General features: G+C 38.0%; 2 protein-coding genes across 8 annotated transcripts; both read right to left on the bottom strand.

The window, feature by feature from the left end:
• Positions 1 to 16,424: 16,424 nt before the first annotated feature.
• Positions 16,425 to 24,833, bottom strand: LMOD2 (leiomodin 2). Its single transcript, XM_003896527.3, has 3 exons — positions 24,409 to 24,833; positions 17,533 to 18,876; positions 16,425 to 16,993 (listed from the first exon to the last, which is right to left on the bottom strand). Exons 1-3 carry the CDS (start codon positions 24,679 to 24,681, stop codon positions 16,967 to 16,969), a joined length of 1,644 nt encoding a protein of 547 aa, XP_003896576.2. The 5' UTR covers positions 24,682 to 24,833; the 3' UTR covers positions 16,425 to 16,966.
• A 16,345-nt stretch (positions 24,834 to 41,178) lies between these two features.
• ASB15 (ankyrin repeat and SOCS box containing 15) lies at positions 41,179 to 118,617 on the bottom strand. Of its 7 annotated transcripts, none has more exons than XM_017957135.3 (12): positions 118,264 to 118,617; positions 71,146 to 71,218; positions 65,714 to 65,822; positions 64,060 to 64,112; positions 63,838 to 63,969; positions 62,674 to 62,759; positions 59,250 to 59,334; positions 55,545 to 55,790; positions 53,064 to 53,235; positions 50,910 to 51,480; positions 50,222 to 50,375; positions 41,179 to 43,816 (listed from the first exon to the last, which is right to left on the bottom strand). In XM_017957135.3, exons 3-12 carry the CDS (start codon positions 65,818 to 65,820, stop codon positions 43,644 to 43,646), a joined length of 1,779 nt encoding a protein of 592 aa, XP_017812624.1. In that variant the 5' UTR covers positions 65,821 to 65,822; positions 71,146 to 71,218; positions 118,264 to 118,617; the 3' UTR covers positions 41,179 to 43,643. The 7 variants fall into 7 exon arrangements, with proteins under 7 accessions (XP_017812624.1, XP_009202062.1, XP_009202063.1 ...); XM_009203798.4 differs by having other exon boundaries at positions 118,104 to 118,617; XM_009203799.4 differs by having other exon boundaries at positions 117,428 to 118,617.
• Between the last annotated feature and the right edge of the window lie 5,756 nt (positions 118,618 to 124,373).

A 124,373-nucleotide genomic window follows, 5' to 3' on the forward strand; every position in this document is an offset into this window, starting at 1 on the left:
GAACATGCTTTGCAGCTACCGCCTTTACTTCTGTATGTAATACGTGGCATCCTCCAGTGCCGTGAGGAGCCTTTTGAAAAATTTGTCTCCAGGTGCATCTGCCATAGGTTTTTCCAAAAAAAGAAAAGCATCACAGATTGTGTTAACTGTTGATACAGTGTTTACTATTACCCAAGTCCAGTGTAACTCTAAATTGGCCATGCGCACCATCAAGATGGACAAGTCAAGATAAGAATAGCACACAATTATTTTGAGTAAAACATAATGGATTGTAGTTTATAGGTGGTTTCAGTCTAATCAGATATTTGTGTACTGGGGCATTTCTAAAAACTTGAAGTAGTCCCTGAATTATTTAACAACCACAAAAAATCTACCTTAAGATTAAAAAAAAAAAAGTCTCTATTTAGCAAAGTTCAATTTCAGCAGTATCAGATTGCATTATGGAACTTGAACAAAACACTGTTTTCTGTCTTGAATTGGTTAGCATTTCTTGACCCAAATTTTGTCTTGTCTAGCTATCGCTAGATGTGTGAAGATTTTCATCAAGGCCTAATTTTAAGGATTTTTAAAGCATCAAAATCATCACATTTAATTATGAACTAAATGTGTAGTGGACATTAAGATGCAACAGTGGATAGGATAGGTCCCTACCCACATTTACATCATTTAAATCTAAAATACTTTCTTCATAAATGAAAGACGTTTGGAGACCATTGAGTTATATGAGAACAGAGGCATGTGGACACCACCACACCTATTCTCTAACTTTGCAGGTGAGGGTGTTCATACAGTGCTTGTGGGGCTTGCCCGAGGTTAATTAGAAGTATCTTTACTAGAAGCCAGATCTGACTAGTTCAGCTGCTCTTTCTCATGCACCATAATCCTATTGTATGGCTTTCTCTTTTTCTTAAGGATAAACTGCAGATTTCATTTGTTTCTGAAAGATATATGGCTACAAATGTCACCCTTTCTCATATCATCTGGGTGTTGGTAGATGCCGCCAACATCTTGTGTCCATCTCTAACCAGAAAAGCTGGCTTGCTTTGAGGAGCCAGCCTCTGACTCTGATGCATGTGATTGTATTTTGGCTCATTGGTGGCAGTCACCCTACATTGCCCAAGCATTTGGTCATCACAGGGCATTTCTGTCATCTAGTACAGAGTTGAAATGAGGTTGAGCTTTTCATTCTACATCCAAATTATTTTTGTCAGTTTCTTACAGATGTAAATAGGCATTGTTTTTACTTAGACATAAGTATAAGTCTTTACAATCAACTTGTCTGACAGAAAATTAGTTTAAGAATATATTAATTTTCTGAATAATACTTGATCAACAGCTGCACTGTCAATTTAAAGACCGGGAGTTCTTCCAAGGACCACAAGGACAATGTTTCAAATCCAACTTTCTGGCTTTATTATTGATGAGAGAGAGGGAGATCCTAACTTGGTTGCATGTATTTCAACCTTACTGGAAAAGAGGCAGGAAAATAAAATTTGTTTCACAAATACAAGAAACAAAAGAAAAGGCATTATGTCCGGGTAACTATGGAAAAGCAAAGCTATTCATGTTTCAGTTCTATAGTTGTCTTAAAGGCAAGTATAATTGAGCTCACTAAGTCAGTGTCTGGCATAAGTTTTTTTTTTAAGCCAGGGTGGGAATCTAAGGAGGCAGAGAACAGAAAGGAGAGTTTGTGTTTGTAAGCGTATTTTGGTGATCTGGGGAATGCTCAGCAAGTAGAATTAAGAAATGCAGTTGAATCTCCATTTTTAGGGACGAAAACTAGTTCTAGAGAAGGAAACTCATATTTGTGTTTTGTTTGTTTATTGAGCAAGGATGTGAATGCATAAGGGCCAAACCTTTTCTTAATTTTGGTAGCTAAAGCTCAGAACTACACCTGACCATTCAAGTGTAAGGGTTTTTTCTTTTTCTTTTTTTTTTAAGTTTTCTGAACTTCGTTGTGGATACAAGCATAGCCTTAGTATTTCAACCACATTCTTTCCAAACCACCATTAAATGGACCTTAGGATTCTATTTAAGAGGCCTTGCTTTGGCCATGGTTGAATATCTGAATGCTCTAGAACATGCTTATAATGGACTTGCTGCCCAGAGATGTTTAGGAAGTTCAAGTAGATTCTGAGCCAGATTTAGATCTGCACCAGTGCCCTTAAGTTCTATAGCCAACATACTGCATTAACTTGACATGGTTTAGACCAGTTAGACTGTGCAGAGAGAAGTAGTCTACACACACCACATGAGCCCTTTAGCACCCTGTTTGCTTTAGCACTTTCATCACTTTGTTTTCCAAAAACTCAAAACAGCAGAAAAACTGATTTGTTATGGGAATCACTATATTTTTCATGGTTCTTTTGGTTGGTTTGTTTGATTCCAAATTGTCTAAATCATACTAACCAAGATCATTCGACCAGCTTAGGAAAAACAAATAGATTGTGCATTGAGTTCAGTTTTGATTCTGTAAAGACTTTGCAAAGACTACTTCACTATTTATGTACTACTGTTAAATGGTATTTGATAGGTTGTTGGAAAAGATAGGGTAACTTGTATGTACAGAAAAAAAGAAATGTAGTTGCCATTACCACTGCATGGCAGGTTAACACTTCAGTGTAGCCTTATCTTTGTATCTTGGTCTTACCTTGTGATATTAGGGTTGTGGTAATGAGTCTACATGTGAACTGCTTGCCATAATAAACTTCGGGGTATCTTTCAACTTGTGAAAAACTATCGCTCTGTCTTCACATTGGTAAGATTTTCCACAAAATTGAGGGTAGACATAGGCGTTGTAAAACTGTAAAGGAATTTTTTCTGAAGGTTTTCCCCAGAAAGCTTTTAAATATACACGTTTCTTAAATATTAATGGGAAATGGTGACTAAAACAAGAAAGAACAGAAATGTAAGGAAATGTTCTCTTAATTAACATTCCTGAGTCTTCAGAAATTTCCAGAAGTATGATTTATTTTCAAAGCCAATGGATAAATGCACTTGAATGCAAGTATTACTCTAATGTCCTATACTGAAACAAACTATTTTAAATGATTATTACTGTAAGTTGGAAATAGACCCCAGAATAAAACAAATCTCTCTATGTACTAATCTCTAAGATCATGGTAATACAGGAAATTCATGTGAGCATATAATGCTAAGTCCCATTGAGAAATCAGGCTTTTTTTCTTCTTCTTCTGTCACTTCCTTAGCAAGTATTTATAGTTAAGTTCCCTTGACACAGTGGGATTTGGGATAGAAATTGTGCACATGACCAATTGGGAAAGAATGGCAAAAAGGCATGCATTGGTGGAGAAGTAAAGGACAGCTGGAAAAGCTTGACATTCTCTTGAAGAGATACATTGTTTTTGTGTGTGTGTGTGTGTGTGTGTGTGTGCCAACAGCTGAGGCCACTTCCAAACGTGCAAAAGCACAAAGCCTGCGTTAGCAGGTCACTGGAGAGGCCAGTCTTGGAACTACTTCATGTTATTTAGAGATTGTCTTAGTATGCATGGGCAAGAACATTTATGTATATTGATGTATATAAAATATTTATAGAACCATCGTGACCTGTGGAAATTTAAAACAACTTGCTAAGTACAAGGAGAAGGAACTAATGCATAAATTATTCTGTGGCTGACTCCATTTAGATCGAGAAACAGCTTTTTATCCATAGGTCATGATTCTTGGGAGGTTTACATGACTGCACTCAGCATCTAATCTAATGGAAAAATGTTGGTAAAATAAAAGGGTAAGGAGGAGATTTATATTTGTAATTGTTACCCACAAGACTGATAATGGTTCAGTGGTGAAAACAGGCTAGTTGGAAGATTTGGTGGCTACAGGCTGTTTTCTGCAAGATGGTTCATATCAAATTGCTGCATAATTTATTTCTAAATATGAAAGTTTAAGTCACTGATGTAGGAAACACATCCTTGAATCATTTTGTCAAAGCTAAATCATCTGTTTGTTCTCTTATAATTGGAAAAAGGGACCATTAACCATGGAATTTTGGACATGCAGAAGGCTCTGTGTCCAACATGCTATTGAGAGAAATGTAGGTGGAGGTGGCATTTTTAGATGAATATCTATTCTGGAAGAACTAGCCTGACTAAATATGCACCTTGGCAATGGGATTAGGCAGCTTGCTAGAGCTGTTCCGGTTCTTGTATGGAGGAACGTAAATCATGCTATGTAAAATTCAAAATGTAGAAAACTGTTTTTCTCAACTGTTTGGTTTCAAGACCTAAATTTCCAATGGCTTTTTTGTTCCCTGCATCATCTCAAAAGATAGAAACTGCATGATGTTGAACAGGCAACTAGAAGAAACAACAGGTTTCAGAGAATTATGGTATTGCTTCTCAGTCTTCAGTTATTGCTTCTCTTCAAAGCATTGCTTTACTTTTTCTCTGAATATTATGGTAATAACCTTCATTCTGCTGACAACTTGGAGAAATTATCCAATGCAATTTTGTTTTATAGTTTCTGCCATTCCCTCCTGTCCCCCATTACAGCAGTGAGTACGAATTTTCAGGTGCAGGTATTAAGAGGGCAGTGGAGGGGGGTGGATGTAAAATGCACAGAGGAGGATTTGTTTTTTCATATGTGGGTTCTATAACTTGTAAGCAAATAGATACTGGAGGATGGGTGCACAGTGAAACTTTCATGGACTTCTTGTTAGTAGTAACAAGAATACCTTAAAATAGTCGTCCTGCTTTGCAGTGACAATATGTGTATCAGTCCATAGTGGTATTTTTCTAATACACAGTTTCCAGAGGGCACAATTGAGCCACTTAGTTTGCGTTTCCCAGTGTAGACTGCTCTCTGACTTCCTGAGGGTGGCATCCTCTGGCCCTGTCTCCTTTCTACAGAGGTGGTGGTATGTAGGCTCTCATCTAGTTTCAAACTGGACTACATTTTCATGATGGTGAAGAAGCCATTTAGAGGGACTTCCAAAAGTCCCATGGCTGTGCTCACCCCACTCCCAGACCTTCATCACCAAAATGTTTTTCCTTTGAGGAAAATCATGTTGAAAAGAATTCTTGTAATACTAACTAGTATTTATGGGAACACTTATGAAGTGTTGCACGCTACATGAAATGGTTTCTATAAGCAAGATATCCCAATATTTTAGCCAAAGCAAATGAAACTTAGATTAAATAATTTGCACAAATTTAAGTAGCTAATAATAAATGGCAGAGCTGAGCTTCAAAATAAAGTCTGTCTTAATACAAACCGTTCACCACTATAGTACCCTGCCTACCAGGTAGCATTAAGACACCAGAGATGGTCTGGATGCAATGATAAAATGATTATTCCAATTACCTACTTCAAATGTGGAGGGCTTGGGATTTTTCTGCTTATGCACATGCAAAGACCCAAAGAAAAATGCTGTCACACTGATTTAAAAAAAAAAAAAAAAAGCAACAGAAAGAAAAATACATTATAATCATGCAACTAAACCAGCAGCCACTAAGGCAAGTTTTAAGATTAGAACAGCCCCAGATTTTTGGAGTACATTAATAGAATTTTTAAAATATTTTATCTGGTTTGCTTATCCCTGATCCCCATTCCCTACTTCACCAATGAAATATTTTTTCCACTTGAAATATTAGATTAGGTAACTGGTATGTTTGAGTAATCCCACATGCTTAATAAATGATTACATAACAATTTATTTGTCATTACCTCAGAGTTTTCTTTGTGAATTTAGAGTAATCTCTGCCAATGTGTCTTCTTAAGTATTTCATATTTATTTTATACTTTTGAATGAACCCAATGGTGATTTTTAATTTAAGGAGGTCAGGAACAACTTGGATTTGTTGCTTAAAAAAAAAAAAAGTTTGTATTTCTTTAAAAACAGCTTTTATTAGTGACAGCTTCTGAGGCAAAAGGATTGTAATCCATCCCAGCAAGTTCTAACAGGTCAAGATTCCTGTTAAATTTTCTATAAGTGTCTCTGCAGACAGTCACCAGAAATTCTTGGCAGCATTTAGAGAAAAAGTTGGTGTTATTTTGCTCCTCTTGAATGTGATATTTTCAGTTACTGCTGGTTTCCTGCATAGTCACCACAACTCCCAATTGCTAACATGTTGAAAAAGCAAGAACTGCAGAAGATTGAGGTATAACTTCTAGAAAGAAATTCACAAATAGGTATCAATATATTTTCCCTCTGACTCTTCCCCTTAAATGTAATTTAAGAAGAAAAAAAAGAGCTGTATTTTTCCAGTTTTGCCTCAATGTAAAGCATCCCTTTGAGCTGCTATTTGTTGGATAATTTGTTCACAGGAATGTATTGGCTTTTAATCTGGGTGCTGCCACCAACCCACCCCCAGCTTGACAGGGAATTATTTCACAATAGATTCAGGAAGGACAACTTGCAAACTGTAACCTGAAAGTGACTTTAGATCATTTGTTTTGTGTTTATGTAACAGTGATTAATGGATCTTCTGAGATTCTATTTAGGGAGAAAGACATTTAGCAGTTAGTGCTAGTGACTACAGTTTTTAATGTGAGAAGATTGGTATACATTTCAATAACATGCCTAATTTTTAAAATATTCTCAATATATGGCTCAAAAAACTGTGTTGCTAAAAAACTGTTTAACTTGTTCTAAAGGCTATAAAGCTAATCACACAATGCTTCAATCTGGAACAAGTGATTAGTCATCTGAAAATTCATGCAGCATTGTCAGTGTACAAACAGATATGTCAAAATGAAACTCTCAGCTTTAGATTGCAAATTTGTCTAATGAACTCCAAGAGTTAAGGTTTTAAAGACTATAATTTCACCTCAGGAGAGTTTATTTAGAGAACCAAACTTCCATTTTCCAGTTGTCAACCCTTGGCTTTCCCAAACACCCTCCCAACTGAAGCCTGCACAGCAATTCCTGACTACACAGCCTGACCTCTGCCGCCAGCTCTCACATAGAAAAGGGGTGGAGTCTTTGAGGGAGGAGTGTCAGCACAAGTGAATGTAGATATCCTTAGAACTCTGGCCCTAAAATGTGCTAGTGTTAGAGTGAGATGGTAGAGTGAAATGCCTCCGTTGGCGGCTCCTTGGTGACATGCTCCTTGGAGCCCTTTAGCCTCCATACGTAGGTCCTGCCCTGTCCTAGACTTTTGGGGCCAATCTTGCCTCTAGAACCTCATTTCTCAACCGCAATCCTTTTTGATCAATGTAAAAATTTTGCATTCAAAATAAATATTTGTAAGTAAAAGCAAAATTGAAGACAAGTGATTTGTTACACACAAGATAAGACTTCAATACATTCCTTTTCTATTGCATCATTTTCCAATTCCTCTACCTCCACTGGGGAGAGCCTTGTTTCTATAAGGAGCTTTAGGCCATTTTCTTTTGAACTGTCCAAACAGGACCAGTGATGTACTCTTGTTCCTAGACTCCACCCATCCCCTCTGAGCCACTCCTTTAGCTCCCTGCCTGTACTTTAGTTCAGATCTACAGTATAGCTTCCCTTGCCCTAGTCCTGCCCTGTCAAGGGTGGTAGTCAAGTGCCTTATGCCCCATTGCCAGAGTCTGGGTCACTTCTTGCTCTGGTTGGACCCCATTTGTACATGTCCCACACATCCCCCCACCTCCATCACCACCACTACGACAAGGGCCAGGTGGTAACGACTCTCTTGCCCAGAGAATTATTCTTTGCTGACTGGATGTCCGCCCACATCTGACCATCCACATGGGCTGTTGGTTTTCTGACTCAGGGGCATTTCTATCTGGCTTGCCCACCACTGATCCATAGATTGATCTACAGATCTCAGTATCGTTCTTCAAAAGGTAGAAGCCATGGAATACAGCAATTCTAGTAGTTCACTTTGGGCACTTAACCATGTTACTGCAGAGTGCAGTAATATACTAAAAGTGTCTGAGGGTAAAATACTTAACACCTATCCTCCCTTTTTGGCTTGGAAACGTTTTAGTATGTCAACATGTCATCTAATTGTGTGGTTTTCGAAAGTAAAATATTTTCAGTCATGAAGTTCCAAAAGGGATGACTCATTGGGACTTTCTTCATAGCTGAGCAGCACCGTTCATGTAATATCTAGTAATTGCACAACGGAAAAGCATCCCATACCACTGTTGACCACCCTCGAGGAGTGGTGAGAGGGTACTGTCATGATGTCTCTTCAATGTTGTCGAGTAGCTAATTATCTCCATCTAATCGAATATATGTATTGAGACCTTGCAGTTTTTAAGGCACAAACATAAGATATCGTGCCTGATCCCCAGGATATCAATCCAGTAGTATAGTAGGAAGATAAAACGTGGCCGGGTGCGGTGGCTTATGCCTGTAATCCCAGCACTTTGGGAGGCCGAGGCAGGCAGATCACCTGAAGTCGGGAGTTCGAGACCAGCCTGACCAACATGGAGAAACCCTGTCTTTTCTAAAAAAAATACAAAATTAGCTGGGCGTGGTGGTGCATGCCTGTAATCCCAACTACTCAGGAGGCTGAGGCAGAAGAATCATTTGAACCCGGGAGGTGGAGGTTGTGGTGAGCCGAGATTGCACCATTGCACTCCAGCCTGGGCAACAAGAGCAAAACTCCATCTAAAAAAAAAAAAAAAAAAAAAAAAAAAGACATGTATACAAATAATATAATGCAATGCAAAATATAGTAGGTACCAAAAGAAAAGTTTGAGGGAAGGACAAAGAAGACTTAGAGGGAAGAATGGAACAAGTAAATTTTATATGAGTGAACCTTGAAAGATGAATAGCTTATTGACCCAAGGAGATGTTAAAAAGAAAATTCTGAACTGAAGAGACACTGTGAACAAAAGCAAGGAAGTGGGGAAGCGGGGATGGTGTTTAAGGAGCAAGAGCAGAGTTTCATGCTGACTAAAGGTGTTGAATGAACCAGAGGCATTTTCTATCAGGCAAATTGTAGCCATTGTATGATATCAGAAACACAAAATCCTATTATAAAAACTACCATGTGAGCAGTTTGCATTTTCTAGGAGTCATTCATATATTCAACAAACATTTATTAAATGTCTTTAGCCCTGGAGCACTAACAAGATCAGACATGGCTACTGTCCCTAAACAACTCATGTGGCAAGCACTCTGTTAAAACTCCTCATCAATGCTGAGGTGTGTGGAAATCAAAGACAGGTAACTGTCCAGTGGGAAGACAGGAGGGATAGGGATAGAGAAGACTGTCCAGTCAGTTACATGCAGGACTGTGGGATATAGCGAAGATTTTGGAAGAGGAAGAGGAGTTCAATTTTAAGTATATTGTGTCTGAGGTGCTTTTCCATTTGGATGTGTGGGTTTAGAATTGTAGGGGTAGATTCTGTACTGGAGTAAAGACTTGGGGGTCATGTGGTATGATGGTATTTCAAGATCGAGGCCTGGATAAGGTCACCTAAGGGAGAGTGTGGAGAAGAGAAAAGGCTCTTTTGAATCATGCCTTTTTCCCCATCTCCTTAGGTCAATAAGATACTCATCTTTCAAAGTGTCTTTTGGAAGATGAGAAGGTATTAACCAGATATAGAGAGTGAGGAAGGAATTCCAAACAGGTAGATGATATAAGCAAAGATGTGTGTCCAGAGCTCAATATGGCTTAAGCACAGGGTACCTGAGGGCAAGTGATGGAAGATGAGGCAGAAAAATGATCAGAATCATATATGCCATGCTAAAGGATATGAACTTTATTCTGTAGAATATGGGTTACTACTAAAGAAGTTTAAGCAGGTGACTGATGTGATCAGAGTTGAATTTTGGAAAAAATATCACCCTGGCTTGTTGAAGACAAATTGGGGGTGAAAAAAATGGAGACAGAGGCCGAGTGCAGTGACTCACGCCTGTAATCTTAGGAGTTTGGGAGTCCAAGGTGGGGGGATTCTTGAGTCTAGGAGTTTGAGACCAGCGCGGGCAATACAGTGAGATCCCATTCTTTACAAAAAATTTAAAAATTATCTGGACGTGGTGTTGCATGCCTGTAGTCTTAGCTACTCGAGAGACTGAGCGAAGAGAATCACTTGAGCCCAGGATTTTGAAGTTGTAATGAGCCGTGATCGTGCCACTGCACCCCAGCCTGGGTAATAGAGCAAGACCCTGTCTCAGAAAAAAAAAAAAAGATGAAGACAGAGAAACCAGTTAGGTAGTATCAGCGATGCAATAGTCCAATTATGAGTGACTTAGCAAGGGTTTTTGTGGTGACCAAGGAGATATACCATTTTCCAAAGGGAAGAAAATTTTATTCACAACTACAACTTTGGAGTGGCTCCTATTAAATAAAAGGTGTATCTGCTGGTCATATTGACCCATTTGGGTGTTCAGCGGTAGAGCTAGAGCTGCCTTTGGGAGGAGGGTGGAGAGAGCTGAACTTGCAGTACATAAAAGAGTGAAAGAATTTGGGATTCTCAAGAGTAATCTAGGACAGTGGTAATGAAGCAGGATCATGAGAAGAGGAAAGAAGGGATAAACCAACAAGAAAACAAAATAGCCATGGGAATAACTTTCTGGTGGTGAGTTAGCCAAAGGATTTTTCATCATAGAGCATCTAATACTCAATCTGAAGTTGTTTGTGTTGCTATAATCTCAACCTCATCTTCATTTCCCAAAATTTCATGCCATATTGAGTCTGTGGACGTTAAGCATGAGGACTGATGTGGTCAATGTAGTTTGGAATAGTGGCATTAATCGTAAGTTTGCAAGATGCATACTTAGAGTATGAAACCAAAGAGGACCATGAGCATACAAGCCTTCAGCCCCCACCCCTCCATCCAGGAATTCTCAGAAATCTTGCATAAGACTTTGAGCTGTCATGGAGGGAATTAAGTTTTCAGTTGACTTTATTTGGATCTTAGATATAAGTTTATATACCTTTATATGAGAAATGTTTTTTCTCATGTCAAGTAAAATGACATACTAGAAGATGTGCCTTTTTTATCCTGAGACTTTGGGGAACCTCTGAGTCTCCACCAGAGAAGTGTGCTCACTTTTTGAAGGACTACACTACACTCTTCGTCTTGGTGAGTTGTGCCACACCACTCCTACAATCTGATTTCCACCTCCACTGTCCCATGAACTTGCTGTCACCAAGGTCAATGTTCTGGTAAACACTTTCTAACTCTAGGACTCACTGAGGCATTTTATGCTGTTGAACGTGCTTTCCGTAGTGCAGCTCTCTGCTTTACAACATATCTGACTTCTCTCTGCCCTCTCTGATCATACTCAGCCTCTGTCATTCTCCACACTCTTCCTGAGTGACCTTATCCAAACCCCTACCCTTAAATACTATTCATAACACATGACCCACACATCCTTACTTCCAGCACAAATCCCACCCCCAAGATTCTAGACCCACACATTCAAATGGACAGGCACCTCAGACACCATGTGTTTTAAATTAAACTCATCTTTCCCCTTCCCAAACCTGCTTCTGCTATATTTCCTACCCCGTTTTATGGCATTCTGGACCACCCAGATGGCCCAGCTAGGAATACAAATGTCATGCTAGTCTCCTCTCTTTTGTTGCCCAGTGCCCCCAACCCGCCCCCTACAGCTAACTAGTAACCAATTCTGGGGAGTTTATGCTTTCCTAGTCTCTGTTCTATCTGTTCCAGCCTCTTTACACCTACACAGAGTTCATCGTTCAATCTGCATCACTTCATTCTTAGATCATTACAGCGGTCTCCTAACTGGTCTTTCCACCACCAGCCTAGGCCTCACTGAATCCATTCTTCTGTTGGTTACAGAGATCATATTTTTAAAACCTATATAAATATCATGTCACTTCTCCTCTTGAGCTCCTTTGATGCTCCTCTTGGCTTTTCATAATTAAGTCCACATTCCCTAGCTTACACTAAGTTGCTCAGGACAGACTCCTGTGACACTCAGCCCATATCAGCCTTCTTATTCAGATAAAATTGTACTGGCTTTTAAAAATGAATCTTACAAATACATGCTCTGTGGTTCAGATTGTCATATAATTTGTCTGACAAACTTGGTAAACATGACAATTTCTTTGGAACCTAATTTCCAGTTTTGGTGTACCACAATGATGCCACACAACTCTAGTCTATCTGGGAGATGGCTTTTTAGCTGTGGTTTGTCAGCCAATCATTTCTTCTAAGGGCTTTTGGAAAAGTTAAAAGTTACAATAGCTAAATAGTAAGGGAAGAGCTGGGACAAACAAAGTGTGTAACACCAGAGACAGGACTAATCAAAATAATCTAAATATCCAACAGTTCTTGAAATTGCTTAAATAAAATAGGATTTTAACGGTATGTAAACTATCTTCTTTTTGAAGAAAAAAAATGTTATGTATGTGTTCAAATATGTATTGAGAAGAATTTTTAAAGATGCACTAGACCAGGTACAAGTGACTCATGCCTGTAACCCCAGCACTTTGGGAGGCCAAGGCAGGCAGATCACTCAAGGCCAGGACTTCCAGATCAGCCTGGCCAACACGAAGAAACCCCGTCTCTACTAAAAATATTTTTAAAATTAGTCATGGTGGTGCATGCCTGTAATCCCAGCTACTTGAGAGCCTGAGGCATGAGAATCACTTGAACCTAGAAGGCCTAGGTTGCAGTGAGCCGAGATCGTGCCACTGCACTCCAGCCTGGGTAACAGAGCGAGTCTCAGAAAAATTAAAAAACTAAATAAAAGATATGCATTAAAGAGTTGTCAGTAATTCTTCTGTGTGGAGAGGATAATGGGGTTCTTTATGTTCTTTTGTTTATATGTATGTTCTGATTCTTCTTAATGATCACACATTATTTTAGTTCTAAAAAGAAAAGGACATACAGAATCTACACAATCTAAAATGTTAACTTTTTACCAAATTGTTTTTTACAGAATGACATAAAATCCTATGGTTTCCAACCATTTTTTATACTAGCCTTTTTCCTCAAATTGAAATGTCTTTCCCAATCCCCACACCCACGAAACTTTTTTTTCCTAGCCTGGTCACTTTATTGTTTAAACATTCTGATAGAGTCGGCTGGGAGTGGTGGCTCATGCCTGTACTCCCAGCACTTTGGGAGGCCAAGGTGGGCAGATCACAAGGTCAGGAGATCGAGACCATCCTGGCTAACACGGTGAAACCCCGTCTCTACCGGAAAAAAAAAAAAATTGACCAGGCGTGGTGGTGGGCGCCTGTAGTCCCAGCTACTCGGGAGGCTGAGGCAGGAAAATGGCGTGAATCCAGGAGGTGGAGCTTGCAGTGAGCCCAGATCACGCCACTGCACTCCAGCCCGGGCAACAGAGCAAGACTCTGTCTCAAAAAAAAAAAAAAAAAATTTGGATAGTGTCACATTCTCTGTGAAGCTTTCCTTGATCCAGAGTCTGCTGTAGATCAGGGATCTATGATAAAACGTGGTTCACAGGCTGAAGTCATCCAACAGTTATTTTTGTACAGCCTGTGAACTAAAAAAATTTTTACTCTTCTGGAAAGGTTGGTTTCCTTAAAATTCCCACTACTCTGAGGTAGAAGACACTTTCTAATTCAGCTTGGTCTCCCCAATCTGGAGGAGAGTGCCCTGTCCATAGGAGCCACTTGATAAATAAATGCAGAATGCATGAAGGAGCAGTGTAAGCTTCCTCCTCACACTAGAATGTAAGTTACATGAGGACAGGGGTTCTATTGCCTTTGCTCACTGTTTACCTCCAGTGTTTGGAAGAGTATCTGGAACACAGCAGGCACTCAGAAAATATTTGTGATTGTTAAGTGCACCGATATTGTTGCCATATTTCTGAGTTTTGTAAGTTTTAGATCAATTTGTAGTCTTTTATATCATACATTTGGCAATTTATGGAAATGAAAGTCCACCTTAAGAGCTTCAGAAAACAAGGAAGAGGCAGCTTTAACTGTGTCGAGAAAGGAAGTAGTTATGAGATCTTTTCAAGAGCGTATTGATTTCCCCGTCTTTAGGGCGTCTGCATAGGGACACTGCAGCCTGTAATTACCTCTTCCTTTCACCCAGTGGTAGCAATAGTCTCAGGGCAGGTGTTAAATCAAGATCCTGCTGACACCGAGTTATTAAATACCTGTGGCAGCAGGGCTCATGAAGTAGAGGGACTCAGCATCCTGGCCCTGTTTCAAATCAGGATGAGCTGTACTGAGCTGTACTTTCAGAGATTAACATGCGCACATTAATCACAGCCTAAACACTTCATCTGCTCTTGGACAGTCTTTCTCCCAGTGAGTTGAAAGCTCTTTATAGAGGATGAACTAATTAGTTTTCATATCAGCTCTATGAGTTTCCAGGGAGGATGGACCAGGATCCCCGTTCTGTGCTGAATAATGATCATCATAATACTTTGCATGTTTACAGTACTGGATTCTGAACACATTGTAGAAATGCTTTTTTCATCATGAAAAATGTGCCCGCTTAGAATCTGACCATATTATACTTGTCTTATTATGTGCTTTATAACATTGTTTCTTAGATTGATGTGAGAGCCTGTATCTTCATTTAAACTTTGTGAAGTCCCTAGTAAGTACATGTTGGTCTCTCTTAAGGCACAGGAAGCCACAGTAAGGCAGCTTGTTAAAATGCAAAGGAGAAAATGTATCTCCTCATCACTTGCTTCTGGTGAGAAGGCTTGACCAGTCTCCCCAGCCCAACCAGCTCCTGGTAATACTCGTACTAGCCTTTTCCTCTTTATTCAGGAGGGCTGCCACACCCCGCTTCTGGGATCTCCGCATGGCTTAATCAATGACCCAGTTTATCAGCAAACTTTTGCTCCTCTGCCTCATCAGACTGGAGGTGGAAGCTGTTCACCTCTCACAACCCTTTGACTTAGAAGAGCCCTGTCTTCACGCACACACAAGGGTCAGAGGAAGGGAACACCTGCCTTGGCTTTCTGTTCTAAATTCACACACCTGCACACATACATGCCTTTTAAAAACCTATATTTTACCTTTTATTTCCTTGAACAACAAGAATGAATGTAATTTTGAACACAAGGTGAAAATAGTGACGTCTCTACCAAGGGAAATGAAGATCTCCACTGTTCTAAGAACGGTAAACCTTGGGAGGTTGAGTCTGGATGGAAGAAGAGAGGTACAGTGACACAAAAGGAGCATGAGCTTCACAGTCAGAGACACCAGGCTTACCCTCTCTGTACCTCAGTTTACTCATCTATAAAATTGCAATAGAACCTTTTAATGTTGTTGTGAAAACATGAGACAACTTAGTTCAGAAAATATAAGTCACCTTCCCTCCCTCACATGGAATCAGGGCACCAACTAGCTCATGGGCCACTGGGATCCTTTTTAAGTCATGATGTCAGTTGTTATTCTGTAAGAGAATGGCTGAACAGCAGAAACAGACTCAAAGAGCCAGGCTGAAGGACTATGGGAGAGATTTTCTAGTGAAACACAATCCTCTTGACTGGAGATAATCCAAAGCTCTGTATCTGAAGCAAACAATTATTTACTGGGTGACCCAGAGAGTTTGCCAAGACCACTGTTATAATCTGTAGGACACAAAGGATACATCACTAATCATAGTTAATACAAAGGACTTTAGAGGGACTTATAACTTTCATAAATTAGAGTGGAGCACTAGAGTGAAGTGAAGGTAATTCAGTATGTCTTTCTCTTATTTGAATTCAGACACTTCTTGAGTGACAGGGGTAGAAGGATAGCTGGAAAAATTGCATGTGCCCCATGTCCCCATGTCTATTTTGTGAATGTTGGCATCGTTGTGATTTGTGTAGAGACCCACTAGACTAAGGCTTATCCAAGGAGAGTTCAAAGAGCTACTTGAATCATCCTTAGCATCAGCCAAAATGTAGCTTTGAATTTAGGGGTCTTATCTTCCAGTATTCCTCTAGCACTTATTTCCTTCCTACCATGAAACTTCTTTTCAATTTTATTCCTTCAACAGATCATTCATTTTTATAACAAATGATTGAATCGACATCTGGGTATCTATGGGACTTGTGGAAATATGGAAGCATCAGCTCCATCCTGGGTCTAGCATCCATGAATCTAAGATGGTAATGACCACAGTGGGGATCTTTTCACAACTTTTTATCTCACTTTGAAGAAAGTTCTTACTGGGCATGCTGGCTCACACCTATAATCCCCGTGCTTTGAGAGCCCCGGGTACGAGGATCTCTTGAGCCCAGGAGTTGGAAACTAGTCTAGGCAACACAGTGAGACCCCGTCTCTACAAAAAAATCAAATTGTTAGCCAGGTGTGGTGGTGCATGCCTGTAGTCCTAGGGACTCCAGAGGCTGAGGCAGAAGGATCAGTGGAGCCTAGGAGTTTGAGGCTGCAATGAGGTATGATTGCGCCACTGCACTCCAGCCTGGGTAACAGAGCCAGACTCTGTCTCAAAAAAATAAAAAATAAAAAAAATTCTTGCTTGCAGTCCTTTAGAAAGAGATCTGATCAGATTTTCTTGAACAAGAGGAAACAAAGAAAGGCAAATGCTTAGGACCCAGACCCTTTTTGGGCGAGAATGTAATATTTTTTAATATCCAGTAATGTTACATACACACCTGACAGATGTATCAACTCACAGAAAAATATTAGTTTGGCTTTTTTAAAAAAGGGAAAAAACTTCAATACACATGTATCGAGATTACAAAAATCTGACAGATGTATCAAGTCACAGAAAAATATTAGTTTGGCTTAAAAAAAAAGGGAAAAAACTTCAATCCACATTTATTGAGATTACAAAAATAACAGCACATTTCATGAACTCATTAAAGTCGGAGTTACCAACACATCCAGAGATAGGAAGAGCATCTTTAAATTAATTGCTTCTTGCCAATACAAATCTCACAACATAAAAAATAAATTTATTTTCATATTTACAGAAGAAACATGCTGATTGTTTCTTAAGATTCTCTTCGGAATTAATGGGCGAGATTATTGTTAAAGTCAGGCATCATTTTGAATTGAAGAAGTTATTTTAGAAACATCTCACAATGCATTTTGTGTAATACCACTGAACAGTTCTGCATCCTCTTCTAGAGATCGTGTTTTTATCGCAGGGCTTCTGGAACTTCCACCTACAAAAATAGCGGATTTTCTCTCAATGAAACAACACACGTGATAAGGGAAAAATATCCGTAGGATATGTCTCTAGCAGTACCCTCTGAGAAGAACTCAAGCATAGGTTGATTATTGCTGCATGGTAATAATTGTTATTACCATGTTATACATTTTATGTTATAAATTAGGTATCAAATCAATCACAACTCTGTGGTAAAATTTTTGACAAGTGGTGAATCCTTTTGGAATTTAGATTATATTCCCTGGTTTTCTTCTTAAGGGAATTGGGACATGTATGTCCAGGAGTGTCTTAAAATGGTCCTGGCCCTTATATGACTGAGAGGCTGGGAAAGTGGCCCAGACGTTCCTCTCAAATGGAAATGTGCTCACTTTTGTGCCCACTCCTAACGTGTCAGACTTGGCGTGTTTGCTCTCGCATACTAAAATATTGAAAGTACTGATAAGTATTGTGAGAGGTGACTTTGGTACCACCGTGCAACGGAGGACAACTCATTTACTGTATCTGTGCCCCTGTGTCTGTTCTCTGGTTACTTACCCGCTTTAGCTGTTTTATGCTGCTTCCCCGAATTGCTTCCATGAGATTCTCATGAGCTGATCTCTGCGGGGTAGAAGGTCGGGAACTGTCTTCCATTTTCTTCTCTTGCACTGACCTCAGAGAATTTTTTATTTCCTTTAGGACATTGTTTGGCTGTTTCTTGACCTTTTTCCCTTTTTTCTTTTTCTGTCCATTTTGTAATGCCCGTTGGGCACTCTCCTGTTGTTTGATGACTTCTGCAATGTTTCTGGTAATGAGCTTTTTCTCTGGGAGTGGAGGAGGGGGAGGAGGAGGAGGTGGTGGCAGCCTTTGGGAAGAAGGAGGGGGAGGGGGAGGAGGAGGAGGGGGAGGAGGAGGAGGTGTGGCCACAGGAGACAGAGGACGGCTCCTCACAGTCCGGACTTTTTTGGAGAGTTTTGGGGATGACCAGGGTGAGTGCCTGGGAGACACATAAGGTGAAGAGCTAGGTGTTCCTCTTTGCCAGACTTTGGTCCTAAGATTGGGTCCTCCATCATATCCCTCCTGCTGTTTTTGCTCCTGCAAACGTTTTTGCCTCTGTTTATCCATATTTCTTGTCAAAATGCTCGTCATGCTCATTCTTGGTCCTGGGAGCTCAAAATGGTATCCCAGCCTCAGCAGCGTCGTGTTCTCCTTCAGCAGCTTGACAATCTCCATTTCCACCTGGCTGCCCATGATGTGCCTCTGGTTGTGGAAACGCAGCTCCGTGAGCACCGTGTTGTGCTGCAGAGCTCTCATGATGGCCAGGATCCCCTTTCCCGTTATGAAGTTGGAATCAACGTTTATATTGGTGATGTGCTCATTGACTTTGAGCATCTCCGCAATGGCCATGGCCGCACTGTCGTCGGCATGCGTGTTGGCCAGACTGAACGTCTTCACCACAGTGTTGTCCTTGAGGGCTTCAGCAAAGCGGGTAAGGGTCTGTGTTGTGATGTTCTCAATGTTGTTCAGATTGACTTCTGTGGTGTCAGGGTCATTGCTTTTAATCTTGTCCAAAGCGTCCTCAATCACTGTAGGATTTCCACAAGGGTGAATGGCAGCTGGGGACTCTGTGTTTCTTCCATTGCTGTCGTTGGTCAAATTTATGTTCTCTATTTGACTTTTAAATATCTTTGGCTTAGAGTTATCAGAATTGACACTATCATAATTTACAGTTCCATTAATCCCTTTTGCAGTTTCAATTGTTCTTTCCTCTTCATCGCTGTCTTCTTCCTCCTCTTCCTCCTGGGACTCCTCCTCCTCCTCTGTGTACACTTCCTCAGAAACCTCACTGTTACTTTCAGTAAAGATAAGCTCTTCCTCACTTTCCTCTTTGTCTTCTGCAACCTAAAGAGTATGATATCATCGTTAAGCTTCTTAAAAATGATATCATTTTTAAGTATATTTTTTAACTTGCAAAAGTAGCACATGGCAAGTGACATAAGTTTATAAGGAAAAAAGTTAACAGTCCTCTGCTTCTGATCTGTCTAGTTCTCATGACCAAGGCTGACATTTTATTGCAATAAAGAGCAATAGCTTTTTCTACAAACATTTCTCTTGTTTTCTGCAGAATATCCAGAATTCAACTTATTGAATAAAATTATATAATCATTTTGCCAATCTCAACAAATAAATCAGAACTTCAGCTTTGGAAAACCTTGATAAATTTGTCCACCTCCTGAGGACCGACTCTTACTGGTTAACTCTCCATTTACTTACAATGTAGCAAATTCAGCCCTCCCATCTGGAATCACTCTGTCTTATTTCTCCATCTCAAGCAATCAAATGACAACAAAAATATACAATATGTTAATGAGTTCCCCTTTTTAATGCTCAAAAATTCCCAAATTTGCCATCCATAGCAGATGTGAGAGAAGCCAACCACTCTCTGTCAGGCCTTGCCTCAGTGTAGACAGAAGCAGAGCTGTCATTTGCTCCTCCAGCATTTATCTGCCTCTGCGGTAGAGCCGGCACAGGGATTCAGAGACTCTCTGAATCACCTGAGAGCTGCCTCTGTAGCTGTCCCTTATCTGGGCAAGGGAAGTCTAAAGGCAGGGCTGCTGCTCAGGACAGCAGGAGGTCAAAATCCAGTTCGATGTACCTTGAAACCTCCATCTAGTCCAGGGTTAAATGAGACAGACTACAGAAGAACAGGTGGGAAAGATAATCACCCTTGGCACCCACTAGATTCTAACCAGTAAAGTGGATGGAACAGCAGAGAACAGTAGAAAATCTTGAAGTAAGCCATTGCCCCAGCCTGATGGTCTTAAATTATTTAGCATGTATCAATTATGAAAGGCTTTCAGGCAAACACGATTTCATTCTATCTTTGTCTTTCCTGTTTACAAGACTTGCTGTACAAAGAAGCCCAAGTGACCCCTTGTTTCTCTTTTTCTTGCTATCTTTTCTGATTTTTACAAAAATAAAGGTCTAGAAATTGCTGACAGAGTCTGATTTTTTTCTCCTGCTGTCTCTTTAGTCCTTTCTCTTTATCGTTTCTGCAGCCCTGGGACCCTGCCCTGTGCTCCAAGCCCTGATTCTTCTCTCTATATTGGCAACTTTTTTCTGACCCCAAGGGTGCCCGCTGTCTGAGGCATGTGGATCTAGCTTTGGAAAACACCGCACTTATCTCCAGGCTTGTTTGCCCAGTTGCTGTCACAAAATAGCCTCCAGTTATCCACTCTTTGGAGTGGCAGGCACCAAGCGATAGCCTGGGGAAGGGGTCAGCCACTCCTGGGATGACTTGTCCAGTCTTAATTTACTCCCTTTTACTCCCTTCTTCAGGAGCAGGGAGGGAGAGAGACGGATACTCTGTGTGTCTGCGTGTGTGTGTGTGTGTGTGTGTGTGTGTGTGTGAGAGAGAGAGAGAGAGAGAAAGGTTTGGTGGCAGCTGGCTGCAAGTCACAATGCAACAACATAAGAAAAAGAGTGTGGCTCTGGCCAAGTCTGCGGGCATATGCGAGGGGAGAGAGGAAGCCTTCCCTGTCCAGCAGTGAAACAAATTGATTAACCCGAGAAGGAAAGAATTGTGGGCTAACTTCTCCTCATCCCCATTCCACTCCAAATTCCTTATAATTCTAGTCCCTGTAAAGCTGTGTGTGTTCATGTGTTTGTATGTATTTTTAGCTGTTTTAGTATTTGGAGGAAAGGCGCCTGTCTCAAAATCCAAGGTATACAGCCTTGTATGACACCATTACATTTTATTCCCTTTGGTTTTTTAAAGACCCTCTGGCTCTATCTGCAAGATCTGTTTTCCCCTCGTAATGTACCTGGACAGGTAATACCTGAAACTGTGAGTTGTCATATAGCATCTACATGATAGCTCTCCCAGAAAGCCTTCTTTGACATCCCCTCCAATTATCCCTCCAATGCATTCCCGTAGCACTGTACTCGGCCCCAATAAAGTACCTGTCACTCTTTATTTTGGTCACTTGTTTTCCCCAGCAGACGGTTAGCTGTTGAGAGCAGCGGACCATGTCTGCTTTGCTCACCTAGCACAGTGCTTAGCATGTAGTAGGAGCTCAATAATTATTTGTTTACCGAATGGCTCTAAGTTGACATTGGTTAACCACAGCTGAGAGTTAGGACTAGACACAGGAGAAAGGTGACAAGCCCTCCCAGTTTGCCTGAGTGCGAAGGCTTCCCCAGGATTTTAGTCATGAAATCTAGACAGTCCCGGACAATCTGAGATGATTAGTCACCCTAGGTGGGGGACGTCTGCAGAAAGAAGAACAGAAGGGGAAAAGGTGTCTACAGAGGCGAGGTGAAAGGATGCAAAAAACAGACTTTGCTCACTTTATAAAATATTCTGTCCCTAGGGGCCTGTTTTATGACAGATTTCCTATATGCCACTGCTTTGGCATTAACCCTGATTATTTGAAGAATGGAGGTGGGAAGGAGGGTGTAGAATGAGGAGGTGGGAGATGAGATGTCAAGGGACTGGACAAGGAGAAGGGGAATGTTAGCAAACTTAGAAAACAAATCAGGTAATAAGAAGAGTGGCCATTTCTCCTGATTGCCTCCCTATTATGTATGTACATATCACATTCAAAGTATGTGTTAATTGACTGTTTATGTTATTGGTAAGGCTTCTGGTATACAGTAGGCTATTAGTAGTTAAGGTTTGGGGGAGTCAAAAGTTATACATGAATTTTGGATGCTGCAGGGGCAGGAGTTGGTGGGCCTGACCCCCATGTTGTTCAGGAGGTAACTGTAGTTGAGCGGTTCTTAAGTTTTACTGTGTGTCATAATCACCTGTGAGAGCACCAATTGTTGGGCCCCATCCCCAGAGTGTCTCATTCATCAGATTGAGGGGAGCTCTATAATTTGCAGTTCTAAGAAGATCCCGGGTAATGCTGATGCTGCTGACTGGGCACCCACAATTTTGAAATGTTCTTTAATTTTCAGGTCTATGTAATTAACAGTTCTGTTAACTTCTAATGAATTTCTTAACCTCGCCTTGTCTCAGTTCTCCAGTGCAGAAAGTTAAGAATGAAGTGAGATAATGGGAGAAACTCATTGGCACCTGTGCTGAGATTGAACCACTGTCAATAGGGGAGCTAGACCATTGGGATTCTAGGGTCCCTGGGAGCTCCAGTGTGGCGTAAGTTTGTGTAAGCCCAGGTGGGCAGAAAGTCTGCAATTCAACAGGTGTTGCGTCTGCTTTTTGTAAGCCTTTACAGAGCCAGCCGCCTGATAATCAGTCAAGACCCTCTGCTCCTTCTCAGGGTCCCTACTTTACGGCTTTTCACTTACGCATCTACCTTGTTCCCCCAGCCACCCCACAGTTGCATGGAGAGTCTTCCTGTTGTGGGAATGGGATTTGCACCCTCCATCAGCAAGCTCCTGCTCATCACGCTTTGCAACTACAGAGAGCTGGCCAGCAGGGAAAGTACTGGGAGAAAAGTTAACTAGCCTAGAAAGGAACTGAAGTCCATCAACACAGCAGCCTCTCTAATTGAGCTAACAAGCCATTAGCAGGGATCAGCAAAACCTTTGGCAGGATCAGGTGGGTTCATCCAGCTGACGACAAGTTTTGCCCTTTGCTTCCACCACTGTCACACATTGTGACATTAAAAAGTCTTTGTTGGATTATTGATACACTGGTTGTATAGCCTGGATATTCTGAGACAGTTTTATTCTTTTTTTTTTTTTTTAAATGAGACAAGGTTTCGGTTTGTGGCTCAGACTGAGTGCAGTGGCACAGCCGTAGCTCACTGCAGCCTCAACTTCCCATGCTGAAGCCATCCTCCCACCTCAGCCTCCTGAGCAGCTGGGACTACCACTTGCTAATGTTCCACCACACCCAGCTAATTTTTTTGTTTGTTTGTTTGTTTTAGAGATGAGATCTCACTATTTGCCAGAGCTGGTCTTGAACTCCTGGGCTCAAGTGATTCTCCTGCCTCAGCCTCCCAAAAAAGTGTTGGGATTACAAGTGTGAGCCACCATACCCGGCCAGTTTTATTAGAGAGTTTTAAATAATTGTGATAATAATGTCGTTATTATTTTGACACTCATTATCACATCAAAGAAAAAAAAATCCCTCTTAAAACAATGGTTGTGGAGGAATTGACCTGCCCAAGTACTGACTTGTATGTGTCCTTCCTTCTAACACACCCCTTCTAGCTGCTCAATACCATGGCCTTGGCAGACCCTGGCCGGATCCCAGTGGCCTTTCCTGCAATGATTGACATGGACAAAACTCACACATATCTTGCTGCAATTGTGGCCCACATAACCCTATCATCAAGATCATCTAACAGCCCTAGATTAGTGCTGTGGAAGTCTTGCCATTGGCTTTAGGCCATCTTGACTTTAGATGATTCTAACAGAGTGCAAGGGTTTTAAACTGTTTCTCCTGACCTCTGTTCTTCCATAATTCCGGAAGAATTTTTTTTTGTTATATGGACACTTTATTATCATTACTATTTTCCCAGAGAATAGTAGTCTTTTGGACTTCCTGCTGGTAATGACTCATTTGGCAAATTCAAAGTAACCATTTACTGGGCAATACACAAGAGATTCATAGACCTGAGCTCTGATATAAGCACATTTACTAATCTCAGGATCACCATCGTAAAGGAGACAGAAATCTTAGAGATCATCTATACAGCTGTGCTGCCCCTGAGTCCTCAGATGGGTTTCAGGTTGTGTTATCATTTTGAAATTCTATGCAAAAGTTGGTGTATTTTGCACAAACCCAGGGCTATTTTAAGACGGTTCATAACTTATCAAAATTTCAAAGGGGTTCTTGATTCACAAAAGAAACACTGGTTCTAACTCCCTCGATATCCAGAGGGAAAGCGAACCCTGAAGTGACTGTTCAAGGTCTAACAACATGGGAACAGAGCAGGGACTCTTAACAAGGCCCCGTGACTCTCAGTGTCATGTACTTCCCACCACCCCACACTTCTTGGTGTTGGAACGGAACTATTTCACCATAGCTACTATCACAGTCAAAGCAACCAGTGTTCCCACTTTTGTCTTTATAGGAGAGAATAAATGTACTTAACTGAAAAAAAAAATGTATACATGTTATACGTACACATATATCTTAGGAACATTACCAACTTATAGCTCCAACAAGACATGTTTGGCAAAATATTGAATCCCATACACTGGTTGAGAATTATTTTCCGCTTGAGCTTTCTGTTTGTAATCAAAGAGCCCCAATTAAGAATTTTACATATTATGATCCATTGGGTGACCATAGCATTTACATGATTATTTCAGCCTGAGAAATGATTTAATAGCAAGTATAAATGGGTTATAGAAAAATTCAAGTGGTTAGAATTGAGAAGTTAGGGAAAACAAGTGTCTAGGTTTGGGATGGGGTGATGGGGAGGTGGGGTTAGCCAATGAAAAGTCCCGAGAGCCTACCTTTCCACATTCCCCCAGTCTCTCCTTCTCCAAGAGTTTTTGGGACTCCTTTTCCCAATAGGCCATCAGTGCCTCTCTGCTGAATGTCCCTGTGGGGGTTTTCTCAGTCAGGCTCTTCTGCCTTAGCCCCACGGGAAGGTTGCGGTCAGGTTCAATGTCTTCCAACTCTCTCTCTAGCTCCTTCAGCTCCTCAGCTGACAGGGAGGCGAGGAGTTCATCCTCGTCGATGGATTCATATTTACTGAGTCCTCTTCGGTAGCCAAAGGTAGACATGGTCCCTGCTTTGTCAGACCCAGAAGGAGCTTGAAGGACCAGGCATTCAAGGCAGCCAGAAGCAGGCAGGGAGGCAAGTGGCAGACTGGTCAACAACTGGTGCTAGGAGTGGCTGCGGGAGCCTTTTAAGAGTGGTGATACAGGGCTGTGACAATGCAGAGAGGGGTGAAAGCATGGGCTGTTTTAAGCATCAGACGTCAGCTAGACATTTGAACACAAAGAATGTCACATCGGTGGTGGATGGAGGTCTCAGAACCAGCGGGGATTATTAACATACTGGCCAGGGCCATATTTAGCTGAGCCTGATAGCTCATGAGGACAGGCAGAGAGCGTTTCAGATAAGGAGTAACATAGTTCTTCTCACTTTGTATTCAAACAACAGGGGAATAAAATTTATTTTGAAAATGACTTGCCGCCACCACCATGGCCATGAAAAGATTTTTTCATTGTAATCTTCGGGTTGAGAAATGTCTCCACAGTACTGCATGGGTAGTTATTCTGGTTCTTCTATAAACATACTGTGGGTGCTACTGATGGGGACAGAAGGTCATAATAATATATTTCATAATTTTATTGTACTTTGCGGTTTACAAAGCACTTTAATCAGTTTTTCTAATCATAAATCCTGTGAGATGAATAACATGATTCTCATTTATAGATGTTGGCAACTGAGGCATGGAGAGATTAAGTGTAACGTCAGAAGTCAGAGAGCTGAAAGTACAGAGAGGTGTCTCTCTCCACTGAACGAAATGCTTCCTCCTTCTCACCATGATTACCAGTGAAAAACTAGACTTGCAAATAAAACTCTAAAAAGACAAACCATAGTACTGGGTATGATTTGTTAAGGACTGACATTATGCCATTCCAGTGCTAAGCATTATCTCCTTTAATTCCACAATCCTGTAAGGGGTACATTAGTGCCCATACTTTACTAGTACACACTCAGAGAGGTTAAGTTACTAGCATGGGAGCACAGAGCTAAGAAGTAAGACAGCTAGAATCTGAGTCCAGATTTGTACCTGGCCTGAAAATGGAAGAGATGTGAATTTGAAATTATATATACAACTTGATCAGTATGTATTATATATATATATGCAACACATTTTCTTATGTACTCCATACATTTGCACAAATTAAAAAAAGAAAGTATATATGACCATTTTGTTATATGTATGTTCAAATAAACCCATAGTTTGTAGGACTTCATAAATATAATACCATTTTACAGATATGTAAAATCTATTAAAGTATTAATGCAAACAAAAATACATTTATCAATACATGTATAGTACATGATATTCTGATCATACCCTCAGTAGCTGGTGAATATTTGGGTTGTTTCTAGCTTTGGGTTTCTAGCTTTTATCTATGAATACAGTTTCTATGAACATTTACATACAAGTGTTTGAGTGACCTCAGGTTTTCATTTATTTTGAGTAGCTATGTAGGAGCAGAATTACTGGGTTATATGATAAATTTACTTTTTAAGAAACTGTAAAAAACTGTTTTCCAAAATGGCTGCACCAATTTATATTCCCATCAACGATGAATGAGAGTTCCAGTTTCTTGACATCCTCACCTATTATTGATTGTCTTTCTATTATAGTCATTTTACAGGGTGTCAAATGATAGTTTTAATTTTCATTTCCCTAGTAACTAATGGTGTTCATCATTTCATGTGTTTATTGACCATCTTATATCTTCTTTGGTGAAATATTTATTCAAATCTTACCTCCCCCTTTTTAAAAAAAATTTTTGAGACAGGGTCTTGCTCAGTCACCCAGGCTGGAGTGCAGTGGAGTGATCATAGCTCACTGCAGCCTCAAGCTCTCGCTTATGGCCATTTTAAAATTGGGTTAATTATCTCCTTATTATTGAGTTGTAAGAATCTTTATATATTCTGGAGACAAATATTTTATTAGGTGTATGTTTGTTTTATTCTGGAGCTTGTCTTTTGGTTCATTTTGAAGAGCAAACTTTTTAAATTTTGGTGAAGTCCAAGTGCAATTTATCAATTTTTTTTCTTGTATTGGTTGGTGTTACAGTTAAGAAATATTTTTCTGGCCATGCACGGTGCTCATGCCTGTAATTCCAGTGTTCTGGGAGGTTGAGGTGGGCAGATCACTTGAGCCCAGGAGTTCAAGACCAGCCTGGCCAACATGGCAAAACCCTGTCTCTACTAAACATAAAAACATTAGCTGAGCATGGTGACAGATGCCTATAATCCCAGCTACTCCAGAGGCTGAGGTGGGAGAATCATTTGAACCCAGGAGGCAGAGGTTGCAGTGAGCCAAGATGGCACCACTGCCTTCCAGCCTGAGTGACAGAGCAAGACTCTGTCTCACAAAAAAAGAAAAAAGAAAAAAGAAAATTGTTTTCCAACCCAAGGTCACAGAGATTTACTCATATTTTCTTCTGAAAGTTGTATAGTTTTAGGTTTATTTAGGTTTCCTACCCATTTTGACTTGTGTGTATATATTCATCTTTTTTATTTTTTATTTTTTAAAGGTATATATTCATCTTTTTTATTTTTTATTTTTTAGGCAGGGTCTGTCTCTGTTGCCCAGGCTGGAGTGTAATGGCACCATTACACTCCATAGCTCACTGTAGCCGCTACCTTTTGGGCTCGGGTGATCCTCCCACCACCGCCTTCGAGTAGCTGGGACTACAGATGGCAAGCCACTACGCCCAGTTAATATTTTTTTATTTTTTGTAGAGATAGTGTTTTGCCATGTTGCTCAGGCTGGTTTCAAACTCATGGACTCAAGTGCTGCCCCCGCCACAGCATCCCAAAGTGCTGGGACTACAGGTGTGAGTGACAACACCTGGCCCAAATGTATCTTTTTGCACACAGATATTCAATTGTCCTAGCACCATTTGTTGAAAAAACTATCCTTTCCTCAATTGAATTACCTTGGCACCTTTGTGGAAAATTAACTGACCATAAATACAAGGGCTTATTTCTAGACAGTCAATTCTGTTCTGTTAATCTATATATCTATTCTTATGCAATATCGCATGGTCTTAATTACTGTAGATTTATAATAAGTTTTGAAATCAGGATGTGCATAAGTCTATCTGACTTTGCTGTCTTGTGAGAATGTTTTGGGTAACTATTTTGATCTTAACTCATTATGGTATTCTGCTCCAAAAATAACTATGACACTTCAGTGATGCTAATGGGAGAGATGATGATAGAATTAGAAATAATGAGTTCATTTTTTTTTTTTTTTTTTTTTTACATCCTGTAGCATATGCTTTTGGGTAACCTCAGCTCAGCGAGGGCCCATCTTTTTTATTTGAAAGGGTTTGATTTTTGGCAATGACATCAAGTCATGATAGCCAGATCTGATACATAAGATGAGTCATTCAGCTGTAGTATCACATTTTAGGTAAAAAGATGAATAAGGATTACAACCATGTAAAAATCTATGTGCTTTTGGGAAATAAAGAAGAAAAGATGTCTAAACGATAGCATGAGCTCATTCTTTCAACAATTATATATTGGCCACATGTGATATGTTGACTACTGTGCAAGTTTTAGGGTATATAAATATGTGCAAAGAAACACTGGAATTGTGTTTTACCCTATCTCATGTTTGTAATCGTTCTGTAACATCTTTTTTTTTTTTTCTTGCTAATTTTTACTGGACAATTGACAAAACACATATTACATGCCAGATTCTAATTTAGTTGCTTGGGTTAGAGAAGTGAACACATTCAACAAAGTTCCTTCCTCCGCAGAGCTTACATTCTAATTGGGAGAGACAGACAATATCTAGACAAACATGTAAATATAGAACATATTAGATAGAAGTTCTTCGGAGAAAACTAGAGCAGGGTAAAAGGGAAGGAAGATTATGGGGGGAAAATTTCATCTAGGAAGATCTCTGTAGTAAGGTAACATTTGAACATAGACCTGGGCTCAATACAAGCAGACTATCATATACAGTTAGTATTCAGATATTTTAGAATCACAGATTCTCAGATTTCAAAAGGACTTTGAAATACATGAATTTTCTGTCACTTCTGTATGTGATCATCTGGTGTTTGCTTGAACACCTTCAGTGAAAACAGCACATCTTCAAAAGCTCACTTCATTGTTGGGTGACTCAAATCTTCAGAAAAATCTTTTTATTGCTTTGAAACTAGTCTCTTGAAAAATCAACATATTTTAAATTTTGTCATTGGAACAACCCAGAATATCGTCTCATATGGATTTCTTTTTCCACCCTCCCCCCACCCAAATCTTATGTTTCCCATGAGTGACTCTGAAATGGCTCCAAAAGAGAAGGCTTAATGCCTTTTGTTTGTTTTTGTGTGTGTTTTTGCTATGTGGCAGCATCACTGGAAAAAACCATTATGGTCTCTCAAAGACACGACCTTAAAAACAGCAGTCATTTAGATATCCTAGTATATTTGTTACAAATCACTCCGATTATAATAATAATCACAACTCACTAATGATCTTATGAGTTGGTTCAATTCCTGGTTCCCCCTGTAAGTATCCTTCACAAGCTTTAAATCTCCTGGATACAATTCTGCTGAGTGATCAAACACTATCTGCCTGACCCTGACTAGAATTAAATATGGTGAATAATTTAGTTTTCTTTGGAACCTTGTCTACATTGAAAAAATCCAGTCATTATATGTTCCAAGCATCAGCATTTTGTATTTTGAGATTTTTACTTGGTCACATTATGTTTTTGGATAGAATTGTTTCAATAATACTCCAAGCCTTTTGACAGTTAATATTTTGTTAAAATAAATCTGCCTTGGGGGAGAATTTTTTCATAGTTCTGGCTTCCCAGTGAGATATATTCAGATACACTCAGATGCATACTATCTCCCAATATATTGACAATTCCCTTTTTAGTGAAAACAGAGCTTCCCCTTTCAACTTTTTTTTCCTTTTGGTTTCCTCCTGAAAATACTATCATTTGTTTGTTGGTTTGTTTATTCAACACACATTTACCAACTACCTTGTATGGAACAAGTCTGTGCTGGAAGCTGGGATTATAAACAGAAAATGGAAATTGATCTAGTCTCTGCCCTCAAGGAGTTCATACTCCTGGGAGAGGCAGACAGCTGACAGTAACATAGTGCAGTGATGCCTCTAGCCAGGCGCCGGGGAGGGAAGAACCGTGGGGCACAGATAAAGAAGCAATATAGCCTATATGAATGGAGTCAGAGAAAGTGCAGAATCAGATAGAGCTTTCCAGGCTCTGGAAAGCTCTATCTGCAGCTTCTGGGCAAATGCACAGGAGTATGGAAACAAAAACCAAAACCAGACTATTTGGCATAGGGGTGCAGAGTAGGTGGAGATGAGGCAGAAACTGGCCCTGGTTCATGTACTACTTTTTAAAAATGGCTTTGGTATCCACCCCTCCCCCCTCTTAATAGCCCCCAGTATCATGCCTTTCACATGGTAGGGGCTTATACTTGTTGAATATTTCTTTATTTGAAGGGCCTTCTAGGCCATGTCAAAGAGTTTTGGACTTTATTACTATCTAGTGTTAGGTGGATGTAACATTACCCCATAGCATCATCCATAGCCATAGTTGCCTAACAGGACACTGTTCACCTTAGCAAGTGTCCTGATTTAATGGAGACTCAACAAGAGAGTGGCAAAAACTCACCAGTTCCTCCAAAAATCAGCAATACCGGACCTGCCAGTAGATCTGGTGTTTCCACAATTAGTATTTATAGGGTGATCAGAGAGAGCTCCTAAATGTACACGTATCTAATTCCTACTTGAGCCTAACACTCTCTATGGAAGGAGACTCCCACTTGCCTATAGGTGAGTCACTTTGCTTGCGGCTTACGTTCTTGTGGAAATGTTGCAAGCGTTTAAAAGCGTTGCAAGGCCCTACCGATTGTTTGTTTTCTAACTTTATTAATCTCCAAATTTCAAGAAGAATTTGGTAATTTCAGAAACTATTCCCATTTTAAAAGATTTGTTTAGGCATTCTCATTTGTATCCACCAGAGTTAAATGAACATATTATACAAATATATTTAATTTTTAATTATATATAATATTTATATGTCATATGTAATATATATTTCATATTTAATTAAAATCCTCATTTCCACTGATCCTCTGCTTTATTCTACTATAGGCTTGTATTTTTATTTTATTTATTTATTTTTTTGAGACAGAATCTCGCTCTGTCGCCCAAGTTGGAATACAGTGGCACGATCTCAGCTCATTGCAGCTTCTGCCTCCCAGGTTCAAGTGATTCTCCTGCCTTAGCCTCCCAAGTAGCTGGGATTATAGGCACCCACCACCACACTGACTAATTTTTGTATTTTTTAGTAGAGACAGGGTTTCGCCATGTTGACTGGTCTCGAGCTCCCGGTCTGTAGTGATCCGCTCACCTCAGCCTCTCAAAGTGTTGGGATTACTGATGTGAGCCACCACACCTGGCCTTCTATAGGTTTTTATCACTCACAGATTTAATATATGTATTTCAGTGATGAAGGAAGGAAGGAAGGGAGGAAGGAAGGAAGGAAGGAAGGAAGGAAGGAAGGAAGGAAGGAAGGAAGGAAGGAAGGGAGGGAGGGAGGGAATCTCCATCTGAGTATATATCACTGTTAGCTAAAACTCAACTTGCCCCAAACCAGTGTTTTAATTTCCATTTATACTTTCCCCACCCACTCTCCCAGCCTTCTATGTTTCTTTTCTTTTTTCCTTTTTTCATTTCTGTTGTCACTTTTTTTTTCTTTCCAACTTTTATTTTAGGTTCAAGGGGTACATGTACAGGTTGCTGCATGGGTAAACTGCATGTTGTGGGGGTTTGGTGTACAGATAATTTTATCACTCAGGTAATCAGCTACGTTTCCGAATATAGGATCCTCATCCACCACGTGTTGCAGCCTGTGTGCTACCTTTGTCTCCTGCCTTCACCAACATCATTATATTCCTTTGGAAGACCTAAGCTCTTATATTTTAAACAGCTCTTTAATCTTACTTCATTTCTTGCTGTTCCCCTTGCTTGAATCTAAGCTGCTGTCCTCATTTTCTTGGATGATGGTCATGACGAACTAGCAGTTTCCCTGGTGCATTGCTGCATGATTCTTTCCCCTTTACCACAATGCAGCCAGAGTTCACCTTTTAAAACACAAATCTCATCAACTAGTTCCCTGGCTAAAACCCTTGAATGGTTTCCATTGTCCTTCAGATAGAAACTTCAACTGTAAGCTCTGGCCCTTCCAGCATCAAGCCCTACTGATCTTTCCAGCTTCAGCTTGGGCCACTTCTTCCAACTCTCACACTTGAGCCACTTTGGGCTGAATTGTCCACACATCCTTCATCCCCAAGTCATTGCACTGCTCCTTTCTTGGCCTGGAAAGCCTTTGCATCTTCTACTTTACTCAAATCTTAAGTAACACTTCCTCAGGGAGGTCTTTCCTGATGTCTGAAGCCAGCTTAGTTCTCCCAGCTCCCACAAAACTATTTTATGGTAGTAGTATCCCACTTGGGATTACATGTTTCGAAGAGGTCTTCGCAGGAAAGGCCTTTTCTCCAAGGAAGAAAACATGTCTGCCCCATTTGCCATCCTCAGGGGCTAGCATAATTAGTAAGTGTTCGGGAAGTAATTAAACACACACACACACACAAAGAAAGCAAAACAAAACAATGCAAAACTGATGAGTTGGATAGTAGGCAAGACAAGAATAAATCCAGCGTTATAGAACCCAAGAATTATACAATGTTGGGAACCTCTTTAATAATATAAAATTATAAATACAAAATTAGTTATAAAAGTGAAAATGTATTTAAAACAATTAATAGAAATCATGATGAAGTACTGGATCTTAGGTGATTTAGACTTCTTTCTTCTGTGATGTCTTTAAGGAGTTTATCAGAACTGCTTTCAGAGAAATGCCACTTCATTGTAACCTGGCTTATCTCCCCACCAAGAGCTCTCTACTAATCCTGGAAACCCCAACACCCACAAGGACCTGAAGCTCACTCTTCATGGTCAGTCTGCCTTTCAGTGTGTCCCCCAGTGTAATGAGTGAGCCCAATTGACCACTAAGTGCTCATATCTCATAGTGGCATTTTTGTCCCTTTCATGGATGCCTTTCTTATTTAAATTGCCCTCAGTTTGCTGGTGAGTAAACATTGATATCATATTATAAACCAAAAATAAGATTCTAAGCACCTCCCCCCTCCTCCATTCTATTGAACAGACAGCCCCTTGGGCCAAGGAGATCCCAGAGAAACCTGAAAAACTGAATTTTGGCCATGACAGGAAGGTGGTCGGACACACCTCATTATACCCTCTCCATTTTGGAGTTTAAGCACAACTGGCCAACATTAACATCAGAAATCATAATGAAACCGCCTTTGCAAAATTATGACTGAGGCAGTGAAAGAGATCTGACTTAACTGACTCCATCTTGCTTCTAACCTCCAAGCTGTCCTTGTTCATTCTTGAGTGTAGGCTGAACTAATTTTGGGAGAAACTTAGTTTATAGTTTAAAACAAAGATGATAACAGCCCTTTCCCAAAGTAGACTTGCTTCTTTCCAGGAAACTAGATTGCCTTTGTAGGACTAATATTAGCCACAAGATTAGGAATCACGGTTTACGAGTCATGCAGCTGGAGGCTACAAGATTCTGACTCTTCCTAAACTGCTCCTAAGATCAATGCTTGAGATATTTTGCAGACCCTGCGCCTAATAGCATCGCCCAGATGGATAAACTGGCTCATCTGATCTTGTGGCCCCAATGCAGAAACTGACCCAGCACAAGAAGACAGCTTCGACTCCTGTGATTCCATCTCTGAGCTGTGACCAATCAGCACTCCCGGCTCACTGGCTTCCCCTCACCCACCAAGTTGTCCTTGAAAACTCTGCTCCCAAAATGCTCAGGGAGGCTGATTTGAATAATAAAACTCTAGTCTCCCCCACAGCTGGCTCTGCGTGAATTACTCTTTCTCTATTGCAATTCCTCTGTCTTGAAGAATCACTCTCTCTAGGCAGTGGGCAAGGCGAACCCCTTGGGAGGTTATAGTAAGACTGACAAAACTTCTCTGGTGGCAATAAGATGCCAAATTCCAACATGACTCTGGTATAGCATCACATATTCTCTGAGAGCTGCCTCCTATGAGACTTCATTTACTTAACAAGGGCCTTGGCTTCTACAACCTCCTTGTCTTAGCTCAAACATTTTTCTACTGACTTCCTATGTTTTTAGACAAAGTTTAACTCTTTCAACTAATGGCCCCGATATGGTGCCTTTTTCTTTTTTTTTTTGAGACGGAGTCTCACTCTGTCACCCAGGCTTGAGTATAGTGGCACAATCTCGGCTCACTGCAACCTCCGCCTCCTGGGTTCAAGCCATTCTCTTGCCTCAGCCTCCTGAGTAGCTGGGACTACAGGCGCATGCCACCACGCTCGGCTAATTTTTGTATTTTTAGAAGAGACGGGGTTTCACCATATCAAACTGGTCTTGAACTCCTGACCTCATGATCCACCTGCCTCAGCTTCCCAAAGTGCTGGAATTACAGGCATGAGCCACCACGCCCAGCCTATCCTGCGTCTTTAGGCTGAACTAATGTACATCTTCCATGTATGATTTATGTCTTTACTTATAACTCCTATCTCCCTAAAATGTATAAAACTCCCTAAAATGTATAAAACTATAACCCAACTGCCTTGGGGACTCTTTCTCAGAATCTCTTGAGACTGTACCTTGGGCCATAGTCACTCATATTGACTCAGAACAAACCTGTTTAAATATTTTACAGAGTTTAGCTTTTTCATCAACAATATGTTACATTATCATTGGCAAATTTGGGAAACTGGAAATTCTTTTATTCTCACAAATGTTGAGTCTACTGTTAACAAGCTATTCCTAACTTTCACCCTCCCTCTGCACCTGCCTTTTTAAAATAAAGTCTTAATCTAATTTCTCTCACTGCACAGGTGCAAGGTTGCTGCCTGAAATAGATCTAACATGTTTCCCAGTTACACGGAAGGGTTTGGGTTTTCAACATTTCCTACGGATGATTTGTAATTAGGCTGCTGAACTAATGTAATGGCTCCTAAGGAAGTTAAGCTTCCGACATTGCTCAGTCAGTTTGCTGGGAGCTTCTCAGATAGCTGGAAAGAGGCTCCCGGGGGAGAATGTCAGGCAGAGGTCAGGCTCTGTACAGACAACAACCAAACAGGCCAAAGGGATCAGATGAGAACTGGCAATATCCTTATCAAGTCTTCACTCTCAGGTTTGGCAGCCAAGCAAATCTCCCAGCTATGCCAGCCTGTGGTAGTGAGCATGAGTCAAATTTAAAATTATTCGAGCTATTTATAATATCTTGCAATTTTATAACATTTATAGTTTATAAAATACTTTTATATGCAGTCAATGTGCCAGGCAGTACAACATGCTAATATGATCTCCATTTAATAATTGTGTATATTAACACTTAACGTGTTTGAGACAACACTTGCTGAACTAAACACTACTGAATTAGTTCCATTTTACAAAGGATAAAAGTGGGTTCTGAGGTTCTGAGAGGTTAAAAAATCCCTGTAAGTATGCCCAGCTAGTAAGTGATGGGTATGGTTATGTTCTAATGAGTCCAAACTGCTTCTCACATTGAGATCTACTACTTAGGCATTCAAAATGTATCAAAAAGAAAGAAGGATGGGATGAAAGACAAAGATTTGTAATAGAGCATCTAATGCTTCACCTGTGTATAGTAGGTCTACTTATTGTTTGTTACTCTGATTCAAACATGTAATAATGAGTCCTACATAAGCAAATAGAAAGATAAACTGATAATGTTAAAACTGTAAAGACCAAAGAAAAAGATTTTCAGAAAAAAAAGAGAAATAGCTGAATTTATCAACCAAGTCTTTCATCTTACACAGTAGATGGTGAATATGGAATTCCACTTATGAAACAGGAAGCAGATTTAAGTTCTAATAAAAGGACATTTTACTTGAGGTGGACTAGAAGGTTCTAATAAAGCTCACCCAAAGTTCTCATAAAGGAAATTTTCCTGAAGGTGGAGTAGAAGGTCTTCCATTCATTCCAGCAATTACCTGTCCTGAAATCCCGAGTGTTGGTCTGACAAGTTTGGACAGAGTTGTTTGCTGTAGTATTAAGATGAATGATGTGGAGGGTTAGCACCCAAGACAGGGATCTCCTTGGTATGGTTCCTTCCTCAGGGTCATGACAACTGTCACTTTAGAAGACTCCAGTTCCTGCAGGTAAGTGCTGTCTTAAAGGGCAGAAAAGTTGAGATCTTTTGTGAATGGGGTAGAGAGGTAAAGTCAGTTTCAAAGTACAGGAATACGAGGACTCAGTGTGGCCTGACAATGGGACAGTTAGTGCTTGAAAGCTGATATCTGGTTACTGAGACTTTTTATTTGAAATTTTATCATGAAAATCAAAGGCACTCTCTTTTCACACAGACTTGCAGCTCCTAACTGACCTTTACTTCCACAGTGCCCTGGCCCTGCGTTCTTGAGATCTAGGGCCTGTTGAATATTTGCCTTCTCTGATTGCCCCCGCCGGGAGTCCCCAGTTTCTCTTTGTTCTCCTTTCTATGCATCTTCAGTGAATCGGAGCTGGTTTTCAGAGAAGTTACAAAAGACCCATCCCACTGGTAACATGATCCCTTGCCAATTCCTGCCCTTAACAGGACTGGAAACTTTCACTTTTAGCTCTCCTACCTACATGTTTTGTTGCATTTATTTTCTCAAATATATATTTTTAAAAGGTAGAAAAGTTATATTACAAACAGCATGAAAATGTCAGAGGCTGGCAGAGCAAGCTAAATGTGTTCGGGTAGAGGTCCAGTAAGATTGGTGAAGGCAGCGCTTGTGTTGCCCTTGAAGAATGTGTCATCATCTGCTTTTACTGGCCTTATCAGCAGGGCAAAACCAATAAATCATGTGCTGCCAGCACAAGAACCAAGTGCTTTCCTCCAAGCCAGATGATTCCATTGTTGTGCTGGGCCTCTCAGGGAGGTTGTAAACATGGCATTCTCTGCCAGTAAGACACATGCTCCTCCTGTTCCTTTTTTTGTTTTGTTTTGTTTTAAGGAGACATATTGAGGTGAAATTTACATATCATAAAACTCACCTACCTTAAGTGTAACATTCAATGATTTTTTTTCTTCTAGTAAATTTACTGAGTTGTGCAACTATCACCACAAACCAATTTTAGAACATTTCCATGATCTCAAAAAGATCCCTTGTGCCCATTTGTAGTCAACCTTTGGCCCTATGCTCTAGCCCCAGGAAACCTCTAATCTGTTTTCAGTCTCTTGATATTCACTTTGTCTGGATATTCTATATAAATGGAATCATACAATTTGTGATCTTCTGTGTTTGGTGTCTTTCACTTAACCCAATGTGTTTGAGGTTCACCTAACCTAATGTGTTTGAGGTTCACACATGTTGTAGCGTGTTAACAAACAGGATCCCATTGTCTGGCTATGCCACATTGTGTTCATCCATTCACCAATTGATGGACATTTGAATTGTTTCTGATTTTTGGCTATTGTGAATGATGCCTTCCTATTCTTGATGAACTAAAAATGATGATACGGAAAGAACTTGGGATTTGGGTTCAGTTCCTAGGGATTTGGAGTCAAGTCCTAGCTCTGACATTTACTACTTTAGTTAACTATAAGATGTGTTTTCTTAATTTTCTTATCTATAGAGTGGAGATAATTAACCCCGTCCCTCCCCTATTCCTAGAGTAGCTGTAAGAATCAAGTGGGGTGATGTATGTGAAATTCTTTATGAACTGTAAAACCTAGAATAAATGAGAGACATTATTGAAGTAGTCTTCCCAGATGTATCCAAATGGTCTAGATGGTCCTCAAGATATTTTCTATATTCATAGAACAAATTATGAAGCCTTTGGCTGTAGAAAATATCTATACTTTTCTTCTATGGACTTGGGGTTCCCATCCTTTTTCCTTTATCAAAGTCCATTATTTAAAAAAATGTTCAGATATCATTCTACCTCTCTTAAATGTACTTATATTTTAAACCTTATTTTTGATTGTCAGATAAGGTTTTCTGTTGAAGAGAGGGTCTTCAGATACTCCATAATCATTGTAGGAAGTATACAAATCATTATACTTGAAGTTCTGATTTAATCAGGGCACCCTCCAACCCACAGACTCAATTTAGTTTCTTGGGTACTTCAGGTGATTATGAAGGGCAGGCCCCCAGTGAGGGGACTGGGTGCAGAGTCGAACCTAGGTTGATGGGTTCCAATGAGTCAAAGGAAAGTCTAAGCAAATGTTGGCAGCCTCCAGTCAAAGGTGATTAAAACTGTTGCTTCACTGAAATGATATTAAACCAATGTGGGTAACCATATATGTAGGGGTATTCAGACACTCAGGAACATAGCAATTGCACAGAACATGCAATTGCTGACCACTGCATGTCATGCCTGGATATTTAACTTCCACAAAACCTAGAAAATAGCTTCCATGGGAAAACAGCGTAGACTTTGCTTCAAACAGAAAGAACTGGCTACTGTTTTTCGCACCACTCAATCCAAAGGTAAGTATCACTTTTAGTGCCCTCCACATCTTCTACCTGATCCAACCATATAGGATGCTTCCAAGAAGTTTTACCTTAAATCTCATTGAGAGATTCCAGAATGGAAGATTTCCAGAGCAACAGCAATGGCTGTTCCCAGTTTCCTGGGGTCTGAAGCACAGAATGTGAGTGCCTGTCAAGTGCCTCTGATAGAATCACTGGCTAATCCAGCATTAGAACTCAGGCACTCCCAGTGCCCAGATTCAAATTACTAGACTGTCTCTTTCCCAAAACAGCAAATCCCCCGACATCTCCAGCACTCCCTGAGGTTACACAACACGGGGAACTGAGGTCAAATAAGTCTATTCCTTCTACTCATCTTCTCCCCTGAGAAGCCCTTTCTTCCCTTGACAACAATTGATAATTAAGGCTTTACTAAGGAAAAGAATATGTGGTGGGTTATTGCCTAGAGACAATTCTCCGCAAGTTTTCATTCCGTGAATGTTGTCAAAGTATTTAAAAATGACAGTGAGATGCCATATGCATTCCTAACATTTTCTTTTTGTATTTTCAGGTATAATGACAATCTACAGTCATGTACCATACGACCAAGGTTCTTGACTTTTGCAGCTCTGACATTGGCACTGCCACTATGTAGTAATAATGATGAGAGCTCAGGTTTCATGTGCACTTACTCTATATTGGATATAGTACTTTAGACACTTAGTTCATGCCTTGTCCAAAACCAAGCAGCTAATAATTTGCAGAGCCTGGCTCAAAGTGGCTCATAGTCTGTTTTTATTTTTATATTTTAATGATACTATTTATCTGTATAAACTTAAAACACTGTAAAGGTAATTGATATCTTTTGTGGTATCTTTTTGTATTTTTTAAATTGACAACAATTGTATATATTTATGGTATACAACATGATGCTTTGAAGTATGTGTATATTGTAAAATGGCTATATTGAGCAAATTAACATATTCATTACCTCATATACTTTTTTTTTGTCATGAGAACGCAAAATCTACTCTCTTTGAGGTTCTCAAGTATACAATGCACTATTTTAACTGTTGTCACAATGTTGTACAATACATTTCTTGAACTTATTTCTCCTGAAATTGTGTATCCTTTGACCAACATTTCCTGAATCCCCTCTTCTCCTGCCTCCTGGTGACCGCCATTTTACTTTCTGCTTCCATGAGTTTGCTTTTTTTAGATTCTTCATATAAGTGAGATATTTGTCTTTCTGTGTCTGGCTTATTCCACTTAACATGATATCTATTTAAGTACAAAATATGTGTCCTTGCCAACTGCATTACCTACAGTACTACAATATCATGCCATATTTCAATGCATGTGTGTATGTCTATGTGTGTATTACATATGTATGTGTGATGTACTTGTGTGTATATATGTGTATAATGTGCATATTGTTTCATAAAAAACTTGAAGCAGCCTACATTTTTAAAAAATAATTTCAACATTTATTTTAGATACGGGGGTGCATGTGAAGGTTTGTTACATGGTTATATTGCATGATGCTGAGGTTTGGGGTCTGGATCCCTTCACTCAAGTAGTGAGCATAGTACCCGTTAAGTAGTTTTTCAACCCCTGCCCCCTTCTGCCTTCCCCCTTCCTCCCCCTCCTCCTCTTCCTCCCCCCTCCTCCCCCTCCTCACCCTCCTTCCCTTCCCCCTCCTTCCCCTTCCTCACCCTCCCTCTCCCTCCCTCTCCCTCCCTCTCCTCCTCCCTCTCCCTTTCCCCCTCCCTCCTCTCTCTTCCTCCCCACCTTGCTCTATGTAGTAGTCCACAGTATCTATTGTTCCCATCTTTATGTCCATGTGTACTCAATGTTTAGCTTCCGCTTATAGGTGAGAACATGTGGTACTTGGTTTCTGTTCCTGCATTAATTTTTGTAGGATTATGACCTCCTCCAGCTGCATTCATGTTGCTGAAGCAGCTTATAATTTTTATATTCCTAAGTAATTTCTGATTGGAAGGTGACTATATACATAAGAGTATGAAACTTGAAACCAAAATTTGCATAGGAATTTCTGGTAAAAGGTCAGTGACAAGAGAAAGGCTTACATACGTATGTTCTCTGTGTCATAAGATACTCCATCTTGTTAGAGTTTCCGTGCCGTCTGTCCCAAAGTTTCTGGTTGTTCAAAAGCCTACATTAAAGGCGGCGTTACCTATGAATATTTGCTGCACATTGATACAATCGTTTTCACATCTTCTGCACTGACACCCTATTACGGGGAAGCATGTTCTGTGGCTAATTAACGTGATTAAATCATATTTTTCAGGAGGCACTTGGTTTCAATGTCCTTCTTAAAATTATCTTTAGCCAGAAATGGAGATCCTATTTAATGATGGCCTATGGAAAGATAAAACATGTTTAATGAGAGTTCAGATCGGCTTTTTTCCACCCGGACTCTCTGTGTGATACAAAACAAAATCCACAGGGACTAAAACAGTCACAGACATCTTGGCAACATGGGGGAAGATGGCATCCAAACTCTGCCATGTTGATTCCACAGTGGTTAGACAGGCTCCACTGTAGAATGTTTGGCTTCTTCTAATGCTGACTGGGTAGGAGCAGCTGTTACCCTTTCCCGGATAAAGTGACATACTCTAGAAGAAACAGAGTCCTAATGAGATGGAAATTAATTCCTTTTTCCATCCAGCCATCTCAAAAACAAATACACTGCTAGAAAAACCCAAAATATGGTGAGCAAAAGATCAAATCTGATTTAGATACAGCAATTGCTTCTTTTTCATAAGACGCATTTTTCTCTTGCTTCATAAATGCCAAAAAACCCACTTTTAAAACCCATAGCATGTGCAGTTAATTCATATCTTTATATCCAAGTATTTTTTGAATATTATCTATACAAATATATATCAAATAAAATGTCAAAGCTTTAGTGAGCAAAAGTTTAATATATGAAGTATCATAAAACGGACTTATAACCTCAATATGATTTTTTATTAGAGTAATATTTTTAGGTAACAATACATTTAACCACATCTAAGAGTACAACACAAGAATAATAAAATCTTGTATACAAGATGTTACAATTAAAGATAAATACATTACAGTTTAATTTACATATAAAAATGTCCTCTAGGGAATACAAGAAGTTAAAATTATAGCCCTAATTGTACAATTTTTTCATACTTATTTATCTTTCAAAGGTAACTAAAGCTACATACAACTTGAAAACTTTACAGACCAGTGAGATATTACTGTTGAAAGAATATAGTAACAAGGTAAAAATAAATATAAGAAAAATACACTATTAAAATCTAAGAAAAATAACATTAAATAATTACATTATAAGATTACATAACTCACTCAGAAATTTAAAACTATTATTTCACCATGATGTCACTGATTATTTTTGTCACTTATTCAATGTATTTCAACAAATAATTATTGAACTCCATGCTCTAGGGAATGTGTTTGGCCCTGAGAAAGCACTAGAAAACAAAACAAAGATAGAACCTGCACTCATAGAGCTCATAGTCTAGTGGGAAGACAGCAGGGAACACAGGCAGCTGTAATATAGCATGACAAGTTCTGTGCTTAGGCTTCCCATCCTAGAGGAAGCAACATCTCAGCTGAGACCTATAGGGTAAGAGGGATTTGATCAGGTGAAAGGGTGCAGAAAAAGTGGAAAGAGAGTTCCAGATGAGAGAAGGAAATGCAAAGACCCTGAGGTTAAAATAGAGCATGGTCTATTCTACAGCAGTGGTTGCCCATACAAAGGTCCTCAGATATTTGATGGCCCACAGTGAAATTCTCACTCATCAGTGGAGAAATGAGAGCAGTGTGAGGTCTTTTCAAAGTAAAAGTCATTCAACTTGAATGACTGAGTTTACAACCATCTTATTTTCTGGCATTAAAATGACCCTTCTTTTATGAAATGATGGTGATAGTAGATGGTATTTCTTAATGACTCTTTTTGAAAAATCAACACAACAAAACCTGTTGGTGTATGACACCTTAAAGTCTGGGGATCACTGTTTAAAAAATAAAATTCTAGAAGGTTCAAGGGAAGGGAGGAAAGGGAGACATCTAGAGATGAGGCTAGAGAAGAAGGCAGGAGTTAGATCATGAAAGTTCAAGTGAGAACGTTGGAATTGAAGAGCAATGGGAATGATCTTAAGCAGAGAAGAGAAAGTCTATTATATTTGTAAAAGGCTATTCTGAGATGCTGTGTGTAGAAAGTGTCTGGGACAGGGCAAGACAGAGGCAGGGGAGCCAGATAAGCAGCACTGTATTTTCCAGGGAAAAAGAAGATAATAGACTTAGGGCCAAATGGGGGTGGGGTTGAGGGGTGGTGAGTGGAAGATGACTTCAGGAGACAAACTTAATAGGATTTGGTGATTTGTCTTATTGGGTGAGGAAAATGGGATTGTCAAGCCTAACGTCCAGGCTTTTTTCTTTGGAAACTGAATTGAGCATTGTGCTAACTATTGAGCTCAAGAAAGAGCTTTTTTTTTTTTTTTTTTTTTTTTTTGAGTTCATCTGGGGACATGTTGAATTTGAGGTGTCTCTGTGTTCAAATGTTCACTAGGTCAATTGTCTACATAGGTCGGGAGAACATGAGAGAAAGAGTTGAGCTTCGGATAGAAATTTTGTAGTCTCTAGCAAAATGATTAAGACCATGGATGTGAATAAAATTTCCCAGAGAACAAAGCAAAGAGGGCTTAGGATATATAACTTAAAGAACAAAGAGAAGAGGGCTTAAGATATACAACTATAAGATTGGCTAGAGATGAGCTAGGCAGAAAGAAGCCAGAGACAGAGTGTCCAGGGAGGTGGGAGGACACCCAAGAGAACAGGTTTTGCAAGAAACAAGGAAAGAGGTATCATTTCAAGCAAGGAACAGGCAACAATGTTGAATGCTGTAGGAATCAATTGGAAGAGGAACTGAAGAATGTTCACTGAATTTAGCAACAAAGAGATTGTCAGGGACCTTGAGAAAAGCAGTGGAGGGGTAGATGCCAGATCACAGTCTGTGAACTTACAGGCAGGAGGAGCTCTTTTACACAGCAAGACCTTGAGAGACAGGAGAATCCGACCAGCAACTGGCAGATGTGGGTTTGAGAAAGTGGTTATCTGTTTTTTAAACATAGAGACTTGATGTGGATATTGTAGGAGCCACTTGATAGAGAGAGTTTGATGACTTGTAGCAAACAAAGATACAAATCTAAGTTCAAAATACTATCTTTAAAAAATGCTAATGTCTTTAAAGACATAAATCATGGTGTTCCCGTAAGAACACATGATACAACTATAAAACTGTCAATGCATTTAGATACACTTTACAATTAAGGATTAAGGATGTAAAATAGTTACAAGAAATTATCTGAGGGAATCACATTTCAAAATATTTTTTAAAATCACATTTTAAAATACTAAGTTATGGCAATTTTAGCTCTTGTCCATAGAGATCATACTCTTTAAATAATATGTATCTTTGAATAGCTGGTGGTAGAGGAAGCTTCTCCATTGAGGCTGGCTGGCAGAGTTTCTGGAGACCCATAAGTCTTCGAATTTTTAACCGACACAAATGCTTCAATGAACAAGGATTCTCTAAAAGGAAAATAAGCAAAAAAAAATTTTTTAATAGTGGCTTGACCCCTAAGATATAACTATTTCAGAATAACATGAGTAGTGTATTCTGAAAAACATGTATGCACACTTTAGCAACGTGATTTTAAGTGAAATTCAAATTGTAATTGAACATTCTAGTCTACTCCTCTAGAATATAAGTTCCACGAGGGCAGATATTTAGTCTGTCTCCGTGCCAGGAAGAGAGTCTGGCTCATGGTAGGTGTTCAACTAGAATTTGTGGAATTAATAAATGGACTTAAGAAAGCAAATGCTCACATCTCTTCTTTATTTTTTAGAGCTAAGTATTATAGAGATAGATTTCTTTACTTTCTTTCGCCTACCAATCTGTCTGATAAACAATTATCCATGAAACATAGATGCAGATGATTCCACATATCATGAATAATCCAATCTGAGTTTTGTTTCCAGTGTCTGATACTTAAACCTTGTATATTCTCAAAAAATATACTAACATTATTTAAATATCTGATATTTTCAATTCTTACTTTATCTATATTATAATTGCAAGATTGATATTTTATAGCAGCAATATGAATGAATGAAGGAGCAGCATAGCATTCAGGCTTAGATGTGCGCTCTGGACCTGGTCAGCTTGGATTAAACTCCTAGCTCTGCCCCCTAATATTTGTGTGACCTTGGGCAAATCACTTGATGTCTGTGAGTTTGGTATTCCCATCTGTGAAATAAGGATAACAACAGTACTTATCTCATAGGGTTGTTTGAAGATTAAACAAGTCATGTAAAGTATTATAAAAGTGCTCAGTACATTGTAACCATTCGATAAATATTAACTGTCATTCAATGCAATAATAAACATGATCACATCTCAATTACGTTCGATGATATAAACAATTTATCTTTTAAAGTTAAAAACAATGTTCTCAAAAGTTATTGATGCAACATTACCAAAATAAGCAGAAAAAAAAATCTAAAAAAAAAGTACGATTTTTTTTTCCTAACAAATACGCTGCCTTACAGATAGCTGGAGGACTCCTGACATCCAGTGGTTAATCACACTCATAGCAATCAACTGGCTTCGACTCTAGTCACAATAATATATGATGGAAACAATAAAAAAACTTTCTGCCCTTATTCTTACTTGGATTGTCTTTCCAAAGTCATCAGAATTGGTAAGTATTTTGCAAAAAAAAAAAAAAAAAAAGGGAGCAATCAATTTCCATTTAGAAGCAAAATCTGTTCTTTCTATGACAGGAAGTATAATGGTATCGTAGAGTCTGTGTTTTCAAGTAAGACAAACAAGAGTTCAAATCTTCACTTTGTTATTTTCTATGTCTATTACTTTGAGAAATTAATTTATCTAAGCCTCAGCATTTTTCTCCGCTTTGCAATCTCCAAGCTAAAAAAAGAAGGTTTTAAGTTTTTTATTGCAAAATAAAATAAAGTACACATGTATAGTTTCGTAAGTTACATAAGTAATTATTGATTGAACAGCTATAATCACCGCCTAGGTCTATAGGAAATAGGACTTTGCCAGAGACCAAAGAAATTCTTCTACAATCCATCCTTCCTTATTCCTTTCCCCTGCCATAAATAACTACTCTTCTGACTTGTAATCACTTTCTTTAGAATTTCATCATCTAAGTGCACTATGCCTGCACTATAGTATTGACAATATATTTTTAAAATTTTTGCTATGTCCTTTAAGTCTTTTCTAATCTGCAGGTTATGCTCTCCATCCCCTTCTTGTCCTTTCAACTAATCTTTGAAGAACCCAAATGCTCTGTAGTTTCCCACAGCCTGAACTTTGCTGATTGCATTTTCGTGGTGCAGTTCCATGTCCCACTGTCTCCTCTATTTCTTGCTAATTGGTAACTGGCTCCAGATACTTAATCAGGCTTGGGTTTGATCTCTTTGGCAAAACTATAGCTAGTTCTGTGTTCATTCTTTGGGGGCTATGTTGATTCTCATTGACTACATCCATTAATTTATTGGGGGCTATATAATGGTGGTATCTAATTATATCTTTTAAAATTATTTAGAATACTTTTATAAAGGAAGGTTTTTGCTCATCTACTCTTTAGTTACTAATGGCACAGTTTATATATATATGTGTGTGTGTATATATATGTAAAGCAGAATAAATGCTTAAGTCTTTCTTTTTACAAGTTTTTAAGATAATGAGTTGATTTTCTATCATCTTCTGGAGCTGACCAGTTTTTTAAATAAATGTATATTTAATAAATCATTCTATTGTAAAGATACAAGCACACGTATATTCATTGCAGCACTATTTGCAATAACAAAGACATGGAATCAACCTAAATGCCCATCAAGAAAATTTGGTACATATATACCATAGAATACTATGCAGCTATAAAGAGGAATGAGATCATGTCCTTTGCAGGGACATGGATGGAGCTGGAAACCATTATCCTCAGCAAACTAATGCAGGAACAGAAAACCAAACACTGCATGGTCTCACTTATAAGTGGGAGCTGAATGATGAGAACACACAGACACGTGGAGGGGAACAACACATACTGGGGCCAGTCGGAGGGTGGCTGGGGGAGTTTCGGCATCAGGAAGAATAGCTAATGGATGCTGGACTTAATATCTAGGTAATGGAATGATCTGTGCAGCAAACCACCATGGTACATGTTTACCTGTGTAACAAACCTGCACATTCTGCACATGTACCCTTAAAACTTAAAATACAAGTTGAAGGAAAAAAAAGAAAAGAAACCCACAAATCATATATTTAAATAGATTGGTTTTAATTCATTGAAATCATTACCCTTTTTGAAACTTAAATTGTCCCATCTTTGGCCAGTTGGAGCCTCTTCAAGTTAGCCCCTGAATTCTTTTGTCATGAATCGTGTAGTCTTTGCTTTCTTTGCTTTCTGGTATGACCAGATGTTCCAGGTTCATCTTAATCATTTCCTTCCCCAGATGCAATCATCCATTTCTCAAAAACAAAACAACCTCCAGCAAAAACCCTGGTTTCTTTTCGTAGGAAATGGCATTTCCAGGCCAAAATCTGTGTCGTAGGAATGCTCATTGCTACTGGGTTTATCATTATTTCTAAGACTTATCTGTAAACAGACAGATGCACACACACACACACACACACACCCCTGACATACACACCCCCACCCCCCACAGCATAGTCCTCATGCACACAGATGCTTTCAAGATACAATAGCTTATGAGTTTATATTGTTACTTCTAATTCAAATTCAGGACTACAGGATTTTTCTTTAATCACTTCTCTATTACATCTGTATTTTCTTTCTGACACACTGACAATCTTTGGTTTCAAGGATACAAAGAATGGAATTGGAATGTTCCTTAATTACTCATTTGCTGAATATATCTCTCATCCTCAGCATAACAATATTAATATTATATCACCATCAATATTTTAAGATATTTAAAAATATGTATTTTAATTATTAAATATTATTTAATCTACTTACTAATATTCAAAAATGAATAATTGTGCTGTATCTGTCTTATCAGCGCATATAACCATTACGTGTTGCATCTTCTCCCTTTTAACTCTCACTTAGTCTTGGCATTCTGTTTAGTGTTAGTCCTGTTTAATACTAGTTCTCATGCTGATATCTCACTAATCATTTTGGGTTGTCTAAAGGCCATTTCTTAGTGGATCATTCAGACATCAGTAAGAGGAACAATATTTCCTGAGTTCTTGCATACTGACAACAGTTTGCCTACATTGATCATTGGAAGTCAATTTTGCTGCGTAAGCGTCCTTGGCTCACATTTTCCTTCCATGAAGAGTCTTAAATATGTGACTCCATTTTCTTTTGGCATAAAGTATTGTTGATGAAAAGTTTAATAATAATCTATATTTTCCCTTATAAGTCACTTGTTCTTTTTGCCTATGTGCCCAAAGGATATAGTATTTTGTATATTATAGTTTCAAATCTTTCTTTTTTATTACAAGTTTTTCTTGAAACTTAGTTTTTTGCATTTGTTATGTTCTCTTGATTTGGTTTTCCTTTTCAAGGAATCTTATCCATGTATTGACTATTCTTTGTCGTCAATGTTTTTAACTGTCTTTCAAATCATTTTATCTAAGCTACAAGGATGCAAAAGCATAAGAATGATACAGTGGATTTTGAGGACTCAGGGGGAAGGTTGGGCCAGGGATAAAAGAGTATACATTGGGTACAGCGTACACTGCTTAGGTGATTAGGTGCACCAAAATCTCAGAAACCACCGCTAAACAACTTATCCATATAACCAAACACCACCTGTTTCCCCAAAACCTATTGAAATAGACAAATATATATATATATATATATATATATATTAAAATCCTTTTATCTATTTCTTCATTTATATTTGATTTAAACTTTTTCTTTCATATCCTCTTATAACTCTCAATGTATTGTCGACTGTGTTGCTAGTTCTTGTTTTCATTCTAGTTCAGTCTTCACATTTGAAATTAATTTTTTCTAATTTTTATTCCTCATTCTTTCCTCAGTTGTTACCTGATTTCTGAATTTTTCAAATTTTGACTCATGTTGTTCATTCATATCTGATATTATTTTCCTCATGCTTTTTAGCTCATTTTGAAATAGCAGGTTTGAATTTTGATTGTTCGGAGAGTGTGTTTTTTTAGTTACGTATTCATTGCCCGTGGGGATATCATTCTGTTCTTTCTATTTTTTCTTACTATTATGGGATTTGATTGTGATATTTTCTGTTGTTCATTTTTATTTGCATTTAGTTTTCTTGAATTTTTAGAAGGATGCTTGGTAGCAGATAGCTCTTCTAACTTTACAGAGCTTCTTACTCTATTATTTTCTTGCAATGACCCAAAATATGGTGGTTAGATCTCTGCGGTTTCCTGGCTCTGTCTGCCACCCCCACTTTTTTGTGGGTCCTTTCTTGTTTCTGTCCTGCTTGATTTTTGATTTTACTCTCAATGAGACCTAAGTCCAGGAAGGGAACTTAGAGAAGTGGTTTTCAAGAATGCATAGAGTCTAGACTATTTTGTAATTTCCCTTAGCCTTAGCTTTTTATTTGTAAAAAATAAGTATGATAATACTTAACTCTACAATATTTCATAGCACACTGTACATATACATTTCAGATACCTCACATGAACTTACCATGTAATAAAAACATAAAAATGCTACTTTAGTTTTAAAACGAACTAAATTTATTAAGTAATTTAAATATTCTAGACACTAAGCACCTTATATGCATTATTTCTTTAGATTCCCACAACCACCTATGAGGTTAATACTATCCTACATCTACTTTGCAATGGGAAAACCTAGGCATAAGAATAAGTAACTTGCTCAGTCACACAACTAGAATGTCTATCTTGGTCTTTTTATAGGAAATAAAAAATCTTCTTCCACTTAGAGAAGCAAAAATGGTAACAATAAATTGTTGCTTTTTTTCATGAAAACATCAGTCCTGAATTACATATGCATTTTATAATCTAGCAATCCTACTCCGAGGCAAGGCCAGAATTCCATTTCATTCTAGGTCTATCTGACCCCAGAGCTCAATTTCTGGGCTAACAACACTATATTACTCTTCAGATTCTCCAAGTTTCCTGTTTTAGTTGCCGCAAAATCTCTTCTATTATAGAACTAATTCCAAGAGAAGGCTGATTCAGGTATATTAAAGATGCCAAATTATTTAAATGTCATATAAAATTCTATAATGCTTCTTTAGGCTTCATGAAATTGATGTCCAACTAGCTTTTGAAAGTTTATTTTCCCAAACTCATATTTTGAAAGTGAAAGCATCTCAAATCTATGATATTTTTCTGGGTTTTATTTGTATTGGGATTATTTTAAAATGTACTTTCACTGAAACTTGTATAATTCATTTTCATGATAAACTTTCATCTAGAAAAGACAAAATGGCCTGTCTATAAATACTAACCTATGATGATAGGACTTTGTCAATAAAGACCTCAGAGAAAGCATGTCAAAAAGAATAATTCTAATCCCTTCCATTAATTCATTTACACCATATTTATTGAAATGTACTACTTATTAGGCACTATGCTAAGTCTTGCGGATATAACAAGAAATAAAGTAGATCTCTAGCCACGTGGAGCTTGCAGTCTACATATTGTATGATATTATAGAAGTTAATTTTAAAAATAAATTGCAATCAGTACGTTAATATAGTTGTAGTATTACTCATTACACAATTACAAAGCCGGAAAATAAAAAGAAAAATGAAAATATGTATCTTACAACAGGGGAGGTGTTAAGGATGATTTTAAAACCCAGATAATTCTGGAAATACAGTAGAGTAGCACAGAAAAAGTATCAAAGAAGACATTAAGAAATTTCCCCCATATGTGTTCTTAATTTAAAAATTGTAGGTGAAACTTTTGGTTTTTACCTAGTATTTGGCGGATTTCTGGCCATTCTCTCTGTACTTCTAGTGCAGACTTCAGTTTAGCACACAGAGGAACATAATCCATGTAATCTATTAGTATGCGAGTAACTCTGCCTACCAAGTGCTTCATCCAAGGAACTGTAATAAACTCACAGAACTGAGAGAATTGATAAAATTTAATTTAGTAATATTTTTTAATATACCATATACATAAACACTCAATTGTGTAATGGAAAAATTACTCTTTGTCTTATTACAGAAAATAAAAGATCCCTCCTTGTAATGAACAAAAATTAAAAATAAATTGTTTGCTTCTCTCTGTGAAACCATCAGCCCTGAAGACTCGCCTGGCTTTGATGTGACTGTGGTCAGCAAAGCATGGAGGAGTCACGCTTCTTTCCATCTGGCCCCAATATTCCACCAAACAGGCAGAAGTGACTAATTGCCTACATTTTCACATTCTTCTACATTCAGTTTTCAAGTCAAGAAAACACAAACAGCATCTTTTTTTTTTTTTGGCGGGGGGCTAGATTTATGCTTATATCCCCATATCATTGCAAACAAAAGTTGAAGAAAAACTAAAATAGAAAAATTAGAGTTTATTTTTCTTGTCTTGTAACATCCCTAATTGAATGAATGGGTCTTAAATTAGGATGATGACCCAATATAAAGCAGAAAAGGCGTAACTCACCGGGTTATCTTTTATTACACAAGATGTCCATCCTGGCAGCACCTCTTCCTCTATCTCTGACCACACAAATGAATTTCCAAAGATGTCACCATGCATGCAGTCAAAGCACATCTCCACTTGATAGCCATTATTCAGCAATAGCCTCAGCATTACCTCGTCGTTTAGGGCATACTGAATGACACTGGGGAAACGAGTGTCATTCACATGCATAAAATAACAATTGACATTGGCGCCATGGGAGAGAAGCAGCCGGACAATTTCATAATTATTGGCCCTCACTGCCACAAGTAGACAGTTGAGGGGATCTAAGTTTGGGTCTGCACCTGCAGCCAGAAGGACTTCTGTGCAACGAACATCATTATTAGAAACGGCAAAATACAGCGCAGTCTTCCTCTCATCGTCATAGCTCTGGGAAATGTGGTCAGCAAGTAGAGTGTTGACATCAAAACCATTTTCAATGAGCAGCTCTAGACACTGTGCACTTTGTCCATCTGCTGCTGAGTGAATTGGTGTTAGCCCACTTTTCCGAATTGCATTTTTAGATGTTGCTGGGATAAGATATTTCAGTGCACTAAAAGAAAAAAAGTCAAATATCTACGTGCCATAAAGAAAATCAAGAAATTAAATAAACTACCATTCTAACTAGATAAGTGAATGCAAATTGTATAGTTTCCCTTATTTTCTCTAGATAACTTTGTAGTAAAACATTTAACCTTTGTCTGTGAGGTACAACTATTTAGTTTAGTGTACTGTAGCTCAGTTTTGATTTAGCTTTCTGTTCTCAATATTCCTAGGAAACTGCATCTTATACGTTTTTTCCTAGAATTGTGGTTCCTCGGGAACCCTCCCCATCTTCCAGTTCTCCCCTGAACAATATAATATTTACAGACAACCAATACTATTTTTAAAAATGTAGGAGAAAAGTAAGCCTTTCTAATGCCATAGAGGACTGTTTCGTATTCTTGACCATTAGGATCATGGGGTCATAGGAAGTGACCCTGGATGTCATTTAGTCCAACTGCTTCATTTAACAGAAGAACAATCTGAAATCTGAAGAGGCAAAATGATTATCCAAGGTCACACAGTTAGATGTAGAGCAGGACGAGAATTTGGGCCTTTTCGAATTCTTATGAATTATTTCTCTTTGACTGATTCCTACGCAATCTATTTTTAAATATTGACCATGTACATTCTGTCTGCTTCCATATAATTTGCAATTGAATTATTAGCCAAAAGAAGAGTCTTTAGTATTCCATCAACCTTGCATCAGTCCAATTGAGATAACCAACCACAGTTTATATTTCTAAGTACATGTGATATAGTTGTGAGTTTCACACTTGACTAACCAGCTAGACATGTATGAGAGCCACATGGCAAGGATAACCTGATCTCTTGTGCCTACTTTATGAATTTATGAACACTGGGATTAAATCCAAGTAAACTCTAACAACATGTCACTTAGCATCAATTATGCATCACTGGCCACTTAGCCAATGGCCCACTGAAAACTATAAAGCCCAATTACTTCAAAGTTTTTGATCTTATGAAATATATTTAATGCCTAAAACCATCTTCTCATGGTGGGTAGTTTAATATAGTGATCTAGATTTCTACCAATGTGTTAATTTTGTACATTTTGTGATTTAAGAATCTATTCAACCATTTGTATGGAATGAAGAATTCTAAACTTATAACGAAACTTTTCTGTTCAAGAATATATTTGACATTATACTATAATATCTTGGATATGTTAGGAAATAATTGGAATAACACTGATAGTATCGTTACAAATTTTAATCCTTTGTCAAGGGCAAAATTTTTAGAAACCCTGTAGCCTTTTGTTAAATACGTTTGTAAACAAAAAGGCACTCTTGAGTGGCTTGTGGAGAATTCTCACTTATGGCTTAACTCCTTCTAAAAGAAAATTTCTTTTCATTATAAAAGTACTATAAATTCATTTTTTGGAAGTACAAGAATATCAAAAGGAGGAAAATTAAATGAGCTCTAGATATCTAAATATGGAGCATCAAAACCTGAAGATTATGCCTATTTCTCCTCAGATTTTGAAAGGTATTACATATAGACTTGTGATTATACTGTATATACAAATTTGCATTTTTAACTCAAGTAATTATCCTATAATTTATCACTCACAGATAATGCCCCTCATAGGCAGCTCGGTGTATAGGAAGATGCCCTGCTCGATTAGGTACATTTCCGCTTCCTCCATATTCCAGCAGGAGGGAAATGCAGTCGGGATTGCCACCTCCTGCTGCCTCAAACATCACCGACGCCCCATCATCCGCCAAAGCAAGCACATCACCACCTGGCCGTATAAAACATGTGGCATGATGATAACTGGATGGTATTGTTTAAACAATCCCCTTAAAAACAACCTGTTGTGGGACTCGGTGCAGTGGCTCACGTCTGTAATCCCAGCACTTTGGGAAGCTGAGGTGGGCGGATCATGAGGTCAGGAGTTCGAGGTCAGCCTGGCCAACATGGTGAAACTCTGTCTCTACTAAAAATACAAAAATTAGCTGGGCATGGTGGCACACGCCTGTAGTCCCAGCTACCCAGGAGACTGAAGCAGGAGAATCACTTGAACTAGGAGGTGGAGGTTGTGATGAGCCGAGATCACGCCGCTGCACTCCAGACTGGGCAACAGAGTGAGACTCCATCTCAAAAACAAACAAACAAACAAACACACACCCCCCACAAAGCCTGTTGTGTTCATTTCTGGTTAGGACTTAAAAAGTACAGAAGTAAGGGCCTCTATGTTTTCTCTATTTTCAATAAAACAGTCATGAATGCCTCACGCTTCGTTTTATTAGAAAATCTGTGGGCCAAAAATCATGGGAGAAATGAAGTCAATTTTCTTGATAGGCAAATTCTTCCGAAAAAGGCTCATTAGACTTTTTAATTTAAAGACAAGAATTTTTTGGTTTTTTTGTTTTGTTTTGTTTTTTGAGACGGAGTCTCACTCTGTCGACCAGGCTGGAGTGCAGTGGTGTCATCTCAGCTCACTGCAGCCTCCACCTCCTGGGTTTAAGCAGTTCTTCTGCCTCAGCCTCCTGAGTAGCTGGGATTACAGGCGTGTACCATCACAGGGTTTTGCCATGTTGGTCAGGCTGGTCTCCAACTCTAGGCCACAAGTAATCTACCCACCTTGGACTTCCAAAATGCTGGGATTACAGGCATGAGCCATGGCGCCCGGCCCCCTCTAGTTTAACTTAACAAATACTTACAGTTAATAAAGTGTTAACAAATACTTTATTGCCCTCTTATGTGCAATCAGTGTGTGTGACCCCAAGAAGAATAAGTGTGACTACTCTAAGGAGCTTAAAGGGGAAATGAAACAAAATATCAGACAGCACAAACTGTATGATATTCCAGTGACTCTGACATTAAGACAAGGAGACATGATGTAGGGGACAGGGGCTCTGCTGCTTATGGTGAGAGCTGGGGGCCAGCCGTTTACTTCCGTGCACCTCCATCTCCACATCTGTGAATGATTAATGCAGCTTACTTCACAGGGCTTATTTGATACTTAAATGTGCTTGTATTGGGAGACCTCAAAAATGTTAGTCTTTTTCCCATAGGGAATCACTGGGGATCATGTGGTGCTAGCATTCGTTTGTGGATGAGGACGCTGAGAACCAGATACTGAAGGAACAAGGCTAGGGACTCACAGTGAGTAGTGGCTCAACCAGTTTAGGAGTTAGGTCTCCTTAACTTATGGTTCTGTAGCTGTATAAAGCACCTGGAGAGTTTAAAGGAGGGCAATGTCACAATCTGGTGGGAAGAATTAGGAAAGGATTTAGGGAGGAGGTGTCTCAAGAGATTGATTTTGAATTGTGCTGAAGAGATGAAGGCAAGGACCTGACCCAAACCCAGAGAGAAGGAATGTAAGGTATGTTTGGGAATATTGCTAGTGTATTTTGACTGGAGTGTAGGATACAAGATGGGAGCAGTGAGGGATAAACGTGGTAAAACAATTTGAGATGATGCAGTAGGGATTATTTTTTGGATAGTTGACACTATTGTAGCTGTCCTTTAGGGAGGGAAGACAAGTTGCAGTATGTACTGTGATTCTCTGATGGGAGACTAGAAACCCAGAAAATGGTTAGAAAGTATTTGCACTGGTCCAGGGAGGATTGAGGGACCTGATCAGGATGGCAGATGGATTGCAATGAGAGGACAAGAGAAACGCTACAAGAGTTTGCAACTGATTGGATTTAGGAAAGCAGGTGATGGAGGAATTAGAGATAAACCCAACCTTTTGATCCTGTCAAGAGCAATTATTACATCAGAAAAGTGGAAAAACAGGAGGAATTCAGTTTAGGAGAAGATGAACATGAGGCCCTGATGAGCCATCTATGTGCAGATTGAACTGTCTTTCTCGAGAGCAATCAGGACTGGGCTGGTAAATGTGCAGGTCACAATGCATAGGGCTTAGCTGAGTTGTAGAATAAGGGTCTATCGAGGGACCAGGTGAGAAAATCTGATGTCAAGTTCCGTTTAGCAGAGGAAAAGGAGCTCCCCTAGTTACATTCAGGGGAGGAAGAGTGAGGAGAAAAGGAGAGTTCGAGAGGCAGGACAAAAGTCAGGAAAGTGTAACTCCTTTTCACATACCTTTGTGGATTAGATGTTCTAACACATCACAGTGACCATATTCGGCAGCAACGCCTAATGGTGTGACTCCAAATCCATCTCTCAGGTGGACATTGCCTCCGTGTTTTAGCAGTAGAGATACGATATCTTTTCGGCCTTGCTTGGCTGCTTCATGCATTGCTGACCATCGCTTGACACAGGGCTGGTCCAGACTGGTGTTGTGTTTGATCAGAGTTGATACCATGTCATAGGAGCCCTTTTTGACGGCTTGAAAATGATTGTTAAAAACAACAGTAAGTATATTAACACAAATACTTTAGGGGGTATTAAACTAATTACTGAATTTAACATTGAAATAGACACTAGCTAATAATTTTTTTTCTACAAGGAAAATAATGTATTTCTCATATCCCTTCTATTTCTCATACCCAAGTTTATATTTGTGAAATATAAGTTTACAAGATGATACTACCTTTCCTTTAAGACCTGGAGGAGGGGTAAGAGTTTCACAGAAAATAACATATATCACCAGGATAGGATGCTCTGTGCCCTCTTTCTAAACTTTAATTTCTTCACCAACAGAATGGAAATAACATTTGTTGTTGGGTTATACAAATTAAATAATGTATGTAAAATTCTTAGTGTAGTACCTAGTATATAACAGGAGCTCAGTAACTGACTATTATTATTATTCGATCGCTCTTAAGATCCGGGAACCTCATATGTAAATAATGTTCATCAGGTTTCCCCTATAGAAACAGGGTTTTTTCCCTCGCCACAAAAGATAGCAGTAAGTATTGAATGAACTTGTCTTTCTTACATATATATTTTCTTTCTTTCTTTCCTTTTTCTTTCTTTCTCTTTTCTTTCTTTTTTTTTTTTTTTTTTTTGAGACAGAGTCTCGCTCTGTCGCTCAGGCTGGAGTGCCATGGCACAATCTCAGCTCACTGCAACCTCCACCTCCTGGGTTCAAGCAATTCTCCTGCCTCAGCCTCCTGAGTAGCTGGAATTACAGGTGCACGCCACCAAGCCTGGCTAATTTTTATATTTTTAGTAGAAACAGGGTTTCATCATGTTGGTCAGCTGGTCTCAAACTCCTGACCTCGTGATCTGCCCACCTTGGCCTCCCAAAGTGCTGGGATTACAGGCGTGAGCCACGGCTCCTGGCCCTCTTTCTTGTATTTTTAATGGGTAATTATCAATAAGATCGTTTAGAATCTACATAGGCCAGTTGCTCCCAGTGAGTGAAGTGAGGGCTAATGTAGTACTTAAGGAGGTTCACCAAATCAGTTGTCTCTCTCCTTCTCTGCTCGTCTCTAATGGCTGAAATTATACTGTTATAAGGTTTTTCCCCTTTTGGATTATTAAGAGATTGTCCCCATTTAGATGTATACACTTCTAAAAATGTAACTTTTTTTTTTCCTTGTAAGTAAAATCTTATTAAAAAACAGATTAGGATGAGCGCTACCCCCTACAAATGACGATATACACAGTCACATTCACTCATTCATTCATTCACTCGCTCATTTACTATTCAGTTAACACGGCTGGTTCTGCTAAAGGCTCTGTGTTATGCTCTGTGGACAACAGGAAGAATAGACAGATTTGGATTTCACTCGTAGAGTTTACGGCCTAGAGAAGAAGCCTATGCTACCTTCTATTTAAAGAGAGACTCAAAGTCTGGGCCTATACTGGCAAACGTAGAAGAAGATGTGAGGCCGCATGGAACATTCCGGGGTAACCAGGAGGCAGAATGCAGAAAGGATCTAAAGCCAAGGCGAGGAAAGCAGCTCCCAGTGTGGTAATGGGAGGGTGAAGACAAACTTTGCCTACTTCATTTGGGAGCAGGCAAGCTATCTCTGCAGGAGATTCCAGTTTCTCTCCCTCTTCTTGTCTAAAGTAGAACCTGTTGACAAATGCCTCTCTCTGAATTGCCCAACTGTCACTGGCAGCTCTAATTACAGTGAATTACCTCATGCTAGCTGGTGTTATTGCAGAGCAAACATCATGTAAACTAAACAAACTAAGAGATCCTCATGGATCTTCTTGCTCTGATGGCAGTTTTTATAATTAGAGAAAAAAATGTATTAAAATAATGAGCCTCTTTGCCCATCATCTTTTAACCCTTTGTCTGACTCAGAAAACATATTGATTAAAATAGTTTCTCTTCAGGAAAATAACTGCATAAATGTGTCATCTTCAACTTAAAATCGTTTTTAAAAAATCATAACTTCACTTCCAATTTAGTTTTATGAAATCAAGAATATATTTCCCACAGAAAGAATAATGCAAATAGTAGGAAACCCCTTCCAAGCTAACTCACGAAGACATTCTTAAGCAATAAATGACTGAAATAATGAAAACTCATAAAGCACGGTACTGGTGTAACTTAATTGATTAAGTAAAATAATTTTAAAATGTCTTGTTTTACATATGGATATATATGTTTACATATTATATATAAATTTTTTTCTCTAGAACTTAAAATTCTAAAATTTAGAATTCTTTAGAATTTTTTTCAGAAATGTTAAAATTCTTTATTAAGTTTTTAAATTTATAGCTTCAATAGTAATGCTTAAAACTGACTTTCAGTTGAAGAGTTTAGGGAATTAGATTAAGAATTTTGCATAGATGATAGGAAAGGGTTATCTTGATTATCTTGACAAGGACTGGTGGATTAAAAGCAGAAATGGAGTGAAGAGGATGTGTATTGATTTGTGAGAAAGAAAATGTCTGAAGCAAAATGAACCGATCTGTGAATGGCGTAAGGCCATCAGGAATGGAGGGCAGTGGGACTGAAGCGTTATGCCAGATGATCCCTGAGCATCCTCCTTACTCTGGGCTCCACTGGCCAGGATCAGCTTGTGCCTATCCAACTAGGCAAAGGCGACACCAACTCCAGGGGAGTGGGCAGAGAAGGAGTCCAAGTGCAAAAACCTTTAGTAAGTGTCAGATCATCACAAATCAGGTATCTACCACTCAGCAAGTAACTGTATAACATGACTGTAGTACATCAAATTACCTTAAATATGGAAGGGCCAGATAACTGATAGGGAATAAGGGCCCTAGATGGACCAAAAATGATTTTTTTCTTGGCCCTCTAAGGGTATCTCATAAATAGAGAGAAGGATGATGGCATTAGGATAAGAAAAACTAACATGGCATTGTATAGACAAAAAGAATAAATACTTTTTTCCCTCTTATCTCTCCTCTACAAGTTAAGGGACTCTGAATAGCAAATCCCAAAGAAGACCATAGATTCAAGAACAAACTGAGGAAGTGCCATGAATAATCCATTTTCCTGTAAAACCTAAGAAGACTTGGCATGGCTTCCACAACAAAGGTGCTGATTAAGGTAACCCAGGAAAAGTCCCTCTTCCCCAGATGTGTGGCTGATGAGGACGTACACGAGCACCTCCAGAATATTAACTTCACGGAGACTGTAGTCCTCTCTTGACCTTACCACTCAGTTTTTAAAATATATTGTTTCCTAAAATTAATTCTATTTCAATTCTGATAATTCAGTGATAGAGTTCCTTTCCTACACTTTAGATATTGCTAGCACAGAGAATGAAACCAACATGGAACTTTGAAATGCATGTAAATGTTTACTGCTCTGTTGTAGGCCTTAAGCATTAAAGAAAAATATAAATGAAGCCAAAAGAAAACAAGGAGTGATAATCACGGCTTAGTTGTCCTTTAAGAAATAAGTGGATTGAAACTTACAAGTGGAGAATAATTCTCTATTTGCAAAGTGAAGCAGTATACAATTCTGGAAGTGTATCCTTTTTGTGCAGAAATTCAAGGTGATCTATAGAAACAACACAGATGTTGTTGCAAATACTCTGTGGCATATTCTGGGCTTTAAAAAATAATATAGGTCGTGGGCCGGATGCAGTGGCTGACGCCTGTAATCCCAACACTTTGGGAGGCCGAGGAGGGCAGATCACAAGGTCAGGAGATTGAGACCATCCTGGATAACATGGTGAAACCCCATCTCTACTAAAAATACAAAAAATTAGCTGGGTGTGGTGGCGGGCACCTGTAGTCCCAGCTCCCAGCTACTTGGGAGGCTGAGGCAGGAGAATGGTGTGAACCTGGGAGGCAGAGCTTTGAGATCGCGCCACTGCACTCCAGCCTGGGCGACAGAGCAAGACTCAGTCACAAAACAAACAAACAAACAAAACAGGCCGCATTACTAGTGGCGAATCAACACCCACAGATACATATTCTGTTTAGTGTCTATCGAGCCTACTCAGGAAAAGAGTTCTGGTTTATTTATGAAAAGCGTCACGTGACTGATTTAAAGGCAGGCTAAAATGTACGCAGAGACTATCATTGGTTTCTCAGTATTTATGCTTCCCCTTTTCCTTTTAGCCACAGAGGCCCCAAGTATTTAGCTGGCCACAGACCATCCAGGTAGACACTAAATGTCCTGGCCTCCTTTGCCCCAAGGTGTAGTGGCATTGTGACAAAATCTGAACTAATGGGACATGAGGGGAAAGGCCATGTGCACTGTCCAGGTCATCTTTTTAAATTGAAGATGCTTGCCTAGAGCTTCCTCTTTCCTCCTTCCTGCTGCCTGGAAAATGGTGACATTGGGAACAACCTTGGAAACACACTGTAATGTTGATACAGCCACTCTCACAACCCTGGGCCATTCTGCAATGTGTGAGAGAGAAATGACTTCTTTCTCTTTAAGTCATTCTTGTTTATTTGTTTGCTTTGTGGATCTGTTTTTGGTTTTTGTTACAGAAGCTTTGTCTGTATTCTAACTATATGGATTAGATTGTTTTTCCCATCTTATCTGAATTTGTGAAGGCTGAAAGCTCTGACATGGAGCAAGAGTAGGCAAGAAGGGGCCAGGCACGGTGGCTCATGCCTGTAATCCCAGCACTTTGGGAGGCCGAGGCAGGCTGATCATGAGGTCAGGAGATCAAGACCATCCTGGCTAACATAGTGAAACCCTGTCTCTACTAAAAACACAAAACATAAGCCGGGTGTGGCGGCGGGCACCTGTAGTCCCAGCTACTCTGGAGGCTGAGGCAGGAGAATGGCGTGAACCCGTGAGGCAGAGCTTGCAGTGAGCCGAGATTGCACCACTGCACTCCAGCCTGGGCGACAGAGTGAGACTCTGTCTCAAAAAAAAGTAGGCAAGAAGGAAGGAACCAGGCCAAAATGACACCACGCTGTGGAGACCGTCTTCACTGAGCAAGCTATACTGGGGCAGAACACCTGCCTCGGAGTCTGCCACTCCTGTCTGCTGATGTTCCCCTATACAACCCTCAAGACAATCCAAGAGCAAGGCTCTTCGAAGCCTTCACAGATTTACTGCTCTTTTATTCTCCTAATGTAATTTAAATATATACTTTATTATAGCACTTTAAATTACATTTAACTTTCCTCCTAGACTCTGAGAGGAGGAAGATTCGTCCATTCATGTTTATATCCACACTGCCCAGGACACTCTCTAGCTTAATGTGACTTTTTTTTTTTTTTTGAGACGGAATCTTTCTCTGTCACCCGGGCTGGAGTGCAGTGGTGCAATCTCGGCTCACTGCAACCTCCACCTCCCAGGTTCAAGCAATTCTCCTGCCTCAGCCTCCCAAGTAGCTGGGATTACAGGCAGCTGCCACTAAGCCCAGCTAATTTTTGTTTTTGTATTTTTAGTAGAGATGGGGTTTCACCATGCTGGCCAGGCTGGTCTCGAACTCCTGACCTCGTGATTCGCCCGCCTCGGCCTCCCAAAGTGCTGGGATTACAGGCGTGAGCAATCGTGCCTGGCCAATGTGACTTCTTTTTTTTTTTTTTTTGAGACGGAGTCTCGCTGTGTCGCCCAGGCTGGAGTGCAGTGGCCGGATCTCAGCTCATTGCAAGCTCCGCCTCCCGGGTTTTTACGCCATTCTCCTGCCTCAGCCTCCCGAGTAGCTGGTGACTTCTTAATACATGTTTTTTGCATTGATATTGTTGAATCAATGCCATCAAATATAAATATTTTACTAATGTTCATGATTTATCCAAGTTTGCTTAACAATATTCAGATTTTCTTAATATTCAGGCTGCTTAATTTTTTTTAAGTGATTCCTCTGTGAGCAGGAGCTGTGATGGTTCTTAACTAGCTATGACCTTTAATGTCTTCCTCTGTGATTGCTGGTAAATAATCTTATGTCCTATCCTCCCTCTCCTCCTGCTCCTGCTCCTCTTCCCTCTCCTCCTCCTGCCACACAGACAACTTCATAATGGCTCTTCCCTCTTGAGCATCTATTACATGTGAAAGCTTTTATATATTTTTTCTCTAATTTTTAATCACAATTCTGCATGGTAGGTGTTGTATTTCCATTTTATACTTGAGAAAACTGAGGCCTATGACTGCTAAGATTTAAACCCAGTAATCTCCATGGTAACACCAAATTCTTACTCCACCATCCTATGTCCCTAAGAGAAAGGAAATGTTATCTCTGGGTCATTTGGAGTTAATCTTATCACTCTCTCCTTTCACAAACGGACTTGCCAATTCTTATTGTTCAACAAATAGCAGGATATACGAGACAGAGCTGGTAAATGTCACCTTCACATTTCCCATTCTTCCCTTGTTGTGTCACAGTGTACCCCTCATAGATGCCATGCTCTGTGTCTGTGTGCTCAGAATCTGCTGGCTCCCCTTCCTTCCAGCTTTGCCTGATCAGTCTGATGTGAACTTGATCTCTCCCTTTGGAATCCCTTTCCACCTCTTGCTTCTGGCTACATATTGCACATGCAACCCTCTTTACAAGTGGATCCTACCTAGAGAATATTCCTTTAAAATTGCTATCTCTGGCTTCAAAAAACTAATTCAGATCCCTCCTGGTCAGTTGCAGTCTCTACAACTGGATACTGAAGGATATAGCCATCTTTCATATTTCACATCCTTGTAGTATAGGAAAACAAAATCACAGGACAGAAGACAGGGGGTTTAAGCAAGTAGCTCAGGGAATGGAAGGAACTGAGATCACAATTTTAGCCATTATACAGTGATTTCCAATAAATAATTATTATTTGTTTCAAACGATAAAAGTTCTAGAAAAAAAGGTCATTTACCAATCAGAAGGGGGGTCTCTCCTTTATCATTTTTTGTGTTGGGCCACACTCCCTTTTCTAACAAAGTTCTTACATTTTTCACCAGACCAGCTTTGACTGCCAAAGTCAAGGGTGTTTCTCCATCACAGGTCTTGAATTCCCAGAGTGTCTTATAGGATGCTGTGACATGAAAGCATTATGTTGAAAAGTTGAAAATACTGACAGGATGTCAAACAAATCAGAGCAACCCAATATTATATACATCAGATTGAACAAAGTCAATTGATGAAAATGAAAAGACTGACAAAAGTTTACCAAATGACGGTGAGGATAAAGTAGATGTACATGGAGTTGCTAATCAAATTGACAGCTAGAAAACCAAAATCTGTTTCTAGCTGCTTTTTTGAAAATGGCGCGCTAGGTCTCATTTCTTGATACGTTACAAAACAGTGCTTCAATTCTTTGTATTATAATTTATATTGTAACTGAAATTGTTTGTTTGTGAAATGCAGTCTGTGAATGTGGGAAAGAGAATGTACTTGAATGTAGGTATCATTGTGTCAAAATGATCCTTAACATCATCTATATCTGTCTGTCTAGCTGTCTGGTTTTCTAGGTGGCTGGCTAATAATCAAGTGTGTATCTCCCAGAACATATAGCTGTCATGCAACAGTGAAAGTTGAACAATAGGGCCCTCTCAAAAGTGTTCTGTAAGATGCTGAGATGTGAAAACACTGTGTTAGAACATACAAGTTATTGTTAATATTTAACACCGGCTTGATTTGCCACAACATTTTTTAATGCTTACATTAAGAAAAAAAATCAATGTAATGTAAAGACAAATATTTTCAGTACTCCCTGTTGTACTATATAAGAATCTTTTGGAAACTGTTAACTCAAGAGATAGTTCAAAATGAAAAATTTAAAATTGACTTCCAAAAGAAAAGAGTGTTATATATAACTCAATTAATTCATGACATACAGAAGCTTTTATCACTATTATGTGATAACCACACCTTTCCACCAACCTGTGTCTCATTCATAGGTAAAAGGATGCAAAAGGTAAACCCCGAATGTCAAAAAATGTCCTAATTTTTGTACTCTGAGTTTAAAACACGGGTGCTGCCTTTTTCAAATTCCAAATAATATTTTAATCCACCTTTTCTTTCTGCTAGTTATGTTCACTGAAAACACTTATAACATCAGCATGTCAATATTCTTGCCCTGGTTTGGTCAAACGTGTTTTATGTTCTCTTACCATCCAGAACAATCTCAAGTATTTGTTGAATGGGTTGAACAACAGCTTCATGTAATGGAAACCATCCTTTTTCATCAGCTTCATCCATTGCATATTTATATTTTACATACTCCTGGAGCTCAAGAATGTGACCTAAATTAAACACATCAACTGATGACTAATCTCTGTTTTTGCAAGGTGGAATCTCCAGTCCATCCCACTGTAGATGGTACACTCATTTACCTTGTTTTATGGCCTCCACAAGTTTTCTGTTTTGACCACTTAGGGGTACAAATCTATGAGATAAAGAAAAACCATATTTATACTAGATACTAGTGATATATTTCAAGGAACCAAAGATTTTAATTTATATTGCATTTTTAAGCTTAATTTTAATAATCAAGATCCAAATGAGACGCATACAACTGATTTTATCTCCTTAAAAAAGTAAATGTACGGGAGTCAGACACAGAGTATATTTACAATGCATTGATCTAAGAATATTAGTGAAGATGGTGAAATAGAAGAGTACAATGCTATCTCTGAGAGATCTCAAAGCAATAAAAAAGGAGTAAACAATTGGAGTCAGGTTCAGATCCTAGCCTGATTTTGTGATTCTGGGGAGGCCAATTAGCCTTTTTGGATGTGGGTTCTTCATCTGAAAAATGATGGAATTAATAGATCTCTAGGGCTTTTTCTAATTTTTAAAATTCTATGCTCAAAAAATGTTTATTGCTTTGAACTTCATAATTGCTAATAAGGTACTTACTTGGGAGCTTATGGTCTAAACTATATATGTGAGTTTTAAATCAACTGTTCCACATGTGAAAATAGGCAGGGCATTTACTAAACAAACTCCCAATCACTGGCCCAGCAGGTCATGATTTAAATCCTCATGGAAGTTTTCTGGTGTGTGTGTTTGTTAAGTGGGAAGAAGGAATTCCATAACAAATTTACTTAACTCTGTTAAGCAGAAACATCTGCTAGCATACCAGGGTTGTGAATGCCTTCCAAGGAGCGCTAAAGTTCTAAAGCTTGTTGGAGATAAGGGAGATATTTCAGACCAGGAATTTCAATGTACTACGTCTATTTTTTCAAAGCTCAAAAGCAACCATTTTTAAACACTGGATCTCTTCAAAAGTACTACTAAATTCCAGAATACAAGATTTTAAACACTGTAACAAAAAGTAAAGGTAAACTAGTTTAATTCTGTCAGATGTATAATGTCTTTTTTTAAGAAAGAAATTTACTTTTGCAGTTTTAGACTCAATAAATCCTACCTACATAATACATCACTTTTAGGTATATTTTAATTTATTAATTCTTGTCATTTAGATAGTAGATAATCAAATAGGTGGTAGTTTGTATATTACTTTGTCATATAAAATAAAAACCTGCAACTCTTCTCTCATTCATTAACTAATGGGCTACGTGGTTTAGCATTATTCTTCATATTTTAAACATACAACAATGGAATATATCACCTATAAAGGGTTAGCTGAATCAGTAGCAGAATGAGCTCTAGAGTGTACAGACCTCTGTATACCAACCTGTCTGTATATTTGTTGTATAAACTGTACTTGCAAATATGTTCAAATTACTCATTGCCCTTTTTGAATCTATATTAATTTAGAAAATAGGCAATTCTATACAACCAAATTCATCTAGGAATTTTCCACATAGGGTTTTTCCTGTTTCCCACATGAGGTGAGGATTTGTGGAAGATCAGATTGCTAAAACTTATGTACAGTGGCCCTTGGAAAGCTGTTAGATTCCCTATCAGAAAGGAAAGGTCAGTTTTCCTAGAGGAGGAATTAGGAAATGGTGTTCATTTTATCTCACAACAAAATGAATGCCATAAAGAAATTGTGCTGAGGATAGTTGGTTTGAATACTACCTTTCAGGATAAAGCGCAGTCTTGCTGGCTTCAATGGATTCTTGAATACTTAGCTGAATATCATAACTTGTAAGATGGTCTTCATCAGGGTCATCATTAGTATCCATTCCTGCATGTAATTTTGAAGGAGACGAGTTCTTATTATCAACAAATAGCCCAAAACAGTACACAGAATAAACATGAAAAATGCATAGTGAAAAACTAAAATGCATTTTTGCTTTCCTGGTTAACAAATACAAATGCGGGTAACATTTTAATCCACATTACATGTGAAGTTGATTTTATTAACTTAAATGGTCTAACTGTTAAAACCTTCAATAATCTGCCCTTTGAGCATTTCTCTTTCTAACTTTTGACTTTTTTTTTTTTTTTTTCAGTAATGACTGCAGTTGGGCTCTTAAGAATTCACTTTTTCCTGAGCTTCTGATTGATGCCAATTTTGGCCCATCAGTTTTCTTGGAGAGTGTGTACATAGCACATTAAAAACTTAAACATTGATCCAATGAGGATAAGATGGATAGTGGCTGTAATGGAGAACAGTCATCCTTTTACATTCTTTTTTATTTTTATTTTTTGAGATGAAGTCTTGCTCTGTCACTCAGGCTGGAGTGCAGTGGTGTCATCTTGGCTCACTGCAACCTCCGCCTCCTGGATTCAAGCAATTCTTCCTTCTCAGCCTCCTGAGTAGCTGGGATTACAGGTGCATGCCTCCATGCCCGGCTAATTTTCATATTTTTTTAGTAGAGACGGGGTTTCTCCATGTTGGCCAGGCTGGTCTCAAACTCCTGACCTTGTGACCCGCTCGCCTTGGCCTCCCAAAGTGCTGGGGTTTACAGGCGTGAGCCACCATGCCTGGCACCTTTTACATTTTTTACAAACCATCAATGGTCAACTGCAAAGTCTGATTGGTCTCAGAGCATCATTTGAACATTAAGGATAATTTTAACTTCCTTAAGGATAAGGACCATTTTAACATCATCCATAGACCAGAAACCAGGCCTCCTATAGAGTCCCTATTAACTCCCTTACACAGTTCTGTTACAAGCCACTGCTCTTGACTGGCCCATCTCGCTGAAGAGAATACAGAAAAATGTAAATTAGTCTTCATTTGCTTATTTCTCCCAAATATCAAATTAGGAGAATGAATTTACTATCTTACTCTTTACTATTGAATTAATTGCTTTATTTTATTTAGAGAGGACATTTAGTAAATATAGAAATAAAATTTCTATAGCTGAGTTGACTGGCTAACATGAAATTAACTTTGATTGATGGTACTTTTCAAGCCTTTTATAGTCTGTATATGAAATTTTACTTTATAGTGTGTCTTCTGAATGACAGAAAAACAAAAGGGTACTCTGCAGGCAATTTCCAAAACACAGTTGACACATGCTTTACCTCTTCTCATTCTTCCTCAAGGTTGGATAATTGGATAATAAATGCTAACATCCAAGGCCTCTAACCTGTGGGCAGAACTCATTGACAATATTATGATTAATTGTTCATTGTTCTATAGCAGTGGCCTTAATATCACCTCAGAACCAAAGGTATAGAACAGTGCTAATGTTCAGAGACCACACACGAGATAGTCACCATGCTCCACCAAGCCTCACATTGTGACTCCTCAAAAGCCACACTAGAGATCTTACTCACCACGTAGACGTAAATGGTATTTTGCTTTTTAATGTATTGTTTATTGGTTCATTGTGTGTCTCTTCTCCTTAGAATGTAACTCAGGAATAGCAGGGAATTAGTCTGTGACCTCAGTGCCAAGAGAAGCATCATCTCCTGGTTCGTGCTGTCTAAATATGTGTTGAATAAATGAATTAATGAATTAATAAGTGAGCATTGAAACATAATCCAGGCTCCTCTTTGTTCTTAGAACTGACCATTTCCTTCGGATATGGAGTTTCTTTTTTTTGTAACTAAACAAATTTGATCGTTCACTCTGTGCTTAGCTTCATTTGTCTCTCTTCTGTTCTTTTCCATAATATTCCTCTTTATTCACGAGGTCCTCTCAGCTGATCCCCACCCATGGTTCACACTGTGTCAAGGCTAGCACAAGACATTCCTCCTATGGAAACCCTTGGTGTCATTCTTCAGTTCCTCTCTAGTTGTCTTAGTCTGTGAATATATCTTCTTATGTAATATTTTTCCAATGTCTTGGTTTATACTCACTCATTCTGTATTTGCTTTACAAGTTCTTTACATACTTGTGTTTGTGTTTTCACTTGGACCATTAGTTTTCTGAGAGGAAAGAAAATCTCTTTTCTTTTTTCTATCTTTTCCCTCTATTCCTACTCCTTGTCAACTATAGCAAACAGCTGCTGTCTGTGGTCACTGGAATAAAAGTTGTTGACTCATTACTAGCAGACAAGTACTGAGTCTGTCAGCCAGCACCAGTAGATGACAAAGTTCAACCTGCGGCCTCGCCTGGTGACTTTCTCAGTGATATTACTGGGGTGATAGGGGGGATTGTATGGCTCTGGGATTAGTAATAGGATACAGAGCCTTTCACCTATTTAAATCACCAGCTTAAATCCAACCCTGTTTGAAATTTGGGCTTTCAGTGTATGAGAGAGTACAGACTCCATAGAGAACTGAGCTGGTCTGTGGAAAGTATTTTATTTCAATGTTTTTTGTTTGTTTGTTTGTTTTTGTTTTTTTCCCCTACTATCACAAAGGAAGTTACCTAGGTTCCTATTTGGTATCTCTAATGACCATAGGGTGAAAATGATGGGAACACTTTCTATGCAGAACAACTCCAATCTAGCACAGGTGTCTGCAGCCTTTTCCTGAAAGCTTGAGATGAAGTGAAGATCTGCATGCAGGTGTACTAAGGTGCCAGACAGTCAGTCAAAGGAGCATTACTGGAATGGACTTAAAGACATCAAGACACAATGATAAAGGCAAGAGAAGAGTAACTTATTTGTCTAAGACCAGCTCAGTTCTCTATGGAGCCTGTGTTATCTCATAAATAAGAGTAACTGGCCAGGCACAGTGGCTCATGCCTGTAATCCCAGCACTTTGGGAGGCCGAGGCAGGTGGATCACGAGGTCGGGAGATCGAGACCATCCTGGCTAACACGGTGAAACCCCATCTCTACTAAAAAAATACAAAAAAATTAGCCGGGCGTGGTGGCGGGCGCCTGTAGTCCCAGCTACTCGGGAGGCTGAGGCAGGAGAATGGCGTGAACCTGGGAGACGGAGCTTGCAGTGAGCCGAGATCACGCCACTGTGCTCCAGCCTGGGTGGCAGAGCAAGACTTCATCTCAAAAAAAAAAAAAAAAAAAGAGAAAGAAAAAAAGTAACTTATTTATCTAAACCTCCTTGAGTGGCTAGGACTCAATCCCACCTAAGGGCCAGCAACAGTCTATGGGAAATTATTTCTATAAAGCACTACTCAGAAGCATGAGGAAAGGTCAGACAATATTTGAACATCTTTAAGATATATGTATGGGTGTCTCGCATCTGAGTCTAGATAAATTGATTTTTTTTTCTTTTTTTTGAGGTGGAGTTTTGCTCTTTTGCCCAGGCTGGAGTGAAATGGCACAATCTCAGCTCACTGCAACCTCCGCCCCCTGTATTCATGCGATTCTCCTGCCTTAGCCTCCCGAGTAGCTGGGATTATAGGCACTGGCCACCATGCCTGGCTAATTTTTGTAGTTTTAGTATAGATGGGCCCCCCAATGTGCTAGAATTACAGGCATCAGCCACCATGCCTGGCTTAGAGAAACTGACTCTTAATAAAAGAGAAATCATTTGCTCTCCATAAGTAGCTGATTTACAGAGTAACTGATGCAATCATATTGTACCATCAGCCTCTTCATTCAAAGCACTGGTTAACCTTGCTTAGGGTCATGAAAACATTTGTTGAAAGCTATGGATTCTCTCTCCAGAGGGACACACGTCCACTCAAAATTTTGCATGAAATTTTAAGGAACTTATGGAATCTCAGAGGTTTTTTCATGTTCTCCTGGTAAAAAACCACTGAATTAAGGATTCCTAAATGCTAAATGCCAAATATATTTCTCAGATATCAATAAGTATTAGTTTATTTTACAGATAGGCTAAGTAAAATCCTTAATTCAGATAGTGAGAAAAGGAACTTTGGTGATCATGTAAATTTTTTGATACATTTGGCAATAGTAATAATAACTATAAATTATCAAGTGCTCACCTTGTTTTGAGCACTGTGGAAAGCATTTTGTATACATTACCTTGTTTTAAATTCTCATTCCAATTCTGTATTGTAGGTATTATAGATTCAAGAGGTTAAATGACCCACCAAATGTCTCAGAACGAGTAAGTAGAGTCTGGACCAAGCAGGCAATACCTTCACTTTTAAGGTCTTTCAGAAGTTAGAGGAAAATATCTCACAGTCTGTTGCCTTTAAAAGAAAACACTGTGATCTTGCTTTTAACAGCCAGCTTTTGATGACAATCACTTCCAAAAATAAAAAATAGCTTCCAGGGACACATAAATCTTTTTTTTTTTTGGCTCCATGCAATAAGGCTTTATATTACTTAGGGTGGTCTGAGGTTCCTAAGCTTGCCTTCATTCTGTACTTTTTGCCTTGGAGTCCAAACAACAGGATCAACATACCAGTTGGTGCCTGACTGAAATGGTCAGGAGGTTGGTAATGTTGCAAGGTCTGATGCAGGAGTGAACATGAGTATATGACACCTTTTTGCATCAGTTTTGCTAAACTGCCTCCAAACCATGATCTGAGCTATTGCCTTCCTGTAAAGGTAGCTGATAAATTTTTGACACCTGTCAGAGCTTCCTTTGAAATACAATAGCTCCCACAGCACGGAACCAAGGTTCTCCCTTTCCCTGAAAAAGATAAATACAAATTTCTTCCTCGTGAATTGTTTGGTTGGTTTACTCCTGCTTACATGCAGATCTGTTTGCCCCACCTACCCTCACACTCTGTCTTGGGCATAACAAAATTGAAACCATCTCCGTGAGTCCTAAACAAGGCTGGTCTTGAAAGTAAGCAGAGTGGACAGTTGCTTCCATGGTGCAAGGAAGGGCTCTGTGTCCATAAATAACACACTGCCCCCAGCACCTGTCACATCAGTGTCGTTCTATTGCATCAGCAAGAGATTCTGTCCTTTAGGGCGTATTGTTCCATCTTCCAGTGTCCCTTTTAAAATTTAGATAGCAACATACTGGCCCCTAGTTTAGAACCAAGATGTCTTGGGATAGTTACTGGAGTACGTGAGGCTGGGAAGATGGCAGAAAGTTTAAGGTTAGGATCTAGTGGGAAGTGATATGAAGGGATAAGAAAAGGGCAATAGAGTACAACTTGGTTTTCTTTACAGTTTTATCCAAGGCCAGCCCAAATAGAAACCCTGAGGTTCTGAGGGAGATGCAGATTTCTGCTATGTGGAATGGGGGACACTGATTCCCTGGGAATTTTTCTTTTACCTTGAAGCTGCTATGGTTCTTGAGTGTCGAGCTCATCTACTAGAGGTCCCTGAGAGAATCATCAGGATTTATCCTATCAGAGAAGGGCAAGAGTTAAAAGACTTTTTTTTTTTTTGGTACTGTCAAAAAAATACAGTTGTTATATACAAAACAATACTAAGTCTCATTTTTATGCACTTTGATCATTTGTATGCATACTTTTAAAGATGTGGAGAAATCAATAGAAATAAAATCCTGTTGTCACTTTGCTTTTTATTTGGTGACTGAACACTTATTTTTTAAGAATTGCATAGCCTGAAGTGGCAAATCACATGAATGGATTTGTTAGGATGATTTAAAAAACAAAATCAACTAGTTCCCCAGAAATTTCAGATAGAAGTGTAACTCTGTCAGAATTGGGTTTTACCCCACAGTCACACGTAACTTTCACTTACAAGCAATAACTTATGCAATTCCCTCTTTATGGCATTTGCCTTTTCTACTGAAGAGAAATCCTATGCATGATGGGGAGAACTAGATCAGTTTAAATAGCATCTTTCTTAACAACAAAGTATGCTCTTCTGATACATTGAAAACGTGCACTCACACAAACAATCTTAGTCTAAAAAACAAATGCTACTTTTATGTTCCTTCAAAGAAACACAACTCAATATTTTAGAAAAAGATATAAAAGGCAAAATGATCTGTAGAAACTAAACATGATATCTGGCACGTGATAAAAATTCAGTATTTACTAAACAAACGAATAATTGTATAATTAAATAAACACAACTCTTAAAATTAGCCTTGTGTTTCCTCTGTAGGTCACAGATATATTTTTGCCAAATTATCTTCAAATTTTGGGGCGTCACTGATTGATGCTTAATTTCTATGTAACGATAGAACCTGTTTAGTAGTTTTGTTTATCTCTAGTTTCATATTACAAAAGTAAAAAATTCTAATGAAATTAGTATGAAGATGAGTTAAAAAAATAAAAACACCAAGAAAAACTAGAGAAAAAAGAAATATTTACTCTTTACTATTGATTTCCAAGTCAAATTTAATTATAACAGAACTGTAGGAAGATGCATGTTAGCTTTTGAGGACTACACTCACAACAGTTTAGGAAGGAGCTTTAGACTCACAAACTCATGGGTTTCTAGGGGAATATAAACTCACAGAATAGCAAAGAGTAAAGTAAGATAGGTCCATGAAAAGACAACTTATTAGTAGACATACCCTGATCACAAGCTAATATGATATAATGATTTTTAAAAGCCCTATCCTTTGTCTGTAATTCTACATCTAGGAATCTATCTTATAGAAATAATCAGAAGACTGTGCCTGGTGGCTCACGCCTGTAATCCTAGGACTTTGAGAGGCTGAGATAGCTGGATTGCCTGAGTTCAGCAGTTTGAAACCAGCCTGGGCAACACGGTGAAACCTCATCTCTACAAAAAATACAAAAATTAATCGGATGTGGTGGTATGCACCTGTTGTATCAGTTACTTGGAGGGTTGAGGTGGGAGGATTGTTTGAGCCTAGAAGGTCGAGGCTGCAGTGAGCCATGTTCACGCCACTGCACTCCAGTTTGGGTGATAAAGCATGATTCTGTCTTAAAAACTAAATAAGTAAATAAATAAAAGAAGTAATCAAAGATGTAAAAAAAAGATGTGTATGTGAGAATGTTTATCTCAGCTGTGTTTAAATTGCCAAAATATTAGAAACAACATAAATGTCCCAAAATAGGAAATTTGTATAAGACATTATTGTACACATAAAAAGTGAAATACTACACAGTTATTTAAATTTATATACTTGAAGAATATTTAACATTATATGTCAGTTAACGTAAAGTGTCAGTTTAAGTATGATGTTTATTTAACCAACTATGACTAACCACTTTTAAGGAACTATGATGGATTTTTGCCCCAACTTTATTGAAGTATAGTTGACAATTTAAAATTATATGTATTTATTGTGTACAGCTTGATGATTGGACATATGTATACATTGTGAAATATTCACCACTGTCAAGCTAAGTAAACTACCCATTCTGGCACATAGTTGATCTTTTTTGGGGGTATAGTTATTGTGAAGAACAGTACAAAGGTTTCTCAAAATTTTAAAAATAGAACTGTTTTATGATCCAGCAATCTCACTTCTGCATGCATATCCAAAGGAAGTGAAATCACTATCTCAGAGAGATATCTGCACTTCCACGTTAGTTGCAGCATTATTTACAGCAGCCAAGATATAGAAACAACCTAAATGTCCATTGACAGACGAATAAATGAAGAAAATGTGCTACGTATTTACAAATGGACTATTAACCTTAAAAAAGAAGAGAATCTTGCCATTTGTGACAACATGGATCAACCTAGAGGACATTATGCTAAATGAAAAAAGCCAGGTACAGAAAGACAAATATTGTGATATTTATCTGTGGAATCTAAAACGTTGAAGTCATAGAAAAAAGAGTAGAATGTTGGTTGCCAGGGGCTAGGAGGTGCTGGCCAAGGGGTACACATTTCAGTTAAACAGGATGAATAAATTCTGGAAATCTAATGTACAACAATGTAACTATAGTTAACAGTATTGTATTGTATACTTGAAATCTGCTAAGGGTGTAGATTTTAAGAGTTTTCACCACCAATAGCAACAAGAAAAGGGAACTAAGATGGACTTTACAGAGGCAAAGCTTACAAAGCCCTCTCAGGAAAATTAGCTTGGCATCTACCTCTCAGGACTGAGCAGGCCAGGAATCTTGGAGACCTCGAGAAAAGAGAGTGCCCAAATGTACAGGAAAGCAGGTAGAACTTTGTGAAGAGAGGTTCTTGGCATTGGAAGGAGCAGAAATTTGAAAGAGCAATTCATTTTTCTGAATCACCCAAGCACAGGCTGCATTACCTAAGTTATTGTGTCTGTCTGCATGAAACCAGAAGTTTATTTTCCATTAATGAGTGAGTGGTGGCTCCTGAGAAAGGTGAGACCAGTTACAGTCAATAAAAAAGCTACTTCCGGTTTGTGCAATTGAGTTGTAGGGTGAGTAAAAAATATTTTGACTACATTGATTACCTATAGTAACAATAAACATAACATCTCTAGACTTTTAAAAAGTATTATTTTTTTAACTTTCATTTTAAGTTTTACCTTAACATTTGTTCTATAGGTAAATTGTATATTGCAAGGGTTTGGTGTACAGAGTGTTTTGTCATCCAGGTAATAGACATAGTACCTCATAGGCAGTTTTTCTATCCTTGCCCTTCTCCCACTCTCGACCCTCAAGTAGGTCTTGGTGTCTGTTGTTTCCTTCTTTGTGTGCATATGTACTCAAAGTTTAGCTCCTACTTGTAAGTGAGAACGTGGGGTATTTGGTTTTCTGTTCCTCTGTTAATTTGCTTAGGATAATGACCTACAGCTCCATCCATGTTGCTGCAAAGGACACGATCTCATTCTTTTTCATGGTTGACTGGTATTCTATGGTGTATATGTACAACATTATCTTTATCCAGTCTACTGTCATTGTGCATTTAGGTTGATTCCATGTTTTTGCTGTTGTGAACAATGCTGCAGTGAGTGCGTGCATGCATGTGTATTTATGGTACAATGGTTTATATTCTTTTGTGTATATATACAAAAATGCGATTGTTAGATCGAATGGTAATTCTACTTTAAGTTCTTTGAGAAATCACCACACTGTTTTCCACAATGGCCAAACTAATTTACATTCCCACCAGCATTGTATAAGCATTTCCTTTTCTCTATTACCTCGCCAGCATCTGTTATTTTTTGATTTTTTATTAGGAGCCATTCTGACTGGTGTGTGAGATGGTATCTCATTGTGGTTTTGATTTGCATTTCTCTAATGATTAGGGTTGTTGAGCATTTTAAAAAGTATTATTCTTATGAATATACATCTAAATATTCATATACAATTATATATACATATATTCTTTCCAAAAATATTCATTCCTGGCATAATGTACTTTGTTCAACATGACAAACAATCCTGTCTGGTGCGCAAGTCAAATTTTTTCCCTTCAATATTGATTCAAATAATAATGAGGCACTGCATTTTTTCATATCTTGTTTCGAAATCATGTACAGGCCATTGATTTCTTTCTGTTGGAGGCAGTTGATTATAATGGTCGAATCTTTGTTCAAACCCTGACCTGCCTGCATTAGCTGCCTGGTGAACTGTGTCTGACGGGTCGCAAGTAGTCAGCAAACATTCCCTGTTATTATTCTGTGATTGAACTCCTGTGGAATGGGAACGTAGGATTCTAGTTCTTTTTGAAGGTTTTAGTTCTATTGCTTACCGTTCAATGTTCACCCTGACACCCGCTTTTTATTTTCTTCTCCCTGCTTTTCCCTAGAATCACCAATTTTCAGAGTTAAAGACCGTCAGGTAGCCCCACCTGTAAATTTTGTTTAAAACATGCCCAACAAGTCATTAATAGCCTCAGCTTGAACATCAAAGTGTCAGGGAGCTTGCTATCTCCTCACAGAGCGCTTCTCCTTTAGCCAGCATTTTTTTGCTTTTTTTAGACAGAGTCTCCTTCTGTCAACCAGGCTAGAGTCCAATGGCACGATCTCAGCTCACTGCAACCTCCACCTCCCAGATTCAAGTGATTCTTCTGCCCCAGCCTCCCGAGTAACTGGGATTACAGGAGCCCACCACCATGCTGGGCTAATTTTTGTGTTTTTAGTAGAGACGGGGTTTCACCATGTTGGTCAGCTGGTCTCGAACTCCTGACCTCAGGTGATCCACCCCCATCGGCCTCCCAAAATGCTGGGATTATAGGCATGAGCTACGGTGCCTGACCTAGCCAGCTTTAACAATTAAGAAAACCAGTGAACTTGAATCCATCTCTTCCAAACATTATCTGAAAATAATGTTTCTACTTCTCTTCTAACCTTTTTCTGGTTCTGTTTCTCAGTTACACTGAGAAAGTATTGTTCCTCTGCAACACAGGAGCCCTGTTAATATCCCCCAGGAAGGCTCTCAGGTCTCCACTGAGCCTTTTCTTTCAGAGGCTGGACAACTGCTCTTCCTATAAGATGGTCTCACCTCCTGCACTGCCTTGATTGCTTTCTTGTAAACACATCTGTTTATCCATTTCTTTCTAAAAGTGACACTGAACCACAGGCTCTGAGTGCAACACAACAGCTACAGTCAGACCAACACAAGTCTAAGTGGGTGTGACCACTTTCCTTTTCTCAAACACTATACATCTGTTAATTTAGCCCAAGCTCAGATAAGTATTTAGACTATCATGTTACACAGTTGATTTAGACCTCAGTATCCCAAAATTCTACAAACCATATGTTTTCTCTACATTGTTTTCTGTGTAATTGTATGCAGGACCCTATAGGACTCTATTTATTCCTATTACATTTTATATTTTTTCAATTTGGCTTTTATTTCCTTCTGCTAAAATTGAACGCATTTTCTATCTCTCCAAGTATTGTTTTATTTGCTGACTTAATAAGCATGCCTTCTATATGTCCTTAAGCTCCAACGATAAAGATAAATGTTGAAAAGAAATCGGCACAGGACAGAGGCTTCTATGTTGACATTGATCCATTAATTTGCACCCTCCCAGAAAAGGTGTTTATCCAGCTACAAATCCTCTTAAAGACACCAACACCTAGCATTAATGTCTCCTTTTTGATAACAAGACCATCATCAAGGAATACTGTCAAATACCATCTTGAAATATGCACAGTTATCTGATACTACATTCTTCTGCTCTGCTAATCAAAAAGACAAAGGAAAAGAATTAACCCACCAATTCTTAGTGATTATTTTTTTTCCTACGTATGTTCAGACTATCCTATTTGTCCATGCAAAAATATACATTCAATGTCTGTTATGTTCTAGGCACAGGGCTAGACACAGATATATGGGATCCATGTCCTCAGGGAGCTTTCTGTCTTTAAATCATGTATTTTAGATTTTTCTCCAGAAATAATACCAATTTCTCTTTAAGGTTTAGCACACAGTCAAGCACATAGCATAGCAGGTCTTTAATAAATATTTTTATATTGAGTTTAATAATTATTATAACTAATATCTATTGAGTGTTTACCTGTGACAGGCATTACACTAAGTGCGTTAAATGGATGTCACTTAATGTCTACATAATTCTCCCCCACTTTACAGATGAGAAAACTGAAGCACAGAGTCGTTAGGTAACTTACCTAAGCCCACATACCTAGTGGGCAGTGGAGAGTGGGATACACCCCAGTCAGCTGACAATGGAGGCCACCCATGCTTAACCAGTATACTCTAACTATGAGTCAGCTACTTTGAAGGTATTAGTGAAAAGAGAGTCTTATTTTGTAACCTAACAATTAGGAAAACCAGTGAACTTGAATCCATCTCTTCAAAACATTATCTGAAGATAATGTTTCTCCTTCTCTTCTAACCTTTTTCTGGTTCTGTTTCTCAGAGTTACACTGAGAAAGTATTGTTCCTCTGCAACACAGGAGCCCTGTTAATATCTCCCCGGAAGGCTCTCAGGTCTTCATAAACCTGAGAAAAAGTTTTCTAACAAAGTTTAAGCAACTGTCTAACAAATTCATCCCACAACTCCAAGGGAAATATAAAACTTGTAGGCAAATTTCTATTTGAAAATAAAATAGTCTCATAAAATAACTGAAATATAAAATTATAATTTTTATCACAATAACTTAATGCTCTCAGCACAAAGCAGTGATAAGATTATTCTTGTCCACATCACTGCTCTACTTCATGGAAGTCAAATCATTTTAGATATAGAAAGCTCCTTAGAAGTTAACTGTGCATTTAAGAACAATATGAGTGATGATATCACATAAATTTTAAGGACTTTCCAACCTTTAGATTTTGTGATATAATTTGCAGGAGTAAATTTCCAATTCTATTCAGTTTATTTTTTAAAAACCTAACTACAGAAATTTTTCAGTCTGGGCAGAAAGCATTCATCTTTTTCAACAAGTGATGAAAAAGCCTTAAAAGAGATTTATTTATTCACAAAAGATAGTTAATTTTTAAATTAGAAACCAAGAGGTGAGCCGAGACCCTTCTGGGATTCTGTAGTAAATATATTGACATGTTCTATAAGGATATTCATTCTTAATCTGTTTTTCTCATGATATAATTTTTTTATGCTTAGTAATTATGCAATTGAGTTGATGTTCTATAAGCAAACAAATTCTAGCTTTATTCTCTAATTAAAAAGGCCCTAAACAGGTAAGCCTGTAGGTGATCAACCAGAAAGTTAATGAGTAGCTACTATAATTTGTATTTCCATCTGTTTAAAATATTACCAATAATGAAATATTCAATAAGCTAGTTGGTGAGGTACAGATCAAATATTTCATAATCTCACCTTTTGGAATGATCATCTTGTCATTCTTATCCAGGGACTTGCCTTCCTAAATCAGAGGAAGTGCCCTGGAGCCAATGTGTGCTTCTGTGTATCTAAAATTAAGTATCCAGTTGGTGGTTAAATTAAGATCTGACCTTGTACAAGTGAAACATAAGCGGTCTCTGGCACACAGTAAAATATTACCCATGACTTCTCTAGACTTTCATCAAAAGAAACAGAAGCCTACAGAGGTATAATAAGATTATCTGTGTCCTGATTGGTTCAAAGAACTCTTATGAAAACAAAGGACCTGCCAATTCAGCTGCAGGGAGTGTTCCTACTGACGGAACAAAACCAAACCACTTAGAATTAACACACAATTTAAAGGTATTTGTTCAAGAGACAAATCTGTAAGTCTTTGCGTTGTCAGACCCTAATCCACTTCTGACGTATTTTAATACACACTATTTTTCTTTCTCCATCTTTCAGATTCAGGTCAAATTTCATTAAATACAATTTTCTTATCATACTAATTTGCTGTCTTTGATTTTTGTTTAATAATTGCTGATCTGATATACAGACAGAGATAGGGCAGTCAGTGACATCCAATCTGATCAGGAAATTTTAGGTCAAGTTATTGAGCATACGTAGTCTAAAAAATGAGTAGCAAATGTATTAATAAAACAAGCAAAAAAATTGGGATTTTTAATTGAGGAAGGTTGTTTGTTTTCTTTTAAAAAACCAATTAAGTTTATTATCTTACTGATTTTCCAATGAAAATAGTCTTCCTTAAATTTGTTTTGACATAGCTATCCTTGAATTAACTCAGGCCACTGTGGGCACTCACAAAGCCATCTGGCCTCTATCCCCTTCACCCCCCCCCCCGCCAATAAAACAACTCCTCTTGCGGGTCTCAGTGACCTCTTTCTGACTTACTTTAGAAACTCATTTCATATTTTATATTCATTTTCATTTCTTAATTTACAGACCCTCGTTGGATTTGCTGCCAGTGATTCTTCCCTTTTTCCTGAAACTCTGTACTTCTTAGGCTACTGGGAGCACTACACACTTTTGTTTTTCTTCTCATCTCTGACATTTTCTTTGTGCTCAGTGTTAATGAATATAAATATGTGGATTGTAGTGAATTTGCCAGTTTTATTTCAAAAATTGAGAAAACTGTAAATGCAAAATGAGAGGTCCTAACTCCTCTTTAACTGTGATAAAAGAAGGTGCGTTTCAGTCATCTTCAAAGCAAGCTGAGAAGTATTTTATGTTTAAACCACTATTAACTTTGTATTGCAATAGTCAAGGGTAAAGGTTAGATCACTGTATACATTGTCTACATTTTATCATTATTAATCTAATTTGGAATTTTTCAATAAAGAATTCTTGTGAAAAGCAACCAGCATTGTGAAACACTTTAATTTTATACAACTTTTTTTTTCTTACAATATTAGAAATTCACATAAAGCTTTGGAGTATAATGCAAATGTATGGGAAAATGTGCACCTAACACTTTAAAGTATGGCTTGACACATTGCAGTGACTTTTCTGCTCTTAAACCAATGAAGGTCTGCCTGTTTTATCCATTTATATAATAGTTGTTATAGATCTACCTATACCATGCAACATTTAAAATAATGTATATGATAGAAAAGCCAAAATAAGACCATGTGGTAAAATAAATGAGAGCCTGTTACTGAAGACATAGTCCTGTGAACATGTCTTGTTTTACCACTTACTGTTTTTGTAGATGCATTATTTACATTTTTGACATTATTTATCTGTAGTGTGGGACTGATGATGATGATGATGATACAATGACCATGGCACCACCATTTTAATGAGGCCTATTCCTCAAGTAGTTAGTCATCTATGCACACACAATAAGACATATTTTGAGTAACTCACATATTTGAAAGAATGATCTATTCATAATGCTAGTAATCACCTCCACATTTGCCTCTATGGAAGCTGGCTTTTCCTGTGGGTTTTCTCAAAGGGGAAACAAAATCAGTCCTAGCTTTTCAAACAGTGCCTCTCGTTTTGTCTGGTGAGAATGAGTTTCAGGGTGGGGTCAGATTTAACAGCGAAGGACTAGTTGAATACTACTGTTGTTCCAAGGAAGGTACACAAAATGACACTGACATCCAAATACTCATTCCTTCTATCTATATATAGCAAGAAATGCATGTCCTGTTTCAAGATGATAATTATAGCAACTGATACGAAGAGTCTTAGGTTAAAATAGTTGAAGCACAGTGTTAGAAGCTAACTGTCCTTGGACCCACCTATTTCTATTTTGGGAATAAGAAATTTAGGTAGCATTGTTTGTGAATTTCCAGGGAGAAATGTGGCAGCTTGGTCTTCATATTATATTGTAGGCACCTGCCACTGCTACAGCCTCACTTTGCCCACAGGTACTCTGTCTTCCTGAAAAAGAGTGTGGCACTTGCAGGCCTGGATTTTAAAAAACAGCTCTTGCTTTGATTAGTCATACAATCCCATGTACCCCCTACAAAGCCACTTACTACGTCCTTTCTGATCCAGCCCATTCTTTATGAGGCTTTATCAGAACTGGAGCTTTATCTTTGCCTTCTACAAAAAATGGCGTTCAAACACCTTGGAGAGTTCTACTTTAAGTTATCCTATTATTTTTTGTTTGTTTGTTTTGTGTGTTTTTTTTGTATTTTTCTCTCTTTTTTTTTTTCTGTTTTTAAGTTATCTTATTATTTTGTTGTTTAGTAAGCAACACTTAGGTATATCTCAGTTGGCTTCATTTTTGCTTTGATATATTTCAGGTTTTCTCCTTTTTCCTTTTCTGTACTTGACCATTATTTTGGCCTTTGGGTCTGTGATTTAAGAAATGCACATTTTATTTTAGTTAGGCATAAAACAGTAGAAAAAAAATATGAAAACATAAAACAAATCCTTTATTTCTAGTATGCTTCCCAGAACCTTGGTAATTGTTTATTTTTGCTATGCCGTACGCTGTTTTTCCAGACTGAAAATCAAACAACTGAAACCATGAGTCAAATCTATTAGCAACGAACTCCTCCAACAGCACTGATGTCACAGGCCCCTGGAAGAATCCACATAGTTGACATTACTCTGGCCATTTAGTTGCCACGCAGCCAAGCAAAGGCAAGTGATGGAAATAGTATTTTTTAGTAAGGTAGCACTATAGGTAGTTACACTAAATCAATGACAAACAAACAGCAGGGAAGATCCTTCATGGGGTTTCAGTTATATTTACCACTTTATGACTTTGTCTAGTAAAGTTTTGGGCACTTATCAAATATGTGTTGAATATTTTGTTGAACACTGATGACTTGTTCAAATGCGTTCACAGTTATTTCTGTTTAACCAAAGTTTAAGTCAATTAAGGTTGAGTCATAATACATTTTTTAAAAGCTGGTTGATCTTTCTTTTTTTCTTTCTTCCTTTTGTGAACAAAGTACTTAATTTTCGATATTGTGAAAGGCATTTCAAGTGTATCTAAGAGAAACAAACTTGGATTAAAAGGAGAGAATATGTATTTTAGTCTAAGATCTGTCAGTTTTTGTGAATTAAGACAAATCATCTAGAGGTATCTAAAGGTTTATACTTCAGTTTCCTACTGTGTAATAACACTGTTCTTGTTATTTCATATCATTGTTATGAAAATAAGAGCATAATTATGAAAGTTCTTTGTAAAACTAATAATCCCTCTACAGATACAGGACTTATAGTCTAAATATAAAAGTATATTATACTTCTGGGGACATAAAATGGACATCAGGGATAACGTTGCATTTGGTTGTCTATTCTGTATATACAGACACACATTTTAGTATATGCAGAATGTGATGCTAGGCACTTCTGGGTATGTTAAGATGGGTGGGACATGTGGTTCTAGTCCCAAAAACTTACCACTGTGTAGAGACAAACAAGTAGAGAGATGAGACCTAAGAAGGCTGTGGAGGAGGAGGTCAGAGAACAAAGACACGCACACACACACACACGAGCTTTGAAAAGAGAAAATGGTTTCACATTAATGGATCATCAACCTAGAGTAGTTTCTCCATATCTGTGAAGGATTTTTTTTTTTCAGATGAAATCTCACTCTGTTGCCCAGACTGGAGTGCAGTGGTGCCATCTCAGCTCACTGCAACCTCTGCCTCCTATGTACAAGCGATTCTCCTGCCTCAGCCTCCCACATAGCTAGCGGTACAGGTGTGTGCCACCATGTCTCACTAAGTTTTGTATTTTTAGTAGGGACGGGGTTTCACCATGTTGGCCAAGCTGGTCTTGAACTCCTGACCTCAAGTGGTCTGCCCGCCTTGGCCTCCCAAAGTGCTGGGATTACAGGCATGAGCCATCATGCCCGGCCAGTGGAGAATACGCTCTAAGATCGACAGTGGTGAGTGCCTGAAAACACAAGGAATACAGAACTCTATGTATGCTGGGTTTTTTTTCCTATACATAGATACTTACGCTAAAGTTTAATTTATAAATAAAGCACAGTAAGCAATTAGCAACAATATTAACAATGAAGAACAATTATAACAACATATCGGCATCAATATTCTTGTGGCCACCATTAAATATAATAAAGGTTCCTTGAACACAAACACTGTGATACCATCATGATTGATCTGACAATCAGGCAAACCACTAAATGTTCAAATAGGCTGGTGACATATGCAGAGTGAATATGCTAAACAAAGGGGTGATTTATGATCCAAGTAGAACAGAGCAGGGTGACCCAGAATTTCATCACACTACTCAGAATGGCATGTAGTTTCAACTTATGAATTGTTTCCTGCTAGGATTTTCCATTTAATATTTTTTGACTAGGGTAACAAGTAAAACCATGTGTAAGGGGGATTATCGTTTAAGAACCTTCCTTTTTCTTCTAGTCTCTTATAATTCTGACTTCTTACATATCTCAAATTGATAGTGCTAAGGCAAAGAGATTGTCACTATTCTTAGTACCTTATTTAATATAAACCAAGCATAATTATAATCAGGACTTACAATAAAGCTCTATATTGGCAACCAAAGTAAATTTTGAATTATTGAAAATTCAGTATTGTATTCTATTCTCTCTGAAAAGAATTGATCTTTTCATATGCATTTGTGTTTTGTTCCAATTTCTAATTGAAGTTGCTAATGCATGACATTTAATTAATATTTGATTATAAAAAGAGCATTTTAATAGTACATACTATAGAAGAAATTATATGAATTTAATGAAGAAAACTTACCATACTAATTCAAAATTTTCTTTCTTTCTTTCTTTCTTTTTCACATTATTATTATTATTATTATTATTATTATTTTGAGACAGGGTCTCCCTCTGTAACTTAGGCTGGAGTACACTGGCACGATCTTGATTCACAGCAACCTCCACCTCCCAGGCTCAAGCAATTGTCCCGCATCAGCCTCCGGAGCAGCTGGGACTACAGGCATGTGCCATCACACCTGGCTAATTTTTTTTGTATTTCTTTTGTAGAGACAGGGTTTGACCATGTTGTCCCAGCTGGTTTCAAACTCTTGAGTTCAAGCAATCTGCCCACCTCTCAAAGTGTTAGGATTACAGGTATGAGCCACTGCACCTGGCCTAAATATTTCAATGTAAATTCATCCTTTCTACGATTAAAAGATATCACTCTTGCCTCTTGTGGATATAGGCCTTTATATTTTGTATTTCAAATTTGAGCCACCACTTTGTGTATGTTAAAACAATTTCTAATGGTCTCATGATTTGCCTCCCCCCAAGTTTTTTTCAATATAAAAGGTAAGTTTAATAATTACTCCGGGAAACTAGAAAAACTGTGATGATTTATGCTAGATTTAGATTTATCTTTAGTAGGACAGTAAAAGTACTGAGACAAAATATTCTGGATATTTCTGGATTTACTAAATATTTGAGTTAGTTATGGCTTGATTTTAAGATTTAAAATGGAATTACCATTCAAATAAAGCAAAATTTTACATTTCCTTTATGTACACAGTAATATAAAAAGTATTAAATCAGGTTGAGTTTCGAGGTTTGGTTAAGTTGTTTTTATGCAGCTTGGAATGTCTGGGTAATTTTCCAGTCTTGAAGATATGTCCCATTCACCCACAGTGTAGACAAATACTTTCAAGAGGGCTTTGGGTGGGAAATAATAGTGAATTAGCTCACTAGCTAAATAGCATTTTACAAAGTCAAGAATGGTAGGACCCAGAGAAGTACATGAATGTGGGATTCTCACCAGTGCAGTATTTAACAAATATTGACCATCTACAATGCCAGGTATTATGTTGTGCACTAGGTATACCAACGAACTATATCAAGTTCCTGTCACTGAAAAGTTTGTATTTAAGTTGGTGAGGTGAATGTTACATAAGTAAGAAAATGAATTGTGGTAAACTCTGTGAAGAAAATAAGCATGACAACAGTTGGTCATTGAAGTGGGGAGGCTTCCTTCAGAAAGGATAGTCAGAGGGAACACATCTGTGCTGAGAACTTTCACAAAGAATAACCAGACACAGAAAGGTATAGAGGACAAACTTTTAGGAAGATGGAATGTAAGTTTAATCTTTACTTTTTGTCATGAGACAAAAAGGATGTGCCATGTGAAGGGATCAACTAGAGAACAAATGAAAGTGAAGCTCATCAAGGGAGGGTAGGGATGGGAGGTGGGTGATGGATAAAAGCTTGGGATTTATTACAAACACAATGGAGCATGAATTGAATGGTTTTGAGTTAGGGACTAATAAACTGGCTCATTTTTTAAACAGTGATAAGCGTCATTTAGGGCAAACAGCCACTTTAACATTGGTTTGCCATTGAGTTTAGGAAAGCAAATTCTATCTTCCCCTCATCCTAACTACAATTAAAACAGCTTAGATCTGTTCTGTTGCCATGATGCATCATTCTCACAGTTGAATTTCTAGCTTTAGCACCAAGAGGTTAAGCTTGCTTGTTTAATGGCTCCATCCACAACTTGTATACTTTGTCAAACCAGTTTGAAGTGTAAGAGGCTGACATTAAGTAACATCAGCAAGACAGAGAAATACGTTTTCTATTTTTACTGTCACCTTCCCACGATGCACCAATTTTGATAACTACCTGTGGATGAGAGAATCCTTCATTTATGGGAGTCCAGGAGTCCAGTGAAGAAGTACCAGCACATGACTAGATCATAAAATACAAGAATAGAAGCATTGGAAAGGATGAGAAGAATAGTTACACTTTATACATATTACCCCTTCCCCCAAAGCAGCACAACAAAGTGCCAAAAGAGATTTCTTCAGCCATGATTCCTCCCATGAGATAAAGTGAAAGCATAGTGAGTGAGCAACTGGCTTCTCCAGCTGTGCAGGATGCTACCAAGAGGCCTGCCTTTCTCTCATCCCACCCATAAAACTGAAGAAATCAGCATGGCTAAGTGGCTAGGAGAGGCTGGGAGCAGTGAAGAAGGTTGGGGATTTATAGAAATCAGGAACTGAAACTCAATAAAGAACTGTGTGTCCTATTAACCACCTTGTGGACTCTTTCAGGAGACCTGTCCACAAGCTACTTAGGACATCTTGCCTTTAGGGACTCCCTCAACTAGTCAACAAGTGTCTGCAATGTCTCACATGCCCCACCTCCCCTACACAGATGTCTGGCTCCCCAGATTCACAAGTGTGAGCTTTTGCACACAGTTATGAGCAACACAGTCAGCTTATTTGACTCTGCTAGATTGGGAAAAGGAACACAAACTTGAGCATTTCAGGGCACTGCCCTAGAGCAAAGAAATGGGAGACTCTCAAAATCTGGCCTGACTTTGCAAGATTGAAAGAAAGAATATGATTTTGAGACTCCTCGCCTACTCCCAAGAGGAAACAAGTGGGTAGGCAAATCCACAAAGAAGACCTGAGAGAGTCTCAGAATCTCTAGTCAAACAGGCTTGTGATTGAATTTTTCTCTCAAAGACTGTCAGTAAAACTTGAAGAAAGATAATTTTTCAAATGTGGAAACAACACAAGACTTCAAGAAACGTGAAAAGCTAAGGAAACACGACACTACCCAAAGGAACCCAGTACTTTTCCAGTAATAGCTAAAAACCAGATTTACAAATTGCCTGACAAATAATCCAAATAATTGTTTTAAGAATGAATGCTCAGTGAGCTACAAGAAAACACAGATAAAAAAATTCAGTGAAATAAGGAAAAGAATATGTGCACAAAATGAGAAATTCAACAAAGATATAGAAATAATATAAAACAAATTCTGTTGCTAAAGAATTCAATACATATGTGAAAAATGCAATAGAGAACTTCAACATCAGAGTTGATTAAGCAGAAGAAATAATCTGTGAATTCAAAAACAGGTCATTTGAAATTACACAGTGAAAGATGAAAAAAATAAGTAAAGCTTTGAGGATTTATGCGATACGATCAACATAAATAATGTAAACATTAGGGCATTTTAGGAAAGGAGAAGAAAGAGACAAAAGGGGAAAAAGTTTATTTAAAGAAATATGAGCTGAAAATGTCCCAATCCTGAGAGAGATATTGACATCCAGGTACACGAAACTCAAAAGTTCACAGATAGACTCAATACGAAGTGGAATTCACTGGGACATATTATATTCAAATTGTCAAAAATCAAAGTCAAAGTGAGGATTTTGAAAACAGCAAGAGAAAAGAGATATATTACACACAAGGGAATGTACATTAGACTATCAGTAGATTTCTTAGCAGAACCGTTGCAGATGAGGAGAAAGTGGGATAATATATTCAAAGTGTTCAGAGGTGGGGAACTCTGTCAACCAAGATTACTTTACTTTACCCAGCAAAGTCATGATTTGTATATGAAGGAGCGGTAAAGATTTTCTCAGACAAACAAAAGCTGAGGTAATTTATTACCACCAGATATGCCTCACAAAAAAATGTTAAAAGGAGTTCTTCAAGATGAAATAAAAGGACATTAATTACTAACATGAAAACTTGTGAAAATGCAAAACTCACTGGTGAAGGTAAGTATATAATCAAATTCAGAATATTCTATTCATATACTGAAATGTTGGTGTATAGATCACCCTTAATTCTAGCACAAAGGTTAAAAGACAAAATAATTAAAAATATAACTAAAATAATTTGTTAATGGATACCACAGTATAACAAGAAGTAAATTGTGCCATCAAAACTTAAAATGTGGTAGAGTAAAAGTGTAGAGTTTTCTATGTGATTGAAATTAGGTTGACATCAGCTAGCTTTAAAAGATCACTATAAGATGTTTTATGTAAACCTCATGGTAACCACAAAGCAAAAAGTTGTAGTAGATACACAGAAGAGTGAGAGGAAGAAATCAAAGCATACCACTATAGAAAACCATCAAATCACAAAGGGAGACAGTAAAAGCAGAAGAAAGGAACAAGAAAAACTACAGAACAGAAACAATTAACAAAATGGCAACAAGTCCTCACTAATTAATGATTATTTTAAACATATGTGCACTAAATTCTCCAACCAAAAGACATGGAATGGCTGAACAGATTTTAAAGAACAAGATCAATCTATATGCTGCCTGCAAAAGACTCACTTTACCTTTAAGAACACACAGGCTGAGCCGGGCGTGGTGGCTTATGCCTGTAATCCCAGCACTTTGGGAGGCTGAGGTGGGTGGATCATGAGGTCAGGAGATAGAGACCATCCTGGCTAACACAGTGAAACCCCGTCTCTACCGAAAATACAAAAAATTAGCCAGGCGTGGTGGTGGGCACCTGTAGTCCCAGCTACTCGGGAGGCTGAGGCAGGAGAATGGCGTGAACCCAGGAGGCGGAGCTTGCAGTGAGCCGAGATTGCACCACTGCACTCCAGTCTGGGTGACAGAGCAAGACTCCATCTCACAAAAAAAAAAAAAGAAAACACACAGGCTGAAAGTGAAAGGATAGAAAAAGATGCACTATGCAAACAGAAACCAAAAGAGAGCAGGGATAGGTATATACATGTCAGAAAAAAAACTAGCCTTAAATAAAAACTGTAATAAGAGATGAAGGTCACAGTTGCTTACAAGAGGGCCAAATAGGAAGAGCTCCGGTCTACAGCTCCCAGCAAGATCAACGCAGAAGATGGGTGATTTCTGCATTTCTAACTGAGATACCTGATTCATCTCATTGGGACTGGTTGGGCAGTGGGTGCAGCCCATGGAGGGTGAGCCAAAGCCAGGCAGGGCATCGCCTCACCCAGGAAGCACAAGGGGTCAGGGGATTTTCCTTTCCTAGCCAAGGGAAGCCAAGAGTATCTGTACCTGGAGGAATGGTACACTCCTGTCCAAATACTGCGCCTTTCCCACAGTCTTCACAATCAGCAGACCAGGAGATTCCCTCCTGTCCCTGGATCAGTGGGTCCCACTCCCATGGAACCTTGCTCGCTGGGAGCGCAGCAGTCTGAGAATGACCTGGGATGCTAGAGCTTGGTGGGGGGAGGGGCGTCTGCCATTGCTGAGGCTTGAATAGGCGGTTCTATGCTCACACTGTAAACAAAGCAGCAGGGAAGCTCAAACTGGACAAAGCCCACTGCAGCTCAGCAAGGCCTACTGCCTCGCTTGATTCCACCTCTGGGGGCGGGGCATATCTGAACAAAAGGCAGCAGACAGCTTCTGCAGACTTAAATGTCCCTGCCTGACAGCTCTGAAGAGAGCAGTGGTTCTCCCAGCACGGTGTTCGAGATCTGATAATGGACAGACTGCCTCCTCAAGTGGGTCCCTGACCCCCATGTAGCCTGACTGGGAGACCCTCCCAGTAGGGGCCGAGAGACACCTCATACAGGCAGGTGCCCCTCTGAGACAAAGCTTCCAGAGGATGGATCAGGCAGCAATACTTGCTGTTCTTCAGCCTCTGCTGGTGACACCCAGGCAAACAGGGTCTGGAGTGGACCTCCAGCAAACTCCAACAGACCTGCAGCTGAGGGACCTGTCTGTTTGAAGGAAAACTAACAAACAGAAAGGAATAGCAACAACATCAATAAAAAGGACATCCACACCAAAACCCCGTACATAGGTCACCAATATCAAAGACCAAAGGCAGATAAAACCACAAAGATAGGGAGAAACCAGAGCAGAAAGGCTGAAAATTCCAAAAAACAGAATGTCTCTTCTCCTCCAAAGGAACACAACTCCTCACCAGCAAGGGAACAAAACTGGATGGAGAATGAGTTTGACAAGTTGACAGAAGTAGGCCTCAGAAGGTCGGTAATAACAAACTTCTCCGAGCTAAAGGAACACATTCTAACCCATCGTAAGGAAGCTAAAAACCTTGAAAAAAGGTTAGAGGAATTTCTAACTAGAGTAAGCAGTATAAGGAAGAGCTTAAATGACCTGATGGAGCAGAAAACCACAGCATGAGAACTGCATGAAGCATAAACAAGTTTCAGTAGCTGATTCGATCAAGTGGAAGAAAGGTTATCAGTGATTGAAGATCAAATTAATGAAATAAAGCGAGAAGACAATATTAGAGAAAAAAGAGTGAAAAGAAACAAACAAAGCCTCCAAGCAATATGGGACTATGTGAAAAGACCAAATATACATTTGATTGGTGTACCTGAAAGTGACGGGGATAATGGAACCAAGTTAGAAAACACTCTTCAGGATATTATCCAGGAGAACTTCCCCAACCTAGCAAGGCAGGCCAACATTCAAATTCAGGAAATACAGAGAACACCACAAAGATAGTCCTCGAGAATAGCAACCCCAAGACATATAACTGTTCAGATTCACCAAGGTGGAAATGAAGGAAGAAATGTTAAGGGCAGCCAGAGAGAAAGGTCTTGTTACCCACAAAGGCAAGCCCAAGAGACTAACAGTGGATCTCTCTGCAGAAACCCTACAAGCCAGAAGAAAGTGGGGGCCAATATTCAACATTCTTAAAGAAAAGAATTTTCAACCCAGATTTCACATCTGGCCAAATTAAGCTTCGTAAGTGAAGGAGAAATAAAAATCCTTTACAGACAAACAAATGCTGAGAGATTTTGTCACCACCAGGCCTGCCTTACAAGAGTTCCTGAAGGAAGCACTAAACATAGGAAAGAACAACCAGTACCAGCCACTGCAAAAACATGCCAAACTGTAAAGACCTTTGGCACTATGAAGAAACTGCATCAATTAATGGGGAAAATAACCAGTTAGCGTCATAATGACAGGATCAAACTCACACATAACAATATTGATCTTAAATGTAAACAGGCTAAATGCCCCAATTAAAAGACACAGACTGGCAAATTGGATAGAGTAAAGACCCACTAGTGTACTGCATTCAAAAGACCCATCTCACATGCAAAGACACACATAGGCTCAAAATAAAGGGATGCAGTAAAATCTGCCAAGCAAATAGAAAGCAAAAAAAAGAGCAGGGGCTACAATCCTGGTCTCTGATAAAACAAACTTTAAACCAACAAAGATCAAATGAGACAAAGAATGCCATTACATAATGGTAAAGGGATCAATTCAACAAGAAGAGCTAACTATCTTAAATATATATGCACCCAATACAGGAGCACCCAGATTCATAAAGTAAGTCCTTAGAGACCTACAAAGAGACTTAGACTCCCACACAATAATAATGGGAGACTTTTACACTCCACTGTCAATATTGGACAGATCAACAAGATAGAAAATTAACTAGGATATCCAGGACTTGAACTCAGCTCTGGACCAAGCAGACCTAATAGACATCTACAGAACTCTCCACCCCAAATCAACAGAATATACATTCTTCACAGCACCACATTGCACTTATTCTAAAACTAACCACATAGTTGAAGTAAAACACTCCTCAGCCAAGGTAAAAGAACAGAAATCACAACAAACTGTCTCTCAGACCACAGTGCAATCAAATTAGAAATAATGATTAAGAAACACTCCCAACCACACAACCACATGGAAACTGAACAACCTGCTCCTGAATGACTACTGGGTAAATGACAAAATTAAGGCAGAAATAAAGATGTTCTTTGAAACTAATAAGAACAAAGATACAATGTACCAGAATCTCTGGGATACATTTAAAGCAGTGTGTAGAGGGAAATTTATAGCACTAAAGGCCCACAAGAGAAAGAAGGAAAGATCTAAAATCATCACCCTAACATCACAATTAAAAGAACTAGAGAAGCAAGAGCAAACAAATTCAAAAGCTAGCAGAAGACAAGAAATAACTAAGATCAGAGCAGAACTGAAGGAGACAGAGACACAAAAAAACCCTTCAAAAAATCAGTGAATTCAGGAGGTGGTTTTTTGAAAAGATCAACAAAATAGATAGACCACCAGCAAGACTAATAGAGAAGAAAAAAGTATCAAATAGATGCAATAAAAAATGATAAAGGGGATATCACCACTGATCCCACAGAAAATCAAACTGCTATCAGAATACTATAAACACCTCTATGCAAATAAACTAGAAAATCTAGAAGAAATGGATAAATTCCTGGAAACATACACTCTCCCAAGACTCAACCAGGAAGAAGTTGAATATCTGAATGGACCAATAACAGGTCCTGAAATTGAGGAACAAATTAATAGCCTACCAACCAAAAAAAGTCTGGGACCAGATGGATTCACAGCCAAATTCTACCAGAGGTACAAAGAAAAGCTGGTACCATTCCTTCTGAAACTATTCCAATCAATAGGAAAAGAGGGAGTCTTCCCTAACTCATTTTATGAGGTCAGCATCATCCTGATACCAAAGTCTGGCAGAGAGACAACATAAAAAGATAATTTTAGGCCAATATCCCTGATGAATATTGATGCAAAAATCCTCAATAAAATACTGGCAAACCAAATCCAGCAGCACATCAAAAAGCATATCCACCACGATAAAGTTGGTTTCATCCCTGGGATGCAAGGCTGGTTCATCACATGCAAACCAATAAATGTAATCCATCACATAAGCAGAACGAATGACAAAAACCACATGATTATCTCAATAGATGCAGAAAAGGCCTTTGACAAACTTCAACAGCCTTTCATGTTAAAACTCTCAATAAACTAAGTATTGATGGAATGTATCTCAAAATAATTAAAGCTATTTATGACAAACCCACATCCAGTATCTTACTAACTGGGCAAAAACCGGAAGCATTCCCTTTGAAAACCACCACAAGACAAGGATAACCTCTCTCACCACTCCTATTCAACATAGTATTGGAAGTTCTGGCTAGGGCAATCAGGCGAGAGCAAGAAATATAGGGCATTCAATTAGGAAAAGAGGAAGTCAAATTGTCTCTATTTGCAGAGACAAGATTGTATATTTAGAAAATCCCATTGGCTCAGCCCAAAATCTCCTTAAGCTGATAAGCAACTTCAGCAAAGTCTCAGGATACAAACTCAATGTGCAAAAATCACAAACATTCCTATACACCAATAACAGACAAACAGAGAGCCAAATCATGAGTGAACTCCCATTCAAAACTACTACAAAGAGAATAAAATACCTAGGAATCCAATATGCAGTGGATGTGAAGGACCTCTTCAAGGAGAACTACAAACCACTGCTCCATGAAATAAAAGAGGACACAAACGAATGGAAGAACACTCCATGCTCATGTCTAGGAAGAATCAATATCATGAAAATGGTCATACTGTCCAAGGTAATTTATAGATTCAATGCCATCTCCATCAAACTACTACTGATTTTCTTCACAGAATTGGAAAAACCTACTTTAATTTTCATATGGAACCAAACAAGAACCCTCATAGCCAAGACAATCCTAAGCTAATAGTACAAAGTTGGAGGCATCACGCTACCTGACTTCAAACTATACTACAAGGCTACAGTAACCAAAACAGCATGGTACTGGTACCAAAACAGATATATAGACTAATGGAACAGAACAGAGCCCTCAAAAATTACACCACACATCGACAACCATCTGATCTTTGACAAACATGACAAAAACAAGAAATGGGGAAAGGATTTCCTATTTAATAAATGGTGCTGGGAAAACTGGCTAGCCATATGTAGAAAGCTGAAACAGGATCTCTTCCTTACACCTTACACAAAAATTAACTCAAGATGGATTAAAGACCTAAATGTAAGACCTAAAACCATAAACACCCTAGAAGAAAACCTAGGCAATACCATTCAGGACATAGGCATGGGCAAAGACTTCATGACTAAAACACCAAAAGCAATGGCAACAAAAGCCAAAATTGACAAATGGGATCTAATTAAACTAAAGAGCTTCTGCACAGCAAAAGAAACTATCATCAGAGTAGCAGGCAACCTACAGAATGGGAGAAAATTTTTGCAACTTATCCATCTCACAAAGGCCTAATATCCAGAATCTACAAAGAACTTAAACAAAATTACAAAAAAAAAAAAAAAAAATCAAACAACCCCATCAAAAAGTGGACAAAGGATATAAACAGATACTTCTCAAAAGAAGACATTTATGCAACCAACAGACACATGAAACAATGCTCATCATCACTGTTCATCAGAGAAATGCAAATCAAAACCACAATGAGATACCATCTCACACCAGTTAAAATGGCAATCATTAAAAAGTCAGGAAACAACAGATGCTGGAGAGGATGTGGAGAAATAGGAACGCTTTTACACTGTTGGTGGGAGTGTAAATTAGTTCAACCACTGTGAAAGACAGTGTGGCGATTCTTCAAGGATCCAGAACTAGAAATACCATTTGACCCAGCAATCCCATTACTGAGTATATACCCAAATGATTATAAATCATGCTACTTTAAAGAGACATGCACACGTATGTTTATTTGGGCACTATTCACAATAGCAAAGACTTGGAACCAACCCAAATGTCCATCAAAAATAGACTGGATAAAGAAAATGTGCCACATATACACCATGGAATACTGTGCAGCCGTAAAAAAGGATGAGTTCCTGTCCTTTGCAAGGACATAGATGAAGCTGGATACCACCATTCTCAGCAAAATACCACAAGGACAGAAAACCAAACACTGCATGTTCTCACTCATAAGTGAGAGCTGAACAATGAGAACACATGGACACAGGGAGGGGAACATCACACGCCAGGGGCTGTTGGAGGGTGGGGGCTGGGGTAGGGATAACATTAGGAGAAATACCTAATGTAAATACGAGTTGATGGGTGCAGCACACCACCATGGCACATGTATACCTATGTAACAAACCTCCACGTTGTGCACATGTACCCTAGAACTTAAAGTATAATAATAATAATAATAATAAAAGAGATGAAATTCATTATATAGTGATGAAGTGGTTAAATTTATCAAAAAATATAACAATTGTAATTATGTATGCACCCAACATCTGAGCACCTAAACACAGAAAGCAAATATTAAGAGCTCTGAAGGGAGAAGTAGACAGTAATAGTAGGGGACTTCAATACTCTACTTTCAACAATGAAAAGATTGTTTAGACAGAAAAACCAGCAAGGAAATATTGAACTTTAGACTAAATGAACCTAACAGACATATGCAGAACATTACATAGAAATATACACATTATCAATGGACATAGAACATTCTCCAGGATAGATCATGTTAGGCCCTAAAGAAACCTTAAGAAATTTAATTAGATTGAATTCATATCAATTATCTTTTCCAACCACAATGATATGGAACAAGAAACCAATAATAGAAAGAAAAATGGAAAATTAAAAAACATGTGAAGATTAAACACACTCCTGAAAAACCAGTGGGTCAAAAATGAAATCAAAAGGGAAATTTGAAAACTCTTGAGACCAACAAAAATAGACATACATAACAAACCCAAACTGCAAGATGTAGCAAAAGCAATTCTAAAAGGGAAGAGCATAGCTGTAAACACCTATGTTATGAAAAAAAAAAACCTCAAATAAATAGACTAACTTTGTGCCTCAAACCAAACTCAGAAAAAGCATTAAAAGCAAAATGAACCATGCTCAAGTGGCAGTTATCTGTAGGAAGAAAGGAAGAAAGGAAGATAAGTAAATCAATCAATATGATACACCACATTAACAGAACAAAGGATAAAAATCATGATCATTTCAACTGATGCAGAAAAAGTATTTGACAAATATCAACTTTTTTTAATATTAAAAACTCTCAGCTAATTAGGTGTAGAAGGAATGTACCTCAACACAATAAAGGTCATATTTGGCAAGCTTACGGTGAACATACAGGTGAAAAGCTGAGAGCTTTTCTTTAGGAACTGGAAAAAGACAAGGAAGTCTTCTCTCGCCACTTCTATTCAGTATAGTACTGGAGGTTCTAGCCAGAGCAACTGGGAAAGAGAAAGAAATAAAAGGCATCCAAATAGAAAAGGAAGACGTTAAATTGTCTCTGCGATGACATAATACCATGTATATATATATAAAAGAAAAAAAAACCCCTCAAAGACTTCACCAAAGAACTCTTGGAACTAATAAACAAATACAGTAAAGTTGGAGGATACAAAATTAACCTACAAAAATTAGTAGTATTTCTATACACTGACAATGAAGTATCAGAAAAATAAATTTTAATAAAACCCTATATACAATAGCTACAAAAATAAAATACTTGGGAGTAAATTTAACCAAGGAGGTGAAAGGTGAGTATACTGAAAAACATAAAACAATGATGAAAGACATTGAAAGAAGACACAAATAAATGGAATTTGGAAGAATTAACATTGTTAAAATGTTCACACTACAAAGTGATCTACAGATTCCATCCAAGTCTTACCAAAATTCCAATGATGTTTTTCACAGAAATGGGGGGAAAATCTTGAAATTTGTATGGAACCAAAAAAGACCTTAAATGGCTAAATCAATCTTAAGAGTAAAGCTGAAAGCATCAAATTATAATACAATTCAAATTATAATACAAAGATTTCAAATTATAATACAAAGACAAATATATAGTAATCAAAACAATATAGTACTTTCATAAAAACAGACAAATCAAAAGAGAACACAGAGCCTAGAAATAAACCCATAAATGTATAATCAACTGATCTTTGACAAAAGCACAAAAAATGCGCAATGAGGAAACGATAGTCTTTTCAATAAATCATGTTGGGAAAACTGGATATCCACATATAAAAGAATGAAATTAACCCTCATCTTACACCATATACAAAAATTAACTCAAAATAAAGACAAACTTAAGACTTGAAACTGTAAAACTACTAGAAGAAAAACAGGGTTGGCTGGGGGGGGACATACTTGACAATGTACTTGGCAATAATTTTTTGAATATGACACCAAAAGGACAGGCAATAAAAGCAAAAATAAACAAGTACAACCAAATCAAATTTTTAAAGTTTCTGCACGCAAAGGAAACAATCAACAAAAGAAAAGGCAACCTATGGGAGAAAGTATTTATAAACCGTACACCCAAAATATATAACAAACTTATACAACTCAATACAGAAAAAACAAATAACCTAATTTAAAAACAGGCAAAGGATCTGAATAGACATTTTTCTAAAGAAGATATACAAGTGTCCAACAGGAATGAAAAGATCCTCAACATCATTAATCCTTAGGGAAATGCAAATGAAAACCACAATGAGACATCGCTTCACACCTGTTAGGAAGGCTGTTGTCAAAAAGTCAAAAGATAACAAGTGTTCATGATGAAGCAGAGAAATAAAACATCTTGTACATTCTTGGTAGGAAAGTAAATTGGTATAGTCATTATGGAAAACTATATGGTGGTTCCTCAAAAAATTTCAAATAAATCTACTATATGATCTAGCAACCCCACCTCTTAGTACATCTCTAAAGGAATTGAAATCAGTATCTCAAAGACATTTGCACTTCCATGTTCATTGCGGCATTATTCAGAATAGGCAAGAGATGGAATTAACTTAAATGTCCATAAGTGGATGAATGGATAAAGAAAATGTAATATATATTTATCATGGAAGATTATTCAACCTTAAGAAAAAAGAAATTCTGGTATTCGTAACAACATGAATGAAACTGGAGGATCTTACAGTAGTTGAAATAAGCCAGTAACAGAAAGACAAATACTGCATGATATCTCTTATATGTGGAATCTAAAAATGTTGAACTCATAGAAACAGAGTTTCAGTTTTAAGATGAATAAGTTTTAGAGATCTAATGTACAGCATTATAACTATAGTTAACGATAATTTATAGTATACTTAAAGTTTGCTAAGAGAGTTTGCTTAATTGTTCTCACCATACACACACACACACACACACACACACACACACACACACAAATAGTAACTACGTAAGGTGATGGATATGTCAATTAGCTTGGTTGTGGTAATCATTTCACAATGTGTAAGTATATCAAACAATCACATTGCAACATTAAGTATATACAAGTTTTATTTATTAATTATACCTCAATAAAGCTGGAAAAATGTAAAGCATAAACATAGGTAAGAAATCCAGGTCAGAGGGGGCTGATGTTAATCCAGCAATATTACGTATGAATTCCTACGTGTAATGTGTCAGTTTTATCCTAGTGTGTCCTAAATTGAGGTTTAGGGAATAGGGGGAGGAAGTTTTCTCTCTGCTTGGATAAATTTGCTTGTTTCTTTAACAATTTAACAGTTAAACAGTTTATTTTTAAGAAACAACATTTTTTTCAATTTTCAGAAATTTAAAAATAAATTTCTAAGAGGCGAATTGGTACAAAATTCAAATGCAAGATTATTTGAATTCTTTGTTCAGATAATTATATTTTACAACTGAATAACAGAGTCAGGGAAATGCTAACACATACATATATTGGTCTTTTCCTTTACTGGGGTCACATTATTTTTATTTGGGAGGGAAGATCTTTCCTCGTAATTTTCCTTTTAAAAATATTTTGATTTCACTCATTGTTTCTTTCAGGTGACTCTTAGAATCATCTAGTCAAAATGGAATTGTGACTGGAAGTACACTAAGAAAAGATTCCTTTGGGAAGAATGAACATATTTTGACAAATATGTTCAATATTTTTACATATTTAAAATATTCACTCTCACTCACCCAGGAAAATATGTCTTAATTTATTCAAAACTTTTCTTTTGAACAAATGTAAAGTTTCATAGTTTTACCAAAGCCTTGAATATTCCTGACATATTTATTCCTCAATAGTTTGTGATTTTTCTTTCTTTGTGAATAGAATTGTTTCCCCTGGTATATTTGAATTGGTTATTCTGGCACATCAAAAGCGAACACTCTTTGTATATTTATTTTTATTCAGCTGCCTTTTAGAATTCTTATTTGTTCTAATGATTTTAGGTTGATTTTCTTGCATTCTGTACAAAATGCTGTCATGTTGAGTGGTTGAAAACCTTATATATATATTTCACTAATCTGTTATGGGGGAAAAGATAGATTCTACTAAGAAACATTTAGAACAAGATGTTAGTATGTAAACTCTAAGTGTGACTTCTATAGAGCAGTTGTTCTTAGGTTTGGCTTGCATTGGAATCACCTGGGGAGCTTTAGAAACCACTGATGCCTGGCTCCCTCCCTCAGATACTCTAATTTCTGTGCATCAGGACATTAAAACTTCTTTCTTTTTCTCTTACTTTTTTTTTGGACAAGGGCTTTCTGTGTCATCCAGGCTGAGTGCAGTGACACGATCACAGCTCACTGCAGCCTTGATTACCTGGGCTTAAGTAATCCTCCTGGAGCTCAGTTTTGGATCATGTAAAATGTGAGATACCTATCAAAGTCTAACAAGAAAGGTTAAGTAGGTAGGTTAATATGGTCCAAGTTTAGAAGAAAAGTCTGAGCTGAAGAAATAAATTAGTGATACTTAAAACCATGTGGCTAAAAGATCTCACCAAAGCAGTACATGCAGATATAAAAATAGAGATGTTCGAGGGATGAACTCTAGGGCTAACCAGAGCTATGAGACAGAATACAAGCCAAGGGAAGAAAAATATTTACAGCCGAAAGGAGTGATCGACTGTATCAAATTCTGCTGCTAAGTCAGGTAAGATGAGGACAGAGAACTGACCATTGGATTTGTCAACATTTACGTTTGGTTTTTTTATTGTGGAATCATCTCACTAACTGGCTAGACTTCCTTTCCTGGTTTTCCATCTTGTCTCCCCTCTGCTTTGCTTCTCAGTATATGATGAAGATGTTATGGGGAAAAGAGACAGTGTTCTTATGCTTAAGGATCACAAGACCCACATACACTTTCCTAAGTCTGGGAATGTTACTCCTTTTCCCGTGCCATCTGTCTGAAAAAATCTTTCTCTGCTCATTTTGACTATTTTATGACTAAGGCTCATTTTACTTATTTTATGACTAAGGGTTATTGATTTATCAAAATCAGGTTTTTTAGGAGTTTATTCTAGTAACTACTTTAGAATAAAGAGAATGTCATATCACAGAAATTGAAGTCGAATTTAAAACTCGTTTCACTGCATTTTCTTAGAGAATCATCAAACACTAGATGAGCAAGTCATTAAGGTAAAGAGTGTATTACCCACTGTCAGAGAAGACTTTTGGAAGAGTTTAGAAATTTGCTACACTTCATGGTTATCAATTCCAGTTTCTCCTTAGTTCCCACTTCCCATGATATCTCCTCATTTAATATATATCGAAATTAGGCCCCAAAATAGCTCTGATTTCCTGTTCAATTTTAGAATCTACAGTGCTGTCTTTTATTTATCTATTTATTTATTTATCTATCTATCTTTTTTTAGAGATACTATTGCTATAATTGCCCCAGCTGATCTTGAACTTCTGGCCTCAAGCAATCCTCCTGCCTCAGCTCTCAAGTAGCTTGTATGACAGGAGTGAGCCATTGCACCTAGTTCTACAATGATATCATTTTATAGTCTGTCATCTGAACATTCTATAATTTTAAAGTTTCAAGTTCCGCTAAAATATTTGTGATGCTTGCCATCTCTTTGCCTGCTATAAAAATTAAATTTTAAAATAGAGGCTAGTAGATTAACTTTTAAAACAAGATTTACACTAGTTTCTTTCATGCTACTAAGTTATCATTTCTGAGCATCCTAAGTGAGGCATATTCCTCTTTGAATAATACTGCATTCATTTATTTGCCAAGCATGTATTTATTAGCTACTGTGTGCCTGGTACAATAATAATGTTTAAAAAGGCAGTTCTTACTCTCAATCAGCGGAGGGGATGAATAGACGACTAAAAAAAGGTGATGCTTAGCTTCTAGGAAGGGACCAAGAGTATGCCTTAGATGATATAAAGGTTTGAGCTGAGACTTGAAGGATAAGAAGGAGTTTTTGAGATAATATATATAGGGAGAGGCATTCCAGGCAAGAAAATACACACAGATCTGAGGGAAAATGGCATATCTGGGGGGAATGCTGATCATTTACTCTTGCTGGTCACAGAATGCATTGAGGAACCTACAGACTATGAGCAGGAGCTTTAGGTAAGAGTTAGAATATGTAGGATACGTGCATATACTGAACTATATACTGAAGTAAAGAATTTGGGGCTTTGTTTTATTTCTTCCTCCAGGACGGTGGCAATGAGAAAAGGCTTTCTCTTTGGGGTGCACTAGGGTAGTGGTATTATTCATCAGAATCTCTGAAGGTCATCACTCCCTTTGGATATTGTAATACAACCTCCCCGCAACCCCCCATCTCCCAGTGTCACACATCCTTCCTTCCACAGGGACGTTACTTTCACATACTGTGGGTTGAACCTGTCTCTCAAAGTGGTCTGGACCTGAGAACCACTGCAGGGGACAAGAAGAAGCCACAGGAATATTTTAGGTAGGAAAAGATCATGATCAGTTTCAGCAATCTCTCCTCCCTTTCCTTGTTTTGCAGATATTTTACCATTACAACATAGATGGAGATCTTCATCTAAATTAATAAAAGATGTTCTCTATTCACAAATGGATATGGAGCAACAGTACACAATTTCTGCCCCAGAATTCATGGCTGGTGCAGCTAAAAAGCTCTTTTCAGATTGCTAGTCAATCCATTTGCTTATCTAAAAAGTTCATTTGTACAGTTTTAAATGGTTTGCAGAAGTCTTTTGAAAAGTACTCTTGAAGTTTCATGTCTTTTCCTCAAAACTTGACAGACTTGGGAGTGACAAAAAGGAAGAAAATATACAAACATATGTGACATATTCATAGCTGGACTTAAACAGTGATAAAAGAAAAATTTTCATTTTACAACCTACTTCCAGTAGAATTTTACAATCCTATTATCTAGTAAGAATCATTTCCTCTGAGTGGTGTTCACGCTCTGAGCAAATCATTTCTTAAGCAGCAAATTCTCCTCACAATTTGATGTATATCAGTTTAACCAAAATACTTTTCAGAAACCTAATATGTAGCAAAGCTCACAAGGTCTTTAGAGCATGACACATCAAAAAAGATGAAGGTAGAAATAACAAAAATGTGGCCTTAGGACTGAAGTTGAGTGGGATCCCCTTCCTCTGGCATGGAGTCTAGGTATCTGGAAAATTCTTTTTTTTTAATAAGTGCACACTTGAATGATCGTGTTCTGTTTTCACTGCCGCACTCTAACAATGCCCAAGATGAGCAAATAGTAAAATGATGCTGTTGTTTGATAAATTAATTATTGATGATAGACTGGTTTTGAACTCAAAGTGTTACGAAGTTAAAGGAGTTTCTCCTTAGTGGCTTACAGATCTCCCATACCCTTCTACTATCTAGTATCGCCTCCTCTGAACGGTGTTCATGCCCTGAGCAACATTCTCTCAGAGAAACACCTCCTCCTCTGCAAAGAGCTGAAGGAGGTTGGTGGGAGACAGATACCACCTGAATTATTGGTGAAGAGAAGCCATTTTTAAATGGAAGACAGTTCCACTGCAACAAGCTGAAGAAAGTCAGCACCATCTAGTGGAAGGAGAGTCACAGGAATGGACACCTGTTGGTTTGGTTTCCAGTTCTGTATTTTGAACTCTTTTCTGAGACTTAGGTGTGTATTGTTAATATTGGTCTCTTTTCATAATAGACTTAACCGAAAGGTCTCTGACCAAGCTTCAACACTGCGTTTTTTTTAGTGGTTTGCGGTATAATAATTATGATGGCTATATTTATTGAGATTTTGTTATACCTAAGCATTTCTCTAAGCCCTTGTTTCAGGGCTTCCAAGTACAGTTGTGCAGGTTGTATCCTGCACAAGGTTGCTTGGGTAAGGGAATGGGGAGACTGGAAACCATCTCCATCTCCACTTACCCATCTAGGTGCCCTAGAGAAGGGTTGCATTCACGTGGAGAGATGATCAAAATTTTCCAAACTGCACAAAGGTGCTATATGATGCAGTTCTGGTTTTTTTTTATATGCTTTATCTCATTTAACCTCACAGCATTCCTGCAAAGTAGGTGTCATATTATTCTGACCGTTTTTCAAGGAAGAAGTAAGGCTTAGGGGGTTAAGTAAAATTGCCAGAGGTCACATAACTACCCCGAGCAGTTTTTGCTCAAGTGGCTCAAAGCAGAGGCAAGCTCAAAGCCTCTCCGGTGTCTAGCGAGTTTGATTGCGATGATTGCTTCACTCACTGACTCAAGCAACTCAAACCAAAAACTTAATAAGTAAAGCCAAAAATTTAAAAAGCACTACAACAGAGAACGGCCTGCCATGCACCTGCGGACTTCACCTGCCACCTTAGCATAACTCCTGTTTGCTCTCTGAACAGGCAAGACACATTCTCCGGGTTCTTGTTCATCTTGTCCTTCCAAATGCCCTTTCTTGCCCCTCCCCGATTTCCTTCAGTAGAAATCTTTCGGCTCCTTTAAGACCCAATTTAGACCGTCCTTCTCCATCTTCATCAATTTTTCTAATCCTGCCCATTTCTTTTCCTCCTTTATTTCCCTGTCATATTTATTTTGTTTGCCTTACATAGTAATTATTTATGTATTTTTGTTACATCAGGATTTATTGTAACCTTTTTGAGGACAGGAGGTGTAACAGGCTTTACACAATGCGGCCATTCAATAAATAAGAATTAAATTGAAAACCTAGGGACCTAAACAATGGCAAGAGAAACCTGCAGTTTTATTATATGCTTTATGTTCTCACTTAAACTAAATGTCTAAATAGGAATTTCATAATACTGAATAATGATAAGCTGGGAGCCTTAAGCCAAACCCACAATGCATTCTACAGCATAATAGATTTGTTTCTAACAAAGACCTAGTGAGTAATTGAATTAGTGTGATTCGCCATATTTAACTCAACTCCCAGGAGCAGCAGAAGTTACAGATTTGCAAATCCCAAGGCACCAGGCACGTTGCAAACTTGTTCTAAGTTAATTTTTAACTTTCATTTTGAGTGCAATGATCTATTAAGCCCTCAGGCTACAGTCAGGTAGAGAGCAAGGAGAAAAGAAATCAGAACAACTCTTCGTGGTATTTTTGAGACTATTTATAGAGAGTTTACTTTGTATGGAAGTGAACTGGTAATACAAAAGAATTCATAGAACAAACACATAACTATTGTAACCTCTACAGTGAGTACATAGCAAAACAGAAATTTAACAATAGTTATTCATTGAAAATGTAAATCTAAGATCCTTATTTTTAACTGTAACTAAGAACGTATTTTTATCTAAAGTTTTCCCAATTACACTTATAAAGAAAATGTAGTACATATACACCATAGAATACTACACAGCCATAAAAAGAATGAAATCATGTCCTTTGCAGCAACATGGATACAGCTGAAGGCCATTATCCTAAGTGAATTAATACAGAAACATAAAATCAAATACTGCATATTTGTGGGAGCTAAACAATGATAGATGTGGACATAAAGATGGATACAATAGACGCCGGGGACACCAAAAGGGAGGAAGGAGGTGAGCGAGAGGGGCAAAGGTTGAAACAATAGAAGCCAAAACCCCAGCATTATACAATATCCATGTAACAAACCTGCATATGTACCACCTGAATCTAAAATAAAATAAAATAAAATACCTTGTGTATAAATTACATAGTCATAGGTTTATATTAATGAAGAAAAACAGAACTTGTCATTTCAAACAGATTGACAAAAATAGGGGAAATAAGACTTTATAAAATAGTTTAAAGATAGCAATGATTCAGTAGCCTGAATCTGTAAGAGGAAGGTGGATTTTAGCACATAAAAATCTTACTATGCATTCAATGTCTCCCTGAGAAAGAAAAAACTAAGCTATTGAATGAAATTGCTGTGGTAAATAGCAATCTCTCTCATTAGCTCAGATATTAAACGACTATGTACAAAAATTGGCCAAGGTCTCTACAATAAGGAAAAATATCAGTCTGGTGATAATAGTTAGAAAAGCAAATGCCTGAAATTAACTGAGCTTGCACAAGTAAATAAGTGAATGAATAAAAAAGCAAGAACTAAAAGTATAGAGGAAACAAAGGTCCAAAAAAATAAGTAGAAGGCAGAAAGAGGGATATGTTCACAGTCTAGACAGATGGCAAACATTAAAATGACAGATGTTTAGGCCGAAGCAAATTACTTCCTAGAGGCTAAAAAACACATTTATAATCACAGGAATACTGCTGGTAATTTTTATTTTTGAGCAACATAGAGAATGAAAGAGGGATCACAGGGCTTTAGATAAATTTTGTGATTTTTTTTTCCAACTGATACAAAATATCAGCAGGTAGTTTGTGAATAGTGAAAACAGTAATAGATTATCTAGTATGGGTTATGAATAACTTTTATAATTTGAAATTTGTTTTACTATTCATTTGTCCTTTTATTCATTCAACGTTTAAGTTGAACAATGAAAATGCATGGACACAGGAGGGGAACTTCACACACTGGGATCTGTCTCAAAAAAAAAAAAAAAAAGAAAGAAAGCCTTAAGGATAGTAAAGCATATTTCCATATATCTATATATTTACATCTATATTTACATATAAAACAGTCAAGTAAAATCTAACAAATTCGTAGTTGGAGACCCTAAGGAAGGAAGCTGAAGAAAATAGAAGCCAACAAGAATTGAAAGTCATAAATCAAGAAAATTTTCCTGAAATAGAAGATTTAAATCTAAATACTTACAGGACACACTATGCATGCCGGGGAAATGTAACCAAAAATTTAATATGGAGACATAGTCTAGGAATGTCAGTGGATTTCAAAAATAAAAAAAGAAAACTTCATGCTGCCAGTTTAAAAAAAATCAAATAATTCATAAAAAGAAAAACAATCTAACATAGTATTTCTCCAAAGCATCACTTACAAGATAATTAAGTAAAGAAAATATAAGCAAACAATTTTTTTTCTAGCCAAGCTATCCTTCAAAGATAAAGGTTACAAACATATTGTTACTACCAAACAATAATGGCTTGGGTAACTATGACAAATGGAGTAGTAGGGAACATTGAAAATATTTCACTGTAGAAATAATCATAAAAGAAATGTAGGGAATTAAGATTACTGAGCAGAATGTTGATATTATATGCCCTGACAATACAGAAGTGATACAATTAAAGTTGTTTTCTTCAATTGTGTATGATTTAATTGTGTATGATTTGAGTATGATTGCCTCATGTGAAATATCTGAGATTGAAAGGAGATACATTGTATCTGACATACCAAATAATAGAAGTATGAACATATTTGACATATGAAAGCAAACACTAGGAAAGGCAATGTTTTACTAGAATCAATGGAAGAGGATACGCAAAGCATGAGCGAAAAAGAAGGAGCATGATAGTTTCACTATTTTTTCTATTAGGGAACTAACAGGTATTGTCTGAAAAAAATGGAAAACCAAAAGTTATGTAATATAAATATAATGTTAATCCTTAAATTAAAAATACAAACCTTCTTAAATATCTGAAAAATTATACAAAAAATGAAACAGGCTGCCTAGGCAAAGATATTTTTAAAAACTACCAAAAAAAAAAAAAAAAAGAAACATACCTGTCATATTAAATGCAAGTAAGCCTAACTCATTGCTTAGGGAAAAGGATCAATGTAACTTATTCATGGTGGATTCTTATTATCTGTCTCCATATTTTTCTTCCCTATGTGTCTTAAATACAGCTCAAGGGAGCTGAGAGTTGAACAAGTGTGATGTAAATCTAGTAAAAGACTGAAATAGAAAAAAATAAAAAGAGTACTGTGGAGGAAAACAACCCTGGAACTACTTAAACATGTATGAGCTGCTTGTTACTGGATAAGAAAAGAACCCACTCTTCAAGAAAAAAATAACATTGCTTGTTGTAAGATCTTTTGAACAAAGTACAGTGGGTTAAGGAATTAGCTGTAAGACTGCCACAGAGATGGAGAAATGGAACTGGCAAGTAGAATGAGGTTCAACGTCAGAGGGCCTCAAACTTGGGAATGTAGATATGATGTTACTGGCAATAGGAAATGGCTGAAGGATATTAAGTACTGGAGTGCTAACATTTAAACAGTGTTTTTAACTAGTGGTTCCTAAAGTGTGGTTCACAGACCACCATCATCATCATCACCAGAGAACTTGTTAGAAATTCATATTCAGGTCCTATCCCTGACTTACTATATCACAAACTGGGGGCCTGGGGATAGGATCAGGGAGGCTTTAGCTGGGGCCAGCAATCTGTGTTTTAACAAGTCCTCGGGTGATTTGGACACACACTAAAATTTGAGAGCCACTGTTTTAAAAGATTGTCCTGGGCTAAACAGATGCTTAGAAGTCTATTGTATAGTACAGGAGTGAAGTGTTGAGAAACTAGAAGTGGGTAGAAGTGTTGCAACAGTGAATCAGGAAAAAAAAAAAAAAGGAGATGGAACCTAGTGATCAATTTTATATAAAAAAAGAAAACATGTCAAAAATGATTCCAAAAAGCATTTTGGCAAAGGATGTGGTACTCCAAAGGGGATATTTAGCTGGCTAAAAATCATGTGGAAATAGACTGCTATCATTTTTAACAGAAGCATAGCAAATTTAATGAATAACATGTATTTTTTTTGGTCTATCATATTGCTAGGTATTTATAAAAGTGACTTAATGAAATTCAGTCAAAATAATATTGTAAATTTGTAATTTTTGTCCCCTGCCTTGACCCAAGCACAAGACAATGGTAGTATTTTTTCATTAATAAGACCCAGTCATGCTAAAATAATATAAACATTTCTGTAGAACAGAAATGAAACTGAAACATACATTTAAATGATGATTGAAGCTATAAACCTGTTGGTATTTAGACTTAGATCTAAAGTAGTCTACAAATTTGAGACTTTCTGGGTAATGGGAACCAAATTTATTCCACTCCTGGAAGGATACAGAAGCCAGGCCTACCACACGAAATTTAAGACTGGGACCGGACTCCCTCCTCAGTAAAGGAGGCTAAGAAAAACTATGTTGATTGCTAGGGTCACAGCTCTTATAAACCTGAGTGGTTGGGACGGCAGTGGGAGGGAGGCTGAAGAGAGGAGGTTTAGAGAAAGCCCTCACAGATCAGGACACCACCCAAGCTGCTGCTTTGCTTGAGGACTAGAACCGTGGTATCTTCAGAGGCCCGAAGACAAAAAATAAATACATAAATAAATAAGACTTAGTTATAGACTGGGAGCTCTAGGCAAAATGCACAGACAAATAAGGTTTGGGTGATGGGAAGAAAGAAGATTCCACTTAAGAAGAGCATTTAAACTAAATTTCCAAACACTAAGATGACAAAAAAAAAAAAAGAAAAAAAAAAAGCAGCAAATCCAGAGGGAAAGGAGCGGAGCGATTATGGGGAGAAAAAACTTGGTAATAAAATAAGTAAAGTATATTAGAAAATAAAATTAACTCTTGCCTGTGGGGAGAAAAATCTCTATTTTTACATAAATGATGGAATTAAAATCATAGACAATAATGAAAAAGAACACGTAAGAGGTGATTTCAGGGAGTACTTTTAGAGCATGCTAAATCCTTGCATTTTTTCAGTAAGAAGCTAAAAATTTACTGATTACATTCAGGTGTTGTTAAAAACACATAGCTAAAATGTTTGTTAAAATTTGATAGGTCACCATTAGAAAATGAAAAGTAAATCATTTTTAAACCGGCAGGGACAAAAAAAGACAAAAAAGAGAAAAAAGAAAAATGTCGACAATTAAATAGTATAAAATAAGGGTATAGAAAGCAAACAGAAGCATAATAAATTTAAAAGATGGAAAATATAAATACCTCAGTTATAATAAATGTAACAAATGTATAAAATGCATCTAATAAAAGTATATACTACTTAAAGTACACACATTTAAAAAACATGTTGCAGAAAATTGGAAAAAAAAAGAGAGTGAATATACTAAGAAAATGTTAAACTAAAACAAATAAAAAACCATGGGGCAATAAAATCAGACATATCAGAAGTTAAAAGAAAAAGCATTAATAAGGAAAGGAAAGAAAAATTATAACAATATAAGGAACAACCACCAAGAAGATATATCAATCGTAGACTCATATGCAACTGCAAAGAGCATAGAATATATAAAGCAAAACCTGACAGAATTATAAGGAGAAATAGTATCCAGGTTACATAAAGAAATTCTACAGGCCAGGCTTGGTGGCTCATGCCTATAATCCCAGCACTTTCAGAGGCTGAGGCAGGCGGATCACGAGGTCAAGGGATCAAGACCATCCTGGCCAACATGGTGAAACCCGTCTCTACTAAAAATACAAAAATTAAGCGGGCATGGTGGCATGCACCTACAGTCCCAGCTATGCCGGAGGCTGGGGCAGGAGAATGGCTTAAACCCGGGAGGCAGAGGTTGCAGTGAAGCAAGATCGCGCCACTGCACTCCAGCCTAGGGACAGAGTGAGACTCTGTCTCAAAAAAAAAAAAAAAAAGAAAGAAACTCTATAGTTACTGTAAAACAAGACAACTGGTCTGGCACACTGGCTGACAGCTGTAATCCCAGTGCTTTGGGAAACCAAGGCAGGAGGATTGCTTGAGCCCAGGAACTTGAGACTAATCTAGGCAAGATCCCTACAAAAGATGTAGTGAGACCCCCATCTCTATAAAAACATTTAAAAAAACTAGTTGGCATGATGGTGCATGCCTGTGGTCCCAGCTACTCGGGAGGCTGAAGTAGGAATGATCACTTGGGCCGAGGAGGTCAAGGCTACAGTGAGTCATGATCATGCCACTGCATTCTAGTTTGGGCAACAGAGCAAGATGCTGTCTCAGGAAAAAAAAAAAAAAAAGAGGGAGAGAGACAACACGAAAGAAAAATAAAGGATATAAACAGGAACAATTCATAGAAGAGAAATCCTAATGGCCAATAAACATGAATAAATGTTCAACCTCTCTAGAAATCAAGGACATGCAAATTAAAACAAAAAGATACATTTCAGAGCTATTAGTTCAATATTTTTCTAATGCTAAATGTTAAGTGAGGATCTCTCAGATACTGCTGATGGGTATGAAAACTGGAACAATCAATTAGAAAACTATTTGGCTCTATCTATAAAATGTGAAGAAACATTTACTCTACAAACAGTAATTCTATCCTTGGGTATTACTGCTTGAATAGCTCTTGTACATAAGCAGAAGGCAACGTGTGGCATAACTTGCAATTAAGATTAATTGGAAATAATGCAATTTACCACTTAAAGAAAAATAAATATGTAAAATGTACTAGAGTCATATAATATCATACTATGCAGAAATTAAAAGCAATAAATTGATATCTAAGTATCAGTATGATTGCTCTTAAAAACAAATGTTAACTGAAAAGGGGATATTCTAGAATATGTATATAATTACTTACATTTTAACAAATTCAAAAAACCACCATACACAAAAAGTGTAAGGATTCTAACTGTATATACACACAAAAAAATCAGACTATGTATATCAAAGACTCAATGGTTGCCTGCAAGAAGGAAGGGTAAACTATAGTACTTCAACTTTATTCATAATGATTTTTTTAAAATTTAAAGCAAATGTGCAAAAGGCTAACATTAATTCTGGATAATGGGTACATAGTGTTTACCATGTGTTTTTTTGTGTAATAAGAATTCTTAACATAAGATTTACCCTTTTCCCAAATGTTTTAAGTGCACAATACCATGCTAACTATAGGAACTATGTTGTACAGCAGATCTCTAGTACTTACTTACCTCGCATAACTGAAACTTTATATCCAATAACCATCTTTCCCCATTCTTTCTCCCTGAAGCCCCTGACAGCTACTATCTACTATCTGTTTCTATGAGTTAGACTATTTTAGATCTCATATAAGTGAAATTAGCAGTGTTTGTCCTTCTGTGACATTCTTATTTTACTTGGCATAATGTCCTCCAGGTTTTCCCATATTGTTGCACATGCCAGGATTTCCAACATTTTTAAGCCACAATAATATTCTCTTGTATGTGTATACAACATGTTTTTATTCATTAATCTCTGAATGAACATTTAGGTTGTTTCCATATCTTGGCCATTGTGAATAATGCTGCAGTTGAACATAGGATGCACACATCTCTTCAAGATCCTGATTTCACTTCTTATGGATAGAAACCCACAAGTGGAATTTCTGGATCCTAAAATTCACATGGAATCACCAAAGACTCCAAATGGGCAAAGCAATTTGAACATGGCTGGAGACATCACACTTTCTGATTTCAAAATACCTTACAAAACTACAACATTAAAACAGTGTTATACTGGCCTAAAAACTGATGCACAGACCAGTGTAACAAAATAAAGAGTCCAGAAATAAACCCATATATATGCAATCAACTGATATTTGAGAAGAGTGTCAAGAATGCACAATGGAGAAAGGATGGTCTCTTCAATAAACGATGTGGAAAAAACTGAATATCCACATACAAAGAATGAAATTGGACCCTTATCTTACACAAGACACAAAAATCAACTCATCATGGATGAAAGACTTAAACTTAAGACCTGAAACTGTAAAACCACTAGAAGAAAAAATAAGGGAAAAGCTTCTTGACATTGGTCTTGATAATGATTTGTTACACTGAAAGCACAGGAAACAAATGCAAATATAGACAAATGGGACTACATTATAAACTTCTTTCACTTTTCTTCTTAAAAATTTCATTTAAATTAAAACATTGCTGGTGTGAATTTGGTGAAACAATATCTCTTTTTTTTTTTTTTTTTTTGAGACAGAGTCTCACTCTGTCACCCAAGCTGAAGTGCAGTGGTGCAATCTTGGCTCACTGCAAGCTCCATCTTCTGGGTTCAAGCGATTCTTCTGCCTCAGCCTCCCAAGTAGCTGGGACTACAGGTGACTGCCACCACGCCCGGCTAATTTTTGTATTTTCAGTAGAGACAGGGTTTCATCGTGTTAGCCAGGATGGTCTCGATCTCCTGACCTTGTGATTTGCCCACCTTGGCCTCCCAAAGTGCTAGGAGAAACAACATCTCTTTTACATTGCTGGTTATATTGTAAATTAGTACCACTGCTTTGAAAGACTTGGCAAGGACCTTAACTATTTATATTTTTTGACATAATAGTTCTCTTTTGGGGAATTGAACCCACATTTTGGCTTGGATACACTTTATTCTCTATAAATAAAAAGATAAACTGGATTAAAAATCATATTTTCTATTTTTAAAATTGTTTGATTGGTATTTCTGGGACATATTATTGTGATATTTCATCACTTTCATAGGGTAATTAATGAAAGTCCAAATATTTTGAAGTAAATTTTACATAGTTAGCATTTTTGTATTGTTCTTCCTTAACTCATAGATTGACCTTACACTTGTCTTAAACAATAATTAAATGCAATTAAAAACCACAGTACAACCAAAATGAAAAACAACTTAATACTGAATAATAATCAAAACTGTTGAGGCTTTCTGTGTACAGGTTTGATAAAGTGCTCCCAGTCTCACTTGACCTCCACTAACCACAGCACATACTCAACTGCTGTGCAGTTGGTGCCTCTCAATTGCATTTGTTTTTATGGTAAATTTAAAGTAATTATTATTTATTACTTAAAAACAAATTGAAACAAATATTACAACTTTTATTGACCCAAATGACCTGGAACACAGGCCTGAACAGCTAGGGGTTCTTGAATCACTGTCAGGAAATGATGTCCTAGTTAAACCATTGTGTGCTTTACAGATGGAAATATTGGCATAGATCCAGAGGAGTTAAAGGACTCATCCAAGCCATACAGCTGGTAAGTTGTAAAGCTTTATTCCTGCTGAGAGTTCTTTTCAGTTTTAGTGATTTTGAAGAGAAGTCCATATGGACATGTAAATTTGTTAGAAAAGAACCACAAAATTCAACAGCCCTTCATGCTAAAAACTCTCAATAAATTCGGTATTGATGGAATATATGTCAAAATAATAAGAGCTATTTATGACAAACCTGCAGCCAACATCATACTGAATGGGCAAAAACTGGAAGCATTCCCTTTGAAAACGGGCACAAGACAGGGATGCCTTCTCTCACCACTCCTATTCAACATAGTGTTGGAAGTTCTGGCCAGGGCAATCAGGCAGCAGAAAGAAATAAAGGGTATTCAATTAGGAAAAGAGGAAGTCAAATTGGCCGTATTTGCAGATGACATGTTTGTATATTTAGAAAATCCCATCATCTCAGCCCAAAATCTCCTTAAGCTGATAAGCAACTTCAGCAAAGTCTCAGGATACAAAATCAATGTGCAAAAATCACAAGCATTCTTATACACCAATAACAGACATACAGCCAAATCATGAGTGAACTCCCATTCACAATTGCTTCAAAGAGAATAAAATGCCTAGGAATCCAACTTACAAGGGATGTGAAGGACCTCTTCAAGGAGAACTACAAACCACTGCTCCATGAAATAAAAGAGGACACAAACAAATGGAAGAACACTCCATGCTCATAGATAGGAAGAATCAATATCGTGAAAATGGTCATACTGTCCAAGGTAATTTACAGATTCAATGCCATCCCCATCAAGCTACCAATGACTTTCTTCGCAGAATTGGAAAAAACTACTTTAAAGTTCATATGGAACCAAACAAGAGCCCACATTGTCAAGTCAATCCTAAGTCAAAAGAACAAAGCTGGAGGCATATCTCGCGACCTGACTTCAAACTATACTACAAGGCTACAGTAACTAAAACAGCATGGTACTGGTACCAAAACAGAGATGTAGACCAATCAAACAGAACAGAGCCCTCAGAAATCATACCACACATCTACAACCATCTGATCTTTGACAAACCTGACAAAGACAAGAAATGGGGGAAGGATTCCCTATTTAATAAATGGTGCTGGGAAAACTGGCTAGCCATGTGTAGAAAGCTGAAACTGGATCCCTTCCTTACACCTTATACAAAAATTAATTCAAGATGGATTAAAGACTTAAATGTTAGACCTAAAACCATAAACACCCCTAGAAGAAAACTTAGGCAATACCATTCAGGACATAGGCATGGGCAAGGACTTCATGTCTAAAATACCAAAAGCAATGGCAACAAAAGCCAAAATTGCCAAATGGGATCTAATTAAACTAAAGAGCTTCTGCACAGCAAAAGAAACTACTATCAGAGTGAACAGGCAACCTACAGAATGGGAGAAAATTTTTGCAATCTACTCATCAGACAAAGGGCTAATATCCTGAATCTACAAAGAACTCAAACAAATTTACAAGAAAAAACAAACAACCCCATCAAAAAGTGGGCAAAGGATATGAACAGACACTTCTCAAAAGAAGACATTTATGCAACCAACAGACACATGAAACAATGCTCATCATCACTGGCCATCAGAGAAATGCAAATCAAAACCACAATGAGATACCATCTCACACCAGTTAGAATGGCAATCATTAAAAAGTCAGGAAACAACAGACGCTGGAGAGGATGTGGAGAAATAGGAACACTTTTACACTGTTGGTGGGACTGTAAACTAGTTCAACCATTGTGGAAGACAGTGTGGTGATTCCTCAAGGATCTAGAACTAGAAATAGTTTGACCCATTTGACCCAGCCATCCCATTACTGGGTATATACCCAAAGGATTATAAATCATGCTGCTATAAAGACACATGCACATGTATGTTTATTGTGGCACTATTCACAATAGCAAAGACTTGGAACCAACCCAAATGCCCATCAATATAGACTGGATTAAGAAAATGTGGCACATATACACCATGGAATACTACACAGCCATAAAAATGGATAAGTTCATGTCCTTTGTAGGGACATGGATGAAGCTGGAAACCATCATTCTCAGCAAACTATCGCAAGGACAAAAATCAAACATTGCATATTCTCACTCATAGGTGGGAATTGAACAATGGAAACACTTGGACACAGGAAGGGGAACATCACACACCAGCGCCCATCATGGGGTAGGGAAGGGGGAGGGATAGCATTAGGAGATCTACCTAATGTAAATGACGAGTTAATGGGTGCAGCACACCAACATGGCACATGTATACATATGTAACAAACCTGCATGATGTGCACATGTACCCTAGAAATTAAAGTATAATAAAAAAAACAACAAAAAGCTTAATTACAAAAAAAAAAAAAAAGAACTATATAAATGCCAGTGGTAATAGGAAATAAACCTACTTGACTTAAGTTAGGAACAGGAAAGGAGAAATTATCTGATAGCTCCCTTGCAGTGTGTTCCTTATGGAACTAATACACGATTTACCAAAGGACTCTTTAGGGTTATTCTGCTCAGGCCAATAATTTGTCACGGTGAGTCATTTCAAGACTAAGGGTAGAGGTAAGCAGGCATGCCTGCTAGAGTGAGTAAGGACGTCAGAAGCCAGTTTCTTAGTGTATTTGGCTTTCCTTGCTCATGCCTACATCATTCCAGAGATAAAGAAAAGGCCATTCAAGGAGGCATCACATGATTGTTCACATGAATACTATACCAGTAACAGTCCCTGCCACTCTCAGTGGAAGGGACAGTCTGGCAACTATCAGGGTGAGTGATATAGTCAAAAAGTAAGTGCTACCTTCTACCACTTATGAGAGCTATGGCAGTAGTCGTAAACTTTAGGTATTGCTGACAATGACTTAATCATATCCCATTATAATGCAGTTTTTCCTTAGTCAAAAACATAATAATAACAATCATTATTTGCATCTAACTTCTAACTGTCTAAGTCACCCATACAAAGCCATTCTCATCACATTCGAATTCCCTTCTGTTTCCTCTTTTTTGTAACTTGCCAAAGAAATTAGTTATACTTAATGGGCTTGCCTTTGTTACCTCAAGAGTGTTTCGTACATGTTCCCTACAACCACCACAGCTACACTATGCTTTTAAGATATCATGTAAATTCCATTTAGTGTCCTTTTCTATCTTCTTTACTGGCCTTGTGCTACTGTGGGTTCATCTTCTTGTTCAGCTGGATTTTATAATAACCTTGTCCACCTTTCTTCAGCCTCTTCCTTTTCCCTGATTACTCCCCCTCCCCTAGGCGCTGACAGCTGACGCACTGACTCTCTCACTTCCTTCCTGCTTTTATGGTCTCTTAAGTCAGTCTCATACATTCTCTAACTATTACACATGCATGCAATAGCATTTTAAGGCCACATAGGGTCACACAATACCACCCACACCAGGTAGTAACGACTTTTTAAATATTATGCTGGCTTTTTTGGGGGGCCCTAGCTATTGCTGGACCACATTTTTTCCCCTTGCTGTTTACATGTATCTGAGATCTTTTAGCTCAAACTCCTTTATGTTGTATTGGTTGTTATGTTTCTTCCCAAATGAATTTACCAGAACATTTAAAAGAATAAAAGCTTTTTATTCCCTCAATGTTAAGATGTTGCCAAGACTGCCATTTATGTCTGTCTCTTTAGCACCACCTGACAAAATGATTCCTTAATGGTTGAGAACTGCCAGTCTAGTTCACTGACAGGTTCCCAGAATCCTCAGTACTTACAGCAGTTTCTGACACTGAATAAACATCAATAGACTTTGACTTAATAAATGATTATTTTAGTTGTTTGCTGTTTATTCAGTTTTTAAAAAGCGATCATATCCTTCTTCTCAGATTTCTGAAGTCCTTTCTCTATTTTAGCTGTTGTCTCTGTCCCCCATTTTATCATGTTTATTTCACTTAACTTGTCATTGTATGTTGGATGAGATTAGTTAGAAATATAGTATCAGCATTTATTATATATTTTCATAATTTTTCAACTTTTTATACTTAATTTTCTCTTTCTATATCTAAATTCTGTTAAGGTATTCATTTTTAAAATAATTACTATTTTGTTACCATTTTGTCGATTTGTATATTCTCATTACCATTTACATTAATAATGCTTAATTTATTTTAATCCCATAAAATAGCTTTTATCTCCTTAGACTAACATTTTTGCCTTTCATCACTTATTTTCTTTCTTGCTTTTAAATGAGGAGCAACATTTCACACACAGAAGTGGAGTTAAGCCTTCCCCAAATTGCAGGGGTGAGGTGGTTAGAAATAGTTAATATTCAATCCTTTCATAGGTTTTAATTTTCTTTTTTCTTCTTTTTTTTTTTTTTGGGGGAGCCGGAGTTTCGCTCTTATTGCCAGGCTGGAGTGCAATGGCACAATCTCAGCTCCTGCAACCTCTACTCTGGGACGAGATTCTCCTGCCCCTCAGCCTCCCAAGTAGCTGGGATTACGGCATGTGCATAGCCGGCTACTTTTTTTATTTTATTTTTAGTAGAGCGGGGTTTCTCATCTTGGTCAGGCTGGTGCCAAACAGCCTCCGGCGATCCGCCATCTCAGCCTTAAAAGTGCTGGGATTTTGGAAGGCATGAGCCACTCAGCCCAGCCAGTTTTGGTACCGATAGAAATGAAGTTGTCTTTAACCTCAATATTAAACTTAATCCAAATCTCAGTGGAAGTGTAGGATATCCCCATTTTCACACATTGATTAACTCAAATATATAGAAGTAGATAGCCACTAAGATAAAACTGGGTAATGGCTTTTATTTGAGTTTCAGCCCATTTTATAATGAAGTTCTGAAAATCACCATATCTGAAAACCACAATTATTTGAGTATGGACACTTTTTAGAAGTGTTCGTAGTATAGAGAGAGAAAAACACAGGTAAAAATCCAAATCTTTTTGAACATACCTGATATGGATGGAGGCACAAGACATGGATAACATCCAAATGATTGGAATTCAAATATTTTCGTCTATTTTAATCATTAGCTTAGCAGAATGTTTGTTTGTTTTCTTTCCAAGGTTGAGAGAGGAAGTAATAGTTTCTGATTCTGAGTTATTTTCGCTTTTGCTCCCAGTCTTGAAAAATAAGGGGAAACTGGCTAAGCAGTACTTGTCCCCTGTACATTTTCAGAAATGAGCTCCCCATGCTCTGAGAATTGAGATGCTTTCTTCTTATTCAGTGGTTTTTCCTCATGCCTCTCTCAGTGACTGGCTGTGGAATCAGCGCTCCAGAATCCTACATTCCAGGCTAACATTTTAACCACCTAACTTTGGTAAGACCCAGTCCCTCGCAAAAGAGCTTGCATCACTGAGAAGCAGTGTAGGAGGGGTCCTAACTCTTCCAACACTTAATTTTGGATAAACGAGAGCTCTTTTATTGGATAAGTTAGAGGCCTTGCAAAGCAAATTTTGTAAAATGTGAGACCCAGATTTTTCTCTAAGTCACCTGGATCTGGCCTACTAACCTTATTTACAGAACTTCCCAACACTCATTTCCTTCCTGAAGAGGATAGGAACATTTACCCCTCTGGCAACTCTGTCACACCTGAGAACATGGTGCCTTTGATCCCCTTGCTACTCACATTTAGGCATTCTCAAATCCCCTTCAGATGCCAAGGATGATGTTCCTAATTCTACCGTCATTAGCCTAGAATACCACTCTCAAGTCACCGCCCCTCTGCAAAAGGATAGGGCCAGAAATCTACACGTTTTCTCACTACATGGAACTTAATTATGTAGTACCTTAGTCAGGATCAACTAGCTCTATCTAGCTTTGGTGTCTTTAGCAAATATGATGCAGCAGAAGCCTGAACCCGGGGTTACAACAAACCAACATACATGCATCTTTCATAATCACATGATTCTATATTCTAGAACACATCCTACAATGATAAAAATTCTTAGAATCTGGAGGCACAGGGAGCAAAGACTATGACCTCATAAACTTCTATTCATCTCAGTTTCAGTGACCATACCAGCACTGCCTCGTTTGAAAAATAAGGTCATTTTGGCCTAATCCAAATGTGGTTTCCAGAAAAGAGTGACTTAGGGTGTCCAAATACTAGGTCACTTCACAGAGGAGCAAATGGATATATCAGGTGATTAATTCCAATGTCATAGTTTCTTTATATTTATGAAAATGTATATAAATACATGCACATATGTGTCTTTAAAATGTCATGAGGACCTATATGTTTGTTAATAAATATTTCCTCTGTCCTAAATTATAATTGTGGATGATTTAAATATTAGAAATTAAAAATTATGATGGTAATTTGGTAAAGGCCTATTTTTCAGCCATCTGAACTGGAAAGGCTGTATTTCCATGGTTAATGTTTCTAGGGACAGCTATCCTAGGGAAGAGGGGAGCATATTGTTAAACTAATCTACTTCTCAGGGTATTAGTTTGCTAGGGTTGCTATAACAAAGTGCTGCAAATTGAGTGGCTTAACCAACAGAAACTTATTATCTCGCAATTCTGGAGGCTAGAGGTCCAATATCGAGGTGTTGACAGTGTTAGCTTTTTCTGAGGGCTGAGAGAAACAATCTGTTCCATGCCTCTTCCCTACCTTCTGGTGGTCTGCTGGCAGGCTTTGGTGGTCCTCGGCTTGCAGATATATCACTCTGATCTCTGCCTTCATCTTTGCGTAGTGGTTTCCCAGTGTGTGTTTCCGGGTCCAAATTTCCACTTTTAATAAGGACATCATTGACATTGGATAAGGTCTCACTCTAATGACCTCATCTTCACTTGATTACATCTGCAATGACCCTATTTCCTATGAAGGTCACTTTTTTTTTTTTTTTTTAGACGGAGTCTCTGTTGCCCAGGCTGGAGTGCAGTGGCACAATCTTGGCTCACTGCAACCTCCACCTCCCTGGTTCAAGCAATTCCCCTGTCTCAGCCTCCTGAGTAGCTGGGACCACAGGCATCTGCTACCACAGCAGGCTAATTTTTTTTTTTTGTATTTTTAGTAAGGACGGAGTTTCACCATGGTGGCCAGACTGGTCTCCAACTACTGACCTCAGGAAATTCACCCGCCTTGGCCTCCCAAAGTGCTGGGATTACAGGCTTGAGCCACTGCGCCTGGCCAATTTTTGTATTTTTAGTAGAGATGGGGTTTCACCATGTTGGCCAGGCTAGTTTTGAACTCCTGACCTCAAGTGATCCACCTGCCTTGGCTTCCCAAAGTGCTGGGATTACAGGCATGAGCCACCGCACCCGGTCTGAAGTTAACATTTTGAGGTAATGGGGATTAGGACTTTAATATATAAATTTTTGGGGAAACCATTTGTATTATGCTTCCCTAGAGAAACAGAACAAATAATGATATATAAAAATATATGTTATCTGGTGAGCCCTAAAGCAAATTGTGTCTCCCAAAATTTGTGTGTGTACGTGTGTGTTTGTGTGTGTGTGTGTATCATAAGCTAAATAGCCAGATAGCTGGTAAAACATTTCTGGGTGTGTCTGTTACCCCTGAGGATGTTTAGAGAAAAGATTAGCATTTGAATTTATAGAATAAGGCAAAGAAGATTACCCTCACCAATGGGGTGGCCATCATCCAATCCCTTGAAGGCTTGACCGAAGAGACAGAAGGGTGAAATCACTCTCCCTGCTTGAGCTGAGACATTTATATTCTTCTACCCTTGATTATCAGTGCTCTTACTCTTGGACCGTGACCAGGATTGATACCATTGGCTCTCCTGATTTTCTGGCTTTTGGGCTTGGACTGAATTACAACACCAGCTTTCCTAGTTCTTCAGCTTGCAGACAGCAGATTGTGGGACTTTTCAACTTCTGTAATTGTATAAGCCAATTTCTATAATAAATCTCTCTATGTGTGTGTGTATGTTTATATGTACTTGTGTTGTATGCATATATGTGTGTGTGTGTGTGTCCAGATGCTTCTCAACTTACAATGGGACTATATACCAATAAACCCATCATAAAATTGACAATATCATAAGTCAGAAATCCATTTAATACTCCAATGAATTATCATAAAGTTAAAAAATCGTAAGTCAAACAATCATTAAGTCCACATGTTCCTTAACTTATGATGTTATGTCCCAATAAACGTATCTTAAAGTCAAAAAATCGTAAATCAAAACGTAACTTGGAGATCATCTGTATATGTGTGTGTATGTGTGTGTGTATGTATAAAAACATCCTATATACAGGGATATTTTATATTTATATCCTATATATATGGCCATTTCATATGTGTGTGTGTGTGTGCGTGTGTGTGTGTGCGTGAAATGAAAATAAAATATGAAATCTCTTGTTGGTTCTGTTTCTCTGGGGAACCCTGACTAATACAGGAGATTAGGTCTAGAGGTGAGGGGCAGGGCCTTGTGGACTGCAAGGTGTAAGGACTTTGACTTTTACACCTTGAGTGAAGAAAATCATGGGAGAATTTTGAGCAAAGTACTTTTTAAAAGAATCATTCTAGCTACTGGGTTGAGAATAAAAATAGTAAACTAATAAATTAATGGTAGTCAAGTAGGTGTTGCCATATTATACATACTGGGTCAGGCATATACATATAAAAACTCATTTAATGTGCTCCAGAGAGGGAGGCAAAATTCAAAGTAGGGAGACCTGTTTTGGGTATTCTTTTCTTGTTGTTGTTTTATTGATTGACAAAAGTTCCTTGCATATTCTAGGTATCACCTATTTTTTGGTGGCTATATGGGTTGCAGATATCTTCTCCCTGTCTGTGTTGTTTTACAATTTAAGTTGTGTCTCTTGTTATTCAGAAGTATAGAATATTAATGTACTCAAATTCACCAACCTTTTTTTGATAGATTTTATTTCATTTTTCATAAACATTTGTATTGGGTCGTGCTGCTCACAGTCCTGCCACATGCAGACTCCTTCACACTGCCCATGATGTGGCATCTAAACATAAATCTCAATCCTAGTGCTTCCTGTTTAAAACCCTTAGAGAACTGCCTGTGGCTCTGTGACCCTCATCATTTAGCCTCCTATAGGTCTACTGGCTCTAGGGTACTGTGATAACAGCCCTGTATATGTGTAAAAGGCATACCTTATTTTATTGTGCTTTGCTATATTGTTTTACTTCACAGATATTTTGCAAATTTGAAGTTTGTGGCAACTCTGTATCAAGCGAGTCTATTAGCACCGTTTTTTCCAATAGCATGTACTCACTTCATGCTTCTGTGTCACATTTTGGTAATTCTTGAAATATTTCAAACTTCTTCCTTATCTATTATTATTATCTGTAATTACTGATCTTTGATGTTAGTGTTGTAAGTGTCTTAAAGTTCAACAAACCACACCCTTATAAGACAGCAAACTTAAAAGTTATATGTGTTCTGGTTGCTCCACCAACTGGCTGTTTCCCATCTCTATCCATCTCCTCTAGCCTTCCTATTCCCTGAGGTACAACAATGTTGAAATTAGTCCAATTAATAATGCTGCAATGGTCTTTAAGTGTTCATATGAAAGGAAGAGTCACAAATCTCTCACTTTAAAACAAAAGTTAGAAACGATTAAGCTTAGTGAGGAAGGCATGTTGAAGGTTAAGATGGGCCAAAAACTAGGCGTCTTGAACCAGTTAGCCAAGCTGCGAATACAAATAAAAAGTTCTTGAAGAAAATTAAAAGTGCTACTTCTGTTAACACACGAATGATAAGAAAGCAAAACAGGCCGGGCGCGGTGGCTCACACCTGTAATCTCAGCACTTTCAGAGGCTGAGGTGGGTGGATCACCTGAGGTCAGGAGTTGTAGACCAGCCTGACCAACATGGTGAAACCCTGTCTCTACCAAAAATACAAAAAAATTAGCCAGGAGTGGTGGTGCCTGCCTGTAATCCCAGTTACTCAGGAGGCTGAGGCAGGAGAAGTGCTTGAACACGGTATGCAAAGGTGACAGTGAGGCGAGATTGTGCTGCTGCACTCCAGCCTGGGCAACAGAGAGAAAATTCTGTCTCCAAAATAAATAAATAAATAAATAAAATTTAAAAAACAAAAGAAAGAAAAGAAAAAGAAAAACTGCCTTATTGCTGATATGGAGAAAGTTTTAGTGACCTGGATAGACCAGGCCATCCACAACATTCCCTTAAGCCAAAACCTAATCCAGAGCAAGGCCCTGACTCTCTTCAGCACTATGAAGGCTAAGAGAGGTAAGAAAGCTGCAGAAGAAAAGTCTGAAGCTGTTAGAGGTTGGTTCATGGGGTTTAAGGAAAGAAGCCATCTCCATAACATAAAAGTGCAAGGTGAAGCAGCAAGTGCTGATGTAGAAGCTGCAGCAAGATCCAGAAGATCTAGCTAAGATCACTAATGGAGATAACCACAGGAAACAACAGATTTTTAAAAATGTGGACGAAACAGCCTTCTATGTGAAAAAGATGCTATCTAAGACTTTCATAGCTAGAGAGGACAAGTCAACACCTGACTTCAAAGCTTCAAAAGACAGGCTAACTCCCTTGTTAAGGGCTTATGCAGCTATTGAAGCCAATGCTCACTTACCATCCTGAAAATCCTAGGACCCTGAAGAATGATGCTAAATCTAGTCTGCCTGTGTTCTATAAATGAAACAACAAAGGCTGGGCTAAGAAAAAAAAAAGATTTCTTTCAAAATATTACTGCTCATTGAAAATGTGCCTGGTCACTCAAGATCTCTCCAAGGATGAAAGTGTACAAAGAGATTAACATTGTTTTCATGCACAACACGCTGCAGTCATCATTCTGCAGTCCATGAGTCAAGGAGTAATGTCCACTTTCAAGTCTTATTTTAAAAAAAATACATTTTATAAGGCTATAGTTACCATAAATAGTGATTCCTCTGACAGATCTGGGTAACTAAATTGAAAACCTTCTTGAAAGAACTGACCACACTAGATGCTATTAAAAAGATTTGGTGATTCATGGGCCATGGCTCGTGCCCGTAATCCCAGCACTTTGGGAGGCTGAGGTGGGTGGATCATGAGGTCAGGAGTTCAAGACCAGCCTGGCCAAGATGGTGAAACCCCCTCTCTACTAAAAATACAAAAATTAGCTGGGTGCAGTGGCAGGTGCCCGTAATCTCAGCTACTTGGGAGGCTGAGACAGGAGAATTGCTTGAACTGGGGCGGCAGAGGTTGCAGTGAGCCAAGATCGCACCACTGCACTCCAGCTTGGGCAACAGACTGAGACTCCGTCTCAAAAAAAAAAAAAAAAAATTGGTGATTCATGCAAGGAGATCAAAATATCAACATTAACAGGAGTTTAGAGGAAGTTGATTCTTTGAGGGGTGGAAGACCAGTGGAAAAAGCCATTGCAAATGTGAGGAAAACAGCAAGAGAACCAGAATTAGAAGTAGAGCTTGAAGATGTGACTGAATTGCTGCAATCTCATGATAAAACTTGATCAGATGATGAGTTGCTTCTTGAATGAGAAAAGAAAGTGGTTTCTTGAGATGAAATCTACTCCTAGTAAAGATGCTGTGAACATTGTTTAAATGACAACAGAGGCTTTATAATGTTTTATAAATTTGGTTGATAAAGCAGCGGCAGAATTGAGAGGACTGATTCCGGTATTGAGAGTTCTTCTGTGAGACAAATGCTATCAAACAGTGTCTTCTGCTACTGAGAAATCTTTTGTGAAAGAGTCAATTAATGTGGCAAACTTTATTGTTATCTTATTTTAAAAAATTGCCACAACCACCCTAACATCTAGCAACTGTCACCCTGATCAGCCGTCAACACCAAAGCAAGACAAAGATTACAACTTACTGAAGGCTCAGATAATTGTTAGCATTTTAGGAGTATTTTTAAATTATTTACATCATTTAGACAGATTGCACACTGAACAGATGATAGTACAGTGTAAACATAACTTTTATAGGC

The sequence above is a fragment of the Papio anubis genome, chromosome 4 (genome assembly GCF_008728515.1).
Source record: "Papio anubis isolate 15944 chromosome 4, Panubis1.0, whole genome shotgun sequence".
NCBI classification, from domain to species: domain Eukaryota; kingdom Metazoa; phylum Chordata; class Mammalia; order Primates; family Cercopithecidae; genus Papio; species Papio anubis.

What these genes read in the sequence shown, in the direction of transcription:
- ASB15 (XM_017957135.3), bottom strand. Translation starts at nt 65,820, where the DNA reads ATGGATACTAATGATGACCCTGATGAAGACCATCTTACAAGTTATGAT. An exon ending in AAGCTGGTCTGGTGAAAAAT is followed by an intron (nt 59,335 to 62,673) that starts GTAAGAACTTTG and finishes TTGTTTCTATAG; the next exon opens with ATCACCTTGAATTTCTGCAC. An exon ending in AGAACATCTAATCCACAAAG is followed by an intron (nt 53,236 to 55,544) that starts GTATGTGAAAAG and finishes TTATACGGCCAG; the next exon opens with GTGGTGATGTGCTTGCTTTG.
- LMOD2 (XM_003896527.3), bottom strand. Translation starts at nt 24,681, where the DNA reads ATGTCTACCTTTGGCTACCGAAGAGGACTCAGTAAATATGAATCCATC. An exon ending in GACTGGGGGAATGTGGAAAG is followed by an intron (nt 18,877 to 24,408) that starts GTAGGCTCTCGG and finishes CATACTCTTTAG; the next exon opens with GTTGCAGAAGACAAAGAGGA. An exon ending in GCATAAAACAGCTAAAGCGG is followed by an intron (nt 16,994 to 17,532) that starts GTAAGTAACCAG and finishes CTATTTTTGTAG; the next exon opens with GTGGAAGTTCCAGAAGCCCT.